General features: G+C 41.6%; 13 protein-coding genes across 23 annotated transcripts in view; 2 read left to right on the plus strand and 11 right to left on the minus strand.

Moving 5' to 3' along the window:
• Positions 1-1,347: 1,347 nt before the first annotated feature.
• LOC140577593 (CMRF35-like molecule 5) lies at positions 1,348-7,192 on the minus strand. 2 transcript variants are annotated; one of them, XM_072715276.1, is made up of 6 exons: positions 7,078-7,181; positions 6,541-6,867; positions 6,305-6,415; positions 6,074-6,154; positions 4,729-4,838; positions 3,685-4,077 (listed from the first exon to the last, which is right to left on the minus strand). In XM_072715276.1, the coding sequence occupies exons 1-6, from the start codon at positions 7,112-7,114 to the stop codon at positions 3,973-3,975; spliced, it is 771 nt and encodes a 256-aa protein (XP_072571377.1). In that variant the 5' UTR covers positions 7,115-7,181; the 3' UTR covers positions 3,685-3,972. The 2 variants fall into 2 exon arrangements, with proteins under 2 accessions (XP_072571378.1, XP_072571377.1); XM_072715277.1 differs by lacking the exons at positions 3,685-4,077; positions 4,729-4,838 and adding an exon at positions 1,348-3,274 and having other exon boundaries at positions 6,541-7,192.
• Positions 7,193-10,893: 3,701 nt separating this feature from the next.
• Positions 10,894-14,535, minus strand: timm17a (translocase of inner mitochondrial membrane 17 homolog A (yeast)). The gene is made up of 6 exons (XM_023804113.2): positions 14,383-14,535; positions 13,649-13,748; positions 13,152-13,215; positions 12,535-12,663; positions 12,162-12,272; positions 10,894-11,844 (listed from the first exon to the last, which is right to left on the minus strand). Exons 1-6 carry the CDS (start codon positions 14,406-14,408, stop codon positions 11,774-11,776), a joined length of 501 nt encoding a protein of 166 aa, XP_023659881.1. The 5' UTR covers positions 14,409-14,535; the 3' UTR covers positions 10,894-11,773.
• Positions 14,536-15,687: 1,152 nt separating this feature from the next.
• lmod1b (leiomodin 1b (smooth muscle)) lies at positions 15,688-27,361 on the minus strand. The gene is made up of 3 exons (XM_023804110.2): positions 26,746-27,361; positions 19,877-21,979; positions 15,688-19,746 (listed from the first exon to the last, which is right to left on the minus strand). The coding sequence occupies exons 1-3, from the start codon at positions 27,016-27,018 to the stop codon at positions 19,720-19,722; spliced, it is 2,403 nt and encodes an 800-aa protein (XP_023659878.2). The 5' UTR covers positions 27,019-27,361; the 3' UTR covers positions 15,688-19,719.
• Positions 27,362-28,184: 823 nt separating this feature from the next.
• On the minus strand, positions 28,185-36,774 carry shisa4 (shisa family member 4). Its single transcript, XM_023804112.2, has 5 exons — positions 36,466-36,774; positions 33,877-34,054; positions 33,557-33,693; positions 32,687-32,887; positions 28,185-31,187 (listed from the first exon to the last, which is right to left on the minus strand). The coding sequence occupies exons 1-5, from the start codon at positions 36,521-36,523 to the stop codon at positions 31,147-31,149; spliced, it is 615 nt and encodes a 204-aa protein (XP_023659880.2). The 5' UTR covers positions 36,524-36,774; the 3' UTR covers positions 28,185-31,146.
• A 1,814-nt stretch (positions 36,775-38,588) lies between these two features.
• On the minus strand, positions 38,589-58,264 carry ipo9 (importin 9). The gene is made up of 24 exons (XM_023804109.2): positions 57,882-58,264; positions 55,720-55,781; positions 55,517-55,603; positions 52,423-52,624; positions 52,162-52,250; positions 51,886-51,972; positions 51,545-51,664; positions 51,334-51,434; positions 50,620-50,678; positions 50,288-50,439; positions 50,105-50,203; positions 49,901-50,007; positions 48,434-48,573; positions 48,008-48,170; positions 47,463-47,689; positions 47,084-47,232; positions 46,657-46,785; positions 45,092-45,367; positions 44,589-44,755; positions 44,362-44,495; positions 44,133-44,252; positions 40,009-40,119; positions 39,560-39,636; positions 38,589-39,451 (listed from the first exon to the last, which is right to left on the minus strand). The coding sequence occupies exons 1-24, from the start codon at positions 58,045-58,047 to the stop codon at positions 39,341-39,343; spliced, it is 3,135 nt and encodes a 1,044-aa protein (XP_023659877.1). The 5' UTR covers positions 58,048-58,264; the 3' UTR covers positions 38,589-39,340.
• A 3,154-nt stretch (positions 58,265-61,418) lies between these two features.
• On the minus strand, positions 61,419-89,862 carry kdm5ba (lysine demethylase 5Ba). Of its 4 annotated transcripts, none has more exons than XM_023804095.2 (28): positions 89,526-89,862; positions 83,412-83,489; positions 83,130-83,252; positions 82,398-82,568; positions 81,717-81,773; positions 79,514-79,648; positions 78,329-78,422; positions 77,843-77,952; positions 77,027-77,185; positions 76,523-76,642; positions 75,874-76,032; positions 75,201-75,382; positions 74,635-74,797; positions 74,244-74,363; positions 73,956-74,150; positions 73,005-73,186; positions 72,422-72,546; positions 71,834-71,984; positions 70,296-70,410; positions 68,773-69,128; positions 66,663-66,801; positions 66,409-66,588; positions 66,133-66,291; positions 64,561-65,004; positions 64,377-64,470; positions 63,310-63,479; positions 62,743-63,015; positions 61,419-62,382 (listed from the first exon to the last, which is right to left on the minus strand). In XM_023804095.2, exons 1-28 carry the CDS (start codon positions 89,676-89,678, stop codon positions 62,245-62,247), a joined length of 4,545 nt encoding a protein of 1,514 aa, XP_023659863.1. In that variant the 5' UTR covers positions 89,679-89,862; the 3' UTR covers positions 61,419-62,244. The 4 variants fall into 4 exon arrangements, with proteins under 4 accessions (XP_023659863.1, XP_023659862.1, XP_023659866.1 ...); XM_023804094.2 differs by having other exon boundaries at positions 77,843-78,024; XM_023804098.2 differs by lacking the exon at positions 89,526-89,862 and adding an exon at positions 89,472-89,490 and having other exon boundaries at positions 77,843-78,024.
• A 3,183-nt stretch (positions 89,863-93,045) lies between these two features.
• LOC111839883 (tubulin alpha chain, testis-specific-like) lies at positions 93,046-96,176 on the minus strand. The gene is made up of 5 exons (XM_023804187.2): positions 96,022-96,176; positions 94,875-95,097; positions 94,498-94,646; positions 93,647-94,327; positions 93,046-93,526 (listed from the first exon to the last, which is right to left on the minus strand). Exons 1-5 carry the CDS (start codon positions 96,022-96,024, stop codon positions 93,233-93,235), a joined length of 1,350 nt encoding a protein of 449 aa, XP_023659955.2. The 5' UTR covers positions 96,025-96,176; the 3' UTR covers positions 93,046-93,232.
• A 4,512-nt stretch (positions 96,177-100,688) lies between these two features.
• Positions 100,689-102,913, minus strand: rabif (RAB interacting factor). Its single transcript, XM_023804229.2, has 2 exons — positions 102,462-102,913; positions 100,689-101,810 (listed from the first exon to the last, which is right to left on the minus strand). The coding sequence occupies exons 1-2, from the start codon at positions 102,612-102,614 to the stop codon at positions 101,553-101,555; spliced, it is 411 nt and encodes a 136-aa protein (XP_023659997.2). The 5' UTR covers positions 102,615-102,913; the 3' UTR covers positions 100,689-101,552.
• Positions 102,914-105,866: 2,953 nt separating this feature from the next.
• adipor1a (adiponectin receptor 1a) lies at positions 105,867-114,699 on the minus strand. Its single transcript, XM_023804226.2, has 8 exons — positions 114,534-114,699; positions 113,415-113,626; positions 112,787-112,897; positions 112,419-112,590; positions 111,157-111,343; positions 109,947-110,134; positions 108,826-109,019; positions 105,867-108,568 (listed from the first exon to the last, which is right to left on the minus strand). The coding sequence occupies exons 2-8, from the start codon at positions 113,559-113,561 to the stop codon at positions 108,440-108,442; spliced, it is 1,128 nt and encodes a 375-aa protein (XP_023659994.1). The 5' UTR covers positions 113,562-113,626; positions 114,534-114,699; the 3' UTR covers positions 105,867-108,439.
• An 810-nt stretch (positions 114,700-115,509) lies between these two features.
• Positions 115,510-123,045, minus strand: cyb5r1 (cytochrome b5 reductase 1). Of its 2 annotated transcripts, none has more exons than XM_023804227.2 (9): positions 122,889-123,045; positions 121,323-121,472; positions 120,892-120,964; positions 120,428-120,534; positions 120,146-120,275; positions 119,382-119,465; positions 118,043-118,128; positions 117,485-117,584; positions 115,510-116,908 (listed from the first exon to the last, which is right to left on the minus strand). In XM_023804227.2, the coding sequence occupies exons 1-9, from the start codon at positions 122,901-122,903 to the stop codon at positions 116,736-116,738; spliced, it is 918 nt and encodes a 305-aa protein (XP_023659995.1). In that variant the 5' UTR covers positions 122,904-123,045; the 3' UTR covers positions 115,510-116,735. The 2 variants fall into 2 exon arrangements, with proteins under 2 accessions (XP_023659995.1, XP_023659996.1); XM_023804228.2 differs by lacking the exon at positions 122,889-123,045 and adding an exon at positions 121,987-122,818.
• Positions 123,046-123,663: 618 nt separating this feature from the next.
• On the minus strand, positions 123,664-131,900 carry rnpep (arginyl aminopeptidase (aminopeptidase B)). 4 transcript variants are annotated; one of them, XM_023804223.2, is made up of 11 exons: positions 131,416-131,900; positions 130,363-130,503; positions 129,905-130,056; positions 128,148-128,264; positions 127,194-127,429; positions 126,545-126,658; positions 126,349-126,461; positions 126,144-126,252; positions 125,820-126,044; positions 124,276-124,418; positions 123,664-124,003 (listed from the first exon to the last, which is right to left on the minus strand). In XM_023804223.2, exons 1-11 carry the CDS (start codon positions 131,833-131,835, stop codon positions 123,857-123,859), a joined length of 1,917 nt encoding a protein of 638 aa, XP_023659991.1. In that variant the 5' UTR covers positions 131,836-131,900; the 3' UTR covers positions 123,664-123,856. The 4 variants fall into 4 exon arrangements, with proteins under 4 accessions (XP_023659991.1, XP_023659992.1, XP_023659993.1 ...); XM_023804224.2 differs by lacking the exon at positions 130,363-130,503 and adding an exon at positions 130,570-130,710; XM_023804225.2 differs by lacking the exon at positions 130,363-130,503 and adding an exon at positions 130,570-130,721 and having other exon boundaries at positions 131,416-131,554.
• Positions 131,901-133,841: 1,941 nt separating this feature from the next.
• trappc6b (trafficking protein particle complex subunit 6B) lies at positions 133,842-138,373 on the plus strand. The gene is made up of 6 exons (XM_023804037.2): positions 133,842-134,229; positions 134,427-134,494; positions 134,987-135,104; positions 136,404-136,487; positions 136,610-136,703; positions 137,774-138,373. The coding sequence occupies exons 1-6, from the start codon at positions 134,149-134,151 to the stop codon at positions 137,803-137,805; spliced, it is 477 nt and encodes a 158-aa protein (XP_023659805.1). The 5' UTR covers positions 133,842-134,148; the 3' UTR covers positions 137,806-138,373.
• A 1,209-nt stretch (positions 138,374-139,582) lies between these two features.
• tpx2 (TPX2 microtubule nucleation factor) overlaps positions 139,583-139,955 on the plus strand; it is an 8,034-nt gene continuing 7,661 nt past the window's right edge. The window contains exon 1 of one of the 3 annotated variants that reach the window (XM_023804047.2): positions 139,583-139,765. The gene's annotated coding sequence lies outside the window, so the exon portion shown is untranslated. The remainder of the gene's footprint in view (positions 139,766-139,955) is intronic. The other 2 variants (XM_023804046.2, XM_023804048.2) reach the window with 2 other exon arrangements.

A 139,955-nucleotide genomic window follows, 5' to 3' on the forward strand; every position in this document is an offset into this window, starting at 1 on the left:
AATGGGGGGGTGACAATCTTAATTCCTCATGCATGTCCATTCTGCAGTGCATCATTAGGGGAATAAATAGCTGTCCTTTTCTGACACCAAGTTAGCCAGCCAAATTCACTCTGTGGGTGCGTGCCATGACTGTGCAGCGTTCATCATTCCAGATGAAGTGAAAGTCCTTGTGGTGCCTCAATGTACATGTGTATGACCAACATTTTTTAAAGAATATGAAATGAACAATTGATCTAACTTGTAAAAAGTCATGGGGCCCCTTCATTGTTTCTCTGCGAGCCACTAGCAACTGATTTTATAGATTACATGCATCTGCAGACATTGAATTAGGCCACAGAAATCAAACACTGTAATTAATAACAGCCCAGAAGAATGTTAAATTACTCTAACAAGTAATGCTGAAAAGATATCTGAAGATACCCGACCATGGCCATGTAACACCTGTGTAACATGGCACTGTGTGACCAGCATGTATCGGTCCAGTGGTGTTAACATCCTTGTTCCTGGGAGCACCAGTAGATGCTGGAGAGATGGGGTTTGGACAATTACAGTAAAGCTGTTCAGTACACATTGTCTATGACAGCTGGTACAGCGACTGTAGGTGCAGAGTCGGTGTCACTAGTGGGCCCACTCAAACCAGTGCCACCCCTGTTGATAACTTTTATGGTTGCACCCTGGTACTGTAACACCACTGGTTCCACCCCCCATTAATATCCCACCTATGGGATTTGTTCTCGCCCCAACCCTGGCAAAAGGGTTTAGTTTAATTTAACAATTATACTCCAAATAAAACCTGGTTCAGTAAATACCAAAGGTTGTTTTTTTACTGAAGGCAGGGATAGTCAGCCCAGAAAGCAGCTCAGGTGGCTGCATGGGGCACCAACCTTGAAGGGCAATTTCATTTTGTTTCTGACAATGAACACTGCGCTCTCACATCGTGAAGCAAATAAGTGACAATCCACAATGCAGTGAAATTAACTGCACACAGAAATGCTTGTGTGCTCAGCAGTGCCAAGACAGAACAGCTACACAACGTGAGGGCAGGGAGGTGGTGTCAAAGATGGTGTGGTCGAGAAAAGTGTGACTGAACTGGGGAGAAATATTTCAAAATGAAGAAGCAAAAGCTTCTTTGCTCAGATCAATGCCATAAAAGGAAAAGGACGAAGAGGAGAGGTGTACTAAACACAAAGGACAGTAAATTCTGTCATCGCTCAAAATATTCTCCCATTGGGGGTGTCAAAATTAGCACGGTTAATGCGGCTGAAAAAATAATATGACTGAGGGTGTTTTCACACTTGGTATAATCAGAATCAGAATCAGAATCTGAAAAACTTTATTTATCCCGGAGGAAATTGCTCATGTTACTACAAACGGTCACACAGAGACACAGGACAAGAACATAAAAGAAAAAGAATATCAGATGTAAGTATAAGAACTAAAATAAAATTATAAGAGACTCTGCGCTATATACCCATGATATATACAGAAACAGAAATACAATATATATAAATAGAATAAATACTGTTAAGTGGTAAATTACACAGGTAAATTACCAGATGAACATTGCACATCCGAATAGCAGCAGGTTTCTTGCCCAGGCTGTGGTATGGTATGTAAGGTATGTAAGGTAGGTATGGTGTGTGGCGGGGGGGAGTTTATTTATTTATTTTAGCGTCTGAGGCTGGGTGTGAGATCATTTTAACGAGTTATAGAGTCTGATGGCCGTGGGTAGGAAAGATCTTCAGTGGAGCACTTAAAGCTAGTCAGCCTGTAGCTAAAAGTGCTTCTCTGATCAGCCACCACATTGTGGAGCGGGTGATCAGCATTGTCCATGATAGACTGAAGTCGGAACAATATCCTCCGTTCAGCCACCATTTCCAAGCTGTCAAGTTCCTCACCCACTACAGAAGCCGCTTTCCTGATAAGCTTGTTGAGCCTCTTGGCCTCTGCCACTTTCATGCTGCCACCCCAGCATGCTACAGAGAAGAAAATGGCGCTGGCCACCACAGACTCATAAAACATCTGCAGCATAGTGTTGCAGACTCTAAAAGACCTGAGTCTCCTTAGGAAGTACATCCTACTTTGACCCTTCTTGTAGGTAGCCAGTGAATGCTTTGACCAGTCCAGCTTATTGTCCAGGTGGACGCCGAGGTACTTGTAGTCCTGAACGATCTCCACATCCACCCCCCTAATGGACAGGGGAGTAGCAGGAGACCGTAATCTTTTTAAGTCAACCACCAGTTCCTTGTTGATGTTGAGTTGCAGTTGGTTCAGCTCACACCATTCAACAAACCTGTCCACGGCCTTCCTGTATTCTGAGTCGTCTTCATTCCTGATGCATCCAACTATAGCTGAGTCATCTGAGAATTTCTGCAGATGGCAGCCCTCCGTGTTGTATTTGAAGTCGGATGTATACATGGTGAAGAGAAACGGTGACAGAACTGTTCCCTGAGGAGCTCCAGTGCTACACATTACTGTGTCTGAGACACAGCCCTGCAGCCTCACGTATTGTGGCCTTCCTGTCAGATAGTCCATAATCCATGAGACTAAGGGGGAGGGAACCTGCATATCAGACAGCTTACTCCCCAGTCGGGCAGGCTGAATGGTGTTAAAGGCACTGGTGAAATCAAAGAATGTGATCCTCAGGGATCCTCCAGGATTGTCCAGGTGGCTGTAGGCACGGTGCAGCAGGTAAATAATGGCATCATCCACTCCAACCTTTGTCCGATAAGCAAACTGAAGTGGATCGAGTGCTGGTAGAACTACTGGGTGGAGTGAGACGAGGACCAGTTTCTCAAAGACTTTCATGCAGTGAGAAGTGAGTGCAACTGGCCTGTAGTCTGATGGGGCACAAGGTCGTGCCTTTTTCGGGACAGGGACTAGACATGATGTCTTCCACAGCACCGGAACCTTCATGATATTTAGGCTTAAGTTGAAGATCTTGTGCAGAACTCCGCATAGCTGGGAGGCACAGGACTTCAGAACCTGTGGGTTTATGCCATCCGGGCCCGGCGCCTTTTTAGGGTGAAGTCTGGATAATTGTCTCATCACTTGATCCTTAGTGATGATGATGCTTGTTCCCTGGTTGTTAGTGTTTTCATCCTCAGAAGAAGTGGTGGAGACTCTTCTAGGTGCTACAGTGGGAGGTGAAGATGGGTAGGATGGGGGGCAGCATATTGGTGATGTACTGCTGAAGCTGGACACAAGGGCATTGGGTGCTGCGAGGGTCATGCTGGAGGTGGAGGGGCCGTTGGGCTGAGGCCCATTGTTGAACCTGTTAAAAGACTGGTTAAACTCATTGGCCTTCTCAGCATCACCATCAATCACCTGTCTGCTGGACTTGAAGCTAAAATCTTTGTGAAAGAGACAAAGACATTACAAAAATTATCAGAATGATTATAAAAGTATCAATATGACCTAATTATTATACAAGTATATATGCAAAAAACAAACAAAATACTGTAGCTAAATCATTTTCATTGGGATGAAATTCTAAGTAAAATCCTCAGTGGAAGGATGTCTGGCAAACCAAATATATGATTAATACCAAATATTACTCTGGCCTGTGGTGGTCAAGGCCTCTTCAAATCTGGATTAGCTCGTTGATTGTAGTTATATAGCCCAAAAGTGATATTTCCTAAACCTGGCATTGGAATAATAAACACAAAGACTGCAGACAACATCTAAAACAAAGTGTTTATTCAGGGTATCAAACATCAGGTTATCAAACAGACTATCACACAGCCGCCAAAGCAGTTTTTCACTGAGTTTTTGATTGTAAGACAGAGTGCCCTCTAGTGCTCGCATGTACACATGCACACAAACACACTACCACAAGGAACACATAGAAGAGACAGAATACAGTAGCCAGCAGCTCATACATGCAGCCACAAAATGTTAATTTGTTGCAACCACTGGAGAATCCACATGAGAGTAGAGAATGCTTGTCATTTCTAGGTGAGAAACGGCAAATTAAAGCATGTTGTAGATTTCAGGAGAATCCTTCTGGGGAAGATGAGCAGGTTTGTACAATACAAATGTCATATCATCATACACACAGCCAAGGTCCGCTCCGTCCTGAATGACAGAGTACTACAGTTAGTATGGGAAGAGAGGCATCGAGCAGGAGTATCCTCAAGTATTTTAAATTCAAGAATATGATTAACTCAGGATAGGATTAGCTAGGTTATTGAATCTTAGACCAGTGTTGGGGGGCATTTACAGGTTTCTAAGAATATGTGAGACAAATAGAAACACAAGTGAGGCTGTGTTTAGAATGAAACTCTAACCAGCACAGGATGTTAAGTAGTGTTCAGTTACTATTGTCTGTAAATAACAACAAATGACATGCCCCTCAATTATTCAAATATAAATACAAAATAAGAATACATTTCATATTAAACTGACATATCCCAATTAATCAAATTTTATAAAATGATTTACCTGTACATTGTAAACAGAGACAGCTAAACCCAAAGGATGTAATTCTACAAATTTATAAGTATGTTAACGTTTAAGGAGGACTTCATTTGTGCTATTTTTTTTTTTCAAGAAGTTCCTACTGGAATCAAAAAAAGTTTATTGGATCTTATTCTTTTGTTGAATATGAAACTGTGCACAAATGCATACTCAGTGTGCATTTAGGTATAAAGTGTATCACTACTGATTAGATTAGATTAGATTAGATTAGATTAGATGGTGTATAATTTATCGCAATTGGAAACATACCTTTGACTTTGACGTTAATCGTTTTGAAAGATAAGCCAGTGACACCAGCAGGAACCACATCAGCAGCCCAAAGGTTGATCCAAGCAAAACTGTGCTACTACCAAGTTTGTCTATTTAGAAAAGGTCAGGTTTGGTTTAATTAGATTATGTTTGGCCCCAGCAAAACACACTAATGATAAAATGGAGTCACATTCTGTCTTTAATATACAGGCAGTTACTTCAGCCTCAATGCAATATCAAATCATAGCTGCTAAAAAGGAAGAAGGCATCTTTATGCATTGTACAGCTTAAAACACAGGAAGTGGTCAAACCAGACAAGCTCTAAATGACCATAAATTAAAATAGAACATGGCATATTATTTAGTCGCTAGGACGTTTATCTTAAGTAAAATACAGACTTTATAACAACTTCACTGAAGTTAATAGATGCATGTTTAACTGAAGTCTCTGTGCATAAACCAGGGCCCGCATAGGCCCCACTACCACTCTAACAGTGCATTTCTGCAAGCTGAGCTAAACTCTCTAAGCTAAACTCTGCCTCCAGTACACATGTGCAACAGACAGCCAATAGAGTTAGCAAAACCCGCTTCAATGATCTTCAATGATGTCCCAGTGACTTACATAGCAGAGGTCTTGTTTAACTTGTCCTTTTTAAGAACATAGACACTAAACCTGTCAAATTCACACATTATCACATGTAATTCATTTGAAAACCTTAAGGAATAAAATAACACAATTTAATTGCACAATACGTGGTTACTGTGTACAATGCATAACTGATTCAGCCAGCTAATAGCAGTCAGGGCTATGATGAACAGTGAGTGAGGATAAACCTACAAGAGTGGCAAATTTCAGCAAGCCTATCTTCCACCTTATTTTTGTTCCTAAAGAATTTTTACAGTGTGAATAAAAACAGCATTGATTACTGAGACTAACACCATACTCATGTCTCACACCTTCAGCCACTAATCCAGGGCTGGGCACCTGCTCACCTGGCATACTGAGCATTTAACCATCAGCACAGCAAAATGTATTGTGGGGACCTCCTACTCTGCAAAATTTTGGAGCCGTGGGGGACCCCAAAGTCCAGGGTGGAATTTTAATCCCGGTTCAGCCCTGTACTAAGTCATATGACTGAATTGTAACTTTCATATTTTGCAACTCTCACAATTACAATGTTAAAACTTTATTGACAGAAGTATCTGGCAATACAGGGACAAAAAGTGTAACAAACAAACAAAACATTACCAGCCCACCAAAAACCTGGATAGGCATCATTCAGGCAAGGAACACTAAGGGAAATGTACTATGAACAAACTGGAAATGTGGTAAAGCCCCTACTCACCCATGGACAGATGGCCTGTGGAACGGTTGGCTTTCTCCACAGTAACGTTCTGTAGGTTAATCACGATGGCAGCAGCAGGATCTTAAGACACACAAAATGGGTTCAAAGGAAGCTGTAAAAAACAGGAAGGCTAGCAACCTGTTCTGTCTAAGCCAGGATACCTGAACACGCTGTTCACTTAAATCAGGCAAAAGAAATCTGGCCCTAGCCCACCGTGGCCATGTAACGCACCTGTGGAGAGCTGAGTGACATGGCGCTGTGTGACCAGCATGGATCGGTCCGGCAGAGTTAACAGCCTCGTTGCTGGATCAGTTTGGGGAACAACAGCAGAAGCTGGAGAAGCTGAGTTAAGACAAATACAATTAGGCTGTTCAGCGCATATGTTGCAGATTATAATAACTACATTAAATCAAGCAAATATAAATATAAGTTCAAATAAGATCCCAGATAACTTAAAGATTACATACCTTCACTGACCTTGACATGAACTTCTGTGTATATGTCTTTCCCCCATTTTTCTACTCCACAGTAATACACCCCAGCATCCTTCAGAGTCAGTTTGTTTATGGTGACCCTGAATGACCGTCCGTTAGGATTGTCGTACAGAGAAACTCTTCCTTTGGAAATGTAGGTGTCTGACTTCTCAGATTTAACAAGAACATCGTTACAGGGATGGCGACACCAGGACTTGGCGTTGTGTATGTAATCGGCTGGATACGGACAGTCGATGTCCACTTTTCCTCCTTCATATCCCCGCACTTCTTTGATCTTCGACGCATGTGCAAACCGCAGCCCTCCGTTAAAAACAGAAAAGAGAAACTTGGGTTTCATATGATAGAAAGATCTTAAATATTCATTCGAATGTCAAATAAAAATTAAACCGTAAAGATGTTACATCAGTTACACCATATTGAACTGTAGTAGAACAACACAAGATATTCTCTCTTTGCCCACATTTTAAACGAATAAGTTGTGTGAATCATTAATGGAACACGTATACTTACATGACAGGAAAACAAATATCTGATAAAATGATTTCATCCTAAATTCACTCGATCGTAACGATAGAAGCGACACCGCCGGAAAGTCTAAGCGAGTTCAGAGCGGATCCCTTCGTTTGATATACAGTAATTAGTACAGCGCTGACAGTACGAAGCGTCAGTTTCCGCATTGAAATGTAGCTGACGGTAGGTTATTAACCTATAAAAACCTTTTATACATGTCAGCAACAACTAATTTTCCTGTAAGAACAATATGCCCACAATGAAGGGATCAGTAGCAATCCTAAATGTAATGTGACAGATATTTATTTAATCTGAAAATAGAGTGGTAAATAGACCAGTTGTAATAATTGTAGCACAACAATGATAAAGGACATTGATAGATAGATGTTTTGGGAATATTTTCCAAAAAAATCCCAAAGATTCTAACTTGTTTCAGGTTCTCCTGTTATTTGTTGTGGCATTCAGTTGCAAGTGACTAGTTAAAAACAAAAGATGTCAACAAAATATTCAATTTGAATGCATTTCTTTTTACATTGATTAAAAAACCCTAACAGCACTGTGTCTGAATTTGTCCAGTTGACTAACATAGTAATCATGTCCAAATTTCACACCTCTTGAGAAGTTTTTGGACCTAAGCTACATGAGAGTGTTGTCACTTCCTCATTTTGCAGAAATCCAATATACATGGTGGCAACATTTTTTTGGTTAGCAGACACTTCTATACAAAGTGAAATACAATTAATAATGCAGGTTCATTTAGTCTCCAGAGCAGTTGGGCTTAGTGGCCGAACAGAGACATTACTATGTTGGTCAAAGGATTTCAACCCGTTACCTTTCAACCACATATCTAATTCTCAGGGCCACACACCAACCTGTCAGTTACAGAAAGAGAAACTGTGACAGACAAGCAAAACATAACCAGCCCTGAAAACCTGGGTGGGCAAGGAACACTAGGGGGAAAATGGCAGAAGCAAACTAAAAATATGGTATCAGGAGGAGCTGGAGAAACACAGATACAAATTAAAAAGGTTTTAAAAGAACTTGCAAACAGGAAGCCTAGTACCCTGGTCTGCACACAACACATTACCAGAAATCAAGCAGTTAATCAGGGAAAAGAAACCCGAAGCTAAAACAAAACAATTTAAAACAAGAGTCTGCAATCTTATTTACTGTGAGAGTTATGTCTAATAATCTGGAGAGTTATGTGTTCGATATATAACAAGGTTACATATCAACCTGGAGGTAGTGATGGTAATGGTTTCAATGGGGGGGTGACAATCTTAATTCCTCATGCATGTCCATTCTGCAGTGCATCATGCTGAAAAGATATCTGAAGATACCCGACCATGGCCATGTAACACCTGTGTAACATGGCGCTGTGTGACCAGCATGTATCGGTCCAGTGGTGTTAACATCCTTGTTCCTGGGAGCACCAGTAGATGCTGGAGAGATAGGGTTCGGACAATTACAGTAAAGCTGTTCAGCACACATTGTCTATGACAGCTGGTATAGCGACTGTAGGTGCAGAGTCACTAGTGGGCCCACTCAAACCAGTGCCACCCCTGTTGACAACTTTTATGGTTGCATCCTGGTAACGCCACTGGTTCCACCCCCCATTAATATCCCACCTATGGGATTTGTTCTCGCCCCAACCCTGGCGAAAGGGTTTGGTGATTTTAACAATTATACTCCAAATAAAACCTGGTTCAGTAAATACCAAAGGTTTTTTTTTTACTGAAGGCAGGGATAGTCAGCCCAGAAAGCAGCTCAGGTGGCTGCATGGGGCACCAACCTTGAAGGGCAATTTCATTTTGTTTCTGACAATGAACACTGCGCTCTCACATCGTGAAGCAAATAAGTGACAATCCACAATGCAGTGAAATTAACTGCACACAGAAATGCTTGTGTGCTCAGCAGTGCCAAGACAGAACAGCTACACAACGTGAGGGCAGGGAGGTGGTGTCAAAGATGGTGTGGTCGAGAAAAGTGTGACTGAACTGGGGAGAAATATTTCAAAATGAAGAAGCAAAAGCTTCTTTGCTCAGATCAATGCCATAAAAGGAAAAGGACGAAGAGGAGAGGCGTACTAAACACAAAGGACAGTAAATTCTGTCATTGCTCAAAATATTCTCCCATTGGGGGTATCAAAATTAGCACGGTTAATGCGACTGAAAGAATAATATGACTGAGGGTGTTTTCACACTTGGTACATTTAACCTTTAAAGCCAACTCAGACTGATTAGTCAGCATTTTTTGCATATATGTGAACACGCCAAAGAAACTCAGACCCCTTTGAGGTAGTCTCAGTCCAGTTCGCTTTTAGGGTGTTTTCATATATAGTCCTCTTTAAAGGAAGCGAACTCAGACCTCTACAAGTGGTCCCAAAAGAAAGGGAACTCAGTTCTTTTTGTGTTAAAATGCGAGTTCATTTGAAAGGTGACTCAGTTCAAGTTAAATGAACCGTGACGCGGACTAAAAGCAAACCAGACTGAGACTACCTCCCGATGTGGTCTCAGTTCAGTTCGTTTCAAAGGGGTCTGAGTTCATTTGGCGTGTTCACATATACACAAAAAATGCTGACTAATCCATCTGAGTTCGCTTTAAAGGATGAAATGGACCAAGTGTGAAAACAGCCTAAGATACAATATTACTTATGGCATGTAACATCATATTATTTATTGCGTTATTATACTAAACAACAAACAATCTTTATTTTCTGCCCTGACTAAAGGCTCCAGTATAAACTTACCTGTGAGGGGAAAAGGATCAGCAGAGAACATCTGAACATCACTGTGATACACATCTGGGCTGATGTTCGAAGGCCAACTTTGAAACAAGAGGACCTTGCTGTTCATCTCAAGGCATCATAGATGTCCATGCATAAACCCTGCACAGGCAATATGCACCCAGAGGCATACAGGACACAATAGGGCAGTGGTGGCTTAATGGTTAGGGAAGTGCAAAATTGAAAGACTGCAGGTTCGAATCCCCGACCAGCAACACAACACTGAGGTTCCCTGAGCAAGGTACCGCCCCCAAACACTGTTCCCCGGGCGCCGAATTAGCTGCCCCCTGCTATGTCACGATGTCACGTATGGGTTAAATGCAGAGGACACATTTCGTTGTTGTGCACTGTCAACACTGATCACCAAATTATAAATTAATTATATGCAGAGTAAATGCCGGTAGAAAAGATGAACAGTACTTCCACAAACTTCAGAAACAAATGGAACTGCACAATACAATTAAATTAACCAAATACATATGTGAAGACTTTGACCGCCAAGAATATTTTTATAGTCAGTACCTGTGACCAGGTGCCCTTGCAGGGACAGACTCCAGGCTGCACGTGACTGAATACTGCATAAGCAGTACGAAGTGGATTAACATAACATTATACACCTAAAAAGGTCATGTTTAATGCATTTTTAAGTTTACAGTATCAACACTGATATGCAAAAATAATCTTATCCCTTCAAAGAAAAAAATATTTTCTGTTTTGGACATATTTTGGGCAACAAATATGGATAATCAGTTTGTTATACTCTAAATTTCTCTAAATATCAATCCCCAAGATTATTAAAAATTTTTTTTTTTTTTCCTCATGATAGATTCACAGAGGCAGGTAAAATGTACATTTCTCTCATTTTGAAAGACATTTCAATTAGCACTGCAAAGGGAAATGTATTTTTAAAAAGTTTAGAAAGGATACAACAGAATACTGAACAAATGGGGGATTCCAAACCACATCCTTCTCACGTACATTCCAGAATGCCTTCTCTTTTCCACCATAATTGAAGGAAAGTGCAGCGGGAATACCATCAGCATTCTGAATGTTTATTAATCATTTATCCAATCAGTAATACATATATTTCCAAACTGTCAGTTTGCAATAAATCTTGAGCAAATACTAGGATTATGATTCCTAATGTGGTCCTAAGAGCTGCATTGTATGCATTTTTGCCTTTGGCACAGATACATACTATGCATGGAAAAATCAGTCATTGATTCTTTAGCCTTTCAGACTTTTCACATAAACTGGCCTGTCGCAAGGCTCAAGACCTTCTGCTGATAAATAAAAAAAGGTCACCTTGAATTCAACATAATGTCCATCTACAGGCTATACGGGGTTAACCTGTACACCTGCAACAAACTGTACTACATCACTGCATTTAAATTGTAGGTAACACTACAAGGAGAAGAAACTGAGCACATTACAGCAAATGAGCAATACATACCAAGTATTTTATATTCAGATCTAGAATATGACTGGGATACATTGAATGGCCCTGTTATAGAGTATATGCCTGTTTTGAGTTTGTCCTGCACACATTCGCCGAATACTTATATAAATAACAGTCAAGTATTCCAACATCACATTGGTCATCAGAAGTATCATGAATCCATACAATATCTTGAGAATAAAGTTACTAATTTAATTGTAGGGAATTTATCTGAATTACTGTTTCAATGCAGCTTGAAGGTTAACTTTGTACATGCAACAGACGAGGCTCAGAGAATGATGAAACCTGTCCCATCACACAGTATCCAGAAGGTGGCAGCATTGTAGTCATGCTCGCACTGTAGCACCTCCTACAGTTCTTCAGTGTCACTTGTGCATCCAAGATTTGAGTTTATGGGGAAACATTTTTTTAAAAGCCTAGAGGGGAGCAGGGGCGAGGTAATGGCGGTCCTCTCACTGGTACTGTCTGTAGTCCCCAAAGGGTGAGGCTGGCATGGGCGTGGTCTCCTCTGCAAACTGAGGACCTAGGGGCGTACAGGTGCACAGATGGGCTATGTAAACACGTGCATTTTAACCACACGTTATAAGGGCTACTTTGTGGAAAAATGTAACACTAACTGGGCTCTCACTACAATTTATCAACTGTAAAAATTAGAGGAGTTTCTTACTTAATACCAGAGATTCTAATCTACTCTGAGCCCAAGACAATGGACACAGAAGCCACCTAAACCTCGAAAATATATAAATCCACTTGACCGGCAACAATGTTGCATTCCCCATATGGTTCTGAATTTCAACATGCTGATATAATGCAGTTTTGTGAAATTACTGCGACACTCACCGGTTGGAAATTGTGAAGACGCGAACCGTGTGAGCAGGATTCCGGCTCCCTCGATCAGTGCCAGGAGTACGCCTCCTACTGCAGCAGAACCCACCATAGCCAGAGGCCCGTCTGACGTAAGGAACAATGAAAGAATCAGACCACACCAGGTTATCAGAATCCCTAAATGAGTACCAGTTTTACATGTATGGTGCATTATGAAGTCCTCCTTTGACTTAATCCCCTTCAAACAGCACCGTAATAAATTAATCGCAGCATTAGAAGGGTACATGTGCCGCTCCACATGAGCATTCTCAAATGCATTTGTGCCTTTGGCGAATGAGCCAGTTCCTGTGTGTCTGCATCCGCTTCGGGTCGTCATGGGAACACTTACTTCGTGCTGCCAGAATGGCCCCCGTCATGGCCCCACTAGTAATAGAGTTCCAGGGGTCCTCCTTCCCTCGCACCTTGACCAGCCCACAATCGATCATAGAGAAGAGGCCACCCCATACTGCAAAGCTACCTGGTGGACATACACAGGCGTCTCAAGACATGTCTATGAAAACCCCCAAGACAAGTACAATTAATCTACCTCTGTCTGTTAGCTAATTACTTAAAAAAAAAAAAAAAAAAAAAAAAAAAAAAAAAAACTACCCTTCAGCAAGAAACTACACTGTAAGATGTATTATTTCCTCCAAAGACAAATAACCTACAATTGAAGGACACTTTTTCCCTTGGGTCTCAGGAGGATATTACACAGCTTGCACTGCTCTGCACTATTTTATTCCTTTATTCTATTATTTTATTTCTGCTAATCTATTTTTCTTAATTTATGTTCTTATTCTTCCATGCTATTTGTGAATGTAACCACCAATACTACCAAAACAAATTTCTAGTACATGCAGCTGTACCTGGCCAATAGAGCAAACTCTGATTAAAATCACCATCAACATTTTGCTGAAATAAATATCTTTCCAATTACTGTCATGAATACAGCAAGCTGATGGTCACCTCCAAGCTGTGGAGCTCGAGTCTTGATGGCCGTCATGCTCCCTCGTAACCTGTGGCTCATTCCCTAGTGAACAAAAAAATCTTCAGTTCAGTTCTCCAGGACCCCAATACTTCACAATATTAGCATCATTAATACAACATGTAAGACAAGTCTACAAAATGGAAAATATGACTGCCCCCTTACAGCTAGAACCACCTGCATTCAAGATGTACACCTGTTATTCCCTACCTTAGTTAAGGCAGTCATATTCTACTTGATGCATGGACTAAGCAGGTATGTGTTGTCTGGTCAGTCCTTGCACAGTTATTTTACTTGTATATAGCCAGGTACCCTACATACAGTATGTGCTGAATTGGGCCCAGCCTCAGGGTGATTTTGATTTTCTTTTATTTTGTTCTATACTGCTGAGACTGCCTGCTAATGTTTGTCAATGGCAATAAAGTTCCAAAAACGCACGTAAAGGAACAACAAAATATAACAATAACAATACACTTACTACGGGTGAATTTCTGAAGCCTTTGACTGCCTGGAAGATGCCGCCACCGATGGCCCCCATAGTGAACGCTCCCCCGCAATCGTCCACGATTCTCCAAGGGCTGTGGATATTAGTATACAGTTAATCAGTAAGGCAACGATGAAATCAGCGAGCATACTCTAATATTTAAACATAATTACTAATTTAGCGCAGCCACGGTGTTCAGGGGACAGACCTATAGTTCGATACTGATCGATGCTGACAGTTTGCGACCCAACCCCACCACCAAGCATGCAACACGTTAGCAAAATAAGTATACCGATTAACGCTCTATTTCGTTCTCAATCAACATTTATAGGTATATCAAACACAAATACATAAATATACAAAGGTTTTCAACAGTGCAGATATTCGATTAGAATGCCCGATACAACATGTAAGACATCGAAGGTTAGCTACCTCAACAAAAATAGGACTCGAAAGTAAAAAAAAAAAAAACGTGCAGCCTTAGAAACGTAAACACTATATAGTTTTCAGACGTTAAGTTTCCTGTCGTTCGTCATTCTGGCCGGCAGATACTGTAACTTACACAAGGTCAACCGGCGAAACACTGTCACCGGCCAAACAGATATCAGCGTATAAAGATGTTTTTCACTATGCTTTGTATCAACCGAATCGTTTATTTAAGGAAATATGTAGTCTGTTAATTAATTTCTGTAGTCAAGTAAAGACAAAACGTTTAAAAAGATATTTACCATGGTTCACGTGCGTATTCCTCCATTTTCTTCTGGCTGTCTCACTGCGGCCTCCCCGGTGAAGGGTAGCTGATTGACGTCACAGCAAACGTCACAGCAAAGAGCCTTTCCGGAACAAACTGCGGACACGTGACTTTTCCCATCCACTTTTATTCAGACAGGTCCACCACAGGTACATGCCTAGGCACAGACCAGTCCAGGCCTGATTATCCATCAAACTGAACTGAACTCTTATAGCACATTTTACTATTAAAAAATTTATGAACTTAATGTTCATTAATTTAATTTATGAACTTAATGTTCATTACCTTAAAATTCTATCAGCATTACCTCCGTATAGTTCCTGCCAGATTATGACCCTTCAATATTCTACATTTTATAGGACTTTTATAGGAAATTTAGAGATGTACACCTTACTGTGTTAGCAAGGGATTAATTAGTAGAATTATTTGATAAAATGTCGCAATTGTACCTCTTTAAATGTGTTTAACCTCTTGAAACAATGAAGATAAGATATCACAAGCAGTCAATGGTAGTCCTTCAGAAGAGAGCTCACTATTGAATCCATCTTCCAAAACTACCTTCTAGGGTGAGTCTGTTTATCTCAGGAACACAGGGCACAAGGCAGGGGACACTCTTTATGGGTTTCCAGTCCAACTCAGGGAATACCCTCAGATCCACAATCCCTGGCAGAATCCTGTGCTCCACATACACTCACAGACTCCAACCATGTAGGAGTGAGGCTACAAGCTACATGTTGGCTATTGTCCCACTTTAATTCAAACGAAATATAAATTTGACCTTCAAGTCATGTGACGGGACTTCATTGCATACTGTGGTATTCCAGGACAAGCTTTATACTGTATGCCGTGGATAAAGCCTACATACAACTTTGTATTAATATATATAAAATATGTTTTATGGTTTTCAATTTCAGTGGCATCAGGCTACTCAGAGCTTATAGAGTCCATGATTTCCTGAGGAAGTTAAATCAAGACCTTGACCTACAGTATAGACCTTCTCAACAACATGCTCTAACAGCAAAGGAAAAGAAAGGGGCATTACAGCTATAAGACTATGATGCATTGACTCTATAAAAGCCTTAATATTATACGGCTCCTGCCATGTTTATAGACAGGGTACAGACTTGGAATGTTGTGGATATGGGAACAACATAGAAACGGTCACTGGAGAAACACCTCATGTCTAAATTGCAGTAGATATAACTAAATAAAAATATGGACACAATGGAACATATATTCTATAGTATGATGACATACTCTATTGATAACCATTTACAAGATATTGAAATATCAAATTTAGTATTTTATTCTTTTTCCTGCATTATTATTACTAATTTAAGTATCAGATGACAAAAAGCCTATGGAACCGATGAAGCAACTGAGCTTAATCCTTTGTAAGGGTACAAATAAGTTTTTTTTTTTGTTCTTGGAAATATCAGGTAAACATTTGAAACACAAATGTTTGCTGTGTGGGCTGAACTATTGCTGGTGAATAATCATAATTAGCACATTTAAATACATAAGACAGAGTCCTGCACAGTAAATAAATATTTATATTCTCCAGCAATGGAAGGAAATATTTACAGTGCTGTGGCTCTGCAATCCCCCCCCTCACCAATACCTCATCACCTTCTTCCCCTTTCCATCCAAGTAGAGCGCTCTGCAAGAACGCCAGACTAGCTGATGGCCCTCATCCCACTATTAGAAACAGCAAAGGAATGAGCCACAGACCCTTTGAGAAATGACCAAATATAGGCATTTCGTGGGTTTGGAGGGTGAGGCTGATTTGACCAGAACATAAACTGTGCCTGCTGTTCGTTGCTTAGCTGGAGAACATTTAGTTGCAAGACAACAGACTGTACCGATGTACTGCAGTTGTTTAGCAGAGGAAGCCGGCAGGCTCTCCCCTGCTGTCATGCGTGCAAAATATGCTGAAACATACACAAGTGAACAATAGTAGCTTCAATAAATAAATAAATGTGTTTGTAAGGGAGAATGTGTGTAACATCCAATAATATAATAATTTCAAAAACATAATAACTTACTATGCTATGCCCAAAAAGTTACTAAATTATTGGCTGTTTATTACAATATTGCCTGGTGTAGCAGCCAATGATGAAATAACTTCCATTAATGTATTTAAAAAAATGATTATGCTATTGACAGTTATTATGTTATTAGCTGCTAGAACGTGGAACAAAAACAAAACATGAAAAGTTGCCTTGTGAAGAAAGCAAAAATCCAGAATGACACAGTATTTCCAAAACAACAAAACAACAGTTAAACAAAAATTAAGAAGACCATGGTTGTTTATAACATCTCTCAGAGTAGAGAAAAAATGAATAGAATGAAGGAGAGTAGAGAAGGCCATTTACTGTTGTTATAAGGGGTGGACGTCTTTAGATTTTTATCGTCAAAGCATCATTGCTATATAGTGAGGGTTTAGCCCATTAGCACACAATTTACTGAGGCATCGTTTGGCAGTTTCATGCCCCAGAAAAACTCCTGTTTTGTGCTGACGGCCCCTTGTTGATTTTGTTTATGTTTCACAGCTGGGGTCAGTGTAAGAGGATCGAAATCACATGGACACGTTTGACTCTGTATTTCACTTCTACCCGGAGTCAAACCATGAGGTAAGTATTACCTTAAAAAAGAATAAGAACGTTTCTGAAAGCCAAAAATATGCCATTCAGCCATTTTCCCAGGTCACGAGGTTGAGAGTTAGATCCAAACCCTCCATGTTGGTTTGTCTATCATCAGTGGTCTTAGAAAACCCAAAAAACAGTAGACATTCTAACTCCCCATGTCCATAAGCATACATGTAATATATTATATCAAACACACAATAACAGTCTAGTACTTGAAACCAGCCATTTTGTAACAAACACATCCATTGTGTCATCGTATATGCATGTTGGTCATAATATAAAAATATGTGACTTCTAACAATATATATGAAAAGTTTTTAAAACACAGTATTAGAAATATTTGTCTCATGAGAATACATTGATTCCACTGGTAAATATAAACATTGACTGTCACTGGAATGAATCCAGATATCACTATTCCTTACATGGAAAAATGAAAGGTGAACATGCAGTTCTCAAGTGAATGCATTATATTGGATTAGCATTCTTTCCTGGATCAAAAGCATCCTTTCTATACCTGTATTGACAATCAATGAAAAAACTTTTATTTAGTACAACGCAGCAGATCTTGGGATACTGTTTCCAAACAACACTGCACTGCTTTGTGTACTCTAAGTGCTTTATTAAGACATGTACAAAATGCTATCCATTACATTATTACCTGGTTCCTGAATAAGAACTTTAGTCAGTGAAGGTCTTACTGGATTTCCCTATTTGTTTCAGAGAAGAGTATCTGAATTATTTTAGATCTTGTTTAATTTAATCTACTGTTCCATAGTAACACATGTAACATTATGTATTTTATCAATAAAGTAAACCTTTGTGCAACTCTCTTTTCATATCTCTTTTAACTGCATTTCTGTGTTTTTTTCTGGTCATCAGATATTTCTGCCACATGCAGTGCATTGTCCTGATAAATGAAATGGCAAAAGAGCACTTTGTGCAATTTGTCTTACTGCCATCTATCCGAAAGCTGTGAGATGAACAGGATACCATTCCTCTGAACAAACATCTGCATACAGTATGTCGTATGTGGCTTGTTAATGTCCATATTTTAGCGCATTTTTTAAATCTCCTTTTGGAGCTGCTTTACAAATTATGGACTTGCACTTGCCAATAAAGTAACTTCGTACAAGAGATACATAAAAAATCTAAATTTTTTGTTAAAAACTGTCAGTGAACCAGTTTGGATTCACTATTACTTTGAAAGCCATAAAGAATTCATAGTGATACATGTGAAAGATTTAATTTTCTTGAAATCAATGCTTGTCTGTAAACGAAAAATCACAAACACTGTTTTACTAACTTGAGAATACTTTACAATACACCACCACTCTATATAATATATACATGTGCCAAAAGCCCAAAACGTCTGCATTCGCACTTAATTTGTATAAGAAATACAGCTTCACCTAATTTAATGGCTTTTTAAAAACCATTGAAAACTGAATATAATATACATAGCGTCTAATGTATCGTTAATGGGTGACTAAAAATTTCAATTTCAATGGAAAAGGCTGAGAACAAATCCACTGAGGGATCTTAAAAATTAAGTTTTTTCATTGAAGGTACTTTCAGACCTATGCACTGTCATTGTAAGCCTCTTTTGAAAATAAGCTATTTAGAGACATTTCTTTGGCAACAAAGAAAGAGAAAAAAGGTAAAATACCATCCCATATTATTTTGTTTATAATTGCAGCTTGGCTAAATTGAAGAAAATTCTTGCATCTTGAAGGAATCTGTGCATTCACATTAGTTGCGAGTGGTGGTGTTCAAGAGTGCCGCTGTACTATTAGTAGCAAACATGAATTGCCACACAGAAGACACAGACATATATTGTGGAGCATAAGCAATAGCACATTAGCATTCATACTGCAGGCTATGCTATGTTCAAAAACAAAACACTTCTCCACTTATTTCCTGGAAAATCTGTAGCTCCATCCTGAGTCGTTGCCAAAAAGCTGAAAGTGGGGGGGCTGATGTGTGAAAAAATGCTTGAGATGTTGCTTTATGATTCTGATAATAACATATTGGCACTAGTTTCTACTTATTTCTCCCAGTGAGCCCTTTTTAATAATTCAGCGTAAATTTCAATAGACATCAAACCCTACATTAATTTTCCGATTACAGTCCCGTACAGAATTCCCATGCTAGAGAAAATTCAGATGATTCTTCTTATTTGCTTGTAACGCTGCTATCGAATCATCCTTCAAAACTGCTGTCGAAGTTTGAAAGGCAGGTTGACAAACTCACGGATGCCAATGTCATTCCTATCGCTCGTATTTTGCTTATAACCCCACACATAAAGCACCATTCACATTTACCCACATAACTAATGACCTGCTTTGAAATCTAGTGCAATTAACAGGCAAGGTGCTGACGCATGACCAGCATATGAGCAAGACCTCTGCATCATGAAACCACTCTCCACACGCTCCCGCCCGTCACCCACATCCTGTATGGAACCACAGACAGGAACTGTACATCCAGAGCCAAGCCTCATCTTCTGTTCCTCCTGCTGCCTGCTCCACAGTGGCAAGACTGTATGCATCCATTCATCATAAATTCAGTTTTGGTCTCCTCAGGTTCTGTGAGATGTCTGTCTCCTTCTCCTTCCCATCCTCCTTCCTCCTCTTCCTCCAAGTCTTTTTTTCACTCCCCCAACCTTACTGCAGCAGCTTTGGGACGTCAACCTGAAGGGAGAGAGGACTGAGTTGAAGGCCTTCTGGGCGAACCCATCCCAAGAGTAGAGCAGAAACGGAACAATGCACCTGTGTTCAGCTGCAAGCTTGGCTTGCCACACTAAACCATTCCCCAACCTACCTTTTTGAGCTGTTTAACGTTGCTGTTTCTAATGGAGGCCAGCAGCTGATCCCTTGAATTCTTGCCCCCAGCCCTGTCAGAGCCCTTATCTCCCATTTTACGCTGTGACACAGGGGTCAGGGAGTCCCGTAGGCAGTTCATGTCCAGGACAGGACCTGGGGGTGGTGGGGGTGGCGGTGGAGGTGGTACAGCTGTAGCTCCTCCCACTTTCTTTGGGGTCACCTTGGGAGAGGGCTGGGGTGAGGGCAGTGGGGAGACTTTGGGTGAAGCCTTGGGGGAGTTCTTGAGGCCCCCCGATGCTTTGGGTACTTCAAGTGTTCCCTTCTTTTCTCCATTAGCTTGGGCCTGCTTCTGCTCTTGCAACCTCCGTTGTCGCTGTCGGTCCATGTTGCGACTTAGGATGTTGGTCATAGTCATGCGTGGGCCAGCCAGCTCGAAGTGGTACCCGAGCTTAAGCAGTGTGGTGTTCTCCTTCAGTATCTTAGCCATCTCCATCTCAGTCTTGCCACCACAGATGTGGCGTTGGTTATGGAAGCGTAGTTCAGTGAGGGTGGAGTTGTGCTGTAAGGCATGAATCAGGGCAACGATCCCCTTGCTGGTGAGATGGTTGGAATCTAAGTTGATGCTGATGACTGTCTTATTGGCACGCAGCATCCCTGCAATGGCATAAGCCACATGGTCATCTGCCCGGGTGTTAGCCAGAGCAAATATCTTAATATGTGTATTGTCTCGCAGGGCTTCTGCAAAATTAATGAGGGTTTTGGTTTTGATGGCTTCTGAGTTGTTGACATTGAGCTCTGTCATTTGGGGGTCATTGCTGCTGACCTTCTCCAGCAGCTCATCAAACATACTGGCATCCTCATCTTCTTCTTCGTCGTTCTCCTTTGTTTTGGTGCTTTGGTTCCTCCCAGCTACAGGCTCCTCATTCTTTTTGGGCTTCACACCTTCACTGGGAGCTTTTTGTTTCTCTGTTTCCTTTACCCTTTCTTTCACATTCTCCTTCTCATTTTCTTTCCCTTTAACACTCCTCTGCTCTCGCCCCTTTACAGAGTCCTTCTCTTTCACAGAGTCCCTCTCTTTCACAGAGTCCCCCTCCTTTACAGAGTCCTTCTCTTTCACAGAGTCCCTCTCTTTCACAGAGTCCCCCTCCTTTACAGAGTCCTTCTCTTTCACAGAGTCCCTCTCTTTCACTGAGTCCCTCTCCTTTACAGAGTCCCTCTCTTTCACTGAGTCCTTCTCTTTCACAGAGTCCCTCTCTTTCACTGAGTCCCTCTCCTTTACAGAGTCCCTCTCTTTCACTGAGTCCTTCTCTTTCACAGAGTCCCTCTCTTTCACAGAGTCCCTCTCTTTCACTGAGTCCCCCTCCTTTACAGAGTCCCTCTCCTTTACAGAGTCCTTCTCTTTCACAGAGTCCCTCTCTTTCACAGAGTCCCCCTCCTTTGCATTTTCTGTCTCTGCCGTCACTTCACCCTTTTCCTCCTGCTGGGATCCTGTTCGGGGAAGTTGCATGGCAGACTCTGTCTTCTCCTCCCCTCTGCTTTTGCTGTCATCTGTTTTGCTTTCTTTCACCTGGCTTTGCTTTTCTTCCAGCCTAGATATTAAATCTTTTGTTTTGCTATCCTCTTTCTTCCAGATCTCCTCTTTTTTCTCCCTTTCTTTAACATCTACCTTCTCACTTCGCTCTTTAAGCTTTGAGATCAGCTCTTTCGTCTTGCCATCTTTCCGGCTTTCATCTTTCCTCTCTTTTTCTTTGGCATCTTCTTTCTTCTCCTGTAGTTTGGAGATCAGCTCTTTCGTCTTGCTGCTGCCTTCTTCCTTCTTTTTGCTGTCCTCCCTTTTTTCCCTCAGCTTGCTCTCTTCATTAATCTCCCTCCCTTCTTTCCTCTCCATATCACGGCTCTCCTCTCTGTGGAAGCGGTGGGAAGGCCCGGCTCGGTTCCCGGTATTGTGTTTCTCTTCCCTCACATGGTCGTGCTCACCGGACTCGCTGTTTTGCCTGGTGACCTCCTCACCCTGGCTGTCTGACCTGGACAAACTCCTCTCCTGACTGAGTCCCATCTTCCTTAAGTATTGTTGCTTCAGACTCTCTCTCTTGGGCTCCCCCTGAAAAATTAAACATATACTGTTGAAGAACTTTTATAGGATTTTTTTTTTACTTGGAATGTCTTCTGCAAAAGATCTTCACTAAAGGGTAACCTTGACACACAGAGCTTTGCCACTTGTTCATCTGAGAGACTAAATTAATACAGTATTTAAATAATGATCTTTATACAGTTACCTAGCGTCAAATCACGCACAAACTGTAAGACAAGACAAATGTACAGTTAAAGTTTTTTTTTTTTTTGCATGTTTTGAGGCTTAAATTTTATGTTTTAAAACAGTCAAAGCAGTGATATCACCATTAGTACAGGGACTCTGCTGCCCTACTATATTTATTAAGTTAAAAATACATCTTATGTCTATTTAATGTCCACTTAGAGGCTGCAGATAGTTCAGCAGTTCAAAAAGCATTACTGCACATGAAGTTCCTGCTTCAAACCTCAGTTTCATACTTTTTTGATTTCATTAGTAAATATTTCCCTCTGAGCTTTATTCTGGGCACAATACCACATAAATAATTCTTCAACATTTTACTAGGATTCTGAAACATCAAAAATGAATCTAAATGTAACTCAAACAGCTAAACATTGCAAATTGAGCTATATACAAATGATACGAATACAAAAAAAACTGTTTACACTGAAGTCGTTTTAAATATTCAAAACAAAAAGTTTCCCGTGGGATATCCTTTCACTCTGGATTTTTAAAAGTTTATTACCGTATCAAAAGAAAATTGAACTTGGTCAGTCATTACATACAGTCATACAAGACAGTTCAACCTAGACGAACACTGTCGACCCAGTTCAAATGTTTATTATTATACCAGTCAAAACCACTATTAAAAAAGTAACAATAAAAAAGCAACAGTCTAACATAAAAGGACATAGACATAGTGGGTACCATGGGACATGATTCCTGGGCTCTCATTCCTCCAGAACGTGCCTTTTCCCACCAATTTCTAGGAGTTTTCTGACCCATAATACTGCATTGAAAATGATGTGCATCAGTTTTCATATAAATCAGCACAAACTAGGATAGGGACCTGTGAAAGGTGATGGGTTTGAATCCCATACCCAGCAGGGTAATCACATCACCATTGGGCCCTTGAGCAAAGGCCCTTAACCTCAGTTGCTCCATGGGTGTCGGATGCTAGGTGACCTTGCTCTCTGAACCCAAGCCTTGGCTTTAAAGATAAGCATCTGCTTACATAAATAAAGGTAAACTGTAAATTAAACTGAGCTGAAAAATTTGGTGTTCCGTCTGTGATTTGTACTATCACTGTGGTCAGCAGGACATTATAATTTATTAGGTGCTGATATTGTAGGTGTCACATGTATAAAAAAAAAAAGATTACATAATAGGAACATATGCATCGGGTTCTTTAGTATTTACACTGCTGACAGGGAGCCATTTTAAGCAGTTTTTACAAGCAAAATTAATCTGCCAGGACGCCCAAGAGGCTGATTTGCGAGCCACTATCTGTGCTGCAGTGCAGAGCTGTGGCTCTGGCAGATGTGACCTTAAAAGGCAGTGAGCACTGAAGCCATCAACCAAGGAATTCCACCAGGCTGGGGTTTAGAACCACCACAGATGTAGGTCCCCATTGTTTCAGGGGGCTTCTCAACACAACTAAACTGCTACCACCTTCTTCTTCGCCAGTCCAGGGGACCTCCAAGTCTGAGAACGGAACCCGATGCTGCATACGAATGGCTGCACTCAGTGGGAAAAGCTACAAATCAGACTCAAGGGACGAGTACAGCGTTTTGGATGCATCATACTTCCTTGTTGAAAAAAGCCAAAAGTCTACCTGCTGTACTGGAGGACAGTACATAACAGTAGCAGGTTATAATATGATGTTTGGAGAGTAAAAACAGAAAAAAAGAAAAAGTACCACAAAAATCCACCATCCACACAAAAAGAAGAAAAATGCATATGACCATTGCAAGCATAATGTGATTAAAAACAATGAAGATACCTTGTTGTCCATGACTACAGAAGAACATCATTATAATCCCTTGAACATTTCCAAACAACAGCGCAATATACGCAATCGATATCACAAAACTGAGTTTTTAAACACTCAGTGGTTAATAAATTGTACCTGATTGTTCTTATTAAAAAACAAGTTAATTGGTTCCTGGGATAATCACTGCCTATTCCTCTGTATCAGTCTAATTTAGTCATTAATAAACAAATCATATTATCTCCATTACGGATACACCAAGTCTTATGAAAATAATGGATAGTCGCTGGTTTTATTTACAAAATAAACTAGTACACAAAATGAAATATTTTACATGTAGATTTTAAAAGAACAAAATATTTTGTCATATACTGTTAAGGTATTATATATTGAAGTAACATTTATATCCCCGCCTTTAAATGAAGTGTTATATTACACAGCCAGAACTAGTTTAAAACAGACAAATAACAAAACAAACAACTAGACTAATTTAATAAGCTTTAAATATTTCAGTATGGTTTTGCATAGTGCAAGTCCATCAATATGCTTTATAAATGATAAAATATTCTAGAATTCATTCATGAACAGACTACTTGTCTATACTGCAATCATCTGTACTACACCGAGTTGTCCTTTATTAGATACACCTAGCTAGGACCTGTTTGTTCCTCCAGTACTGCTTCAAGAGTGATCCTGTTGTCTCTCTACACCACTGTTGTACTGAGCTGTTATTTTTGCATTTGTGACCCTCCTGTTAGCTGACTTCAATCATTAACTCAATAATCAATTGCCAAAGCATTCGTAGTCAATCGCAAAACCGTAAACCCTTCTACCCCCTGTCTGCAAAATGTCGCTCTCCCTGTAAAAAAGGCTGGTGAAGTTTCATTAGTGTATGAAAATCCCAGCTGGGTGTCTGTTTCTGAGATGCTGCACCCATCACATTTAGCACCAACAATTAAAGCATATTCAATATCACTTAGATCAAACATCTTGAAATCCTTGACCCTGCCTATGTGCTGTATGTATTCACTTGCAGTCACGTGATTTGCTTTTTGGCGTACCAGGTGTCGTTGGATGTATATTTCATTAGTTTATTTGTGTAAATTTAAATGTTAATATTGAAACTATTAAAATAATGGTAACATTTCACTTGAGGGGGCGAGTAACTTGGTAACTCACTTACAAATAAAACAAATATAGTAATTGTGAAAAACACATGAACCGTTCTGATTGATTAATGATGAACAAATATGGGACCAGTATTCAATTCAAGATTCAAGATTCAAAGAACTTTATTAATCCCAAAGGGAAATTGCTTTGTCTTGGTTATACAGTTGCTCTGATTAATTTACTGGGAAGAAAGGAAAAAAAAGGAAATAGTTTAGGAAAAAGTATTAGAATGGAAAAATATAGATATAAAAATTTAAAGAAAAATACCAATAAGTAGAAGTAAAATATAATAAAATTAAATTAAATATCGCACACATGTTTAGTAATGCACTAGAAATGCCGTGTAGATAAGGAGAAATATTGCACAAATGTAATAGTCAGATATTGCACATGGAACATTAGTTGAGAACAGTAGTGCTGTAAAATATTATTATTGAGCAGGAACTACACATAGTTCAAGTCCCGTACTGAAAACATTACAGAGAAGAGTTATATATTTTAATGACCATTGGGAGAAAAGATCTCCTGTGGTGCTCTGTAGAACACAACAACTAGTAAGTATACAACTAGCACTTAATTTCTGGTTATTTAATATATTAAGTATTAATTAAGTGTGGTACTACAATATTTGTACTTTAAAGGTTAAATTAGTCCTCTTGGGGGGCATTTCTGTACTTGAATACAAGTTGTTGCATCCAGAATACAATATCCACAACTCTGTAATTATGCACAAATGCTGGATTATTGTATGTCAGTTCACTGTAATAAAGGATTCAGGATTAATTCACTTGGACATAATTTGGCCAGAGGTATATTTCCTTCTTTCAATCATTTTTAAAAATAAGCTTTTCCTCACAGCAGTGTGCAGGCTGCCCTCAGGCCCTAAATGTGTTATTCCTCGTCTTCAGCAGATATTTTGATGACAATTTACTGACATTTGATGGCAACTGACATGGTGACATTTTAGACACTATTAGGTCTGATTTATGTACCTTCCTCTTAAATTTAAAGTGATAAGACTAAGGTCCATTTTTTAATGTTACTAATTGAGTGAACATCTAATATGTCTTCAGAAAAATTCCCCTCTGTGGCCTTCTGGGATCAAACACTGCATCCTCAAGGGACTATTACTAACCAGCAGGGCCCTGTGATCTTATCCTATTAAAAGTCGAGTCATGTACAAGTCCTGTAGGTCAAGATGTTGAATATTGATGAGGAAATTCTATCTGACTGGCAGTTTTCCGGGAAACCCCACCCTGGGCCAGCTTCCAGTGGTTATTATTGTTTCATTGGAAATGACACACAGTGTGATTGTGACATAATAATAAACATCAGTGTTGTTGCTATAATATGAAAGCTTGAAAAAACTATTAGCAAGGATTTACACATCAGCAAACTGGAATCTCTAGTCAACTGTCTCACAGCTAAACCCATACCTAAACTCTGAAAACATCATGAAGCTTCTACTTTTTATGATGTTAATACCTCAAAGTGAAAAACAATGTCTTCAACCCCTGAAAGAACAATTAACTGAAATATGACTCATGTAAGGAATAATATTTACTGTGTAAGTTTTGCTGTTGTTGAGGTAATTAACTAATACTGTTTCCAAATCTAACAGAGGTGGTTTTCATACCTCGATTGACAGCTGTCTCTGATTGAGCTTGCTGGTTTCACGCCCAGAATGCTCCACATTGTTACTAACTGAAGGTTGTTTCTCCAGTGGGGTCCTCTTCCTGATTCCGCTTTGCACATATGGGTCAGGATCAGGGTCAGGCAATGTAAGAACCTCTTTCTGCAGTTCTTCCATCTCTTCTGGCGACAAGTTAGACAACAGGTTGTCAATATCAGGGTCTTCGCTCACCTGACGCCCAGTTCTGGTCAGTGCCCTTACTTTCCTCCTGGACATGGCTGCTACCTTAAAAAAAGCCTGAAAGCCAGGTGATAAAGAGATGGGGACTGCTGAGATAGGACCCCTTAAAGTTTTGTTGTAGGTTCTAACCCTACGTCAGCTGTAGCTCCATCAACAAGAGTGCCGGGTCGTTAGCCAAGGAAGTACTGCAGGTGATTCTTTATTAAGTCCTGGCGACTTGGTCTGCGAGGAGAGCCAGCGCAGTCGCAGCGACGCAGTGCAAAAGCCAGTAACATCTGCATTAGCCTGCCGTCAGAGCTGTCGGAGATGCTGACATTCCTTGAAATCCTCCGCAACTGCATGCCCAAATTTAGTACGAGCTTTTTAGCCTTTTAAAGGCAATAGGATGGGCTGAGAACTAGGAGAAATTTTCAAGCGTAATACAAACAAGGGGGCAGTCTTCTATTTTCCCAATAAATTACCAGAGGTTAAAGTATGCCGTGCATAAAGTAAACATGAACATCGAAAATTATGAATGAAGTTTACCGCCTAACAATGTCAAAGCTGAAAATGTATCGCCGAAGTAGTTTAGGGGGTCAGTATTAATTATTAAACTGCTTTGTAATAACATGCTTGAATCGATTAACATATGCGTAACTTACGCGCATTCCGATATCTTCTTAGGAACGTTGCTGCAGGTCTTCTCGGAAATAATGTTAAAAGGTATACGAAATGTAGTGTTTATAATGCCCCCAGCGGTTTTTATAAACTTTAAAGCGTCTATATCAGCCATTTGTGGTAGTTAGGTTAAGGCCGGGATAAGTACATTTTAAAAAGTAATTTAATTTTCCAGTATTACAACATAAGCCATTCACGCAAAGCAGACCCGTACGGCTAATAATCGAGTAGCATGAGTCCCGTGGCAAAACTTAGAGACGGTTATTATGCATTCTTATTTTTGATTAATGTTGAAAGATGGTAAACTATTTTTAATTACCTGAAATTCCTTCCGAAAACAATTTGTGTCGCGTACAATAACATTGGGGACATCTGGTGGTTAAAACTTGAAATCATTAAAGAAAGTTGGAAATATCCCTCTGTAGACCGATCTGTAGACCTATGTGTTAACTTAAAAACAGTTCTGGTCCGGTGTTGTGCTTGATATGAATTAATTGAGTGAGAAATGCAAAGAAATCGGGTTCTAAATATTAAGAGGAAACTACTGAAACTTGAAATTACATTTATTGGAAGTTTTCAAAACACACCACTGGGGGTCACTGAAACCCGCAATATCACCAAGCGTTTAGTTAATGGCCTTTTTATATTCCTAAAAGTCAGTTTTAATAGGTGAGGGGTAATGACACTTTCGTTACCATGGGTACAGTTGGTAAAACCAAAGCAAGGGCTTTTGTACTTACTTACTTTTGTAGTTTTTTCTTAAAAACTAGTAACACAAAGGTCACACATTTTATACGAAAATAAGGTCAATTCCCATGTCATTTTATAATGAATGATAACAGTTCAAATATACATATTAAATTACTATCAATCTATGAGTGTTTTAAGTAATACAGTTTATGATAAATTAATTCACTTTAGGTATCATCTGATGTCAGAAAGGCTCAATGTTTGTGCTGCCTATTAATTTTCAGAAAATGAATGATTTACACCAGATCAGAGTAGGAGGATCAAACCAATTTTTAACAGTTTTTTTCAAAGCCTATATGAAATATTCAAACCCCAGCACCTGGGACTTCTCCATACTTTCTTCTTATTGTACCAAATTATTTAATTTTATTATAATTATTAAGTGGCTGAACAGTTTACTCCATATAATTTAAAACATGTAGTTCCTCTCTTTAACATACCATTCCCAAAACAAGCACATAGGTAGCCAACTAACTGCCTTCTAATCTCTAGGTAGGATCAATAAACTCATGTATCAAACAACATCCACACAATTTCGAGTTGATCAAAATTGTCCTCTTAGGGTTCAGTTGGTTACTGCATTCAACATCATTAATTTTAAATAAAAACCAGTATGTTTGGAAAGGCACTGATTTAGGGATCAAAGCCAGAACACATTCAGAAGCACATTTTGGATTTTTAAAAGCATGACCTGTTTAGAAAAAGCTATTCTCCTAACATCAAGCTCTTAGAAAAGAATAGCTTTGATCATTAAGCCAATTACAACTCTGAACTGAACCAATTATAACTCTGATGCTGAAAAACATTCCAGATGACAGCAGGTCATGTGCCCAAGTCTGTCCTTTTTAGAAATTTATAAAGAGGGAAAACACTGGTACATAAAATCCCATTTGAACTTTGCAAATGGCACCCAGAAGATCTGAATAGATGTGAGAAAAGATTATGTGGCCAAGTGGAAAAAATGTTATAAGTATTTGACCTATCAGCAACGCATTATGTGTAGTAGAAACACACAGAGCACTAAAGAAACACCACTGCTATTGTGGACCACTGTGACAGCATTTTGCTGTGAAGCTTTTTTCCACCAGCATGCCCTGTGAAGCTAAACAGAGGGCAAAATGAATGTAATTAAACAGACGTAAGACTGACAGGAACTAAGCAAAAGGCCAGATTGGAATCTCACTGAGAATCCATGGCAACACTACAAGACATCTAGAAAACTGACAAAAAATGTTCAAAACAAAACAAACACTGCATGATCCAGGTGTGTAAAACTGGTGGAGACCCCAAATAACTTATATTTACTATGGCGAATCGTGTTAAGCGTTGGGTGGGTGGACAGTATATATTTAATTAAGACATTTCAGTTCAAGACATTACAAGACATCTCCATTTTCAACTGTGATTAACTGCTATTACTCAGGGTCTTCAGTTGTTTCAAACTGAAGGCTGTGAAAATCAAAACCGCAGCTGAGAGGAGAACAGGAAGTCCGCTGGGTTGAGAATAATTCATCTGTACACCGTGACAGTGAGCCTAGACCTTCTGGTTCAACCTCATAAAACACAAAGGACTTCAAAGCAATTAACTCAGTGAGATCAAAAATACATATATAATGTTAAGCCTTTCATGCAAAATGCATTCAGAGTACATTAAACATATGTGTGAAAGAACAATATTCCAAGTTAACATTAGTCATAAAACAAAGGCAAGAATACAATTTAAAAATAAAGAGACACAAATTCCTAGTCCCATTGTTTCAACTGTGTGTGATGATTATATACATGTATAAAGAAACACCTCATTAATCAAGTATTAAAAGTCATCTTTACAATGCTTAATGTGTAAGCAATATGGGATAAAATAAATACAAACAAATTTATTTCCATCAGTCAGCTTTTTAGATTGGATTTTAAGTACCAAACACCATTAACAGTTGATCTGAAATCAACATTACTGTTGAATAAATTCAGAATACAGTGAAATCCAGGTGCATAAGTGTATTGGACTTATATCAACATATACATCTGCAGTTAAATACATCTGCTTATTTCTATCAACATATCAATATATTCTGGTTTCAAACCGTATGACACCTGCGGTTTACTTTGAGCTTGTCTTCGTTTAAAATATTAACAGCCATTATCATTTGCTTCTAGTATGGAAGACAAGCTAACATGTTCTGAAAGCATAGTCAAATAAATAGACAGCACACCAGTCAGTAACAGCGTTAAACATGCACCACGGATCTGAGGTTCCATTCCTGATTCCCACCAAAGGAGCCCCCACTTTCAAAAAGAAGAGCAGGGTACTTTTCCAGCGATGTTCAGTCATATCATGATCAGATCAATGACACATAAATGGGGCACATAATCAGGTTAAAACAAGCACGTAAACTTTTTGACAGCCCCCTTTATGTTAATGTTTAACAGAAAGACATATACAGTACAACGCTAAGCTGGGAAAAAAAAGCAACGTGCGGATCTAGGCATCAGCGACACTTGGGGGAGGGGGGCAAGACGACTGACAGACAGATCGCTCTGTCAGCAATGACTTCAGTTCTGTACAAGAGGAGCTCAGCCCAAGTCACGCTCCTTCTCATGAGGAGGGAAAAAAAACCAAGTGGCATATTAATATTCTTTTTGCTAACAAATAAGAGAAGGAAAGCAGAATTCTGAGAAGGGCAGGGAAGCCCTCACTCCCCCCCACACACAGTCTCTTCTCTCTCGTCTGCCTTGACCACAGGAACTCCTGCCGAGTCACTGGCCTGGGTATTGCGGTGGCGAGTATGGTGGTGGAGCTGGAACACATGACATGATGAATCAGGACTTAACCACTGGATCTTACTCATGGACACACCTGTATACAGATGCTCCTCGCTTTACTAAGATCCGGCTTACGATATTTGGACTTTACAAGAGTGCGATAGCAATGCACATTCAGTAGAAGGACCGGTCAGTCTTACAGACGGCATAAGCAGTCACCTAGGGCGCCAGCTTCTGAGTGGGAGCCGATTTTCCAGCCAATTTCACTTTGCCCTGGACAAGGGGGCTCCAGTGGAGATGCTTGTCTAGGGCGCCACATTGGCTAGGACCCATACTGTTCAGTACTCATTAAATTTTGAAATTGTATCTATTTCCCGGCTAGTGGGCTTCCGGGCTTTATGATACTTTTTGCTGATGCTGGCCGAGGGCAGCATCCACTCCCAAGCTTCCAATATCTGCAGCAGCTCTAAGTGTAAACATCTCATACAATGTTTAGCAACATTTTGTTTATACGTGTCTGCCTGGTGTTGCCCCTCTGTCCCTCTCTGAGCTCCTCCATCCATATACACCTTCTCGGTCTCTCAGGTCGGCTGACCAGCTCCTTCTGAGTGTGCCTAGGACTGGTCGGAAGCTCAGAGGGGATCGGGCTTTTGTGGTGGTAGCACCTAAATTGTGGAATGAGCTGCCTTTATATGTCAGACAAGCATCCTCTACATCTGTCTTTAAATCACTTCTCAAAACACATGTGTTCACTTTGGCCTTTGGTACAGCATGACATATTGACATTTTTAATTTGTTTTTAATTTAATTCATTTTTATTTTATTTATTTTATTATTTTAATTTTAATTTTAATGTATTTTAGATGTGATTTCTAAGTTTATTTTTGGCATTTATTCTTACACTTGCAGCACTTTGGTCAACTTCGTTGTGTGAAAAGTGTGGTATAAATAAAGTTGCCATTGCCGACATATCGAATGGTATATTTTTTCTCCGTTTATCCAAATCTTCCAAAGCCCATTATGGCTACTAAACACCCAAGTGTGTCATATCATATTCATATTCGACTTTATATTATATTGTCAAATTATGACAGGTCCAGCGGAACGTAACCCCTTCATAAGTTGAGGAGCCCCTGAACTCTACTACAGTACAACCGCAAACGACAAAGTACTCTTACAATTACTGATGTTACAACAAATCAAGACACTCGGCAAAAGAATTAGAACAGCTTGCTAACTAAGCTTGGCTAACAATTTTATACTTGTCATCCATTTATGCAGTCCTACTTCTGGTACACTCCATTATAGAAATCCAACTGAAGTACCTTCCTTTAGGCTATAGCAGCAGGGTTCATTTGTGGACTGACAACCTCTCAGTAACACATCCAGTTCCCTAACTGCCCCAGTAACTGCAATACTCACATACAGGGCTACAGAACCCTGGTTCCCTCTCTATCTGCATTTGCACAGTTAGCTATAATTTTTCAACATCCAAGACAACAACTAAACCTGTCACTTCTGTTCTGGTTCTCACCTGCATGGCCGACTCCCGGGTCTGCCGGCGGGTATGGAGGGGTAGGACCCTGCGGCATCATGGGATACTGCTGGGGCATGCCAGAGTAATAATGTGGTGCCATTGGGTACCCAGGATTATGGTAGTCAGCAGGCCCCATCGGTTTGCCATACGCGTTGAATGCGGGGTCCACCGGGTAGCTGGCCATCGGGATCTGCTGGCCTGGAAGTCAGTCACACGTCAGTGTACCGCTGCAGCCATGCCAGCAATGCAGCACCAACGCAGCATGAGCATGCAGACTTTGCCTCAGGAAGCATTATACGGCTACACTAAACCCAGTTTGAAATGAAAACCTAAAACGACAGACGATGCTCGAACAGTGGCCAAAAGCACAGGAGATTCACATTCAAAGACAAACATTACATCATTAAATGATGCAGCATCTTAAAGCATACCTTCATGTGTTTCTGGGAAAAAAATATATATATAAGAATACCACATCAGTATGTTTGGGCAATATGTACAATATTTGCAATTCCATTCTAAACCAGCCCAGAGTAATATTATAATAATGAACCAAATCTGTCATCCAAAGAAATTTATGTAACTTACAATTTCATATTTTTGCATCCACATGCAGCAGGACATGTACTCGACAGTTTAGATTTCCCCTCTCAAAATCAGAACCATGGACAATTCGGTTGGAAGTCCAGAGAGGAGCTTTATGCAACGTGCTGGGCCTGCACAGTGTATCAGCCCTCAACCATCTGCTTCGGAAAACAGGGCTGGGCGCTGACAGCCATCACTCGGGACAGAGAGCGGCGCGATGGAGTGACGTGGAACACGCCCGTAAACAGTGAATCCCCGTGGCTGGCCTGCGGCTCGTCTTACCGTCGTAGGGCGTCCCGCCCCGCTGCTGCCGGCGCTGGTACAGGTAGCAGCAGGAGCACATGAAGCAGCACACCATGGTAGCGATGATGGCCACAAACAGCAGGATGGAGGAGGCGATGCCCGCTATGGTGGTAGGGCTGCACAGGGTGGGAAAGAGAGGCATTTTAAGAATCAGACTCCCTGCTGCCCCTCAGTCCCTCCCCTTGCGGCCTCCTCATTTGCTACGATACCATCAGATGCTCGGCTAGACTAGAAAAAAGACGCACAGTCTTGTCGACGAAGGCGACAAAACAGGCACGTGCTTGGGTGTGGGGTCACACCTGAACTGGAAGAGCATGCAGCGCTTCTGCTCCTTCTCCAGGATGATCTTGCTGCGATCCAGGCAGCAGTAGCGATGCTGGCAGTTCCCGCAGCAGAAGGCCAGGTGCGGGCAGTCGAAGCCATTGTGCCAGGTGCCATTCTTGTCCACATACCAGAGGCAATCCTCATCTGCACTCACTTCACATGGGACCATAGATGCAAAGAGTATCAGAGCAGCCCGTCCCTCTTCCTCCACCATGCGCACCACTCATAGTTAAAAAAACATCTACTGCAGTGTTTTCCAACCTGGTCCTTGGGGACCCCCTACTGGGAGCTGAGAAGGAGCAAAAACATGGACCTGGGGGTCCCCAAGGACTGGGCTGGGAAACACTACGGTGGATGTCCTGGTAGGGAGCTGGGAGGGATCAAAAACGCTGAATGACTGGGAATTCCCAAGGACTGAATTGGGAAACACTGATCTGCTGGATTGAACACAGGTACCATGCTGTAACTGCCATCCCAGAAAAATCACTACACTTCCTATCACATGAACCATCATGCGGAAATGATCAAATCAGTGAACATTGTGAGCTGCGTATATAGTATTCATTCGAAAGATAACAAGAATCAAGGAATCAAGGAAACTGATTTAAGGCTTATCATAGCCAAGGAGCACTTTTGGTGAGGAAGATATATATAGACCACATAGGCCAGTCTACCACCTGCTGCAAGGTCTCAAGCATGGGATTATTTTACAGAGCTTAGTTAAAATGGCACGTTCCCTTCCTGTTTACTAGACTATAGGCTGAACCATTTGCAGTAGTGATTATATATTACCTTCTCACTCTTTTTATATACTTGGGATCCCAAGTCCAGGTGAAAATAAATAAATAAAAATGCAGAGTGAATAAGTAGGATCAAATTCTGATAGCTGCTCTGTAAACCAATGTGCTGTTCTAGAATATTTACAAGGGTGACGGACAGCTTTTTTGGTGATTACATTAGCACCTTAAGAAACTACATATTTTCTATGTGTGGCTGCTGAATACACATACTCTTAGCTGCTTAGGGTGCATAAATATTGCCAGATTTAATATGTTCAGTGTTACTCAGTTGATAAGCATTAACAATTGAGATTTGGTAGAAATATGTGTGTATAATTAAACTGCTCTTCTGTGGTCTAACATAACATTTATATATAATATTGCAGAGTTGTGCACCTGAAAATTATTCAGGCAGTGCAGTAATTCCATTCTCTCAGCGTTCTTGAAAAACTCTGCAATTCCGTTTCTAAATTTAATTCTGAAATATGTCCAAAACAAACTCTTAATCCTCGAGTTGTCTAAATGCTGTTTCCAGTACATCTGGCACCTGTCTTTATCATAAACACAGTGGTGAGATTCCACGTGCACACCCATTCTAAACTGACAATTCATCGCTCTTTAATCCATTCTGTCGTTAAAAATACATTTATTGGTTAATTTCAATGGAAATAGTTTTAACTGGCCGTTCAGAATTATGAGATTACAATATAATGTATGAAAAACACTTTTTTTTTCAAAAGCGGATACGAAATACAGTTAAACGTACCAGAAAATACAGAAGCATATATAACAGCTTTCAAGTTATATTTTCCATACTATCAAAATATTTACGTTTCTAATATTAATCCGTTTCTGACACACTTCTAATGGTAACGAGTAACAGAACCTGCTGCAATAGGCTATTGTACACGACGTTACTATCGAAATTAAGTACACTCGGACTCTTGATATTTAAAAGAAAAAAAAAAGAAAACCTACACACTTTTTTTTAGAGCAGGTTACCGATTCGGTAGCACGCTCCTTCGTACAATCATTGTGCCTAAAGCTCACCAGGGGTGTCATAAGCATATTTATCTGAAAAGGTACCCTGAGCTTCAATATGACTCGAGCGTCAATTCATAGAACTTCAAATGTGTTTTCTTTGTTCAAATAAAATATTATTCTGCTAATGGCAGTGCTTTTCATGTGCTTTGGACATGAGGCTATTTAGAATAAGATAAACTGCGAATGGCTAATTTGGTCATCAGTATTATAAGAATTCTTTTCCTTTTAATTATGACCAAGCCCAGACTTCGATAAAAAAAACAGATATATTACCATAATTATTTTCTAGATTATTAGGCTTCGAGTCATAAATACTATATGAAAATTCGATATGAAATCTGTTGCATTAACGAAAACTGCACCAGAGATGGGTTTGGGAGTTGATATGACTCACGAAATTCCACCATGTTGGTGTGAAATGACAGAGAAAAAATAACCCTGCGAATCATCCTTAATGTCCGGGCCAGTGTACGACTTCTGACGCCGTGCCTAATGGATATACGCCATAAATTACATATTACTGTGATCTTTCCACTCAAATGACACTGCCATCATTTTACAAAATATAACAAAACACATAACCTCCAACTTACATTTAAATAATTGATTCGATAGGGATTTAACATTATAAATTGTGTTAAGAATAAAGTATGTATGAAGCGTTTTGAAATTAAAATACGAGTATATTCTTGTGCCGTTATTTCCGAGGCCTGGAGACAGATTAAAGCAGCATTGTCTTACCCTGCCAGGCGGAGAGAATGGTGGCGAGCACCGGCAAAGCCAAACACACAAGCGACATCTTAGCTGCAGTCCGGAGATTATTTCAAAGGAAATATGCAGGAGACCGAATATCGCACTCTGACGTCAAGCTTCTCTTTATGACCGGCAGAATGAGACGGTCCTAAAACCATACTCCAGCTCGGTTAATAATACGCGGTACGTGAGCGCTGTAGCCGCAATCATCACAGGGTCCGCGGAATGACAGATCACCAGTCACGCCGTGCGTCCTGGGGACGGAAGAGAGCCAGCGACTGCTCCGGAGCGCCTCTTGGGCTGCGCTTAAAGGAGAACATGGACACGCAGTACCAGGGACCCTATTCTCCACGCGTGCGCAGTGGTCACTTTCACAGGCGACAATGAGGCTCACTTTGAATCGCGCAGGGACACTAAAATGGTTTCAACTCATTTTCGCTGCTGCAAATGGCCACACAGGTTTGTGCGTCTTTGGCCTGTAGGCTTACGTACTCCTACAAAGTCACCAGGTTAAGCGATTATTCTACGTAAACATTAATATAAAGGTTAACCTTCACGATTTATCAGTAAAATGAAGAATTGTATTTTTTCTTTCAAATAATATGAAACTGTTGATTCAAAATTTGAAACTCTTGACCGGACAACGTGAAGCATTCACTTCCTTTTACTGGGTCTACCGCTCTGTCACATGATTGAGAACTTATGCATGATTGAGAAGTTATGCCTGTAACACCTAGAGATCCTTCAGTGAAGTTACATGTACAATCAAGTCCTGGATATGTATCAGTCCATTCATAAGATAAGAACATAAGATCTTTTCACTTTAAAATAACACAGTACACGTTTAACCTCCTACATCTTGAATAAGTGATGACTGAAATGTTTGCCAAGTTTGAACTTTTTCTATACAAAATTGTGACTGACAAATCCATACATCACAGCCATAGTGTAAATAAGAGCATGCGAATGGTCCTCCAAACCAGGACTCAGAAAACCCAAGCTAAGAAAGTTATGCTTTACTCAGAACAATGACAAAGCATACACCCAGTGTTGCTGCATTTCAAACGTTTTTGTAAAACTTTTCTTGTACAGTTCAGAACATTATATAAGCTGTTTCAGATAATGTAAGGTGACTTGTGAAACAGATGCAAAGGCATGTTGTTTTCCTCTCTCTCTCTTTCCCTAGGGACATGGTACTTCACCGTGTACAAATGAAGTATGGAACTTCAGGCTTTAAGGGCCACAGTGCTCATACGGCAAACTGAGAAAGCACAAAACACTGCAGTACTTTGGGGGCTGGAACCCTCCCCTCATGTACTGTACTACAAGTGACCTGTTCCATCTAGAGGTATTGATGAATTCCTGACATACAGCAGCTGATCAGCAGGTTGGGACGGATTGGTAAGTTGTCCACAGTGAGTACAGGCACTCATGCCCATACAGTTATATCTCTCACAGGGTCAATGACAGTTTGGGGAAGTCATGTCACAATCACATTATATTCCATAATAAATGCACAGCGAGTTATCAGCATAACCAAGTTTTAAAAACAAGAACCACATCTTCTCTAAAATCCAAAAATTAAATATAAAAAAAAAAAAAAAAAAAATCAGGTTGTTGGGACAAAATCCAAACCACTCCTTATGAACTTACAATTCACACACTATTGGCCAACTTCCCTCCCAGCACTGATAAACCTGTGCAATACAGCACATCCACAGAGGTATTTCTAAGTCATTTTTAAAAATTGCATTCATTATAACAATCCTGCTCCAGGAGAAGTTCCAATTAATTATATCCATGAGCTGAAACAATGGCAATTTTAAGTGTAAAAATGTGACTGGAAATTGAAAGCAAAATTAAAATGTAAAAAAAAGGAAAACAACAAAAATGAATTTGTATTTGACAATGTTATAGTAATTTTTAAAATGCATGCAATAGGATATAGTTACAACAAGCTAAGACTGATATCCTTTTTTAATTGGAAGGGGCGGGTTCCCTTAGTAAGGAGCTAGAATAGTTAGTAGTAACTAGCCTCCACCATTCTTTCACTCTAACATCACTTGTCTGTCCCTGGTGGCACAGCAAATGATTGACAAAAAGAGAGAGGAGACTGAAAAGGAGGGCCGTAATAGGCCTTTTATTTTGAATTGTCATTTCAACATTCAGTGGGTGGCAGAATTTTTAAAGGCGGAGTTCGGCTCTGGCATCTGGCAGGCCCCTCGCCCCACCCATGCCGCCGAGTGACACGGCCTCTTAGGCCGCCACAACTCATACTGCAACAGAGAAAGAACCAATGTCTTGAGAATGAGTAAACTGCCATTATGTGCCTTCGCAGTCTGTCCCAATGCGTTGAACTCCTCCCTTGGCGCCTTGTCCCACAGAAGTGCCCAGAAAACACAGAACACCATGGCGAGCTGAGGGGTGAAACCTGGGTGTCTGACAAGTCCATCTCAGGATGTTCACCCTGGCCGTCTGTCCATTTTGAGAAACTTCGGGATAACTCCCAAAACTGCAAGAACTCTGATACGCTCTCTGTCAGACAGGCTAAACGCCATTTTCTTGTGCGGGGTCTCCCAAGTTCTTTCGGAGGCAAGCTAGTCCTGCTGTCAGGTGACTGTGGCACCTGTGGCACCTCTGCTCCACCCCCTAACCCTACCCTCTCCACAATGAATTGTACTTCTGGTGCAGTCCAGGTCCACGTGAAGTCTTCCTTCTCAGTGACAATGAAAAGTGAGAATGTAGTGGGGGTAGGGGGACTGAGTCTGAGACTCAGCTGAGAGAAAGCATGAGTTTTCTGGGGTGTAAGTGCTTGAAAGGGAGTAGGAGTGCTCCACATGGAGGGGACGAGCAGGGGAGGCTTTTAAATGCCAATAGCCTGCAGGACTCTCCTCTCCGCTTCATTCAGGTGACCAGAGAACATGGCATAGCACGGCTGCTGTGCAAACTGGGTCAGGAAGTCTGTCAGATAGGCCTGTAGAAAGGGATTAAGGAACGTGAAAATGGCACTAAACAAACCCTCACAGTCAGCATTGAAGAAGCTTCACCAAATGAAGGTTCACAAAGTTCACAGAAGACCTACCTGGAGGTCAATTTGATAAATGGGATCCTTCAGAGCATCAGGGTCTTCCTCATCATCATCTTCATAGTAATCTTCATCTATAATAGACATCAGTTAGGATTCTATAGCCAGGTTCTGGTACATTTTCACAAAGATAGACAATATTTCTGGGTCTAACACTATATATATATATATATATATATATATATATATATATATATATATATATATATATATATATATATATATATATATATATATATATATTATTTATTTATTTTAAAAAAAATTTTTGGTGCATCCACTTCAAGGCTGTGCATTGTTGTACATCAATGAGAATTCCATACATTCACAGACGCAAACACATGCAGGTCTTGTAATGTTACAAGCCACTGAATGTCATTTAATTTAGTAGCACACTAGGAGCTCAGGGGGGTTAGCCAACATTATTCACTGAGTAAAGCACAAACCGTATTTATTGGAGGCAATGAGGTCAGACAAAAGCTGCCCCGGCAGCCCTTCTTCTTCATCATCTTCATCCTCCACCTCATCCTCTTGTTCCTCCCACATGTCCCCAGAATCTGCAGAGACCAACACCAGTAAAAATCAATTAAGCTGCACACACCCAGATCCCCTTCTAATAAAATGGCCGCACGACTCATGAGAATTTTTAGCAATCTGATGATTCTGTATCTCTGCGGTGCACTGTTAATATTTCTGTGTGACGGATTTCCTACTAAACATGCTTACGGTGTATAGTATTCATCTTGCCACTGAGGTACCATTATGTATTCCAGGCTTGTGACAACATCTGAATGTCACAAAAGGCACCGCTATCTCCAACAGTACATGAAACGGTGGACAGACTATTCACAGGAGACCAAGTCACATGACATTTTGTATTCCGATATACACACATCTAGGGCACATGGCCTTCTATTGTATAACAATATTGGATATCATGGCATTTTGTTCCATGCCTAATTAAAAGATATTTAAAAATTCTTTGATAATGACAGAAGTTGGCATGACTCAAAAACTCCAGACAGTGATACTCAGTATAAATGTGTGACTAACACTGGGTGGTAGAGTTAGTTGTTATAACCTCTGTAACAAAAGTAACATCCTCACTGCCAACTGGCAAAGCATGAGGATTATTCATATATTAATTGCATAAAGATTTTCCTTTGTCATTTGATCACATAAAATCCACCCTAGCTCAACATTTAAGACTTCATCTGCACATAATGGCAGATGATTCCTAAAGTCACCTATACTCTGAAAATGAGATTCCTCTCTCTTTATTTTCAGTTTCTGCAAAGTAATAAAATCTGAATAACAAGTCCAAACACAGAAAGTGATAGTTCAATTTCCAAGGGCAAATGACATTATTAATGAAGTAGGTCACCCTCAGTGCCATTTCCATTATAAAACCATCACTGAAAGATCTTCTTTTGCCTTTGCTAAGCTCTCCTGTAACACAAATACATTAGATGCACCTGTGGCGGTTTCTTAGCGATTAGAATTCTCAGGGCAGATGTGCTCTTATTCTGAAGGCTTGTTTGACTTCCGGTCAGACTTTTTTGGTATCTCGGCAGCAACCGGATCTACTTTTCTTCTCTTCCTGTTTATTAATAAATAAAGTGGTTTCATCCCTTTCACAGGCTAAGCAACTGTCTCCTGTCTCTTCTCTCGTGCCACACACCCTTCAGCAGATGCAGGCCTACTGAAAGACTATCAACAAAGCATACAAGTAGTAGATGTTCAGTGCAAGTGTGCAAATATATAGGATATGGATATTTTATGACTATTTTCATAACTGACTTATCCAGAGGCTCCATTTAGAGCCATAAATGTACTGTATTTTTGCTGTATATTTTTGTCACGGGGAGCATTACAAGCTACTCGCTACCACACATCATCATCCTAAAAGCAGGACTTGAAGGTACTGTTTGTCCATAAGAGTCAAGGGCGGATTCAGCCTTACTGGCAACGTACCTAATAAAGATGTCAGTTATCTGTACCTGGGTCTCCACAGTGACTTTACTGGCCACCCATCTCATCTTTTTTTTAATTATTAATTGTCATTGTTGACACACCACAGCACACAGTGCACAACAACGAAATGTGTCCTCTGCATTTAACCCATATGTGACAACATGACATAGCAGGGGGCAGCTAATTCAGCGCCCGGGGAGCAGTGCTTGGGGGCGGCACCTTGCTCAGGGTACCTCAGTGGTGCCTTGCTGGTTGGGGATTCGAACCTGCAATCTTTCAATTACAAGTGCACTTCCCTAACCATTAAGCCACCACTGCTCAGCCTAATCTATTGTTATCATATATTCAAAATTCCAAGGCAGGCTGCGACACAAATGTCAATGCTGCTACTTTAAGTTATCATAGTACTGCTACTGTTTAAAACTCACTCATCACCAAGGATATTTATAGCAATCCACTAAGAAAAACTCATTTTGAATCAGTGTATTTTAGGGGAGGTGGTAATTCCCCAAGATTAATAACCTTAAGATTTTCCACATCAAGGCACAAATTCAATAGCGTACACCCAGAGCACATATCCATCTCTTGAAGATAGCGGAGTTTCAAATCTGACTACAAGTCCATCTTTGCGTTTGTAATGTGTCTGTGCAGTTAATGGGTAAATGAATAATGGCTCTGTGATAGGACGACGTTAACACTGACATCAGGAAAATGGACTGCCCCGCCAGAAACATTTGGATGAAATTTTACTCAAGAAAAAAGTCCCAGCAAGTATGTGTGGGTGGATCTTATTGAATTATTGTGGGGGAGAATAAATAAACTACCTATAATGAGGGCTGGAGCCCTCGGGTGATGAAACAAAAAGTCAGGATGTAACAAACACAGCATCCTCAGCACTTACAGTGCAAGGCTCATGTAATTCTCACCTGCCTTAGAATGCCTTATTAGCGTAAAAAACTCAAATGTTTCCTTTATCTGGGATTTTTGAGCCACCAACCAGAAATCACAAGGTATGTTGGAACTAGGGCTGTCACAATCGATTATATCAATAATGGAGTAAACTACACTACCAATTAATCTGATGATTCGTTGATGATGATGATTCAATGAAGTTGTGTGCTTTTTGGAGAGTGGAGAGAAACTAAGGTGTCTGCTTAAAAGCCACCACAAGCAGGGTGAACATGCAAACTCCAAACACACAAAGTGGTGGTGTGTGGCAACACCGCGACCGACCGTGACCCGCCGCGCCCCACCGCGACCTACGGCGACCAACCGCGCCCCACGGAGACCAACCGCGCCCCACCGTGACCTACGGCGACCAACCGCGCCCCACCGCGACCTACGGCGACCAACCGCGCCCCACCGCGACCTACGGCGACCAACCGCACCCCTAGCGTGATACTTACACTTTCAGATTTTCATCTGATTCTCTATCTATATTTGTAACATTCTTGCATCATCAGCAGTTTATTTGCTGATAAAAGAGAACCCCCAGTAGAAAAATTGTTGTGACTGAATTTTTAGACAGTTATGTAGTATGGTTGTAAAGATGCAACATGATGAATCGTTCACGTTATCACACATATTTCCAAAACATTGCTTTGCAAAGTAAGGCTCAGTAATATTCAACAAGGAAGCGTCACTTGATGATCTTTGAACTACAACACTTTTGGGAAACACCTCTGTTATGTAGAGCAGAGCACTCTCTTTTATAGTTAAGATAATCTTTGTACAACGATGCTTTTTGAAAATGCCTGTTTTGTATCGCAGAAGTCATTATTTTTGCAAGCGACAAAAGCAACAATCTAGACTTAGATAGCTAATCAGCTGGGCAAGTAAAAAGCAATATTAGCCTTTTGAAATGCATGACATACTGGTTAACAATGTTAAAAGATATTTGGCATTGCTCCTGTGTGTCAAAATTGGCCAATATTTAAACTATATCAATATTCAAATTTAGCAGCACCAGGGCTAAAGACACAGCTACTAAAATAATGGAAATGATTGCACTGGATGATCAGCCATTTTCTGTAGTGGCGGCTGAGGGTTTCCAAGGGCTCATTCACCACTTAGAGGAGGTCTTAAAGTACTGGCCCGCAACATGTTTATAATTCATTATTAAAGCTGAGTCATAGATCGATGTTTTGTTTTCCACAGAAGAAAAAATGACGTAACGTCATTTGGCAATACCCCCCGCCCACCCCCCTGATCAGGTAGTGCTTCTTTTAACAGTTTATTTCCGTTCAGTAGGTGGCCTTTAAACAATTTTACACTGGCACATTCTCCCTGTTTTTCCTCAATAATAATAATCAAATCGAATCGCCTTGGGGCAGGTAAGCATCTCACAGATTTTACTGAACATTATTCTTAACTTTTTCTTGAATTGAATTAAATTCTCACAAGCATTTAAATGGTTATTATACCTATTGTTGAGGGATACAGTTACCCAAAAGGAAGGTAATGGGGTTAATGAAGTGTCATGTTTGGCAACTTGTAATTAAAAGGTGCCAGTTCCCTCATCTACTAATTACATTAATATAACACATCAGTTAGTTGGCACCAGTTACATGGTCCTTTCCACCTGGCACTGTAATACCTTGGCTCCAGTCTGCAGAGGCCACCCTGGTGGCGTTGGCTTCCATCACAGACGACAGCTCATTGACTATCAGCTTGAAGATCTTCACTAATAGAGGAATGTTGGTCCAGCGCTCTGGGTCTAAACGAGATCGTGCAAACGATTTCAAAAGATCAGTACCAGACGGATCATATACTGATCCAGGCCGTAGGGTGAAAAAAAATAATAAAATAGAAGCTAGGGTTCATACTTTTGGCGCTCTTGGAGCGTGTGCGGATGCCCTCAGCGGGGTTGAAGATCTCCTCACCCTTTACCACTATGTCCTGCAAGCGCTTGTCATTGGTGTTGATGCCGTGCTGGAGGAGCTTACACAAGGCCACCGTGCTGCAGTTGTCAGGGGGACAGGAGGAACACAAGTGTAAGGACTCCAAGGACTCTGGGAGAGCCAGGGAGCCGGGTCACGGCGCCCACACTCACCTGACTTTACCCTCGTACTGGCCATAGAAGAGGTGCTGCCTGCTCATCCACTCGGCCATGACGAACTCCAGGGCAGGCTTGCCCGTGGGCCCCGGCAGGCTGCACAGGAACTCCAGCAGGGGCTCCAGCTGAGAGTGGACCAGGTGGGCGAACACCATAATGAGGGACTGCGAGAAACACACCATACTGGGTCAGGCACGCTGGCTGCAGACACGCACGCAGACCTAATGGTAATTAAATAGAAACGCTTTGACCATTAGCAGGTTCTCTATTACTGTTGTCATGAAAGGTATCACTGAAAGAAAAAAAAACACATTCATTTTTACGTGAAATACATCTAGCTGCAACTCCTTCCTGTTTGCAGTCTGATCCTCTTGGCCAATACAACTCAGAAGGGTCACGTATGATCAATCCATAATCTATTAACAATGCTACAGGTTTCATCAGATATCTCCACAAAAAAAAAAAAACGTTAAGGATCTTCTCCCTCCCCCGCCCCCCACCTGCATGACGCTGAGCGTCTCTGCCTGCTGCATCTTGCTCAGGATGGCACGCAGGATCTGGTCCAGCTGGTCGCCCAGCTGGGTGCCGGCACGCGCGATCAGCGTGGACACCAGGCGGCCCACGAAGGCGGCCGTGAACTCGGACGTGCGGGGGTCCAGCAGCTGACTGACCACCTGCATGACGTACCACAGGCCGCCGTGGCCCTGTTCATCCTGCCACTGGCCCACCTGCTCCAGGGCCACGGACACGTAGGCTCGCAGGCACTCTCCCCCATTCTGCAATGGGGAGGACACACATGGGGGGCTCAGGCAGTCTCCTCCTCATCCACAGCATCATATATGGGCTTTGAATGAAGGGGAGTTCTATATACAGGCTTCCTACACATTTCCCATTTCAAAATTCCATATTTTTCCTTTCTGTACCAGGGGGTGGCAACAGAAACAGTTGTCAGAGAGAGGGGGCATCAGCACCCCCTCTGAATTTGCCAGCCTGGGAAACTGCCCATCTTGGCAGGATCCGGCAAGATAGACGATTAAAGACGGCAATACTTCTGCCAAATCATCCATGCTCAAAATGTTGAAGAACTTCACACATACTTTGCATTTTGCTTTCTGATCACATTTTGGTTCCATTGCCAACCACTTACATCATTTGGGACTGGCAAGGTGAAAACTTGCTTTTCCCCCACTGTGAGCACTGTAAAGTGTAAATTGTACATGTAAAGGCAGCCTACATCAGTATTTCTTGCTGGAGATTAACTGCATGCACACCTCACACAATTCTCTTCAGTGTTCACTCTGTGCAAATTCTGGGACCAACAACAAGCTCATATCAGTGATTTCAACAAACTTTTTTTGAATACATAGTATGCCAACTTGTCACAAGTCTGGAAACACCTAAATATCTCCATACTTACTCTCTTTTTCCCCACACTTATCCAGACATCAATATCAAATACCATTGTTTTCCATTCTATGCAGGTATCTAGCATATTCAATCACTGTATTTCTACGATACCAATGGTTGTCACACTTTTTGGACTAAGTACCACTATGGATCAAACCAAAGCAGCCAAGCACCACGTAGACCAAAAGGGAAAAAAAAATTAAAAATCACAGTAACCTGTAACACAAATTACCCTGGTCTTCTTGCAAACCACCTTGCGGCACTACAGCTTGAGCACCACAGCACTATACTATACACAAACTCCACAAATTAGTGATAGCTAAATGAAGCTTCATGACACAACTAGATGGTGATCTCTATTCAAAAAAAAGAGCTCAATTCATGCCTCAAAGCAAACCAAGAGCGCCATCTTGTGGGGTCAAAAAATACAGAAGATGGTTCATGAAACTTCATTTGGCATCACTCCCACAAATCACACACAAAATCCCTAGTCCACGGTGTTGATTTATACATATATCTCTTACTCAATTATACCACAAATTATATTTTATTGAAGCAACTGAGGCTAGCTATCTGCTAAGGGGTATACCAGTAAGGCCTTTCACAGGACGTCTACCAGACATTTCACACCTCTGCGGTGGCACCAGACCAAGCTGACCTGCATCGTGGTGTTGTCATCTGTGCGCAGGGTACACTGCGCCATCACTGGGAAGGCCTGGCAGATGAGCATCTCCGACAGGGGGGGCTTGGTGTGCCGCACCACTGTGGTCAGGATGTCTATGGCAGTCTGGGGGGGGGGGGGGGGGGAGACCACCCAGGGAGTCAGCATGGGGAAAGTGCAGTAACAGGCCAGCACCAGACAATTTAATAGGAAGAGGGAACAAACATCTCAGATACTTTTAAAAGTAACACTGGCAAAGACGAAGGATGCCACTGGAATTAAGCAGGAAGTGGCCAGCCATTGAAAAATGATGTCATTCACTACAAAATGCAGTTTTACTGCTTTGCTGACGTTTGCCGCTTGGCTGCTCTGCTGATTCACAGCTCCATGTCAGTTAAACCTGAGCACAATTCACTGCACTTACAGCACACAGGCCCGAGGGGATCTTGTCTGGGGGCGCCTGCATGATGCTGACCAAGGTGGGGATGAGTCTCATCTGCATGGGCCCCTGACAGGCCTCAATCTGGGCCAGCTCCTTAAAGATGTCCTGAGCAAGGGAAGCTACCACAGGGTCTAGAATAGAGAGGGAGGGAAATTAATTGAATGAATGTGGAACTCACTCTCTCGTTCGCTCACTCACTCACACTTCATATTATATATATATATATATATATATATAAATATAAACATTACGGTTTACTGTCATAAAACAAATGTATACAGACTGTAAATCAAACTGATTTTTGGCTTTTTGACAATCTACTATGAAGCAGCCATTTAACAGTTCTGCTGGGCAGCTGTACCGTTGCTGTACTTGAGGAAGATGGCGATGGTGAGCGGGCAGATCTTGTTCTCAGCACTCGTAGTGAAGGCGGGATCGACCGTGCACACAATGCAGAGCGTCTCCATGACCAGGGTCAGCACCTCCGAGCTGAACTGTGCTGCCAGCTGCACCAGACCCTCCAGAACGCTCGGCAGGAAGGGCTGCAGGACATGCGTGCTCTCCGACAGCTTCAGCTGATCGCAGTACCTGCACCACACACACGATACCCACTGCTTTAAGGTGTAACTGCACTGCTGTGATCAAACTAGTATTGAAATCAGACTATTTCATCAGACCCCAATGCTCAAATACCTCAATCTAGTTTCCCAACCATCGATATAAAGTGAATTCTACCAGGATTTAACAAGATTATATCTGAATAACACATTTAACCAGCCACACCCTTTCAAAGCTATGCTTCACTATGGCCAATGACACCCTGCACTAAAAGGTATGGGTGGAGTTGTGTCGGGAATGTTTCATGAGCTGGGCTGAGAAGCCACTGCCCGTGGTGATGGTCCTCACCCCCAGATGGCACGCACGGCCGAGATGCGGACCGAGGGAGGCTGGCTCTCATGCAGGCCGCTGACAGTGGCCTGCAGGAACTGCTGGATGAGCTCCGGGGACATAGCTGTCGTGAAGCGGCTGGCTGCCCAAAGTGCCCGGCCCAGCAGGAAAGGGGAGGCAGCTGGTTGGGGGAGGAAGTGCACAGGGAACGTCAGGGATTTGGACGAGCGGAGGCTCAGGATGTGGCGATGACGTCATTACAAGATTGCCGGCCAAAATGCCAGAGGGAAACAGCTAAAGTACCCTTGAGATGGGTATTATCCTGAATTATTTCAGTTGGGAGGGGGTGCACAACTACTCACCTACTAAAATAATGGCAAATAATCACACACACAGCAGCACAGCAGGAAGGGAGAGTAGCTGGAAGCTCTCTGCAGCACTGACCTGTGAGGTTCAGGTCAGACAGGATGACGTTGGCCAGGAAGCCATGCATGTCGAACTGCACACGGCCACTCTTCACATTCTCCGTCACAATGGTCTTCACGGAGCCCAGGGCCAGCATGCAGGCCTCGTGGATCTTCCACCTCGACAGAGAGAAAGAGCAATTATCCTGGACCAGTGGCAGCAGATAAAGGCTGCAACAAAGCACCAGACAGGCTTTCCAGGGCAACATACTGGGAGTTTGCCCTTCAGGAGCATTTTTAGATGGTGTTCTTGGTTATTCAGGATACATCTTTAGAGTGCATTATGCAAGTGCTCAGCTCTCAGGACTATAATTATCCATCCGATACTATATTGCAAACCCAGAACACCATTACTAGGATCATTATGTACTAATAATGCATTGATCCTGTATTCCACATACATATTCACTACAACTGGGCAATATGACATAAAATATTTTATCACATTTTTTTTTTGTCAGTCAATATTGATAATTATATAATTAATGTCATTATTTCTTTACTTGAAGGCTCACATTTTGCTTAAAATTCCCGTAGAATTCCCATTAAACAGAACAAACAGCAAAAAAAAAACTGAATGGACAGCAAACAAATATTATTTAGATGAATAAATCATATTAAAACATTATATTTATTTTTGTCACAGGTTATGACAATAGAAAACGATAAAAATATGGTTTGCTGCTAGTAGTTATCACCCTTCTTGAAGTGAAAAATAAAATGCTGCGTTCCATTTACAACCAGTACAGAATGTGATTAGCCCCATATTGCTTCAGATTGAAAATGGAAACCCTGCTTACTGCTGTTTGACACTGCAAGCACTTGCATTCTGTGCATTGCACTGGATGGCACTGCTTTGAGTGTCAGAATAAATTTGCGGCGTTACCAGTTTAAGTCGGCACATATTTTCGGCAGAGTTTACAGTACACAGCACCAGCTTGTTGTGCGTCAGACTTTACACTGCAAAAAGTACCGTCAAACTGTCTTTTTACCTTGTTTATTCAAAATATCTCCTTTTTAAAAAAAAATATTGCTGCTGCTGTCACTTCCCTCACAAACAGTTAAAGTTTCCTCTGAGTGAGCGCTAATCTCTCCCATGACTCTTGTATATCACCAAAATAGTAATGTGGCGTGCCGCACTAACTTAATCAACCTAGCTGTGTAGCTTCTGGGCGGAGGTTGCCATTCATAAAAGAATACCATACAATTGTTTGGAACTGTATTAACTTCTATGATGTGATAGGCTGATAATGTGATCTCAATGTTCCTTATTGACAGTTTATCAGATTTTCAAATTTTCCTATTATTCAAATTATATATGACGATAAGTCAATATATCATTCATAATCGCCCAGGCCTAGTATTCATATAAGGTGAAGAAACACTGAATGAACTGCAAGGGGCGTGACATTTCACCCATGATTCCATGAATTAGCAGCATGCTCACCAGTGCTCATCGCCGCTGTTCTTGGCCTGCTCCGCCTCCTGCAGGTGCCTCGAGGCGGCTGCAGCCAGAGCCGCCGCACTCTCATTCTGGAACTCTGTTGCCACGGCCTGTCAAACAAGGAGTCCAGCAGCAGACAGATCAGCAACAATCAAGCTGCCACCATCCCATCTCCAAGCTTCCAATGCCTGACAATGCATCTCCTACCAAGAGGAGGTCCTGAGCAGAGATTCGGACAGAGTATGAGAACGTGTCGTCGTCTTCGTCCTCCACAAACTGCTGTGGGTTGGCGGTCCACACTTTGATCTGAAAAAAGCAGATGAGAGCCAGATGAGTCAGGGAGTGGGACCTTCTTCTCCAGCTCACGTCCTACCATAACAATAGTCGTACCTGCTCCTCTGTGATCTGCATGTACAGGATGATATAGTAGATGAGTTCAGGCAGGGCCTTCTTCACAGTGCTCTTAAACTTGTTGTTTTCCAGCAGCGTGTGGACAAATTCAAAGATGCTGAACACTAAGTTCTCAAAGCCCAACACCTCACCTGCAGAAGTAGGAAACACAGGCCAATAATAACCTTATAAGATCACCCATCTGCCTGAAACAGAAACTGAGGATGTACAGATGCTTCAGACTACGACTCTGTCCTGTGTGTCTTTTAGAAACTAACTATTCAGTCAGTCAAAATACAGAAAAGATAGAGAGCAAGAACTTGAAAACACACCATCAGAGTCTATAGGGTTGTCCACCTCTTCCGTGTAGTTCACTTCAGTTCTGACATAGGTACATAAAGGGTCAAGAAAAGACTATAGAAATACAGACTTATGATCACCTCTCCACCAATACTTACACATATCCATTGTCAACATGGAAAAATCCCCCCCCCCCACACCAATTCATCCCCCTATCCTATGGGAGGTATTTTCTGCAAAAAATAAAATAAGAATAAAAAGCCAAACGAATCAGAAGCTGCAAATAAGTAGCCAACTTAAGCCGTGTGTCACTTTGCGATTAGTATGAGCGACACAGGCAACCATGGGCAAGAAACACAGGGACAACAGAATCGGCAAACATACTGAGAAGGCGCAGCAGTGATCCATAGCGCCGCCCACCGCCCCGATCGTATTAACATATAACTGCATGCTGTGAACTTGAAAACGAAAAAGCAAAGTAGGAAATGAAAAGTCAAATTGGAGAAAAAAAAAGACAAAAAGGTTTTCTGATTTTATTTTTTGCTTTTTCCACATAAGACTCATGTGACCTTTTGCAGAAAATACCCACCATACAATACTTCCACCATCTCAACGTTCTTGCCACCTGATCCTATAAACATAATTAATCAAAACTGTCAGTCAGTATTCATGATAGCTAACAATGTGGAGTTAGAAGGTATGCTTAGAGGATGGCTTCCATAACTGTGGTGGCATCCAAAGGATATAAGGCAGCACTTTCTGTCAGAGTGTTCCACACAATGGGCAGAATCTGCTGCATGCTGGATACCATGGGCTTAGGGAAGTTTTTCACCAGGGCTGTAACTGCCTGATGACACAAAAGAGGGGGGGGGAAATGGCTAGTTGAAGACTGCTGTAGCTTAAATGATCGTTATACTCCCAGAATGCTCTAAAACTCAGGGAGGAAGCTGCACTCACCTTGAGTACCTCCATCTTGAGGCCACTGTCAGAGGACGGCCCATCAGGCATCTGCAACGCCTGCACAAAGGCCTCTGTGAACTGCTGAACCACTGGAAAAATCAGTGCCTTGGCTGCTCCCTAAACGAACAAAAGGACAACCACAGAGGTACATAGGCATCTGCATTCATAGAGAAGTACGGCGTCACTATCCATTCCGCCAAGCACACAAGGCCATAAACAGACACTCACTATCGGTCAATCTAGACCAGAACAAAAAGAATGGAAACAGAATGGAAGTTAGCTTTAGGAAATTTGCCAACACTGAATAGCATCCACTTATTCTCAGTTCTTCTGCTCACTTTTTCCAGCTCTTCAATGGCACAGATAAGGTTGGCACAGGTGGTGAAGATCTCCACAGCTCTGGAGCGGGTGCGGATGCTGTAGACCTACAATACGAGGGGTAGAATTAGCGCACCTCCCCATAACTGCCCGCAAGAAGGCCGTGCGGACACCCATCAAAGGAGCACCCGGATCACAGCATCCAATGACAACTTCCTTTCCACCCAAACAAAAACCCAAAATGCCCATAAACACAACAAACCCTTCATCTCTTAGCCTGACTACAATAGCTGTACCTCCGCCATGGTGAAGATCTTGTACATCTCAGGCAAAATCACAGGTGCCACCAGTGGCATCTGTGTGTCCGTCACCTCGCGGGTAAACTCTGGAGACAGCAAGGCCATGGTATTTTCAGCACTTGTAGCATAAAGAGACATACAAACTATAAAAGCTGTACTATAAACCCGCAATGACACTGGAAATGCGGAAGGCGTCGCAGTAAGCGGACAGAGTTCTACAGGCGGCGAAGCAACGCGATGGCAGGCGGGTGCCAGCACCTGTAAGGACCCGCATGGCCCCGTGCACAGCGTTCACATCCCCGCTGACCAGCATGTCCATGAGATGCGTGAAGAGCTGTGGCCAAGCCTCGGGCCAGTCCCAGTGCGCGATGGCCGACACGGCATACGCTACGCTGGAGCGCACCTTGCTGATGGCCTCGCGCAGGCCCCCGGGGAGCAGATCCCGAATGGCGGCTTTCGCCTGGAGGTCGGGAAACAGATGGGAAGAGGCACCTCAAACAGGGCTCCCTTGCTAAGATGCCAAGTCACAGACAAATTAAGAGGGACCATCCATCAATCTTCTAAGCACTTATCCAGTGAAGGATCACAGGGGGCCTGGAGCCAATCCCAGGCAGCACAAGGTACAAGGCAGGGGACACCATGGACGGAATGTTGGTCTGTTGCAGGGCAAACTAACCATAACTAATGAATACTAGTCCTTTCACGCAGCCATCAATAGATAACACAAAAAAAAAAACAATGACAACCGGACACACATCAACATACATTATACACAAGCAGCGAAGATACAGGCTGCATCGCAACGATGCCAAGATGAGAGAAAATGCTGCTGTCGATTTATCTTCAACTTAATTTAGATTATACAGGGTGTTACTCTGTCCAATTTGCTCATCACCTTTTGCAGTAAAAGTCCAAACAGCTCCAGGCATTAGTGCCACCAGACAGACAAAGATCCTTGTTCCTATACAGTGTACTTCAACTTACAGTGATTTGTCAAACCATTTTAATTACAACAAACACTGCATTTAGGGTGCAGAACCTCATAATTAGGCCAAAAGCCAAAAACCAAAAACAAGTACATCAACCCTAAATTCAAGAGGAAACTGTAACCTGGTGGGTAGTGAACCAAAACAGAAACTCTCAATTCATACAATAAAAGGGAAAAATGCTGATTTCCCCAGAAAAGAACCCATGGTTAAAAATAAAAGTAAAGTATGGGGTCCACTTGCCAGTTGCTGATTTTTAGTTAATTGGCTAACTACACAGGCAAAGTTTTGCAAATCAAGATTCAAAGAGGAACCTCTAATCAGTTCAGGCAGATCAGAATAAAGACAAAAAAAAGCAAGGGCTGCAAAAAACTATTATTTTGATAATCGTTTAATAATGTGATCAGGCAATCAACCAAGAGTTAGGCCAAAACACAGAATCTAAAGAAACATACAAATGCTTTATTTCAAAACCATAATTGGGTATTTTTTAGTCACAGTTTTAGAAAAAATAATACTTTAAAAGGTGATTCTCTGCACCGTGTAGAGAGACAAAGTGGAATAAAAAGATGATCTGCTGTCTTGGTCATATTCAGCTTGCTAACGATTGTACTTTACACCATGGCACATGGTATTTTCAAAATTGATGCAATTCCAGTATTTTATCATCTTGGCGATAAAATTCTCAGTGTGGGAGGGGTCTTTGCCCCCAAGATTTCAAAATACCATGGTATACCATGTCACCCTAATACCACCTAAGACTAGTAACCACTTTAACACTGTTCATAAAACCCATTTCACTATATTTCTTGTATTTGTGTTTGCGACAATACATCTGCCCTCTGCTGGTCTTGTGGAATAACATCGCTGTACGTATGCAAGGACTACAACCATCTACATCCATGAACAAATGTAGTATTTTCACAAGAGTCCAGCATGGGGAAGAGAAGTAAGAACTAGGCTTAACATACCAACTTTAGAATTAAAATTAAGAGATTATTTGACACATCACAGCACACAGTGCACAACAACGAAATGTGTCCTCTGCATTTAACCCATATGTGCCAATGTGACATAGCAGGGGGCAGCTAATTCAGCGCCGTGGGAGCAGTGCTTGGGGGCGGTACCTTGCTCAGGGTACCTCAGTGGTGCCTTGCTGGTCGGGGATTCGAACCTGCAATCTTTCAATTACAAATGCGCTTCCCTAACCATTAAGCCAACACTGCCCCTGTTAAGGTCGCTAAATGATGTCACTATTTTGCATTTTACAGAGAAAATTGTAAAAATACAACCAAAATCCTACCATCTTTCCTTGCACTGCAAATTTATTTGGATCAAAAGCATCAGATAAATAAATATAATACAAAATTCAATGCCACCTATTTTTATTATTGATTATTATTAATGTTATCAATCAGTTGTTTCAGCCCTAATCAAGACAATAGTCACTTTGGACTGGTACAAGGGCACAGCCTGTCTACTGGTCAAAAAACACACTTCACAAACACGGCACAGCACAACAGCAACAACGACGCACAATTAGTCTCAACCAAATTATCAGAAATTACATAACCTACTAGGACATCCAACATAATTCTACTGAGAGTTAAAAACAGCACATCTATGGCAGGAAACTGATGGTCACTGGCAGGTCACTGAAACTGGGAGACAGGCAAACCTGGCTGGCAACAGAGGTCAAGTTGTGCCAACACTAAAGTCAGCTGGAGAGAGAGCTTCATTCAGCCCTTAAATGTGAGGCAAGTATTAAAATATATAGATACTACAGATGTTCCCCAAACATAAAAGGATAAAGGAAAAATGCCAATCCTGTGTGGTTTTAATAACCATGCACCTCTGTACTTAATTGCCATTATTTTTCTGTGTTCTTGAGTGTCGTTGTTAGATACAGATCACCCTTTGTGCCTATAAGATTCTAACGGGTCTGGATGCTGTTCAGCCAAATGACTATTTCAATATTAGTCTAAATACTAGAACTCGTGGCCATAAGTGGAAATTAGCGGGAGAACATTTTAAAACAAATTTGAGGAAGCACTTCTTTACACAGCGTGTAGTTAGAGTATGGAATAGTCTTCCTGCTATTGTAGTGGAAGCTAAAACCATGGGTTCCTTTAAATCAGAGCTAGATAAGATTTTAACAACTCTGAGCTATTAGCTAAGTTCTCCCCAAACGAGCTTGATGGGCCGAATGGCCTCCTCTCGTTTGTAAATTTCTTATGTTCTTATGTTCTTGCTTTTGTAACATTAATACACATTTCCAGTACAGACTGTCATGCCAATAAAGTCAATGGAAGGGAGGGAGGAAGGGAAGAAAGGAAGGGAGAGTGAGAGAGAGGGGGATACTGCACCCGGTCAGTGGTTTCTGGTGGCCTGAACTTCTCTGACTGAGAGCACCAGTGAATCTCCACATACTGCTTCAAGATGACTGAGGCCAACTGGACAGGGGGAAGAGGGCATGCGAAGGTCAATATCGACACCTAGGCCATTTTGGGACAACATTTACCAAATCTGCAAACGCAACAGCTTCTCCTGGGGCATATGACTTCCTCACCTGTCGAATAGCAAGGGCTCCCCGGGGGTCTACGGTCAGCTCCGCCAGGTGTACGCCAAACTCTGAAACACAAGGCACCTGTCAAAGGGCAGGGACAGCAGGACGGCACCCGGGCCAGAAAGACACATGACGACGTCCAAGATCAACTGCCAAAGGAAGAAAGCATCTGGCAACATAGCAGCATTACTCTCAAACATCTCTCAGGGTTATAGCAAATAGAAATCACATTAAAGGAGCCCTACGGCTTTTAAACACTTACATGTACTCTGAAGTAATACCTACATCGGGTCTCCGATTCATTTCAAATTTAAAAGGAAAACAGATTTGGCAAACAAATACAGCTGCACAAGCTAGATATGACTCAGTGTGAAGTAAGTATCCCCAGGGTACCTGACACCACAAAAGCTAAGTCGCACCACTAATTCTGGCCCCTCGCCCCTTTCTTTGCCCAGATTTATCCAAAAGAGATGGCATGGCCTGAGAGACAATGCGACTGCTGACATTTCCATACAGCAGGTTCCCAAGGTGGGAAACTAAGATCACCAGCGCTGTGATGTCGCTGCACCTCCTGCAGCATCAGCCTTTCAGACCTGTCACACCTGTCACCAGAACCAAAATGGCCATCCGTGACGACGCACCACACCTTATATAATATAGATAGCTGTCTAAAACAGTACAGCACCATACAGCCCTACCGAGAAGTTACTGTAGTTGGTGGTAAAGATAAAGAAGGGAGACATGATGCCCAACAACAATACAGTACAAAACAGGGCACACATATAAAAGCTATGAGTGTGGAGACACGAATAGCTAGTCTACTTGCATCATATAAATATTAGTTTGCATAGTTACATAAGAGATAATAAGGATCTGCTTCAGCAAAGTAAAATGTGCATATACTTGTATTTCGACAGAGCATCCCTGGATATACAAATTAACATCACCAGGGAGAATGAGGGGTTTGGGCATAGCTAAGGTAATCATACGTAAGCAATGAAATTTGTCAGTTGTAGTGGAAACTATTTACACCCCATTCCACGCAATGAATGAGCAGGACAGACACTGAGCATCAATCATTTAAACTTCAAAAATCACCCAGACAAAAGTCTACACTGGAAGGACCGAAAATAAGGAAGGACCACAACGCATTACCCATTTCGAGCATAAAGCGAGTCTGCCAATGAATATTTCCCACTTGTAAAATGATGCAGTCAATGGAAAATAAGAATAGAAAAAAGTGTTTCCCAGGAAACACTAGACCACCTGGAAAATGGGGGCTTCAGAGGAAAGGCAACTACTTCTCAGTCACACAGTACTGAAAAACAGCTGAACACTGCGGTTTTGAAGCTTCAAAACTGGTCGCAAACGTCATGAATGTGCGCATAATATGCAGTTCACAAGTACTGCACAGTCGCCATCTCAGAATTTTTTAAGGATTTGATAACAGGAAACAGGGCATCAGCACGTTTTCAGGGTAATGCAACAAGGTAAAGCCACAGGGGTGAGGCGGCAGCGGCATTTCTGAGCCGGACTCCACACCGGCCTTGACTCATTCCTGGAAGAGGGCGGGAATTCTGAAGGAACCGGGCAATGTGACGGCGCGCGCCTCCGCGCGACGCACAGACCCGCACTTCACGGAGACAGCGCGAGACCGTGACAGTCAGCGTCCAGCTGCATTAGTCCCGAAAGACCCACCTTAACTACAAGACCAGCCACCGAACCGATGAACCCTAATGCACCTGGCAGATTTCAATTCAACAAGTTAGAAAGTGTAGTTCCGACGCAGCCAGCGCTAGACCTCCATGACTACATCAGCCGGGCTGTTTGAGAAACGCTGGCGTTAATGTGATGTGATCAGTATTAGCTATTAGCCGAAATGGTGGATGCCTGCACAGCAGACGGGATCTTGGGAGGAATTTATCAACTAGATTTGACTGAGAAGTTGTCTAGCAGCATTTTTAAAACTGCTAATTTATGAAGTCGTGGTAACAAAACGCTTAAAAAAACAGAGCAAACTATTTTGACTATCTGCGGTAAATAAGCCTGTCTTTCCATCTCGCAGGCCCATGAAGTTACTGAAATGAACCTAGGCAGTGCCGCTACCCCTCACGCCGTTCACAATGATAGCTAGCTAGAAAGCTAGTTAGTTGTCAATACTTTACCCTCCGTCACTTCCAGCACTTTAATCTGTTCCTCCGCCGCTGCCCGCACTTCGTGCACTGGGGAAAGGATCGCGGTCAGTGTCTCTATCAGCGCCTCCTTCAGTCCTTGCTGAACCGGGCCAGCGGCCGAAACCGAGCCGGGATCTGAGGAACTCACACCCGCCATGTTTCAGGCCGCACAGCTAGTTGAAAAAGCAAGCAGGCAAATCGGCGGGGCTGTTCTGCTGCAGAGCGCGCCAATGCACAGACCGGTCGGGAGGTGTGACTCTGCGACCAAGAGCGATTCGCTCGAGCTCCCGCTTCGGCTCGGCAGCCGAGCTTGTGGCCCCATCTCCAGGGTCGGAGGAAGCACGACAAGGCGGCGCTCTGCACCTCCATCAAAACCGTCAAGTTTCGCGAGGTGGTGCTTATTGCTTAAAGCAGGTTGCAGCATTTTGGTTGCCATTTTGGTGACGAAACGGCAGGTGGTGGTGATGATGATGATGATGATGATAATAATTGTTGTTATTATTTTTTATTATTAACAACACGATAACTCAATAGCTGTTGAAAGACGAAGAAAATATAGAACATACAAAATCAACAAAGAAATACTAATTTTCTATACAAATCGATATGAGTTTGATTATGGTGAATTAAATTGTGAATGGCTTTTTGGTTCAAAAAATGAAGATGTAATAACGTCTTATTTGACTTTCTGCCATATTGAATGATATCCCGATTTCTGTATCACAGTACAGACGAAGTTTTTAAGCAAAATCTTATGATAATAATACATGATAATTTTACACCACCTGCTTGTGAAAATTGTGCGGCTGGTTTCCAAAGCGACTTGTTCAGGGTGCCCCCTACATATTGGAAGATGGATGGTCATTCATCAACCTGGCGTATATTTACTATTAATGCACACATAATGTGGGTGAGATTCGTGTTGTGCAGTGGTGTCATTAATCTATTAGGTGCGCTAAATTTTAGTTTTCAGAGGTGAGACTCATTGTTTTTGCTTTCCTGATCTTATGTCTTTTATGGTGGTTGGTTTGATGGTGACCTTTTTATAAGAGAAATCATAAATCCTAATCTTATGTAAGGCGTGCATTTCTGAAATAATTCTGGAAGCACATTCACTACGACAGTATCCAGTATTGACTTTAGTCATTCTTTAAATGAGTGCTGAAACATTTCATGCCATTATTTTATATTATCAGATTTTCCAGTCCCACAATTTGACACCATCACGCTACAGACCCGGCTACATATTATCAGTTTTTAAATGCTCCGTGGCGTTACTAATGAACAAATATAAAGAAAAAACTATTTGCCTCTCAACATCACTTTTCCTTAAATGAATCTAACCGCGCACACACATACATGACAATCGTTTTATTGTACTGGATCGCTTGCTGTGAAGGCTGAATGGGTGGGCCGCGGTAAGTCAGAAAATTATTCTGTTTTTTGAAATGGTGAATAGAAAAAAAACGGAATAAGTTACCATTAGAATCACAGGCTAAATTTTGAAACTTTGGTCCAGAGGTGGGTAATTCAGGTCCAGAGAGTTAAAAATCCAGACGAAGATTTTGTTTCAAATAACAGGTTTAAAAAACAAAATCTTGGTGTGGACCTTTACTCTCTGGACCTGATCTTCCCACCTCCGCCTGTAGTTAAAAGTGGGTTCCTGCTGTAGCTTCACATTGAATCTCATAGAAATGTTATAATACAAATGCAAACGTGGCTCTTAACATTTCATCATAGACATCCATCAATCCCTCCATCTTTCAGACACTTATCCTGGATAGGATCACATGGGTTCTGGCCTATCTTACACTCTGGACAGGATATCAGCCCATCATAGGGTACACACATTTTATCCAACACACCAGGCAGTTTTGAGATAGCAATTAACCTGACTGCATGAAGAAATACACAAACTCCACACACAGACACTGAAGTAAGATTCAAACCCCAACTCCTGCCACCTGTATCATGAAGCAGAATTTCTTGCTTAGCCGGTTAACTTGTCAGATGTAAAGTCCATTTAAACTGCTGTACTTTATCTTTGTTCAGTTACATTTTGCCCAGACCACCTTAAATCCAGCATGTTATCTGGGTAAGCAAGAAATCCTGATTTGTGATACAGGCCCCTGGAGGTGAGGCATCAGCCAAGATCATACAAGGTCTAAACTTAGAGTGAAGTGGAAAATCCAGTATTTGCAAGACTGATGCAAAACCTGTCTGTGGTTGGTGGTTTCCATTGCATGAGGCGAACAAATACATTATATCACCTCCCTTGCATCCTCTGTAACAAACCTTAAATACATATAACTGATGCTAGGTTCTTAATAGCAGAAAAGGAGATCCAATGTACAGTATTTTTCAGTAGTCAAACCTATTATACTTATTTTGATTAATAGCTGGCAAAAAAAACACTCTAAAGCTTAATGTCTTTTCGCACAAGCTCAGCCTATAAAGGTGCTGTTAAATTCAGGATGCTTCAGGAACACTTCAAGTTGAAATTTTATCAAAAGCATTTGGCAATATCAGTTGGGTATCATTTGCTGAGACTGGGTGAGCCATACCAGTTACAGACACCTCTAACACCCTATCAAGAATCTGTGGTATATCTTAGGACAGGGGTAGCCAATATTATCCAGAAAGAGCCATTGTGTGTGCAGGTTTTCACTGCAATTCCCTCATTAGATTACCAATTAGAGGACTGATTGGTTGAAGAGTCCTCAAGCCTGGGTTTGAACAGCCGACTTAAAGGTTATCTCAAAATCCTAATAATCATCCTTTATTTGGCATGGGCACAAATATGAGTACAGGTACATTGGAATTCTTCTCAGCCTACTGCACCTTGCTTTCCATAGCTTGGGGGTCCATAGCACAGGGTCAGTTAACATGAAGTGCCCCTGGACCTGGGTTTTAACGGCCTTGCTCAAGGGCCCATGGACTGTTCTGCAGAGGCTGGGGCTCGAAGTGGTGATCTTCCGCTGAGCCACTCGCCGCTCTACATACAAACTGGCCTTTTGCGGATATTGATTGCTTCAATAATGTCTTAGGATGTTACCCCTAGATCCTCAGTTTTCAACCATATTACTGGAGGACTATGGTACATGTTTAGGATTTCAGTCTACCTCTGTGCATGAAGCAAAAAATTCATCATGTTAATTAAACAATTTAGCCTTACCTTTTATTATCCATGATGCAAGTGATTTAAATAGCAAAAAAAAAAACCTAGACAGTGCCAAGGCTGGTAGACCTATGAAGAACCAGATAACTATGACTTTACAAGTGAAGCATCATCTTCTGTCTAGCAAATGAACAAATTACAGATCTTTTCTACAGAATTCAAAGCTTGAGGAACTCAAAATTTCTCCACTTTATAATAAAGCATGTATCCTTATGAAAGTAACTTCCAATAAAGAACCATGGCTTCAGCTGCTGCAGATATACAAACTCCAAATTCATCTTGATACAGTAATATACCCCACTGCCAAAATAATGTGACTCAAAAATTTCACTTTCATATGGAGGAGGAAAAAAATGAGAACAAAGGGTTTTATTCCACAATATAAACCGCAACATCTGAAAACAAGCTCCCTTTTCCAATCCCCCAACCCTCCCCCTTTGAAGAAAAGAAGTCAAAGTACAGCTGTGGCAGTTCCTTTACACAGTCCCCTCTGCCTGCTACATCGCTAGACCATCACTTTCATCCTAAAGTCTAATAGTGAGCTTTCTGTACATCAACCATGGCTACAGCACCAACACACTGTTCTGAAGAGATTAAGCCACTGAACTCCAAGTAGTTCAGTTATTGCTCAGATAAATAAATCTAACCTACAAAAAAAAGAACTTTATATTATTCAGATGCTTGTACTAAACAGTGGGTTTCCAAAAAATAGCTCTCTTTTCATTCCATTTAACTTTTTTGGTGAAAAACGTTTCCCCTGCACCCAGCATCTCCGGTTTGTCATGCAGGATCCCAGAGGAAGGGGGGAGCCTGGTTCTTCAGAAGGTGCTTGATTAGTCCTTTGTTGCGCCAACGGGATGGAAACCCCTGCAGCACAGGCCACATCCCGGTACTCTTAGACAACCACAAACAGTTCATAGGATGGATGGGGGGGGGGGGGGAATGAAAACATACAAAAAAAAAAAAGACCAAAGAGTCTTAACAGTTCTGGAAAAGTATCCCATAAGGAGGAAGTAGCACCATTTTCAGACGGGAAGGGGTATGGGGTTAGGGTTAGGCCAACAGACAGCATATTAGGACCCTGTTACACGCCCCTAGTCAAGGCTCACAAAGAAGCCAGTTGTCCCTGCCCTCCCACAGTCTTCTTCCAAATGTTTCTCTTTTCTTCCTCTCTCATCATTTCCTCACATGGCCGTCTTTTACAGTACAGTTGACACAAATGTAGTCCTCCTTCTCTGCCAGCTCGGGGGACACCCCTACACACACCTGGTGGAACCACTGGTTGCAGCTGCCATCACACTGGACCCAGTCCACCTGAGAGACAGACCATATGTCCATCATTTAACAGCACTCTCCACACACACACACACACACACACACACACACACACACACACACACACACACACACACACACACACACACACACACACACACACACACACACACACAACAGGAACTTTCACATAAACCCCTGCTCTGTCACATGTATATTAGGAGACATTAATTCAATTCCCACATATTTAACACATGCCCACTGCTGTCCAGTTCTAGCCACCCCTTCTGCAGAATGGTTAATGTCTGAATACAAAGGTTAGTGTTCAGCATGCTTCAAATTAGTTTCATACTAATATATGGGTCACTCGTAGCAGTGGGTGTAGGTGAGGGGACCAACCTCGTCTCCTTCAGGCTGCTGGCAGTCCTCTGCTGGGCACAGAGCCATGTCCTCCTCAGAGTCTTCTGAGGGGGATGGGTCCGAAGTCAGAGAAGGGGAGCTTGGGGCAGCCTTGCTGTCCCGACTCTTGTTCTTGTTTAGCTTGATCTTCTTCTTCTGGGGCTTCTTGGCCCGGCATCGGCCTCCCCCATCCACGCCGTCCCTCTCAAGCCGCCGTTTGGCCTTCCTGTCAGTCCCGCTCACTGCCTCCCTCTTAAGACTGCAGTGTCCATCCTGTGGGAGACAATACCACATGTCACCAAAAGACTGTCGCCACAAACCCCAAACCTCATGCACTTAAACCTGAAACTGAAGCTTGGATTGTAATGGCATGAATGCTGATGCCTTAAGTATTAAGGGACAGCTCTTACATATTCAGGAAGATCTCATGGCTTAGGCTTCCTGACAGGGATGCCCAGTAATGAAAGCCATGAATGAGCCAGTTTCTGAAGATGCACCATCATAAAGCTTTGGTGCATACTCCATCAACCATGATGAAGCATCTAGCTTCCGAGCTCTAGGCCTTGCCTCGTTCTGTGCTTGGCTCCGTCCCTGAGCATGATGCTTCTGTGTGGTGCTGTCAGCCGCTTGAGCAGAAAGTCGATGCAGCAAGACATGGTACAGCTTCTGGGTCTCAGGCAGGGTCACCTGGAGCAGCAAGCCCTCAACCATCAACTGCTCCAGTTCCTTGCTCAGGCCTGCAGGGAACATGCAGTCAGTGGGCTTGACTTATATCTCAATCTATTACCTACATACAGGTGTAAAAATTTGTCTGGACACCATACTACATGGGCGTTTCCTCATGCCCACATTTTGAAAAGCAGATTTGTGGTACCCCTAAAATATTAATGAGAAATGTACTGTGACATCCAACATAAGTAATCTGTGTAAATTTGCATATCCTTATGTTTAATAAACATGTCTATGGGCTGATGTTTGTGCCACTAGAAACTCAATATGAATTTTGTATATTTGAAATATGCAGTTGTCACATTACAAAATTGAATCTGAATTTATTAGTTCGAATCTGAATTCCAATAACTGGAAATTGTATTTATCCTACCTGGGAAATTCAGTGCGCAAATTCAATTTTAACTTATTGAGACGCACATCCGGGTCCTTGAGGAAAAGTAATCCACTGCAGGTTCGATTGAAAGCTGAAAATTTTCCATATCACTCTTATCTTTTTACCTTATCCACAATATCTCCTCTTTTATAAAGGTGTTGTGGCTGCTGAGCTGTCCCTTGCTTCACCACCATTTCAGTGCTTATTGTTTCTGCTAACCGAGTTTAATAAATATAAGGATATGCTGAAGTAATACAGATTACTAACTTTTATGCATCAGATTACACCAAAATTTTACACGTATTGCTAATCTGCTTATCAAAATTGTGGCCATAAGTAAACACCCACATAGTACAAAAAAGCCGGAGTCCAAACAAATTTTTGCGCCCATCAAAAACCCTGGTGATTATTGCACATATCACGATTATATCTTGATGGGATATTGTGCAGCCCTAGTTTTAATAATCTAACTTGTGAGAACAGGAATTCACACTGTGATGCTGTTTAACATGTGAAAAGCAGTACTAACCCTGCAGGGGAATGCATCGTTGTTCTATGTAGAAAGCCGCCTGAGACTGGCCTGAACCGTTCCACTCCTGAGATGGACTTGAACTGCAAAACGCCTACAAGAACCACATGCACTCAGGTCAACATATTAAAGCAAACAAGTGGGTCTGCTAGCAGAATGTCAGTCATCAGCAATGAAGACCCACCTTTGCACAGGGGGAGGCGCTGGCGCGCTCCTGCGCTACTGGGAGCTTCAAGGCAGCAGAGACCTGCTGCACACGGTGCTGCCAGCGCACAGTGCGCTCAATCAGGTAGCGCAGCGCATCGCCCTCAGGCAGCCGCACACGCAGCCGCTGTAGCGACGCCAGCAGCGGAAGCACGCGGTCCAGGGGCGGCCTCTCCGAGCGCCGGCACAGCGGGCACAGCCAGGGCTGGGAGCCTCGCGGGTCTGCAGGGTCCGGCACACAGCCGCTGTGGAAGAGGTCCCGGCAGAGCTCGCACTGCAGCATGGCCCCCACAGGTGCATCCGGGCACACGCAGAACTGCAACCCCTTCCAGTCTTTTGTGAGCAGCAGCTTGGACTCGTTAAATGCCCGCATGGAGTAGAGCATATCCATCTCCTTTAGCCGTACCTCACCCAGCGTCGCCATCTGTTGAAGGAGTTCCACACTTCTTACACTCCTCCACAGAACAGATATTAGCTATATGCATAGCAGATGCTTTTTACTAAAGATGACAATACAATATCCCCTACAATATCCCCTCTTACGTGTAGCTGGGTGAGCACTATGGCTCAGAGGTAAAGGGCAGCTCTCATAACATCCAACCCTTCAGATCTGATTCCTTAACAATGCACCCAGCTACTCAAAACAGCAGTAATCCTTTGGTATCTTAACTGTGGAGTAATGTGCCCCCCCTACATACATACATACAACTATAGATTGCAACACAGACAGGCTAGCAGTTACATTACACAAATAACATTTAAAACGACCCTGCTCTTCCATCACTTATTTGTGGAAGTGCTCTTTCTTACTCAGTATATTCCTATCAGTTGTCTGCACATCTTCTTTGGAGCAATTATTTTGGACCCAAGGAATTTGTTAGACTGTAATATTAGGGTCTACCTCCGTATCCCATTTAGTAAATCATTGTGCTGCTGTGCCCTACCAAAATGAGTGTTTGTTCTAAGCGTCTGAGTCACCAAACCTATCTGTCACTTCCATCAGTCATACGCCGCACCTTAAACTCCATTCAAGAGTCACATTTAGATTTTCTGCAGTAGCTTACAATCTTTGCGCGAAGTTAGCTTTTATTACTGTCGATGGATTAACCCATTCAAATCTCATACATAAAATTTTCATTGCAATATCACTGCTAGCCATAAAAATTGTGCCAAGCTTGAAAGTGCAACCTGATCTGGCTTAGTCTTCAGATAGTCTTCAGATAGTATGATTATCACTTGGAGACTTCATACTTATTTGCATGATCAGCAATTAATTTGGTGACTTTCCTTTGAACTGGGATTCTGTTCTACTATAAAAATAATTAGTGGAAATTTCCTAATTCAGTGATCGTGATTTGTGGTTTAATGCTGAACATTTTCATTTAATCTTTACAGCTCAATAGATTTTGGGTTAATATTGTTGCTGCTTTTGTCTAGACATTAAATCCATTATTATTCCATGTTCTCAAACTCAAACAGAAACAACACGTAGACAAATGCAGCCCTGCTGTATTCACCACACTCCTTCCAGAGAGACAAAGCTCCAACTCACAGCCGAGGCAGAGTCCTTGCTCTCAGACAGGGCCCTCTCCACATCGCTGACGCTGTCCAGCTTCACCGTTTTTTTCTTGCTGCATTGCACCATGTCCTTCGCTTTCTTGCTTTTCGGTTTCTGTCCTGCCGCGCTTGCTTCACACCTGGGACACAGCACCTGACCAACACACAAAGCCAAGAGTCACCACTTCACTCAGGCAGAAATGAGGCGGCCAGGGACCCAAAAGCCAGGCGCTGTATCAAAGGGGAGCTTGGGCCAGGCGCTGGGCCGTACCTCCAGCAGCGTGAAGGGCGAGTTCTTCATCAGGAAGGTTTTAGCCGCGCACTCTTTCCAGGCCTGCACCTCGGAAACCAGCACTTCCAACCGAGGAAGAGGGTCCAGGTGGATGGGAATAGATCGACCCCTTGACACCAACTCAGACAGTGTGTCTAGCACTGGGATTCGCCCACCGAGCTGAAAGGACAAGATGTGTGTTAGCTGGAAATCAGGTCTTTATTAGTTTTCACAAAATTTTGGGGGCAGCTCACCTGAAGACCTTCAGCATCCTGCAGCCACTCCTTGGCCCTGCTGACTGCGTCCTTCAGCAGCAAGCAGTTGGGCAGGTAGGCGGGAATATTCTCCACCTCCTGCAGTGCGGCCTCCAGTGTCTCCAACAAATGGCGAGGCCTGGAAGAATTGAGGGAGGGATTTAGCACCTTGATATATGCATAGTCTCCATTTGGATTGTGGTTTTCCATCCATACTTGACAATACTACAAGTTAATCTCTTTTTAAATCATTCATTCATCCACTAAACCCAGACAGTCCATGCACCTGCTCCCACCCAGCTCCTCGCACGTGGACTGTCTGCGGGCCCCAAGGACCGCACTGGGAAACACTACTCTAACCACTTATCACACTTAGGGGACCTGTTAAACCAAACTGATTAAAGTCACTTTAAAATCTATAATAGGGGTACAATAACCCTTTCTCTAAATCAACTACTCCCTGCATTATTACACAGGGAATACTTAATTTCCCAATTTTTTTGAGGCTCATGAAAAGCTGACAGTTTCCTTCCCCTGGCTTCCCCCTAAAGACCCCAAGCACAAGAAGTGCAGATGCAGCACTAGCCTCAATTCTCCCCTTCCACCTTACTGGCAGTTTTTGTTTTGACAATCACACTGCACTGTAGTTAAACACAGACTTGTTTGTAGCTCCGCAGCCTAGCCGTGCTCCATGCGGTCTCGCATTTGGACAACCCACCCCAGACAAACCACTAGAGTCAGATCCTGTTAATCTCAGAGGAAGCACCTTTGGACCCTGGACACAAACTGTGCATATCCCTTGCTGTGCACCGACGGCGGATTAACTTTTTAAGCAACTTTTTCCGTACGACAAGAATCACCCTAGTATCCTCTGCTATGCAGCAGCATGCTTTGTTTTGTCATGCTAACAAAACCCCCAGAGTAATTTAAAGTTTTTTTAAATGTTAAATATTTTTAGATTTCAGGGAAGGGAACTATATACAGACACTCCTCTACTTAAGAATGGCATACGTTCTGAACGGCCGTTCGTAACTCGAAAAGTTCGTAAGTCGTTATTCAACATCATTTTAAGGGTATACGCAAGTACAAAGAATTAGGATGCTGAGAGTACGCACGCTACGCTGCTGCACGGCGGGAGTAACGGCCAGAAGTCGTACTAGGCGGAATTGGTGCGCAGAAAGAAAAAAATGATGTTGGGGACAGGAAACGGGAGCCCAATGAATTGAATTTGGACTTACAGTCCTCTTCATTCGTATGTCTGAAAGTTCGTAAGTTTTAAGTTCATAAGTAGAGGAGCGTCTGTATTTAGCTAGACAAACACAAAACTAACCATTTTACAAAATGAATAATTGTGAATCATTCATGCTTGGGCTCCCCTTTTTAATTCTCTGACTAACATCAGGTTCTGCCAAACACATAGTCCAGAAGAGACAGAAACCACCAACGTAAACTGCTTATTTATACTGGCTTTCAAAGAGCACAAAAGGCCTTTATCAACCAAGTAAAACTGCATATTTGGTCACCATGCACAGTGTCACCATGGAATGCTGCAGAGAACAGGATTTATGGAAAGTCCTTATCTCTTAAGCCACTCGGAAAGCAGCTTTAGCTGATGAGGATTTACAACTCAGTTGTGAGCATGAGTCATTATACGTAACAGATCACTTCCTGAATCTTTCAATGCCGTTTGTCGCTAATCGTGTCTCAATGTTTGGTTATTTATACATTTATATTTATACACTTCTAAATAAACAGCAAATTTTATTATTTGTATTAGTCCACTCCAGTCACAGGACACAATTTTCTAGCATTTTCAAAACAGATTTGAAGAGCAGCTCCAAACAAAGAGGCCGGAGAAATTCTGAACGCAGCTCATTAGGTGCTGCTATATGTATATAGTATTGAGAATTAAGGCACTGAGAAATAAGATCTGGGTTATAAAACAACAGATAACAAGCATAATAAATGAATACATATGTAGGTCATTCCATCCATCCATGCCAGGGTTGTACAGGCTGGGGTTCAATAACAAAAAGGTTATTTCATCCATTAAATAGCAAGAGAAAAAAAGCACCAAAGGTCTGCATAAAGCCATGGGGGTGGCTCTTACCTGGCCTTGACAAGACTGCGCGCCTGGTCCTCCCAGTGCTCGGAGACGGTGAGCAGCTCCTGTAGCCGCGCCATGGCCTTCTCCACAGAGGCGTGCGGAGGGAGGCCCACGCCCTGGTCAATGAGCCGCCGCATGGCGTCCAGCGACAGGCTAGCAGGCTGGGCGCCGGCCCCACGCACAGCTTCCAGCCAGCGCGCCTGCTCCAGCCGCTCTCGCAGCACGGGCACCTCGGGAAGCGCCACGTCCAGCTCGCCGCTGCTGTCCAGCAGGCCTTGGATCTCAGCAGCGCTGGGCGCCTCCTCAGCCAGCACCTTCTCGCTGTGCTGCTGGAAATCCTCCACGTGGTTCAGAAGCTCCTACCACAAAGAAAGCATAGTGTTAGCCCTCAAAAACAGTGCTTTAGAAGGTAGTCCTCATGACACAATATGAGTAGATACATTAACTAACAGAATAAACTGGCATGTCCAAATTTGTCATTCCATTAGTACTATGAAATGGATCATTCTGTTTTAAAACATTCTGCCCCACGCTTCCCTCACCACCCCTCAGGACTCACTCCAGTGTTTTCATTCAAAAATCCAAATGCAGCATAAAGGACTGTTCACTTCACAATCTGCAGTCCATATACACGTGCTTTGTTTGGCATCACAAACTTTACTGTTAACTGGCTTCTCATTTGCACAAACGTGACTCCATAGTTCCCCCTGAAAACCAGTGCTGCCATTCCAGCCATACCAGAATATGACGGTTCTGCCCCCCCCAGCCCCGTTACCATCTTGTTCACAACAAACTATGTTTTGAACTCACTCTGTGGCAGGAAACCTCAAGAGCAGCGTGTTCAGCTGGGTCAAAATCAGAGAGCCAATTTAGATTATTTTATACCAAGCTATTATTCTCTTGAAATCAAAACATTTCCCATAAGCACAGAAGTGTTTCACAGCAGGATGAGCATGACCACTCACTGTTTTTTGTATTCACTGACGTTCACCTTGCTCTACAGGGGGCACAGAGGACCAAAACTCTGCCAGAAAACAAACACCCCACTCGATAACCGCGATGTCAGAATGGTTCACCATAGGAAGCTAGCACTGAAGGTGGCAGCCTCTTTCAGCAAGCACCACATATGCATTGTCTGTTACTTGAGAACATGGAGAAGCATGACTCATCTGACCATATGACATTTTCCACTGTTCAGTAGCTCCATGCCTGCGTTCTTTACAGCAGTTCGCTCACAACAGTATGTGTTTAGGTGTAGTATGTGGTTTATGGGCCACAGACGGCCCACGGTATCTCTGCTGGTGAGAGATCAGCAAGCAGAGCAGTTCCTGCCAAACCTGTCCAAGCAATCTCCTCTCTCTAAAAGTCGCACATGGAAGCACCACCTGCCAATATCCTGACAGTATCTTGAATGTATGTTTTTCCAACGTTTCCATCACCGTACTTGTTACCTGTGCTTCTGCTGCGCTCAGTAACACGGGCAAACACTCACTATGGGGCTTCTCCTTACTCATCAGACCCCTTACCTTCAGCAATGGTGCCTGGTGGATGCTGCAGGGCAGGTTGTACAGCTGCCTGACGAAGGACTTGAGCTCTTCAACAGTCAGCTGATTTTGGGATTTCCCCCCACCGGAGCGGAACCTAACAAGGAAACATGGGTTTTTCTCCTGAGATCATTCAGCAATAGCTCATACTATCCATTACTGCTGTTTGATATTAATCACACGTTTGATGTAAAATATTTACTCGTGGGGGGGAATGGAATGGAAGGACTGATTAATCACAAAAAATATTTTGGCACAACTCAAATCAGTGTTATGCTGTGTTTAGCATAGTTGCAATGAACTGGCACCTGTTGTTGTATTTTATGCTTTTATTTCCCTAAAGGTACTAACACTGTGCTTCACGTTATTGGAAAAGGTTATTTGGGTCTTCCTGTTTTCAGAAAGAACATGATGGAAGAATTTCCCCCTTAAATACAGCCAGCCCTCGTCTTGTGTCGGCATTTGGTTCCTAAATTCCCCCGCCATCCAAAATCTGCATGTGGTTCAAGTTCCTTATATAAAACGGCTTAGTACGTTGCAGTTAACCTGTGCCACATCTTCTTGTAGACCTTAAATCATGCATAGATTACTCATTATACCCTAAAACAATGAGAATGCAATGCAAATAGTTGTTCTACTGTATTGTTTAGGGAATAATAAGAAAAAAAAAAGTTTGTATGTATGGGAGAGAAGCAATCATCGTAAGCCCAAGAGAGTATGGTACACTACACATAACTAAACTTTACAGTTTCGTTTTCCACTTTGTTTAAGACCCATTTTCCTATGCAAATGGTGAACACAACACAAGCACGAGAAGTAATGCACAAGCAACAGTGGTGTAACACATGGCACATGCCAACTAGAAATGTTATGTTTCTAGAGATTTCTTGAATTTTTTAAAAATATTTTTGATCCACACTATTGAAACCCACATAAGTTGAGGATAAGTGTGTGTGTGTGTGTGATATATATATATATATATATATATATATATATATATATATATATATATATATATATATATATATATATATATATATATATATATATATATATATATATATATATATACACACACACACACACACACACACACACACACACACACACACACACACACACACACACACACACACACACTTATTACAATGTTCATAAATTTACATTTGTATGTACAGAACTGCCAACTTTCAGTTGAAACATTCTTAAAGACTTCTGCTGTATCAGCAGGCATTATACATTCAACCTTGTGATACGTTCCTCAAACCTACATCTCCAACTAAAGCATTTCTAAATTCAGTTTACTGTGTCCAAACATTTCCAAGATGCATTGGCCTATTTCCATAACAAGTTGAAGGACACAAGCCTATTAGCCTGTCACCTTCATTATGTAATTTACATTGTAAGTTCACAAGTTTTCAGCAGAGGTTATGCTCTGGCAGCATAATCAGTAATGCGTTACACTTCCTTCTCAGCTGCGCATACATGACAGTAAGACAGGATCATGCAGGGTCATATACCGGGTCTTCCTCTTGCCATTAAGCAACTGCTGGGCCACAGAAGAGCACTTCTCAGCATCCTGGGTCACCAGACGCAGTTGCCTCAGCAGGTCATTGTCGGGGAATGCCTTCGCTTCGGACTCCTCGATCAGGGCACGGAATTCCGCCAGGCCTGGCCATCGCGAAAGCAGAATTACACTAACGTTGCTGATATTAGGACAACGGGATCAGAGAATCGCAGCTTTTTAATCATAGCCCAACAGATAACAGCATACAAATGTTATATTACTCTTGTTAAGGGAATAGTGCAATTTATTTATCCGAGTTAGAACACAGAATTACTTAAAAGGAAGTGATCTTTAGCAACTGCACTATTTTGGCATTAGATCTTTGGGTACCAAAAGTTTAGGACAAAAGTGGGCCAAAATAAAACATCAAGTACAAAGACGATAAAATATCCAAAATGCAGATGCCTTATTAGACCTCCTAATACAACTGAGTGCTAGGACACTTGATGAACATTGATGGGCTAAATAAACAGACAGCCTAAGATCAGGCTGGGCTATTTTAAAAAATGACTTGGTTTCACATGGTAACTCATTTACTCACTTTTTTTTTTGTCCAATTTGGCCTCCAGTATCTCAGTTACATGGGACGCCCAATCATTATAGGACTCCGCACGCAGAGCAATGGCCTTCATCATAGGATACAGGTCATCCAGTGTATATTTATAGCTGTTGGTTGGGGAGGAGCAGGGATGGATGATTAGGAAGAAGTCATCCTTTATTCTCCAAAAACGTCACAAAATAATCAAACATTTCCAGAAAGACAAGTCAATACACAAGAGGTGGGCTTGTTTGTGCTTTGATTGAAACATGGCTCTCTTTATAACGTTCTGTGAAAAACAAAACGGTTCCTAGTGAAGATTCAATACAAGAGTTATCTGAGGGCTGCCGTGGACACATTTTAAAGATGATGCCCAACTTGAACAAGCCGCAATAGCCTAAGACAGGGTTTCTCAACCCGGTCCTCGGGGACCACCAGACGGTCCATGTTTTTGCTCTCTCCCAATTCCCTGCCAATTGGGAGAGAGCAAAAACGTGGACCGTCTGGTGGTCCCCGAGGACTGGGTTGAGAAACCTTGGCCTAAGAGAACAGTAGCTTCACGTGTCTCGCTGATGTCCAAACTTACTGCAGGGTGTAGCAATTGACAGGGCAGGAGCAGAGGTCCTGGACATGGTGGAGGCACACCAAGACCCCACGGCTGCAGGGGCAGGTGAGTGCAGACAGGTAGCAGGTGGTTCGGCACCTGGCACACTGGCGCTCTTCATCTGGCAGGAGATCGTATTGGGCTGGATGGCTGTTTACTACACCCTGGGGAACAGCACAAAGACAACAAGCTTTATACATTAGCAATAATTACTGCATGTCGTCCCTGAGGAGCCATGGTGGAGCCACAGACAGACATACAGAGAACCCAATGGCCATGTTTGTTCTTTCTTAATTTTTCAACTAATAGTATGACACGACAACCATGCCGTGAGAAAGCCTATACCTAATGAACTAGCTAAAAAAATCTCTAATGGAGTGCACTCAGCATATAGTCATCTGAATATGCACTGTGAGTTAAGATGACATTAATAAAAAGTGAGGAATAATGAGTGCATAATTGATAAAAAGTTAGCAATGTAAAAGCTTCAACAATGAACACTATTATTGCATAAACAACACCCAACACACGTTTTACATAATTTCCCTTTGTGACCTTGTGTTCTTGAATCCAGACCAGCTTTGAAGTACATCTCGGGCCTGACCTTATCTATACTCCTTATGAGTTTTCATAATTGAATCATATTCCTGCACCACACCTCCCAGTCACCCAGTGCTCAAGGCAGAGAACTCGCTGTGGTGTTATGGAATTGCAAAGGGGTGGTTCTATCGCTGACAGTCATTCATAAAATAATGCGAAATTTCTCACTCTGTGTGACTTGCATGGCCACTAGAAGCCTGTGCCTTGTTTGGAGGGCGACGGGACTCGAATGTCACGCCATGGTTGTGTATAAAAAAAGCTGTCGCCTCCAGCTGTGTCATTCCTGTTTCAGGACGTGAGGACGCGGCAGAGCGCTTAGCCCGCTTCGCTCACCATCTTACGGATGTTCTCTCTCAGCTTCCTCTCCTCCCGAATCATGATGGCCATGTCTTTCTGCACAGCTGAAGCCAGGACTACATCCAGAGTATCAGCCTTGCAGGCCATCTTGCAGATCATCTCGTCGTGAGAAAAGACACAGTAGCGGCGGAGCATGCGGTAGTGATCCACACACTGCCGTCCAAGAGGCATCTGTTTAAATAAGGGCATTGTTATTAACGATCAAGCAGCTGCTCTGACCTGAAAGGACGGCAGAAAAGGCTGCGAAAGCGGATGGCGGCTCACCCAGTCCACAGTGCAGAAGTTGACGGCCTCAGCGAAGTTGAAACCCTGGTTGAAGCCGCTGTGGTAGGCTCTGGGGAAGGTGATGACAAACTCACCAGCACACTGATTGGTGCGATAAATCTAAAAGAGAAATAGGAGGCACTAGCCAAACTCTGAAGATACATAACAGTTCGAGATGAATCACTCAATTCTTCAAAAAGGTCTCTACTGAAGAATCGTTCAAAAGGTGTACAGTTAACCCCTGAACACATCCAGCAGTGCCAGTTCAAATTTTGAGCTGATTTGCAATTACCAATTGAATAGGTAGCTATTCACAAGCTGATGCAAAGAGCAGCACCTCAGAGGAACTGGGGCTGGGCTAAACGTTGCGCTGAACTAAGAGGACACTTACTGGAACTCCATAGGCCATGAGGATGTTGGGGTTCATGATAGTAACCAGCTGGTGGAGTAAATCAGGCTGAGACTCAAAGAGCTCAGGTGCCAGTTTCTTCATCACCTCCTCCAGCTGTTCAGCTGCATACCCTGGGGCACCATACCATGTCTTTGGCTCTCCCCTGAGATGAGTAGCAAACACATAAATATTTATTATATACAACTATAATGAGCTCTTTGATTCAAAGTCCAGTTCTGCTATTAGTCATATAATAGGCAGCAACATAATAGCACCTATTGAAATATATTTTAGCCAAGGTGTCTATCGCAGTACTTCTTCCTAGTGAAGCACATGCAATACCAACCAATACTTATTGTCAAAAACCCTGACTGTTAGGAGATTAAATATAGACAACAGCAAATGACCAAAACATGCCTTCCAATTAGCAAGCTGAAGTCACTGGAACTTGGCCCATAATCACACTTCAGTTTTGCCAACTGCACCTGACACAAAAGCATCCAAAAACAGTGGCCAGCCCAGCGGCAGCAAGTTCCACCTCGATGTACAGCAAGCAGCCCACGCACCAGTGCAGGTAGTTGATAGAATAGCTCCAGTGGTCCTCGATGTGCCAGCAGAAGGAGGAGAAGCACATGCCCACGTAGAGCCAGGGTAGCTTCATCCCACAGATGTCGGCCGTGACGTGTGTCAGCACCGAGGGGTCCATCACCGGCATGTTGTTCAAGTTCCAGCCACTGTTCAGGTAATCCTGAGCAAGAAAGATTTTTCAGTATTAATACAGTGGATATTAAAAGATGCTGTTCAGGGCTTGATATACTCATCTAGCTTAATTTAATTCTAACAATTATTCAAAATCAGAAAACGCTAGGTGTGTGACCAGATGGAACAATACCAGATGTCTCAATGAAGGGTTTGATGAATGTTAACAGGATCCAAGAATTTATAAGCTATACTGTTTAACCCTAAACCCCTTTACAACATAAATTCTATATGGACAATAACCAATAAACAACCCAATGTGTGATGTAATATAAATAGTGGCCTGATCATCTGATCTGGAAGGAACTCAGTATTTGGCTGCAACTGTCAATTAACATAAATAGACCTCATTTAACAAAATTTTCAGCTGCCAGCTTAGCTGCCAATTTGGCAAATTAATCAGCGTGATGTGCACGCTGTAGCCTTGCTGCAATCACGACCGGAAACGAACAGACTAGGACCAGACAGCAGCACACCGACCTCATCCTCCGGAGCCAGCTTGAATTTGCCGTTCCTGATGGGAAATCCGCTGCCAAACTCCTTAGAGGCGATGTCAGCGCCGTACTCCACTGTGACATCCTCCTCGATGGTGCTTACCAGCCGCCAGAACTCCTTTTCGACCAGCTCTGTGGGAACCATCTAAGAAGAGACACACAGATGCACACAGACACAAACACAATGTTGTATCAAGCACAGTTCCCACCAGATTATGACACAAGTTTGTCTGCAAAAGCCTTCCTTATTCACCTGCAGTTCAGGAATATATGCATTTATAAAAGCCACTTATTCAAAACAAGGATATTTCACTTTTAGGCTGTAATCACTAAAATACGGAAGATTAGGGTCACCATGGAAATATTATTTGAATTCTGACTTAAAAGTCAGAATTTTGAGAAAAAATTCAGAATTGTGAGATTAAAGTCAGTATTCAACTAATATTTTCATGGTGGCCCTAATCTTCTTCCGTACTAAAACATCTGAAGATATCTGATAAGTTATTGTGTATTCAGGAAACACATCAGTATAAATTACAAACATTTAAGTACTACGTGTTTGAAAACTAGCCAGGGCACCGATTTTAATACCACTGACTTAGACCAGTGTCTAGCAGTTAGGACCCAACACTTACGTGAACTGGCATGTTAAAATAATCTGACTTGAAAGAGTCCGCCATGTCACCAAAGGCTCGGAGTGTATAGTCTCTGCATGCCTGCTCAAAGCCAAACGCTTCCTGAGGCTTGCTGCACTCCTGTGGTGAAAACAGAGTGTGCAGATCAATCACCAAACAGCAACCAGAGGACCCTTCCCCCCCTTCCATGAAAGGTTGATCATTAGAAGTTTTGGTTGCTGCAAAATAAATCCTCCTTATTTAACAGGAAAATCCAAAGACAGCAATTCTTTGTAAATGAATTGCTGCACGTGATGGTTTGGGGAATGTGTGATGATGAGGATGATAATGATGACAGTTCGCTAAGGGAACTGAAATCGGCACATAATTTTACTGATTAAAGCAGGCAAGGGGAGAAGATGCAAGTCATTCCTCTTGTCTTCATCATAGAGTTTAAATACATGGATCCATGCTTAGCAAGTGGGTGATAATTTGTGTGATAGAGGAGACTGTTTTTTTCAGAACCTGAGCCAGACACTTGGGGCATCTCCAGTCCCCTTTGGGAACATCGTGGAGGGGAGGGATCAGGCAGAAGGTGTGGTAGCTGTCATCGCAGCCGTCGCACAGCAGGAGGCGGTCCTCGTCGCTGCCGCTGCCGCACACTAGACAGACATACAAGTCCACCTGGTACAGGAGGGAAAACAGAAAGGTCAGACATTTATAGATGGCAGCTCCGTTGCAGCCCCTGCACGAGGCAGCCAGAGACACATCCCCCAAAGTCACGCTGACCACATCCTCAAACTGAAGGCGCTCTTTCTATAACCATACACACACACATTTTATAGAAGCAGAGGCTGCCTCAAGCAGCCCAGTTTAATTGTCATCAACGTATGTCTTTTGTTCGTCCTTTTTTTTTTTGTTCCCCTCTCGCAATAGTGACAGCTGGAAACAACTGCCCCACCCTGTAGGTTTCACAACAGAAAAGCTAGAGATCTTATTTGAAAGAAAGTAAAAAAAAAAAAAAAAAAAAAAAAACCACTTGCGTTTGGGGGCCTATTAAAAACACACCACCTCATCCTGAAATCATCTCTTGGGACTCTGGAGCAGCTGTACACCGAGGCACAGAAATATAACACAGATCTTGTTATTAAACACTGCAGCATTTCAGCCCACTCCATGATGAAGCAAAACATACTGTGCATTTTAGCATACACAGAATGGCAAGCCAGAGTCTTGCCGTATCATAGTCATGGTTGTAGGAGTGTTTTAAAGAGCATCAGGTTACCACAAAAGGCAACTGCCTTAATAAACTTAAACATGGATGACGTGCTGCACACTTACTATGCTCATGGCAGGGGCATTCTTCTTGTTTCGGGCTTTGGCTTTTTCCACCTCGCTCATCACCGACCTGCCTTCAGGCTCCTGCTTCACCTGGACAGGAATCTCTTTCTCTGATGAAGATACGAACTTTTTTAAGCCACAGGACCAGCTCGTCTGGCCCAATGCATCCCTTTGGGGTGGATCTAAAGATAGAGCAACAATAACATCATTTCCATTCCGTAATCGGGCACTACATTGCAGATCTATGCAGAACAAATCGTGCAAATATATATATTTTTTTAACAGTGTCGTCATGCAAAGCCTCATCTACTTATGGATAAGCCAGAAACAGATCTGACAGAGATTTGACAATCTCAGTGATCACATCTAAAAAAACATCTATGATACTGCTGGCCTCACTAGCTTTGAAAACTGCAGTATATGTTCCGTTCTAAAAACAGCTACATGCAAAAATCTTTAACTATCCGGGGCAGCTGCAGGACTCACCTGGTTCAGGCTTCGCCACAAAGGAGCCCATTCTTCTCCTCAGGTTGGGCCGGTTCTCACAGGGCTCGCCTGGTTCCTTCTTCACGCTGCCCCCCTGTGTGTAAGAGCGGCACACTGGTCAGCCTCAACACAGAGGTAGTTTTAGATGTCGGAAGCCTCAAAAGACCCAAAGAGCCTTACGAAGGACTGATACCAAATAAAAAGGTGCCACCACTTTAAAAGAAGCAATTTATTTATATGTACGAGTTGCTCAATTATACCTAACAATGACCAAGAAGTCTGCTGGCTCCTGTTGTGACTCACCAACTCATCACAGAAATCATAGACATAGTAAATTTATTTAAAATGTGACCCTATCAGCAAAAGATATGGCTCTTGCAAATACCAGATATTTATTCAGAGAGGACCAACTGCTAGCCAAGCGTTAGCAAGACACAATAAAAAGTTCTGCAGTCACTGTAAGCATTCCAACAATTTCCTAAAAGACCCAAAGTGGGGGGTGGGGGTGGGGTTCATGGAAAAGAGGTTAACTGCTGAAATAAGAGGTAACATCTATACAGTTGCTGGACTCCAATTAAGCAATTAAAGGAATCAGAAAAAAACAACATGTCTGAATATAGTCACCTGTGCATTAACTCAAGATAACACAACTATACACAAAATGACACTCCAAACCACTAAGACTTTCAGGCTGATTTGCCAGTTTGCCATGTACACCTGTAACGATAAGGACCAAGTGAAGGCCATTCTACAGCTAAGGCAGAACAAAATCCAGAAGGCCTTGGGTTCTCCAGCAATTAACTGCTATGGTCACCACAGCATCCTGCCTCTGAAAGCAAACCATTGAAAGCTGCAGGCCTCCAACTTGTATATTTTTATCCAAGATAAAATATTATGCACCTATCTATTCTCTCTAGGGAAGACATTTTTTTTTATATTTTATATTTTATATATATATATATATATATATATATATAGAGATATATATATAGAGAGAGAGAGAGAGAGAGAGAGAGAGAGAGAGAGAGAGAGAGAGAGAGAGAGAGAGAGAGAGAGAGAGAGAGAGAGAGAGAGAGAGAGAGACACACACACACGCACAATATACATGGCAAAGGGGCTTTAGATGACTGGCTTTAAGCACAGTCCTCCTGAAAAGATCACAGAACACCGAGAAGGAGGACCCACCTCAGTTCTCATGCGCTTGGCCCGCCGGGCAGGGGTGCAGGTCTCCACAGGCTGGACTGACTGCCGCTGAGCCAGATCATGTGGCTTGTATTCTTTGTCCTTGGCATCATTGGTCAGAGTGGGTTTCTGGACACACTGCAATGAGAAACACAATGTTTCATATTGGCACTACAGTTAATAGGATTCCATTTAAACAGTTCACCTTAAAGCTCGTTTCCCCCTCCCGCGTCACAGAAAACATCCAAGCATTGTTTGATCGGTTAGATAGACTAAAAAGGCGGAACAGTCTTGCATACATGACGGACTGAGATCAGGAACAGAGTGCATGCTAGAGAGCAGAAACGGGCCAGATTTAGCAGGGTGTAGGAGGGCGCTGCTCCAGCAGTAATTTCTCTTCTGAAAGGCTGGGGTGATACATTATGCTTTCATGTAAAGTCAGGGCAGATACCCCCTACACATTTTTTAAGATCAATATACAGACAAGTGTCCTAAAATAAGAACTATAAAAAGATTATGATATAGTCAACAAGAAGAATTCATTAGAGAGGTAGGGACATACGCTGCTTGACAAACCTATTCCTTACACAAAACTGAACTGGAACTAATCCTTAAGCAATTACCTATAATGATCATTTCAAGTTTTACAATGTAACACTTCTGAAGCAGAGACAAAAATCATAAAAACTGAATTATCAATTCAGATGAATTTTGAGCTAAATGGAGTCACACTGAATGTCACCCTAAGATCAATAAAATAAATTGTGTGCTATCTTAAGCAGAAAAGTAGGAGTTGTATGACTTCATTCCTCAATGTACTTAAGCTCAGATAAGTGGTTTCATGACCCATTGGGTAAAAGAACTGTCCTGAACTGTGGGTGGAGCCCAAGACACAGAGCACATGTCTATATAACAGCAGAGCTCAGAACAAGAGTGTTAGCCAGCTGAACTGGAAACATGGGTCTTGTTAACCAAAAGCATGATTCTGGAGAATAATCAACGTTCTGGAATTGAACTTGGCGACGGCAACAGCATCAAGACATGCATGATTCAAAACATTAACTGAGCTGTTAGCACAAAATAAAACACAAAATTAAAACCAATTGCAGGGCCCTTGCATGCAATTAAAGGAGGATATGTATACATACACATTTTGACAGTCCACCAAGTGCAATAACCAAAAATACAATACAGTGGTACCTCGGTTCTCGAACTTAATCCGTTCCGGACTCCGGATCGAATCCTAAAAAAAGTTTGCATTCTGATCGAATTTTTCCCATAAGAAATAATGGAAAACCAATTAATTGGTTCCCGGCCCCCCAAAATTACACCTAAATACATTTTTTTTTTTAGCATTTAAACACAAAATGAACATGATCAAAAAAGAAGAGCATTTTTTTTCTTAATGGCTTCCAAATGATAAAGATCGTATCCCAATATTACCCCTGTCCTGCCCCGATCGTCCGCTCCTTCCGTGTATCACGCCCCCTCGTTAACCTCGTGTGGGATCCCCATGTGATCAGCTGTTTCTGGTTGTTGTCATTAATCCTCTGTATTAAGTCCGCGTTTCAGTTTGTCTCCCCAGTCCGGTCATTGGGTGCGTTCAACTTGCTTACAGCGCTGGCTTAAAGCAACACATTCTGATCCTGACACAATGCATTACGGTTAGATGCATTGCGACCTCTCATCCGGCTGCACAAACTGGAACCGCCTCCATGACAGCACACCTTTGCCCTTATTGGCTGAAGAGTTTAGTTACACGCATGACATTTGTATCTCAGGCAGTTCCAATGCATAATCTGCTATTTCTCCCGAATATCACGTAAAGCAGTGAGAACTGGTTTTCAGTTAATTTACCTGCTTTATTTGGATAATCGTCCAGGCATTCAAGTAAGAATTGCATTGTAGTATGACTCATTTCCTGGCGCGTACAATTTATATTAGGTCGGCGTTCACGGTTCGACTTCTGATATTCAGATCGAGTTCTAGGTCAAACTGGTTTGTTCGACTTTCAAGAAATTCGAGTGAGTTCGAAAACCAAGGTACCACTGTACATAAATAAGATCCTCACTTAGACAAAAGTACCTTTGTTTGTATCAATAGATTTTTTAAAATTCTTTACTCTACAATTTCAGTCATTACTCAGCTTACTGAACCTGTGAAACATATGCTGAGATCTTCTGGCTTAACAGGGATGGAGACGTACCTTTTCAAGATTTGGATCCGCCACTAAATGCATCAGTTTGGAAGCAAGCCCTGGCGCCTAATGGAAGAGAGAGCTTGGAAAGTTACATAACCAACGGCAACCTCTAGGACAGAGGTTACCGCCACAGAGCCGATTAAAAAAAAATAAAAATTACTTGGTTTTCACTTTTATCCTGAATTGTTAACCTTCATCTTTTTAATTAGATTCACAAAATACATGTTTCAGAAAACTAAATTCCAGTTTGCTATTCTCTGATTTCACTGTCTATATGCCCAACAAAATCAGCAGTTGGCAGGTTTCTTTATATACAAAAATTTTGGGCATCGTTTGAAGATTGCAATGCAAAAAGCACCAGGAAAGACACTGGCATCAAAAAGAAAAAAAGAAATTACAATAAATAACAATTATCTTGGAAGCAGCCACAACAGTGTTTTGGTTATACATGTATACAGCCCCTCCAGCCCGCCCTTGCGATGTGACAAGGCTTGCTGGAGTCACCACAAAACCATCTTTAGGTCTCAACAGGCAGCGAGACACCCAGAGCAAGCCGAGCAGAGCACCATCTGCCAGCTCAACAGGCCAAGCCGCCCTGTTAGGAGCGACAGGGAGGGGGCAGAGGCAGGGGAAGCTGATGGAGGGAAAAAAAAGGATTTTGAAGCCCCTCAGGTACAAGTTACTCACCAGAAGGTTGGATCCACTCTGAAACAAGTTGTACGGGTAAAGAATCCTTTCATAGTGGGCCCGCAGGTGAGAGCCCACAGCTTTGCCAGGAGCAAAGCCCATCTTCAGGGCTATCTTGGTCCAGCGCCTTTCTCGGCAGACTATGTCAAAGCCACCTTCTTCGATGACCAGCTGCAAACCGCAAAAAAGCAAGCGTCAGGCAGTAGCTGTGATACAGCCATGGACTGTACCATGCATCACCAAAATTAGGCTAAAACACAAACTACAAGAAATGTTAAATCATATAAATTACTGGTTTTCTTCAGCCAGCTCACTGTGGGAGAAAAAGGTTTTTTTAGGTGAAGGTTCAGGTCCCTGCACAAACATAAATATTTATTTCTGGACTCCTGCACTACCTCCACTTACTGCCAGTTTTGCACACCATACATATTTATGATTATTAATCATAGTATTAGACTTATGTCCTTTTTTCCCCTTCTACAATGTGGGGCAAGGTAATAGTGCAATTCATGGCACATTGTACTCAGTATAATTGTGTATGTGACAAATAAAACTTGGAAAACTAACATGACTATGGTTATGTTAGCAACACCTACAAGCTACTGTGGGGTCAGAACAAAACACTGGATCAGGAAGGCTGGAACCAGGGCGATGACCTGGACATTCCAAACCCGTAAAAAAAATAAATATATTAGGAATGCAATAATTAAGCATCAAAAATAGATTCCATACTTTGTTCAGCTGGTACAGATCCAGAATCTTCCGTTCAACATGCGGGATTTTCAGGGTACACCCCTGTAGCTCCCAAAATTTTGCAATCTGATCCAAGAAGTTGAGCTTAACTCTAGTCTGAGCCTTAGAAAAGAGAAACAATACCATGGTTATAAGATAAGAATATTACAAGACAAAGGGTTTGACAAAAAGGTCTTTAAAAATTAAATGAATCAAAAACAAACCAAAAACATTCAGCATTCTTCAGCATTCCACATGAGGGAAAACAGAATGGAAACATACCTCAAGTTCATTGAGCCTTTGGATGCGAGGAGTGAAGTGCAGTCTGTCAACATCACAAGCAAATGGAGGCTGCCAGTCCTGTTGGGCCCACAAACAACAGAGGCATATCAGGAAGACAGGCCCCAAGGGTCCAAACATTAGACTTCATATCTTACAAGCAATATTTAAGAGACACCTATCCAAAGCAACATTCAAACAAAGACATACAAGCAGACAAAACAAACACGTTATACATGACTTGTATGAAATTAAATGTTTCCCTGAAATGAATCATGAAAAGACAAAATACCTCTTAGTCTGACTCCATTTAATATAATTTCATTTTGGCATTGAGACTACTAGACATGAAACTAGCGATACCAAGGTTTTGGCACTTTAAGCATTCTTGACAAAGCTCGTCATGCCATCAAACACTGCATGAGGAATCTTGACCACTGCACAGGTGTGAAAGTACAGCAATACTCTACACAGTGCGCCAAGATTAAGCAGCAGCTCAGGAAACAGTCATACGCACGTAACATGAACAATAACTGTAGAAGTCCACATTCTGTCAAAATCAGTCACTATATTTTACTGAATTTTTACTCTAGAAAAAGGGCTGTATTAGACGTGCCAGACAGTTACTCACACAAGTAAACTGAAGTGGCTTACTGCCAGCACAGACCAAATCATCGTCAGGTGAACATCATATTAACTAATGGATTGAATACAGATTGTCTGTATTGCTGTACACTATCACTGCTATCACTGGCCTATGCTCATGGCTAACGAACTGCAAAAACAACAGTCAAATGAAAATGCAGCAAAGCACCAAACAAAGATTAACAGGAGAAATACTTCATTGCCTTCAGCTGCGCAACGATTCCGTGTCTGAATGTGAAATATGTGAGTGATGCAATAAGCAACACCCTTGGTGAACAGGACTCCTGCAGAAATTTGATTAATATCTCACAGGTAAAAGCCCATTACGTAACTATTACTCTGTGAGACATATTCCGCTCCATGGCCCTTTACAGCAAATAGGTTTCCTGTCAATAAAAAGCAACCCAAAATCCATGCAACATACCATGGGTGTTGTATAATTACTTATTGCCTTAATGTAGTAGCATTACGCCTCCACTACTGCATTGCAATGTGTGACACGCCTGTCGCCAATGGGACAAGAGATAAAGTATTCAGAGCCAAGCAGTCAAGTCTTCTTCCAGACAAATGCCACCAGAACAGCCTTGGGGATCGATTTAAATACCACCTCCTAATTTCTGACTTTGGCGACAGAAGACAAGGTCTCCCGTGAACCGCCGAAATCAGCAGAGCACTTAGATAAGTGAAGGTCAAATGTTTCAGAGCAGCACATGCCCCCACCATCTTCACTCATGGAGCTACAGGAATAATCATATAAGGAAAATTTCAGCTCCATTAAACACAATGCGCATTAGAGGAACAGGAAACACAACATGTTTGAAAACTCCACTAACACATAGTATGACCCACTAGGCTATGTACAAGGTGATCAGGGCACAGCCACAACTCAGCCATACCAAGTAACATTTTTAAAACTGCATTGAGAGAAAAACATGAACATTCCACTGAGGAGGGGGTACTCATCTTTATATTAATGTTCTTCATTAGTCCACATGCTCAAATAAAAGATTACTAGCATGACCACCGCACTAAAAGGAGTCAAGGTTACACAGAAGGGGCTATGAAGGCATTGGAGATACAGGGCAGTCCATGTGCAACTGGATATCGAGCTTTCCACATACAGTAAGATAGAAAGGTAGATCTTCAGTTTCCAACCAAGCCAGAGGGGTTAACCAAGAATAACAGATCTATTTCCTATAAGTGGTGTTTTGCTGGAAACCAAAAAAGAGAGTTAGTATCGATTCATTTAAAAATCCAGTTGATAGAAAGAAAAAAACAACTTTGAAAACTTATTAGCTTTGAACAAAAGTAAATTCTAATTTGCTGCTCATTCAGAAACCTGACAGTTTGTGGAAATACATTATTAGTGATAATAGGCAAAAATTATTCCAGAGTCTTTAGATTACAATTCAATTGCTGAATGATATCATGTCAAAATGGAACGGAATAGCAACATAGTTTTAAATTCTGTGCATGCCACAAGGACTGTTGATACTGCTTAAAATCTCAGAAAAACCTAAACATATTTGCAAGAGTGCTTCAGAGATTAGGAAACATTGCAGGTCTGTGCCTACATCTTACAGCACTGCACTAACAGACAGACAGTCTGTGGTCAGCAGTGGAAACAAACTAAACCAAAACTTCACAGGAGCCACTAGCAAAAAAACTGAATGCACTAAGCCAATGGTACTGCAGGAATTTTCACTGGGCAGAACATTACAATCTACAGCCAACATTAAATTTGTTCAAGCTTACCCAGCAAAGACTTAAACTTCACAAGTCATACAAAAAAAAAAAAATCTGCACTATCAAATCATAAATTTACAATATATCAATGGCAAACTGAATTCTCCCTAACCACTGAGGCAATTTACTTTTTGGTCACATGATGCAAGACATGGGGCCTGCTTTAAGGCATATTTATACTTCTGCATAGAATCTATGCTGCAGTCTGACCCCTATAGTTAGATTTCTGGGGAGGTGCACGTCTGGGTATGGCATAGGCTACGGTGTAGGGTATGAGGCTACCCCACACCAACAGCATAGATTCTACACAGAAGTATAAAACTCCACTAAGAGATCAGACTGGCGTGACACAGTGAGAGAGAAGTACATTAAGGCTTCTACATCTACACATAAGTGTAGGGTTAACCTCCTTCAGCAATGTGACACCATAAAATGCAAAAAGACCATCAGCCTGCAAGATTCCATAAGCAATTTACTACAAACACAATATTCTTTATACAAAACTTGGACCCAAATTCAAACTTAAAATTTTAATATTATGTCCAGAGATTAAAAATGTCACAAAGTCAAATGAATATCATATATAGAAGGTATATAGAGGTGACTCATCAAGCTACTCGAGAACAAAAGAATCTATCAGCTAAAACAAATTCAGTCATGCATAGACTCAATATATATGCCTAAATATGATGGCCACACCTTGTTAGTCTAAGTCACAAAAGGCTATGAATGCAGTTATAACAAATATCATGCAAATAATATTCCTTCAAAGAAGTAATGCACCTCCATGCAAAAAGCACCAAGCGTTGCTAACTAAATCTAAACCACAGGGCTATAGAAATGCATTTGTGACATGGATAAAACACCAACATAGTATCCAGGTAGCAGTATCACTTATTACATTCTGTGGTGAACTACTAACGTATGTCATAATATGTTTACTATTACTGCATAACACAATGACCCTGGCAGTAGCAGGACATACAGTTTGTCAAATAATGTATAATAAAAATCCTGTATATCAGTACAAAGCTAAAGCTTTCCAAGTACCTGCATTGAAAATAAGAACATTTCAAATGTCAGAAAGCACATTACAAATATTTGATGCCGATGCAAATGAATACTGGTCACCACCGATTCTGGCCCACCTTCACACATGCTCTATAAAGACCTGAGGACTATAAACAAATTTCAGTTTTCCCTTCAGCAAGCTAGCAGTAAATTAAATACACAACACTTCTATATGCTACAAACTTAGTGACAACAAATCATGTTCAATTCTATACTTTGTTTGGTTCAAACAATCTCAAGTGAAGGCAGGCAGCTAAAAGTGATGTGTTGAAAAGCGGTAACAACCTTTTTTAACCTATATTTTTGTGATATATAAGTAAATAACAACAACTTTCATTAACATCTGTATACTGTTTGAACCAGACATTTTGATGACATAATGCTATACTTCCTTCATAACATGCTTGATGCAGACATGTGCATGAATTATTTATTTTTTTACAGTGGCCATGTTTGTAAGCATTTCACCAGTCCTACCTTCACTCAAAGCAACATTACTGCTTTTAAGTATTTACTCAGAAGTCTTGTTCGGCAGAATAAGTAAAAAGTAGAGGTAAATAAACCCCAACGTATATCCCTAGTCCTACCACTGTAACGCCAATATGAACTCACAAAATGGCCAGATGGAACAGTCCACACGGCTCCTGCTTACCACAAAGCCAACATGGAGGACAACACCCAAGAAAGGGGCCTCTGTGGTGGCTGTCTTCAACATCAACTTTATGTACTTTACTTTAAGTCTAATTCTCGACACTATATGGGAATACGCTATACCTCACTCACACCAACCCGCTTTTATTTAACAAAAAACATTACCAAAGCTGAAATCACTCAACTAGCGTGCGATTTAAAAAAACAAAACAAAAAAAAACAAACAAAAAGCAAGTCCATGTTAAGGTTACGGGTTAACACGTGACCGTAACTGCTAATTTGTGTATGGCTTTCTTTAAAAATGTATAAATATAAATGCGATCTAGCCATTTAATTATTTAAAACACCAAATACCAGCCACATGAAATGCGGCAGGAAATTATATAGGCACGTTCTTCGTTTGTGATTTTTTTGTATTGATATATATATTTTATTCAGCAAAAGGAATTTCATTGTTTTTATTCACTATTTTTATTAATTCGTATTTTCAATACGTACACGTGAAATCGATACGGATCGGTAGTTAGCTATGGGTAGCTTTTACACTCAACTTTTTGCAATCTTAAAGGCATAAACCGCACAAAAGCAGTAACATAACGTGCATAAAACGTCGAATAAGTGGTCAAAGAAACGGACTAGCCACAAAAATATGAACGTGAAATACGTGTTCTGTAAGGAGATTGTGTGTGTGTGTGTGTGGGGGGGGGGGTTATCTGACAAAAAATGTAGTGTGAATGTGGAAAATGTCAAGGGTTAATCTTGGAAAAGGAAGTGACAAAAAAATCGAGTTTCAATAATCACAAGTAAAAAATAATGGCATGAACCCCGTTAAACACAGCTCACTACAACTGTCGGTCTTCGAAGAGTCTGCCATTATGCAGAGTGACGAATTATCGGCTAAACCTCTTGATGTTAGCGAGCAACCGGCGCTTATATAATACAAAACTGTTTTGCCTCTACTGCTTTACTCTGACCTGAAGTGTGTGTGTATGTGTTATATATAATATATAAATATATATAGATATAGAAACCAGTAGGCTCTCCGACAGGACACGCCATGCTAGTCTAGGTAACTATTCCTCCACTTCTTGTTTTTGCAAACACTTGACTCGCCTTCGCATGAATACATCCCCCCTTCCGAAGTCTAATTGTATATTATTGTTTAATGTAGCTGGTCAGCTCTGGACGTCCGCACAACCTATATTAGTTAAATAGTTAATGGTCAATTAAAGTGGGTGCAGGTGACAAATGACGGTGATCAAGAAGCAATGATGATATCTTCCTACTAGTATGGTTAGTCAGTCATCACAAAACGAGGTTGGCAAATAATCGGATCCCCATAAACTGCAGCTTTATTCCAAAGATCTGAACCACAGAGAGATTTTTTTTATTGTTTGTGACAGTGCCGGATCGTTTAATGTAGTAACGCTTTTTGCGTTTATGTTGTGTTTCTTACGTCCTCGGGACATCGAGGGGAGGGTATGGTCAAAAGTTGCAGCCATCTACTTAGCGATAACATAGCCAGGCTTCTCCTTTTCAAAAATCAGTTTAACGGGGAAAAAAACTATCAATACATATCCATATAGCTATGTAAAATATACTGGAGTATTTTTCTATCCTTGAAACGCTTGATTTTTTTGTCGGACTAGACCAAACCCTCCACATCTAAACATTACAAACAGTTCTTTGACTGAACTAATAATTGGGTGTGAGAGCGTTTATTAAACAATCTTTATTTTTTTAAAAGAAGCGAAAGTTGTATGTGCCTTGCCATCGGAGGTAAAGGTGACTTTAAAGGAACCATTACGGAGCCGTTACGGATATAGCCGGCTAGGTAGCTAGGTAGTTCAAACGAGTCTTGCCACAACTTACGGCCAAGCCGCCATATTGAAAACTTTACGGTTATAAAAAGTGTTTAATTGCTTAAAAGACACAAGCGAAGAAATTCACCATTCCGGAAATTTTTCATTCTGGCCTCTCCGGGACCCCTGCGTCGGCACTCACCGGCGGCGGGCGGACCTTACAGATGCCCGTTTTCTCAGCGATAGGCCGTATCTTGTTGATAAAGGCAAAAGGGTCGGCAAATTCCTCCCAGCTAGGCTCGAAGACTGGACACTCCGGCGGTGGAATGAACTCGTCGGGCCGAGGCTGGGTCATCGTGGTGGTCCAATTCCAATGCGAGGAAGAAGGAGGGTCGAAACCGGGTTAGCCGGTGCTGGTTTCGGCTCCGTATGTTCCGAATCTCTCTGTCTACTCCTCTAACACGCCAAACTGCTTCCCTTTAACTCACACAATCAGCATCAACGTTCGGTCTCTCCAAGCGCACACACCGTGAGAGGATTGTGCGAGGCAGCAGCCACATCCGCTAAAGAAACTAGATACCTGTATCGTTTTAGATATTGACCTCAAAGATAATCATTGGTTCGATTCGTTTGATAAATACATTTCTAGTACTGTGCAAATCACATTTACACAAATAAGTGCAAATGTGCTTTTCTTCTCAGTGGGGATAATTATATAGTTCTACTTCCTCACTAGAGCCATTACCAAGTTCAACAAGGGTTATTTATATAAAATGGGTTTCAAGTATATTTTTGTTCTTTTAAATGGTATTTATGTAGAATTCGTTTAAATAAGAAAAAACACAGCTACCAATTATTTGCACATTTCATGCCATTAATACTTGGTTTTTAGGTATGCAAGCATATAATTATCGATGTGTGAATACTTTTTATTCGAAGTAATCAGTGTTATATTACAGTATAAGGATTTTGGAGAAGACCATTATGTAGTAGTAATTATTTACTAAAGCATATAAAGCAATTTGCATTTGACCAGTTCGCAGAAAAATGGAGGACTTGGCACTTTCGTTTTTCACTGTTAATTGAAAATACACACATAAAAAACAAAGGCACACTGATGTATGCGAAAATATTCAAATTCAATTTTTTATTTTTAAGTTCTTGTAAATTCCACATGGAATTAAGGGTATAGCGAAGTCAAAATTGGTTATAATCCATTACATAACTGATAGGAAAAACTGAACTTTCCTGTTGGTTGTGAGGTTCTCATAAATATTTCACAATTCGTACTCCACACATTTATGAATCGATGGATATAGTTAATGTATTATTAAAGCTACAAGAAATCTGATGCCATTGTCATTTTGGACAATAAAACTATTCCCTTCAGATCTATTAGACTTGCATAGATTTTCTAAATTTCCCGTCGAATCTGAATGTCCTATTTCTTCTCTAGTAAACAGGGCAAATCATACAGTTGCTGGAACCACTTCTTATATCATGTAACAGCAATAAACTTACAAAGCTGTAATTCGTTCTACTATAAACCATTATCATAACAAGAGGGTTCCTTTTTGTTTTAAACAATGTTTACTTGCGCGGATGGATATGGTATAGCTGACAGATTCACGGTGGTCGGAACTTCTTTTTTAAATGGACTGTGTGGAGTTGCTGATTGGGTGTCGCCCCAGGGAGCTTGAAGATTGGGTACAAGGGAAGGGGGTTATGGTAAATTCATTGTTAAAATAAACAAGTAAAAACGAAAAGAAAACGCGAAAATGCTTGTTTCCAGCAAAAATGATGCTGTTCCATTTAAAACGATAGCAGTCGTCTGCTTTGATCGGTAGGTATCGAACTGGCAAGAGGAAACTAAGAAAATATGGGTATAGTGATAACTAAGTATGCGATCTGCATATTGTGTCTGCTTATTTTGTAACGCATTTTTAATTTTACAGATTCGAGTGATACACTTAATTTACGCTAAAGTACATTACCCAGTATGGAAAAAAGATCCCGAGACTAAAAATCTTATGAGAAATATAATGTGTAAATGCATCTTACTATGGTATATAGGCTATTGCTCTATTGTACAATATGTAACAAACGACATATATTTGACAAACGTACATCAACAGCATAAGCTTATTTATACGAGGGCAATTGCGTACTGTAACTTATGCAACAAAGGGTACCATTTTCAAGAATTGCTTGAAAATTCAAGTTTTAATTACAGTATTGAAAACTGGGGTGTAAACAGCATCGCGGTTTTCTAAGGGATGAAACGGATAAATTAAGTCTATAACTGGAAGTATTTAATAGACTAACTTAGGTGTAACTCTAAAATCGATTTGTCAGACGAGCCGATTTAATTTTGTTGTCCTCGGGTTTGTCAGCACCCTGAGTATTGTGTACCATGCGGGGCCTTCCGCCGATCACGTAATACACGCAAGCAGATTGAGAACACTATCTCAAACCTTGAGAGATGTCTCACTTGAACACGTAATAAATGCTCGTCTTTTACTTAGAATTTTTCAAGGCATGCACTCAATTATTTCAATAGACATGCAAATCACAAACATAAGTATTGCAGATATTTATAGCAAATAGCCTATAATTTGAACAAAACACGATGCAACTGTATTTCTTGGCACGCGGTTTCAGGCAGACGCATCACATCCCGGCTAGTGAGGTCCGGTATTTTTCTGCTGCGCAAAGATTATTTTTTTTTAAATTAGAATTACAAATTAGTTGCATTTGTCATGCAGTCGGACAGCGCTTTTTAAGTACCGTTACGCTACAGAATTGGTTTGGTCCGCCGTCACCCTTTAAAGGGTAGGTTTCATTGTTAATAAGTAACCTGCCTACCCCGTATTTGAAACGGGCGGGGCGAAACGGGCACGACTCTAATCACACTGTAGTCGGGTTGGCCTGCCGACGTGGCAGGCTAAGACGCATTTATTTCTGGGGTTTTTGCCCTATACGAAGATCTTAAAATTAGTTAACATACCTAAAATGGAGGCTTAGTTACCCCTACCATTTTGTTGAGTCAAGGGCATAACGATAAAGCCCGAAGCTATAGTGAACTGTTCTGCGACACAACTCAAATCTTTCAATTTAACCACCTCCCATGCACTCAGACTTTAAAATTGACGTATTTCAAGTATTGATAATCCCTGCTTCTGGGAACCACTCTACAGTACCGAGTCCAGAACAGAATCATTAAGTGCATCTGAAATCAGTGAGTGGGGGGGGGGGGGGGTATGGTCCCTCCAACCACGCAAGTCTTGGACTATGACTTCTTGAAGAACATTATTAGAGGTTGCTGTGCACCGTTGTAAATATACCATTTTTATTGCAGGCAAACTGCTGGGGGGTTTGAGTTCTTACCTTTACTGTATCCATCTTGATATTCTGAATTTTGTTTACATTGAAATTACTCAAGCAATAACTTTAGATCAATTTATAACTTAACTGACTGAAATTTTAAAATTTGTACAAATTCTTGTGACTAGCTGGAAACAAACCACTGAACACAGGTAAGTCTTAAAACGTTCTATGTAACACACAGGTAGTTATTTTGTTATCAAAATTAAGGTCTGGTTACATGCTAAGTGGAGACTGGGGTTGCCAGAACAAGATGTACTTTACTGATTGGATTACATTTGTGAAATAGGTGAAGTTGGAACTAAATTATTGCCACAACTGCATAAAAGACTAGACAATTCAGCACCTAAAACATTTATTCAGACAGGAACATTTGTCACAGTATGGACTCCACAGCTTGGCTGTGAGGTACTTTAAGAATAGGAAACAAGACATATCAAGACAGATTTAGCAGACAACAGAACAGTGTTCTGATTTTTTGGCTCTCAAGGCAGTGCTGGCTTGCTTGGCCTCGGGCAGTGAGGGTTAGTACTCCTCCCCCTCTTCTTCCCCTTCCACAGAGTCAGTGCCCACCTCCTCATAATCCTTCTCCAGGGCTGCCAGGTCCTCTCTTGCCTCAGAGAACTCCCCCTCTTCCATACCCTCTCCCACATACCAGTGCACAAAGGCTCGCTTGGCATACATCAGATCAAACTTGTGATCTAGGCGAGCCCAGGCCTCAGCAATAGCAGTGGTGTTGCTGAGCATGCATACAGCCCTCTGAACCTTGGCCAGGTCCCCACCAGGCACCACAGTGGGGGGCTGATAGTTGATACCCACCTAAGCAAAAGAGACACGACAGTTTAAGTCAATGCAGAATCACATTCAAAAATAATCCATTTTTGCATGGTAGCTTAAACACCCCCCCCCCCCCCCATTAGCCATACAGGTAAATCTCACCTTGAAGCCGGTGGGGCACCAGTCAACAAACTGGATGGAACGCTTTGTTTTGATATTGGCAATGGCAGCATTCACATCCTTTGGCACCACGTCACCCCTGTACAACATGCAGCAGGCCATGTATTTGCCATGACGAGGGTCACACTTCACCATCTGGTTAGAGGGCTCGAAGCAGGCATTTGTGATCTCGGAGACTGACAGCTGCTCATGGTAGGCCTTCTCAGCAGAGATGATTGGTGAATAGGTAACAAGGGGGAAGTGGATGCGCGGATAAGGGACCAAGTTGGTCTGAAACTCGGTGAGGTCTACGTTCAGAGCGCCATCGAAGCGCAGCGACGCAGTGATCGAGGACACGATCTGGCCAATGAGGCGATTGAGGTTTGTGTAGGATGGGCGCTCAATGTCAAGGTTACGACGGCAGATGTCATAGATGGCCTCGTTATCGACCATGAAAGCACAGTCCGAGTGCTCAAGGGTTGTATGGGTGGTCAGGATGGAGTTGTAGGGCTCCACAACAGCAGTGGACACCTGAGGGGCTGGGTAGATGGCAAACTCCAATTTGGATTTCTTGCCATAGTCTACAGACAAGCGCTCCATCATTAGCGAGGTGAAACCAGAGCCAGTTCCCCCACCAAAGCTGTGGAAGATGAGAAAGCCTTGCAGCCCTGTGCACTGGTCTGTCTGAAAGGCAAAGACAAACATATTATGCATGGTACTGCTCCCACCAATTAATTCCCTTATAGCAATCACGAAAATGCTAATAAATTCTCTAGTTGGCACCTTTCTGTAAAAAAAAAAAAAACCCACAGGGGCCTGATGAATATTATAGAATGATAAAGCAAAATATGTACCAGTTTGCGCACTCTCTCCAGGACCATGTCAATGATTTCCTTCCCAACTGTGTAGTGCCCACGGGCATAGTTATTGGCTGCGTCCTCCTTGCCAGATATAAGTTGCTCAGGGTGGAACAGCTGTCGGTAGATACCACTCCTGACTTCGTCTAGAAACGAGGAGAAACTGCTCAACATTCAGCATGACATCATGGCTTTATGGCAAAGGGTACCCATGTGAAATTTGATTGCAAATATTGCACAAGTTTGGTAATATTCAGCTGCTCATCCATAGGCATATGTGAAAATGCTATATAAGGAACAGTGATCATTATCGATGTCATTACATTAAAATGACGGCATTGCATTTTAAGCCACTTTTACATGTAATCTCTTACCAATGACTGCTGGCTCTAGGTCCACAAACACTGCCCTGGGAACATGCTTCCCTGAGCCTGTTTCACTGAAGAACGTGTTAAAGGAGTCATCCCCACCGCCAATGGTTTTGTCACTGGGCATGTTGCCATCAGGCTGGATACCGTGCTCAAGGCAGTACAGTTCCCAGCATGCATTGCCAATCTGCACGCCAGCCTGCCCCACATGAACAGAGATGCACTCACGCTATAAGAGGAAGAGGAGGGGGGGGGGAAAGTTAAAGCAATTAATTTCCCCATCCGTACTTGCTTGAAGTTTTTCAGAATTAATATAGGTTGGTGGATCTACACTGGTTTCTATTGTAATTCAGGTAACCAGGTTAGCCCCTCAGACTCTTAAAGGTTTTAGGCGTTCTGTTTTTTTTTTTTTTTTTTATAAAAAAATCCATTTTCATTCCCCACAACCCTGACCAGTATCAGCACTTAAAATAAGTAAAACATCCGGATGTTGAATGTCACCAATATGGCAGAAGTTATACTAAATACATCTATGACTTATTAATCGTAAATTTGCCAAACATAAAAGGCATTTGGGAAACGGGTGAGGTCTTCCTTTCTCGGAAAATAATCATTAGCTGCAGACTGTACTGGTTTCCGGCCGGACTCGTTATATTGCGTCGTAGGTCGACATTTTTTGTCTTCTCTTCAAGTTATACTGAGAGATAAAGGAAATAACGTCGACTCAAAGACAGGAGTGCTGGACTTGCGTCACCTTACATGGGCAAGAAAGCTGCCCATAAATAGGTACGACCGCTTTAAAACTTGTAGTTTTCAAACCTTGCGTGAATGGACCCATAGGGAATTCCATAAATTCCTCCACATAACAATGGAGTAAGCAGAAAACTAAGTATGCTACAAAGTTGGTTATAGAGATATGTGTTTAATCGTTGGCTTTCCGTCGGGGAACATTTTTTTTTCCTGAAATTAAGAAACGCAATCGGATACATTGTAATTAATGCGTATATTGGTAATATTATAGCAAAAGGTACTGTGGAAATTTGCATTGTTCTAACGTTCGGGGACCCCCACTAAGGAAACATTTTAACTTTGGCGCCTTTTGATCTTGTACTGAAAATTGATACAAATGAAGCAAGAAAAGAAAAAAACTTACCATTTTGAATTTGGTGAGATGGTCACTAACCCTGGATTAATATAAAGAAAGTTTTACTATATTTTCGGTAATGTAGCTATAGCTGTAATTAAAGCTCTGTCGACTTCAGACGCGCAACGTGTCCCCGCCAACACAGCAGTAGAGGGAAAGAGTGTCGTCAGGTATTTATATACTGCGTTCAAAGTTCCGCCTGTCCGAGCACGACAATTGGCTGAAGTGGAAGCAGGAAGAGACTCCTGAAGTTCTTATTGGTGCAAAACGCAAAATTAAATGTATACCACTGCGCCCTTGAACTTTGCCAGACGTTTAAAGCCGAGAAAAATAATCTAGGAACAAAACCCCCACAGTTCTGTTAAATTTTGTGCTAAATATTATGCTTGCACAAAACATCATGATGCAGTAATTCACTATTAGATAGGATAATTTTACACAAAATAACTTACTGGTTCAAAAACAAGTTCAGAATATACACTCACCTAAAGGATTATTAGGAACACCATACTAATACGGTGTTTGACTCCCTTTCGCCTTCAGAACTGCCTTAATTCTACGTGGCATTGATTCAACAAGGTGCTGAAAGCATTCTTTAGAAATGTTGGCCCATATTGATAGGATAGCATCTTGCAGTTGATGGAGATTTGTGGGATGCACATCCAGGGCACGAAGCTCCCGTTCCACCACATCCCAAAGATGCTCTATTGGGTTGAGATCTGGTGACTGTGGGGGCCATTTTAGTACAGTGAACTCATTGTCATGTTCAAGAAACCAATTTGAAATTATTCGAGCTTTGTGACATGGTGCATTATCCTGCTGGAAGTAGCCATCAGAGGATGGGTACATGGTGGTCATAAAGGGATGGACATGGTCAGAAACAATGCTCAGGTAGGCCGTGGCATTTAAACGATGCCCAATTGGCACTAAGGGGCCTAAAGTGTGCCAAGAAAACATCCCCCACACCATTATACCACCACCACCAGCCTGCACAGTGGTAACAAGGCATGATGGATCCCTGTTCTCATTCTGTTTACGCCAAATTCTGACTCTACCATTTGAATGTCCCAACAGAAATCGAGACTCATCAGACCAGGCAACATTTTTCCAGTCTTCAACTCTCCAATTTTGGTGAGCTCGTGCAAATTGTAGCCTCTTTTTCCTATTTGTAGTGGAGATGAGTGGTACCCGGTGGGGTCTTCTGCTGTTGTAGCCCATCAGGACTGCCGCATACTGGATGTTTTTCCCTTTGCACACCATTCTTTGTAAACCCTAGAAATGGTTGTGCGTGAAAATCCCAGTAACTGAGCAGATTGTGAAATACTCAGACCGGCCCGTCTGGCACCAACAACCATGCCATGCTCAAAATTGCTTAAATCACCTTTCTTTCCCATTCTGACATTCAGTTTGGAGTTCAGGAGATTGTCTTGACCAGGACCACACCCCTAAATGCATTATGTGATCAATTTAAAGTAGACGCATTCTTACGGACTCCGGTCATACGTACATATAACAGGCACACTTGAATTTGACCTGTATATATATGCATGAAAGGGGCTTTAATTTCGACCTGCCTCACCAAACTGCTATTCATGTAAAAGAAGTGAGCATCATTACATATTTTAACAGATAAGTCCCAACAGAGAAATTAGGAGGGAAGTGGTATTACGTTTTGTATGTTAAGTAGATATTTAATTGCTTGAAATAATTGAGCTAGCCATTAATTGAGTTTTTTGACCTGCTAGATCACAATGATTGCAAATGAAACACCAAGTAAAAATGTTACATCTGATGACTGCCCTTGCTTTCTTTGGCAATTTGTTTTATAAGGTTTCAGCATTTTCTGTGGCATCATTGTATTCCTTTATTTATTCAATTATTTTACAATACAGGGTGACATAGTTGCCCAGTGGGTGACAGTTAGGGGTTTGAATCCTGTACCTGGTGTATGTGCAGTTTGCATGTGTTCAATAAGTTGCGTGGATTTCCTTCCACTGTCTAGAAACATAAATTGCTCATAGTTTTTGAATGTGTGCATGTGTTTGTCCTCTGATGGACTGGCATTCTTCTCCTGCCAGCTCCTGTTGAATTGAAGAAACTATTTAAATATTGTTTAGGCACTTCGATAAGGTTCCACCTATACCATAAAGCATTCCAGTGAGCAATTCAAGCTAAAGTGCCAAGAAAAAACATCTTATATTCAACACTTCCGGAAAGTACAACAAATTTGCAGTGTTTACTTAACTAAAAGTAAACTAAGCTACCAAAGTAGAAAATAAGCTATGAAATAACACAGAACTGGAATGAAAAAACTACAAAACATGTGACTTTTGTTTCAGTTGCTTGGTATCTTCATTTGGAATTCCATACTGCTGTTCCAAATGGCAAAATGACATCTTATGATATGGCCTTGTAACACAACGGTCGCCCTGGAGATGCTACTTTTTAAGATTCTGGAAACAGGTGCTTAACCTGAATTACTCCCATTAAAAATGTGTTAATTATTAGCAATGATAATACTTTCAAATAGCCACCTTCAAGTTATTCAGCTCTGATTTTCAGAATATCTACGATTTGCCTGCGTCATGCATGCTTCTTCCTCTTCTTTTTAAGAGAAAGTACCTAGTATATGACCACTAGACTACCAGACCATTAGCCCCATAACCTACATGATCCTAAATGGATGGGGTGTGGTAAAATTGTGAAATATTATGTAACTCTGATTCATGAGAAATAATTAGTGAGCAAAACTGGGGAACACTGTCAACAGAAAGGCCTGTTATTCTGGTTTTGGATTACAATGCAAACTGCTTATAATCCACAATTGTTTACTGTATGTCTACTGTGACTGTCATAAAACAATGTAAATAACTGAACATCATTTTAATACATCATCAGTGCTCCTGAAAGAACAGCAGGCCTGCATGTGATCTCTGTCTAATGCTGTGAAACACCATCCCATTATGTGGGTGGTGTTTTTCTGACTGCAGCATTGTATGGGTAATATGAAAATATAATAAATATAAAAAAACAACCTGGAACTGCTGTGAATCTAATTTCAAAGCATCAGTGTTTCTTAGTTAACAAAGTATGCACTCTGTTGATGCATAATCTTTTCATTCATGCAATTTGCTCACCTGTGAGCTTCCAGCTATGGAGTGAAGTGCTTCTGAGATCTCTTGGTACACCTGGGAAGCTGAAAGCAGGCGTCACATTTTGCCATATCCTTACATGGACATACACAGTGTGCAGAATTATTAGGCAAGTGTGTATTTTATTTGCATCTTCTCTTCCGAGCATTATTTTCAGTCCAGATGAATCTCTATGAACGAGCTGTTTAAAAATAGAGCCTGTTCAGTTTTTGGTCTGAGTACTTTCTGTTTGGAGAAAAACAGGATACTTTCTTGCGCAGAATTATTAAGCAAATTATGATCACTATTAAAATGGGCCGGAAAAGGAGCACAGAGCAGAAAGAACAAAATAGTAAAGTGCCAGTCAAAGGGATGCAAAATAATTGCTAAACCTTTAAAACGTGATTGCTGTACAATCAATTGTTTTGCAGCCAACAAAGAGGACAAAAAAAGTATATAGAGAAAAAGACACAAATTAACTGCCAATGATTTGTGTCAAATTCAAGGGGAGTCTTCCCAAAACCCTTTATAATTAAATGCCACCATTTTTCAAAACTGCAATCAGAATGGAATCTCTAAGTACTATGCGCTTTGTGACTGCTAAGGTTACAAAGGCTGAAACATTTCCTCCACCCAATAAGCCACACAAGTTAAAATATCATGAATGGGCACAGACACATCTCAAGACTGATGGTACAAAGAGTTTGTGGACAAATCCGATGAGAGTTACTCTTGAAGAAGCAGGTGGATGGGTCACTTTTTGTACACCTTCTAGAGCCAACAAGGTGGTGGAGGGATGGCGTGGGCTGTAGTTAGCAGTGATGAACTTGCCTGACCTTTCAGACTGCCAGATGGTATAAAAATTAACCACAAGATGTACTGTCAATTTCTAGAAGAAACCTTCTTCAAACACTGGCACAGGAAGAAGTCACGGCTTTTCAAAAAGGTTATGATATTCATGCAGGACAATGCCCCTTTGCATGCAACAAAGTACTCCATAGAATGGCTAAGGAAGGCTTGAAAGGTGATTGAATTATGACCAGGACCCCTACATTGCCTGGCTTAACCCCCTACTGGGCCTTACTAAAGTATCAGATATACCAAGGGGGGAAGCAGTACACTTCTCAGAGCAGCATCTCATGGGCAGTCCTAGCTGCCTCAGATAATATAGGACCGATTCAATGGACAAAAGACTCATGATGGTGATTAAGAAAGGTGGCTGTACAGGACATTAAACTTGGTAAAGGGGAGTGTATAGAATGACTGATAACGTATTATTCTTTATATGGACTGAATGGTCCATATAAACTAAATGGTTAAAATTATTTCTGCAGATGGTGGAGAAAATCCACTTAGGTTCTGTTTGCCTAATAATTGTGCACACTAAGTGCTTTTCTTGTAATGTAACATTTTCTCTCTAAATACATTTATTTGGAGTAAAAGACAACTTCCAAACTCATTTTTATTTTGCTAAAAATTATCTCCAGCAATAGTACTTGCCTAATAATTCTGCACACAGGGTTCATGCACACAAAGAAGCAAGACTTGTCATTTTTTTTAGTAAAGTTTAATTTGTTATTCCAGTGCAGATGGCATACACCTTATTGGGAATCCAGAGTTGGCAGTGATGGTGAATCTGCCAGAAAGCACTCAGTGAAGGGGAATGGAAACCACTGTCAGGCGGGTTGAGGGTCAGTGTGCGGCTGCATCATTACAACTGAAGACATAAACCCATCAGTATTCATTATAACTGTGTCAGTCCCACTGTTGTATCAGCAACAATGCAACATCACCAATGCCAAAGCAGGGTGCACTCTTTATCCTCTTCACAGAGCATCCTGGGAGAACATCTTCCTCTTGGAGGTGGTAATAATTTTCCCATATTCCTTTCTAGATTGCTTTGCGTAACAGACTACAAAGGCCAAAATAAGACTATTAGATTGATTTTGAAGAAGAGCACATAAACACGGAAGTTCTAGAATCTATTAGGAATTGTGTGAAGACTAACAATGTTGTCACTGACATTATACTAAAGCCTGAAGTACCTGTATCGTTTGAAATGATGGAAGGGCAGAAATGTTATGTTAATCAATTGTGTAAGGTTCGATTCTGAAATATTTTTGGAAAGAAAAAAACATGTCTCAAAATCAATACTTAAGAGTTACATAGATATTATTTTCTTCAGAACTAACACAGACCACCACCAGTCACTGAGCCAGTAAAAGGCGACTTGTGGTCACTGAGAGACTGAAGAGTAGGCCATTCCCATAATCACAACAGTAGTAGGTGAAAACCCTGTACAACAGTAGTCACAGTGGGAGGCTTTTAGGTGGCTGTAACACCGCTGACACTAACGCCCCCCCCCCCCCCCCCACAATGCAATGCTGTGGTCTGTCTGCCACAAAGTCATCAGGCATGGTTGACCCTCTCCAGTGCCACATAGAAGCTCTTCTTGTCATCCAGGCAGTGCCAGCCGATAGGCCCAATCTCACAGTCTGCACAGATCAGGTATTTGACCTTGCCCACATCTTTAGTGAATCCCACATTCTCAAAGGTGTACATGTCATCTACCAGCCAGTGCGCAGTCAGCGTTTCCCCATCCACACTGCCTTCCGTCAGGGCGATACTCTCTGACTCCGTCTTCTTCCGCATCGATGGTAGAAACAGCTGGGGAAGAAAAGTAGAAGATAATAATGTGAATATATATCCATATTCATGTCAGGAATATTACTTTAAAAGTATTTCACTAAAAAATTTAAATAACAGAATTGCTAGTAATCCATATATCTAAGGTACACTATCAGCATAATATCTTAAATTTTAGTCTCCAAATTACAAATGAGGGGGGGGAAATCATTTTGTACTTTCTGTGAATATAACTTTTGATATCTACTTTGAAACCCTACACATTTGTTTAACTGGTACAAGAATCATGTGACAGCACCGTAAAATTTCACCATAAGCCCAAATTAAATAATTCAATAAAGAAAAATATCACAATAATGAATATGCCATGGGGAGGTGTGACAGACAGGACATTCTGGAGAAATGCAGTATGTATAATCGTCAGGAACCTAAATCTACTTTACAGTACCTAATGATAATAATAATAATAATAATAACAACAATAATAATAATAAAGAAAAATGCTCGCCTATTTAATGCTTAACCCTTGGAAGGTTTCCAGTTGAGAGAGAGGCAGCATTATACACACATTATTACATCACCACAAAACAGAAGTGTGTGACTGGGGATAACCCAGTTGTAGCAAATAAATAATTGGTTGATGCAGCAAATAAATAATTGGTCGATACGCACCTCCTTTTCAGCAAACAGCGCCGTACCCGGACACAAGACTTTGGAACCACACCGCTGGCAAAGAACTGACTTCGTGTTTTTCCCATCTTCAGACACAAGCTGGGATCGGTCTGGACAAATCTCAGTAGGAGAAACTTGTTCAATTCCGTCCATACCTGCGTGTGTTATGATTTCAAGTGCGAATAAACACTGGTTTCAACCAAATTTGACTATCTACACCGAAACAACAGGCAGCTGTTTTCTCGAGCTGTATAGAGTCTGTGCCACAGCTGAATGAAGAAAACTCACAAAAGTTAACTGCTAGCTTACAAAGCAAACTTGCTATACCAGAGAGATTATATCAAAAACACAAACACCACGTGGCAGCAAATTCAGCTTATAATCATCCACAACTAGGGCTTTTCAATGGACGGAACTGTACAGTCTGAAGAGTCCTCCGCCGAGAAACAAACCACCCCGATTATTGGTTCCGTAAAATATGAGGCTTAATACCAGCATTACACAGCATTAATTTACTATATAGTATTTTATTACATATTCAGTTGTTAGTATATTATTTGTCATACAACCTACATACTATAAGTCGATCCCATTATTCGTAAAAGTTGGTTTTGTTTATAAAAGAGGGTAATTTCTGAATGAAACTGTGGCTATGATAAGATGGAAGATTATTGCCGTATGTCGTTTAAGATTTATTTATTTATTTGTTTGTTTGTTTTAACTTGTCGTGCCTCCATGTAGACCAGAAAATCATTCTGATACACGGCAAACTGCATTTTGTTTTTCTGGGACAATTATTGTCCATTGTGCAAGGCAGCAGCAAACGTAAACATACTGTTTTTGCCAAACGACAACATCGAAGTTGGGATCCAACAAAACCTATGCTCCTCTAGGATGTGCTTTGCGGCATTTCCTGTCACGTGGCTGGATCGTCGCCGTGATTACCATTGAGCTGCCGAAAGCATGCGTGAGAGAGCGGCTCCTGCACATTCTCCATAGAGAAAGGCTTTGTTGTTGTATATGGGCTTACACAGGCGGACTCCATAGCATAGGTTGTCGGCCCCTGGATCTCCACAATGGCCTGGTCCTTCAATGGCCAAACTGCCCACCGCTCAGCGGGGGCACTAGTTCCAGGATAATTATTCGTCACTCCGGTGGCTATTGATGCAAGAACGAGCAACACATTCAAACGATAAATCACCCTGGACAAAAAATAAACAAAACAATATTTTTTAAAAATAAAGTTCCTGAGTAGCATCAATGAGCTAAAAACTGCCGTAATGTGTTGCTGTGCCGCAGTACAAATGGATTGACAGTCCATGACTCCATGCGACCCCGAGTCCTTCCCCGGACTCTGAACAGGATAATAGGTTAGAAAATGGACGAATGGGAAATTAATTTAAATTAACTTAATTGTAAAAGCTTCTTTTAAAGAATTATGCTGCTGCTAATTGTGGTGCGAAACTCATTCATAAGCATTAAACCTATGTGTAATAAAAAAGTCTTTTCCCCATCTGTCTACTATGTGACTTGAAAATGTTGCATCAATAAAAATCTTTTTAAACCCACAGTCTTATACTGCTGAGTCACCTATATTGCGTTTCTATCCCCAGTGAAAAGATGATACACAGCACCTTTGTTTGTTATTGTTCTGTGGACCTTGTGTTAACCCTGGCTATTGTTTACAGATGTATGCGACTGCTGAGTAGCCGCATTGCTGTCTGGTTAATATATTAGACTTATCTCATGCGTAGTTACGTGCAAGATGGTAAAGGAGACTATACATGAAAATCTTTAGTTACAATTTTAGTTGATGTTCATTATATTTTAAATATATTAAGCATATTTAATAATTTGTTTCTGTTATATTCTAGCAGATATTTGCATGATCCTTATTTTTATTGTCATAGTGTATACGTGTAATCCATTTTAACCATCTGTTTGTATATAGTCTAATTGGATCTAGCCTTTCTGAAGTGGAATTCTCAAAGTCATGCTAAATCATGTGTATACCGTATTAACTGTAAACTGGCGGTATATATATATATCAATAACACTTAAAATATTATTTTTTTGCTACAGTTTGGTCGTAAAAAACAAAGGAATGTCAAATATTTTGGATTTCCGCATGCAATACGTTGTGAAATGGTAAGTCCTCAGAACAAATAATAATAATAATAATAATAATAATAATAAAAAAATTACTGTTTAACATGCCGTACGCCCATATCCAATATTGAAATATTTAAGATAAAAACTCAGGAAAATATACTATAGTAAGTGTTGTATGGAGCAGGGTAAAAGGTAAGGATGCCGTTAATTTACATACAGCACATACGCAGTTGTTTATTAAAATAAATGTAAATGAATGTACTTGCGCCCTCTAGTGCCCTGATAAAGACAAGGCTATGATCATTCCAATATGAACAGTTTGAACTACAAGCTGCCTACTGTTTTGATAGTCCCTGCCCACAAACGCTTGACTATAGGAAACAGTTTTTCGCTTTCGAAATTTATAACATTCATGTTTTGAAGCAATAGATTGGCATAGCTCTTCTTGCACGTGTTTTTAATTTTTGCAACGTTAATACATTTGAGATATATGTGTAGGAAATTAGAAAAAGTTATATACGTCACTTGTTAATTTATCAAGACTGAAACTGATGCAATTTTACACTACAGCAAAAATTAGGGGCAAAATCAGTCTAAGGGCATATACTATGATTGCAGGCTCTACTGGAAATTGCTGGTGGTTTTGTACTGGTGAACTAGTCTACTTTTCTTAGTGTGCCATCACATTTTGCCTTAGAGGTTTATATAGAAGCATCTTCAAAATGCAAACAAGATGATCAGTTTGATTCAATGGAAGCCATGGTGAGGCTGAATGACACAGTGATAATCCTCCAGTTGGAACACCACATACATCTGGGACTCCTATAAAAATGATCAACAAAGAGCAGGAGAATGACCTGGGCACTTACAAGGCTGCAACGTGAGAACAGGCTAGAAGTATTAAATTCCTTTGACTTCAATAAAAATTAACAGAGTAGACAATAACTTGAAAGGAATAGAGTTAAGAAAAGAAACAAAGGACCGTTGAAGACAGCAGTTTAAGCAAGAATTCAAGAACTCACTGTCAAAGTTAAAGGCTGGCTTTAAGAACTTTAAAACTTTTAAAACACTTTGGAATTTGGTGGTTTCCTAATAGGGTGTGCAAACTGATATAACCAAACAAGTAAGATAGTTTTAATGGTCTATTGTTCTTTGCAAGTCTTACGTAGACGTGGGTTAGAAACTGTATAACCACCTCTACCTATATTCAAGAACTCATTTCAAAACATTTCACAAAGTCTGCTGGTTCTAGTAAAAATGAGTACTTGCTGAATGTGACTCTAAATAAGAAAATGAGGTTTTAGCATAGTTTATTGTAACATTTTTCATTAAGATAAACAAAGCTTCTTGATAAATGCAAGAGGACACTGCAAATATAATTTAGTAACTGCATGGATATTTAGTGCTTCCGGCCCATCTGTAATCATAACTTGTAAAACTATTGCAAATGGCAATAAACAGAATTATTTGCTGCTTTGAAATAGGAATTATAAACAAAAATACATATCCAGTGATCCAGTTCAAAAATGACCTCATTTTTATACTCAATCCCAGATTCTACCCTTATCTTCCACTTTTTAATCATATTAAAACTAACCTTTTTAACATCAACTGTCTTTTTTTAATAGCCTAAGGCACAGGAATACTAAGGGACAAAATGTATCTGTGTGTAGCACTTCATATTAGACCTTACCAGATATTAGCTGCATTGTGCATTACTTTGTTATAGTTAATATCAATAAGTGAGCCATATTTCAAAATTAGTACCGAAATAGGCTGAGGACGGCACAGTACCAAAATGATTAGGGCATGATGGCTCTGACCAGGATAACCTGTAGGAATATGGATAATAATGAGGATCTTCACCAAGTATTATTAAATATTGTGTGTGCATTGGGAAAATATGGGAATGATAATTTCAGTGACACTGTCCCCCAAAGGCAAATACAGATACCTGTTCAATTCCACAGACATCGGATTTTACACGAAACCAAGGAAAAGGCGCCTTGTTGGAAACTTATTATACCCTGTGTGAAATTCTCTCTGTGGATTATGACTTTGGGAACACACTGATTTACACCTCGGACATTTCTCATGTTTTCTCATTCATTATTTCCCCCCTGTAAACTTCATTAATAAGTAACGTGAAGAGTTTTGCATAAGCGCTTATAAAGAAGGTCTTGTTTCCACTGTGGCACATTCCCCTGCATTGTGGTAATTTAGCCAGGCTAAATCTCTTTTTAGATAGCCCTTTCTCCTCCCTTCTAACATTACTTTTATTTTTCAAAATCGTTCAAAACCCAGCTAATCCCTTTTCCAAATAAGCTATGTAGGGGCTTCCTCACATCATACAACCTGGATTCCTTCTACTGCTAAGCAGAGGTGTAAAGTTAAGGTTTAGAAAGTACAAATATTTACAAAGATTCACATTCACAGTGAACTCAACTGGTTGGTTGAAACAAAATCTTGGTCTGGATTTGTACTTTCTGAACCTGAACTTCCCATCTCTGCTATGGAGTCTACAGGGAGTTTACAGGTGCCTTGTTTACTCTAAATACCCCAGTTAGACACCTCGACCCACCCATTAGCAGAGCTAAATTTGGCTTTCATTTTGTTTGTGGGAACTCCACTCAATTAAAATCAAAATAATTAAACCGTTAATTTTACATGCCCCCAGAGAACTAACACAACCTCTTTGATATGATTTACCATACCCAAGTGCTTCTTTCACAACCTTTGAATCCCTGACCTTTAATCTGAAACATCACATCAAGTGCAATTACAATTAATTATAATTACAGCTCTGACCCATCTACACACAAACTGTGAGGTTATGACCACCAAGAGATCGTCAGTTTCACGCCCCAGAAATGGATCGACAGACCATGGCTGCTAAGTCTAGCTACTGTTGTAATTGTGGTCTGTATTTTATTAGTTATCTGTCTATTATTTGTAGAAGCAAGATTATAAAGGGTTTGAAAAGTACACTTAACACCAGATGGTACAGGAGTAATGGAAGATGACAACATAAATGAGCTTGTACCATTAACAAATACACCTTAGTGACTGGATATGATGCAACAAGAATTGAATGCTTAGAATGTGCATGACATTTTAATGAAGCGGCAAACTGCAGACTGTAAGGCATGCAATGGGCTGCGCTGAAAATATTATACCTGCCAGCTAAACATCTCCTCTAATTCCAAAAGTCAGAAAACTAGGGAAATTATGAGTCATGGGATCCAGAGTGTGGACCGAGAGCAAAACCTGAGGTCTAAGCCTAAGTGGTTTGCCTTGTAAAGTGTCCCCCACTACCACCAATGACATTGTTTCAGGATAGTGTTACATCCCTTCTGCTGTGGGGCTTATGCCAGGGGTGGCCAATCTTATCCAGAAAGGGCCGTTGTGTATGCAGGTCTTTGCTGCAACTCCCTAATTAGATTACTAATTAGAGGACTGATTGGCTGAAGAGTCCTCACACCTGGGTTTGATCAGCTGACTTAAAGGTTATCCCAAAAACCCACATTCACATTGGCCCTTTGCGGATAAGACTGGCCACCCCTAGCTAATGCTAAGCTCACTGGCCTTATTTCAAGTCAGCAGAGGTCCCCAGTGAGCTATAACTGCAAAACTATGCTAAATTGAAAGGAAGAGGCATAACCAGTGCTGCAATAGGTACTGCCTGTCACTTGTGTGAAAAGACCGACATGACAGAATGCAGGGGCAGGCGGAGCAGCAGCGTCTCGGTGTCGACCTGGTGATCATGTGGTTCCACTGGCACCTTGGGGTGGTCTGAGAGCCGTGATGGACAGGCACAGGTGTGCGTGGAGAGCAGGAGTGAGGGGGTTTGGAGGAGGGCTGCATTATTAGAGCAAGGTGTCATCAGTACAGCCCCCCTCCAGCCCGTAGCGGAATTCCTGCAGATTGGACACGCCGTAGAAGTGGATGAAGGCAGCCGCTACCACGAGCACGTGGAAGATCTGGTGCGACTGGAACTGGAGGGGTTAAAGTAGATAACGGAAAAAAGTGATTTGCGTTTATACATCTACACACACAATCACGGTCAGGATGGTATTGTGAATTCAGGCTCCTTACTAAAAAAAACCTGAAATACCAAAATATTGAGATTCATTCACCATCCAGCACTGGCTTCTCAAATCAGAAGTTGATTACAGTCATGCCTGCAAGGACCCACGGTGCACCGGGGGAGCTACAACTGCTGCAGCATAGGAGAACGCAGAGCTGAGCTTACCCAGATGTCACACTTTCCTGGGAAATAGCGCTCTGGTATCCGTGCGGCATACAGGCCAGCGCCCGTGATGTAGAGGGCACCCATCAAGTAGAACCAGCCCATCTGGCCAACCGTAGTGGCCTTCACGAAGCCCTCCGCAACGGTGAAGTGCATTGTGGGTACGATGCCGCTCAAGCCTAAGCCCATGAACACGCCTGCAAGAGTCAAAGAGGCAGAAAGCATTTGGTAATTAGCCACTTCCCTGGGGTGTGTGTGACTTCAGCATCATTGTAATCTTCCATCATCATCATCATCATTATGCTCATAGTGTTGTGACACCAACAACTTGTTTATCTTTCAAATTCACCTCCACAATGGGCCATCCATTTTCTGAAACTGCTTGTCCTATTCAAGGTCATGGGGGGTACGGAGTCTACCCCAGAGGTTACGGGCGCAAGGCGGGGAACAACCAGGCATGGGGCACCGACCCATTGCAGGGCATATTCACACACCGTCCACTCACATATGCACTCCTACGGACAGTTTGGCAACTCCAATTAGCCTCAGCATGTTTTTGGACTGTGGGGGGAATCCGGAGCACCCAGAGGAAACCCCACGATGACACGGGGAGAACATGCCAACTCCACACACATGGAATCCCTGTGGAGGCTCCAACCCAGGTCCCAGAGGTGTGAGGTGACAGTACTAACCACCATCATGAATCAAATCCATCTATCCATCCATCCATTTTCTGTAACCACTTACCCTATGCAGGGGGTATCCTGGAGGCTACGGGCTCAAGGCAGGGCTCACACTGTGGCCAGGGCTCCAACCCATCACAGGGCACACTCACACACCATTCACTCACACACCATTCAGTCACACACCATTCACTCACACACCATTCACTCATACCTGCATACCTCTGGGCAATTTGGCAACTCCAATTAACCTCAGCACGTTTTTCGACTGCAGGGGGAAACTGGAGTTATTACAAGAATGCTAATATTTACTGGATTGCTTCCTAGAATGTATGGGTGAGCCATGCTACTTTGTGCTCCCCCCCGGCCTCCCCGCGACCCCCCCTGACTGCAATGTGTCCCCACTGCCAGACCAAGGGCAGCTGCACAGTGACAACACACCTGCTCTGGTAGGGCGGTGGCGGGGCGTGGAAAAGCGGTCCCACTGGGCCACGATGATAGCGGCAATGCCCAGCACGCACACAATGGAGAGGTAGATGAGACGGGGCTGCGGGGAGCAGTAGAAAGAATAGTAGAGCCAGGGCACAAAGGAGCCCATGATGAGGAGTGCGATTCCCGAGTAGTCCAGCCTGGGAAAACAGAGGGCCAGTAACATTACCAAAGAAATGTAACAGCATAATGTAAATAAGGTCCACCTCTGTCATCCATCCATCCACCCATCTCTCAGGGTTCTCACTCCTCCTGGAAAATAGTCAACCAATTTCCCAGTCATGGAAAACACATGAAAACTGAGTGAAAAAGTAACATATCCTAGAAAATCTACCAGAAAATACAAATGAATAATATTGCCATATGAAGTTTTGGCAATACCATTTGTTTGCTGAAATTTCCCAGAAAAATGGTTAACAATTTTCCAGGTGTTTCAGGATGAGTGGGAATCATCTCTATCCGCTAACCACTCATCCTTGTCAGGGTTGCAAAGTATCCTGGAGCCTATCCCAGAATGCATAGGGGAACACTCTGGACTCTGATTGGTACTCCAGTCCATCACTGGGCGCATACACGCACACGCAACCATACACTACGGGCAATTTAGAATTGCTGGTTGCCTAACTGCATGTCTTTGGTATGTGGGAGGGAAGTGGAGTGCAAAGAGGAAACAACCCAACCCTGGTGAGTCACTGTGCCGTTCCTTATAAGCATGTGGAAAATCCCATTTAAATGTAGTACAGAACAAAAACCTTATACACAGATAATACTTATACACTTAATAACCCTCAATCACTAGTAATGCTCTGTGATTCCACATTGTGGGAGTGATGGTGAGATGGGAACAAAATGTGCATTAGGTTCCATGGCAAATGAAAACGAACAGTATTGCAGAGCAGATCACCGTTATGTGTGAATCCCGAACCACAAACATTATGCATTTTATCGCTGGCTTCAGGGAAATTATTCACACTCATGTGCTGTTTAATCCTCACATTTTATAGCATGAGTATGTTATTGTCATTGAATTGTTTGTGGGTATCGTAAGGAATGTGCTCAGATTGCAGACAAACAAACTTAAGGCTGAGGTATTCACTCATTTATTCAAGGTGAACAGCTTAAAGAGGGGACTGGAAAGGTGTTGGTGCTGGTGGGGACTCACTTGGAGAAGGTGCGGGACACTTTCTCGGAGTGGCAGTACACGGTGTGGAAGAGCCAGGAGAAGCTGAGACAGAGCACAGCCCCCAGGAAAAACATGCCGAATACCACCTTCTCCTGCAGGGGGGCCAAGAAGTACATGCTAGGACGTAGCATGGTGAGTGTGCCCAGGCACAGGAACAGGATGAGCCCTGTGGAGACAGTGCCAGACACACATGTCACCCCCAGTGGTCCCACTAAATGCCTCCAAGGATTAAGGTATGCAGTCATCCAGGCTTTCCACTGATGACTTATGTGGCAGGTTTCTAGAGGCGCTTTCCCACCGCAGAGACTTTTTTCCAGGAACCAGAACCTTTTCTAGGAACCATCAACCACCAAGAGAAGGTACCTTCTGCTGAACTGGGAACTACTGAGGCTTACACTGAAAAACTTCGCTGATTGCAGCGGTAACATGGAACTTACACAGAAGTGCAGGGAAAAAAACTAAGAAGTAGTGGAGCAAAAGTGTAGCAGATGGAATCATTTTTGTATGTTGGTTACAGTAAATGCATTACTGAATACATTTTTTGCTTGCGTCTCCATATTTCTGTGTTTGAAAATTATTCTAATATCGCTAGTGTCAGTCGTGAAACTTGCCATTGATTATTAGCAGAATAACATGAAATCATTTTTATTCTGTTGAAATCAAGTGATTGATCTGCTGGCCAGATTTAATAATAAATTATAAACATGTTGCAGGCCATATAAATGAAACAAATGAAATGTGTCCTGTTTTGAACCAGTACAGGACAGGATTTGTTTTGACCGTGCAATCGATCTCTCCAATAGCTTACAAATGACTAACAAAATGACTTGTTCATTCCCCATCGTTTTGGGGTGGTGGTGCAGTTTCATGTGAAATTACCTGTGAAGTTTAACCTAGGAAAGCGACACGAGGAAGTGGCCAGGAGCTATAAATGTTCGTGGAACTTCCGTGAGAAAGCGCCTCAAGATGTATCCCTACTGTCAGAACCAAGATCAGCCAACTACAGTATTCCAAATAAAAAAAAAATAAAATAAAAAAAACATAATTCAATGAAATATTGGAGGGGTACTGCGGAAAAAAGCCATTTTTAGTTTTAGATCAATTTAAAATGTGTTTTGTCTAGGACAAATAAAATGTAGGTGCTGACAATGGAACACCTATGAATTTGACTGGAACAGGTGTGTGTCCGCATGTGTGTGAGGGTGACATTCCTACCACCATACCACGATCACCCCGCTCACCCAGCAGGTGTGTCCAGATGTTTCCCGTTTCTGTGTGTATTCTGAAGATGCTGCCAAAGCAGGCGCGGAAGGAGGGCATGGGCGGCCGATGGCCGTGCAGCAGGTAGTCATTATCCTTCAGCCACTCCGGAAGCACATGGTATGGGATGACCCGCCAGCGCCCCTCCCAGACCTGTCGCACAGGAAGGGCAGCATTATACACAAAGGAACTGGGCTGACCTGCTGTTCAGAGTCCCAGGAGAGTCAATAGTAGGTTATGCTGGATAAAAGCCTTTGACCAAACAAATAGGTAACATACAGACCTGTGCCATTATGAAGAGAATTTTTTTTATTGTCATTGTATATGTACAATAAAACTCCGTTCGTACCTTGTACACAAACTCCTCCATCTTCTCCATAGCATGGTGAGCCTGCAGAGGCAGGGTCATCACCCGCGCCCCTTCGTCCTCCTCCTCCTCCTCATCGAGAACCATGGGCCCCTGTGGGCACACAGCTTACTGAGGAACTCATATACTACATTGGACTTTGACAGACAGCAGTGTAGGATATTTTCCTGTATACTTACTACGCGACTGCTCACGATTTGTTTACATACTAGGGACACTGTCAAAGTCATAGTGGGTTACAGGTGGTGCCATGTTGGATCCTACAACAACCTCTCCTTGATTATCTGTGATCAGGGGCCTAGCTGGAAATTCTGGGGCCCCTGGGGCCACTTCAGGTGGCACTTTCAAACTGAGCGAGGGTCCAGGGGGTCCCCTCGGTAATTTTTGCTGAACGGCTCCTGAATAGAGTGCAGGTTTTGGGGCCCCTACAAAATGTTGGGCCCCGAATCTGCCGAAGCATCCACGCCCCTCCGGTGCCCCTCTCTGTGACTGAAGTCATAATTTCGATTGCTAATCATTTCCTTTTGTGTTTCAGGAGTAACAAATGAGATTGCTCCCTCTTGATCTGGACAGTCCTCTTTTTGAATTTCCAAACTCGGCCCAAACTCACCGCTGAGGCGACCCGTTTTGGAGCTGCAGGTTGCCCTGGTCCCTCCAGCAGGGGCCCCAGCTCAGTCAGTTCCAAATCATCCTGGATGCAGCGCTCCTTTGATATAGGGCAATCCACATTGCTGGCCGACCCGTTGCGGACAGACATGGAGAACGAACACCCCACCGCCTTGTCACACTCCAGGCCTGGCACCGAGGAAGGTGCACTCTCCACTATGGGCACACACAAGAGCACAGTAACCTGACAATAAGCTCACAGTCCCAGGTGAGCACATTACCTGCAGGAACACCACCATGCTGTAAACAACATACCTTGAGCATGCCCCAGTTTCCAAAAGGAAAAGTAATACATATAAATAACAATTTCTCAAGAACAAGCCTTCATATTCTTCCAAAATTAACACACTTGAGTCAATCTCAGATAACACATATCCACATTCACAGACGATAATTACTCGAAAGAAACAACTCATTATAGTTAATCATGTGTGGAATGCTTCATTCTTCATGACGAACATTTTTATATTCAAGCAATGGTATTAACATTTTCTTCGGGAAGAAACAGGGGACACCTACAGTAATTTATTCTAGGACTTTTCTCACAGAGATGTCAAACGATTCTACGTTTCAGCCAATTACTCCAGCATAACCCTCAACAAAATGTTTAGAATTGTATTACGCCAATATAACACCGTTATTTGTTTGATTAACATATATTGAATCTACGACTTTTGCGATTAGTAGTTAAATCGCCAGCTATAACTAGCTTCCATTAAAGATGAATAACCGCGGCACGCGCGCCTAAGCCACATTACACAGTGCTGGTTACAATTAGCAATTACAGTACCTCTATGCTTCCCCGAACTAACCTCTCCGCCCTTACTAACTTTAACTAATGCGCGAGGTCACTTGGCAGCTGAGATCAGCTTATATTTAGCAAAACCTTTGTTTTAATCGCGGTCACAATTCGGCAGATCGGTTTGCAACTTAAGAACAACAGACCGATCACTCTGGCTTTGGGGTTACAAACGCCGTATGCATTCACAACAAACCCCGGCAACAATGCCCGCCCACATCCAAAAATCTCACTCTGGGCGTCTGAAATTCGATTAAACTCTACCTGTGTGTATTCGTCCGAGTTATCACCCAGCACCGGTTAACGGTCAGCAAGTCCCCGACTCCGGCAGGCAACAAAAACAGGTCTGCGTGCGGAGCGAATGTAATGTACTTTCATATGGCTTTACGCAGTCTCATCACTCGTGGCTCAGTAGCTCCCCCTGCTGGATGCGGGGGAGCGCAGCGTAATACAGCGGGTTGCTTGTGAGGTGCCTGGCGCCCCCGGATAATTCTCGCGAAACAAAAGCAGCAGAATCACTTGCGAGTTCATACTAAGACTAAGCTATGTCGACGCAGAGGCTTCAGATATATCTATTATGCAAAAATATTTAAAGATCGTTTTTAAGTGAAGCAATGGAAGGATTATGAGAATAGTAATATGGCACAACACTGCACATACGATTATAGATTTAATTTGAAAAGCAGAAACAAATGATGTAGTGGCGATATCTTTAGACTGCGTTTAACTCCAATTTATAGAGCCGTAAGAGCTCTTTTATCGATTAACTTCGAGGCTACTGAAATTCAATAATGGTAAATTTTATAATACGTTGACATGTCAAAGATGCACAACACACTTTATCGCACACAGAAATAAGCAGGGCTCCAGCGCATAAAAATAGACCCAGGGCACATTACGTTTCTCCTGCTAAATTTTATATGGTAACTGCATTCCGGAAACTGTATGACCCTTGATGAATAATTGGACACGTGCAGATCAATGGCTCCAGCCTTGGAGAATGCCAGTAGTTTCATCCCCAGTGCTTTGCAATGATGCGTTTCATTTCTACTTTAGAGGAGAGTATTTCTGTCTCCATGGAAACTGTCATTACTCTCCATGATTCTTTCATCCTCATACTTCAAGCCAGAAAACAGTAATACAAGCTCTGTGAATCCAAAAATAAACTCATCACCACCTTCTCCCTATGTACCCTCTTGCACTGCTCATTGTTTTCTTACACGTTTAATAAAATGACAACTTTAAAAGTAGCAAGTTTAATGATGAATATTCTGCAATACATTTTGGAACTTGAAGGTTTGAAAAACCAAGACATACAAAGATATTCGTGTAGTCTTCACACCCCAGAAGTCCCACAGAGTCACAGTTGTCATCTGATTGGATGTCAGCATATGGTCATACGGAAAAATCACTGGGCAGTTTCAGGTGCAGATAATTCAGAGGCGGGGCCAATTTTCTCACTGCATCTCACATTAACAAAAGCAAACTTTCAACCGAAAGTGGGAAAACCGAACAAAGTCTGCAGCCCTCCTACAGGGTAACTGTATGTTGCCAGCATTATCTAAGAAGCCAAAACAGAAAATTGACAGTGCGGCAATTAATTTTCATGAAACACCTCCAAGATGGATATGTTATTTTAAAAATAACTTCTACAAATGTGTTATTTTCAGGGATGCACATAAAAAGGCACAAGTACGCCTTCACCTTTAAAAACGCTATGTTCGAAAATCGATTGAGGTAACTGCATAAATGCCTACTTTTTCAGGTGTATTTGTGCTGACAAAATATAATGCATTTTTATCTTTATATGCCAACTACTTCATTTACGGTATAAAGGTTACAATGCAAGGTATTTTCTTGTCATAGCAGCGCAACTGCACACAAAGCATGCATTTTAGCTTTTACAAACAATCGATTGTCACACGCATACTTTTTAAAGGTGAATGCGTACCAGTTATGTGAATCCCTGGTTATTTCCCTCAAACTGAAGGGATGCTATTTCACATTACACACAGAAACACATGCATCAAGGCACATTACATAGTTTAAAGCACTTGCCACTTGGGACAGTCTTGCTCTATCTCAATGAGGCCTTGTGCAAATGCCACAAGGTGCGTAACGAAAGCATCAGGTTTCCCTGTATTGTTAGCATAAATCCACCATCATTATTTCTATATCACTTTTTTGAATGCAAGTTTCAAATCTCTAATTTAGCAAGACGCCCCAGGTTGAGGATACAGAAACAAAGCTTATGCCTGCCAAACATTACAGCTCTGACTACACCTGCGAAAGAGACTGCCATTAAAGCATTTTAAAACAAAATACCATATTTCAAGACTCTTTTTACTAATGTTTTAATTCATTGTGCAATTAGATATGATACAAGGCCTATTCTGAGCAGCTAAGTGCATGTGGGCGACGCCCACTTCTTTGGGTTCAAATCGAGACGCAGCTCAGGACTGCGGGCTAGTAGATGAAGCGCTGACTCTGCCGGAAGCCCAGCTTGTCCAGGTTGGGGTTGCAGGCAAACTGGATCATGGGTGGTGGGCCGCAGATCAGAACCATGTTGTCATCGTCAGCTTCAGGCAGGTGCTCCCGGATCATGTCGGCGCTGACAAAACCCTGGCTGTACTCCCAGTCTGTAGGTGTGCGCACACACACACACACGACAAATCAGGCAACTCGTGTGCAACAAGAAAAGCACATAGCTTACACTACCATAACATATTACCAGTGCTTCTTCATTCTTGTATCGTTCTCTTGAAATGAGTTGAACTAATTCCTAAATTCTTCCTGCTATGTTAAGGAACGTCTACTGTTTCTCCACTACCTCAACTCATCACCTCAACACCATATTATTATGTTATGTTATGTCTTGTTTATCGCACTTTTGTTGTTGCTCTTGTTTGCACATTCGCACGTGCACTTTATTCTATGTTGTAAAATTATGTTGCCAATCTGTCTTGTCTCTGCTAGCCAGCTAACTAGGCCTCTTAGTTAGCTAGTTTTAGTTTTTCTGTTAGTTTATGTTGTAAATCTATGTTGCATGTAGCACCTTGGTCCTGGAGGAACGTTGTTTCGTTTCACTGTGTACTACCTGTATATGGTTGAAGTGACAATAAAGCCTACTTGACTTGACTTGACTTGACTTGAACTACAGCACTTGACCCGCTACAGACGCTCCCCCCACTGCACCCCAATTATCTGGCACCTACCATCGCGGGCTTTGTCCACGGTGAACCACAGCTTGAAGCGGTCTGGGTACCTGGCCTGGATTTCCTCCAGCTCGTCTTTGAGGAGGATGTCTCTCTCCGTCTGCCACATACAGAGTGCACGTGCTAACCATCTCAAAAACACATTTCACAAAGCGTACAGCATGACCCATCACTGGCAGCGGTGCTCATTTTTACACCGTCATCAACATCCTGTTATTTCATCATTAACATCTTTAGATATGCGAGTCCGTATCAATTGCTCAGATAAACCTGTGGTCACAATTTAAACAACAAGAGAACTAATCAGATACAAAGGCATATATTTTTTTTAGGAAAATCAAAAACCATGACGTCAATCACACACAGTTCAGCATCCATTGGAAAAAATTTTCTAGTCCTATCACCGTTTCTGAGAAGATGCTCAATCAACTCAATACGGTGTACTCAATTACACATCTGGATATTTTGCTGTAGCAATTCTTAAAGGCCATACAAGCAGCAAGAGGATAAAGGAAGCGCCTTTAATGGAAATCGACCTGCCTGGTCAGAGTAACCCACCTGGTTGGCAAACAGCAGGCTGCAGGTAGTCTGGTCAGTGGGGTCCTTCATAATCGCCCGTACCAGCTGCAGCACAGGGGTGATACCTTCAGGCAGAAACAGACGATGAGCGCCATTATATGCTAGATCTCATTAAGCTGCGATATACACACAGAAGTAGTTCAGGTACAGGGAGCCATCTGGTGGTAAGAATTTGCCATTTCAATCACTTCCCTCCTGGTCCAGCCTCAGTGTCTGGTTGCTGCCATGTAATTCAGATATGAGCGCCACAGCTGGTAAAACACAACTCTGACTAGCCGACTCAAGTTTGTAATTTTCTCAGTTTAAGAATAAATTGACGGTGCCTCAACATTAGCAAAAACTGACCAAGTTCAGCACAAAATCTTGAGTGCAACAAACGATTTGTCCGTGACTCACTGATGCTTGTTGTTCCTTTACTTTCATGCTTATTCAGAGAAAAAAAAAAAAAAGAACGGTAGTCAATTAACTGCTGAATGCCAAACATTCTGTGTCATCGTAAGGTCAAAGGAAACAGATTTGCAGCTGTGTGGAATCCACTGGCACTTAAACGTCGAATTCAGCTTCTCTGGTGGACTTCTGCAAATTCTAGACTGTCACTGTTTTCTATTTTAAGCCGGCTGTGACCGCAGTGTGGCTCACAATTTTTATCATGAGCAGCATAATGCAAGGGCAGTACAAAGGTTATTCGATTTCATGTCAGATTAGAACGCACTGGGTTTACTTTTTCAAAGCAGTGGGTCAAAAATGGGGTCCACAGTGTCAGAGAATGGAGATAATTGCTTCCGACATTTAAAATTTGATTTCAGTGAAATCTCACAACCATTCTAAGTTGAAGACAAACCACAATGTTACAAAAAAAAATCTGATTAAACGCATCCTAACTAGATATTCCTTGTAATGTTAAAAGGCAACAATGCATGTTTTCTTATTTAAAATGTCTGATATTTGTGGTATGTGAGGTAAGATACTGCCCTAAGGCTCCCAGTTGTCCATATCTATCTCAAACAGCTGCAGGACCAGGAGTAAGACTAAACTGCCCCTGGGATGAGTGAAGACCCAGGCTAGACATTTACGGCATTTAGTGGACGCTCTTATTACATTACATTTACAGAATTACATTTTCCTAAATTCAGGGACAGTCCCCCTGGAGCAAGTTGGGATTAAGGGTCTTGCTCAGGGGTCGTGCCAGAGATGGGACTCGAACAGGAGATCTCTTGGTCCAGAGGCAAGCATCCTAACCACTAGACCACCCACACCCACTACACTCCGCTGAGCACAGCAGTGATGCATTTCTGCATGGCAGTTAAGGGTACTGCACCTGTTCCCCCTGCAATCAGACCCAGAGATTTGACCACCTTCGTCTCTGCAGGAGACTTCTTGTCTGGCTGGATTGCAAACTCCCCTGTTGAGAAGAAATTCAAATAAAATAATAAATCATTCTATTTTTTCATGAATTGACACAAGCACACACAAAAAATACTAACAAAAACACTTGATTCATACAAAACCATCTTTAGCCATCAGGTAAACCTAATCAGTACTAGTTTAATATCACTGGGCTACAAATGTGCACGACCAGTTACAATAACACAAACTTGATATGATACTGATTCTGTAATGTTGGCTTACACAAGTTCTACAGAAATTAAGGCTGAGTGCATGTCAACATTTATACCACCTACTGCATGTGTCTTGGATAACAAATAGACAACTACAAACAAGAAACTGAAAGGATTGTAGCAGCAGTTAACAGAAGCACTCAACTGTGCAGCAAACTACAAACTGACACCTTTTTCCGCAGCACCCTGCATTTTCACACTTATGTGAGCAGGCTATTGAGGGAAACCCACATTTTAGTCAGAACTCTGCATTTATATCAAAGGTCTATAAGCTGATGAAAATGATACTGTGGCAGAGAAGCACTAGGTTCCTGTTCATCTGATACTGTAGCACAAAATGCTTGCGAGTACCAACAGATAATAGGAGACCCATACAAAATCAGACAGCAGAAATGTCGTCATGTTTCAAAATAGAATAAAAATACGGTAAGAGAAAAATGGAGACGATTAAATGGAATTAAACCTTGGCCCTTGTACTCCAGTAGTCCACCAGGTCCCCGGAAGTCCACCATCTCTCCCAGCTGCAGACTTTCCAAGTACTGGGACATCTTGCCACCCTCTGGGAACTTAGGGTTGATGTTCTTAAAATAGATCTGCGGAGGAATGCAGTCCAGTATCCTCAGAAGTCAATGATGACATCACAACCCTCTGGTGACACTAGAATCTCACACGAAAGTACAAAGAAACATTAATCAAGAGTCTATCATCAATGAAAGAGGCAGAGATCGCAATGATGAGCCATTACCTTCACTACAAGGTCCACAAATCCCTTGTCGTCATCGCTGGATACTGGCGTGTATGGACGCACCACAAGATTCCCATCTATGCGGGCTGAAAGGTACACGTGCTTCCCTAAGGGAAAGAGGAATATTTTCTTGACCCAAGGTAATTCCCAGTGTCATTTCACAAAATATTAAGCACAGGTACACTTAACATTTATTTCCATTCATTCTTTTAGCAGATACTATTGTCTAATGGGACATACAAGTGAGGCAGATTATATATAACAAGCATCCAGTTTTCAAGGAGTTCTGGAAGGGTGAGGAAGGTTCCAGAGTGACCAGTAACAAGTGTACAACGTCTACTTGATGTGCAATATAGCACCATAGTCAACTTATGGTCAAACAATGTTAAAAGATGTTCTTCACTGGCAACTAAAAAGCCAACGACATGGAATTTGGAGGAAAAATTGAGGAAAAGGGAACGCACCAACAGGAAGGCCCAGAACATGCTCCAGGGAGGGAAGGGCGAAGCGGAACCGTCGGGTGTCATGACTGATTGTCTGTGGGAGTATCCCAGGAACAAGGAGGGTTGTGGAAGAACAGCGTCATTACACAGCACTACTAGGAAAGCAGACCGATAAAATGAAAAGGCACTAATGTTACAGGTTTTACACTACTTTCCCAGCTGGTTGTTCAGATTATCATCTAGCAATCAGATTAATTTCTTCATAAAGTATAAACAATTCAAGAATAGCCAAATGTAGGTTTACACATTGTCTTCACTTCTGCTTTAAATCGGGGTCAGAGGGGGATGATGCAGCCAAACAGGTGTGACAACCTTGGATTTAACAGAACAATTTCATATTTGTAGGAATATGTCCTGCATAAACCTTACCACCCAGGCGTGTTATATAGTACCTCTTTGTCGATGAGCTTCAAGGCGTATTTAATGGCGGGATCAAGCAGTGTGATCAGCTTGGTTTTCTTCCTTTTCATAACATAAGCACCCAGGGCAAGACCCACAGTGGAGACCAGGACAGCTCCCACCGCAATGAACACCGAGGTTGTCTGCACAAAAAAAGCGGGGGGGGGGGACCAAAACAGGGCATAATAATAATTGATACTTTATTAATCCCCCTGGGGAAATTGTCTTTATACCTCCCACAACTTGGTCTTTGAAGAGTAAACTGTCCATGAAGAGCAGCCGCCCGTAGTAGCACCCAGAGAGCTGGGGGCTAGGGGCCTTGCTCAAGGACCTGCTAAGGCTGGGTTTGAACCGCCAACCTTCTGATGACAGGCACAGGCTTAGCCCACTGAGCCATACGCTGCCCCGTGACGCCAAACGTAGATAATTAAAGCTGCAATCCAACACAGGCGTGACTCGGCGTGGATGAAAGCATGTTAGAAAGTTTAAGTCAGAGGCCATTTTCCCAGAGCTAATCTCAGGTAAAAGCCTGTTCACTTGAAAAGAAAAAAACATTTACATAAAGTTGATAAATTGTGGCTGCCCCAAGTCCAAATAATTCAGATGTTAAACTGCCTATATTTGGTAAGGGCGCAGCCCGTTTGCCGGATGACTCACCATCCTGCAGCTCCTCTGGCCCAGCCCCAGCCTTTTTCCCCTTTCCCTGCCGCAGAAACAGCTTAGTGCCCAGCCCCTACATTTCCTAGCAGCTCCTAGCTCCGCACCCAGAAGTCAGTTTCCCTATTCATAAGCATCAACCTCTCGTCTAACCATCCCAGCAAATTACAGAGCGCCACAAAAAGCCCACCAAAAGTTAACCTAGTAATGCATATATTCTTATACTCAACAGACTTGTCTGTACATGATCATGGCTATTCTGGTTTACAGAAAACTTTACAGGAATGTGTTATGCACACGATCCTAACCCTTTTTCTGCCATGCATAAAAACCTGTCTTGTTCTGCTTGCCGACAAATACTCTGAGACCAGAGTGTGAGACAGCAGAACTGCAACTGCATGTTTTTATATGCAGCTACGATTCCTGAGTTAATTACAGCTCCAAAATCCTGCAACGGGAGGCTACGCCTTGTGCAGGAGCGCACCATCAGTACTTCAAACAATGTTTTTACGGCACAGAATCCTTACATTTATATGGCTGAAATGACTAATTCAATTACACTTGACCGTCGTATCCAACAAGCTAACAGCGATTAGATAGCGGCTGCATTTTAAGAAGACGCTAAAAAGCTTAACTGCAGAGTTAAACGGGTAGTTAGCATATATGAAATTTAACCTAAAACTCTCTAATTTACAGACAACTAACAACTCCTTATCTTCAGTACAATATCGTTTAATCAGCATTCATAGCGGATATTTAGCTTTCAGAGTCGCATACAGAAATGGCACTTTAACCAACAAACCATGACCTTTTTTCAAATTTAGAAACCGGTTCAGCCGCACTTTCATCGTCGAAGTCCCATCCCTCCCTTTTCAATTTGGAAAGCATTAAATAACACTCACCGTGGGGTATATCATGGTGCACTACAGTATGCCTTTATTTTTATTTTTTTAAGGAGAAGGAAGAAAACCAGCTGAGATGACGGAGCTACTGATCATGTCAGAGCAACCAACGTATTTATGCAGAACCACAACTCGCCGAGGGAGCAGCGCAGCAGACAGCGCCCCTTGGCGGCCTTTCTATGTGCGAGAGACGCCGTTTTAGCAAAGGGCCGAGGCCATCAGCGGTAAGGTGGAGGTTTATTATTCCGTTCCGCCATCTACCAAATTTTTTAGCAACCTATGGACAATAATGAAACACTCAAATTAATCGGGGCAAAATCTGGTTACAGTTGTAATCAATCAGTTTTATCCAAGGATATAATAAAAACATTAAATCTCGATCAGAGAATCCTTAAACGGAATTCCCTCCTGGTAATCCAATTTTAACTTTGAATCATGCCATATGTACGTCCATGTAGGCTACCGATCTTTCAGCTGCTTACGATGGACAAAATCGTGTTGAGGCCCAAGCAGCTTGGGACAATTCGCGATTCCAGTCATCACAGTATATATGCACTTGCATACTTATACAGCCAGTCATACACTACATACAATTTAGACTCCATTTAGCATAATTTATTTAGATTTGGCCAGGAAACCCAGTTAATACATTCTTATATAACGTACACTAAAATAGTACTTTCTGCAATTAAGATTATGTGGTTCAAAGTGAGTTTCATTTTATTTTCCAAAATTGCATGGTGTGTAGATTTGAAAACAATAAGTAGATTTAAAATTCATATTACAATCAAGTGTTTATTAAAAAGCAGTTTAAAGCATACAACACATTTAATGCCAACTTGCTGCTGTATTAGTTCATTTTAATCAGATGTTTCCTTTAATCAACTCATATCAACACATTCCTGTGGTCACTTTTACTGCAGCTGCCTGGAGTCGCAAGCTTCGCACTTTGGCCTTCACTGGACCACTCAGGTGAGGATCTTCCTGACATAGTTGCGGACATTTATATGGAGTTGGTGCGAGGTGTGGGAGAAGATTTCGGTGGCCAGGGCCTTGGTCCCTTCTGAGGTGTTCCACATGGCCCGGTACACTGGCAGGGTGTACTTTTGTTTGCCCTGGGCAACACAACATCAGAGGGTCAGCAGTAAGCCCCGGAAGATATGCATGCTCTCATTCCATATCTCACCATTGGTCTTTTTTAAACAGTTACTAATTATCAGTTGTCTACGATAGAGGATTGCCTTTTCTGGTAGGCTTATATACTTGTAATATCTTCTCACAACAGATTGTTTGCACAGATCACCACCACCCAGGGAAGTAACTTGTGGTTTGTGGTCATCAGGTGTAATACCATTCTGCCCTACATAGGCTTTCCTTTATGTCTCACCTGACTGTTGAGGAAGTCGCGGACATGCTGGTATCCGGGCTCGTGCTGGTTCTGGAGGACGATCTGCGCCCAGCGCAGCCGCAGCTCTGCGTTGTTGGACTGCACTATGTGGGGGTACTGTTCCTCCAGTTTCTCCGTGGCACCTAGTCCGGATTCACAGTGGTTTTCTCACATTAACTATTATTGGTTTATAGCCTCAACCAAGCTGGTTGCTTTTTTGAGACTTGTAAGACACCAGAATGCCAGCATGCACAAGATCTAACGAAGCTGCAGCACGTTTCTGTCACTGGTTACACTGCCTGGTTTTATTCCTACCCTTTCAAAGATGTCTGTTCCTTAGCAGAGTTGGAGCATCTTGTCAGAAAAAAAATAATACTATGTTCTTTGTATTCAAACTAGGCAATCTGTGTCATACTCAAGCACATTTGACCCCCAAAGTCTAGTTTGTTTAACTAGTGTCATTGCCCAAGCCTGCTTGAAGAGGTGGGCTGGGGCACGGTTGAGCTGGACTCAGACAGGGTATCCAGGGTATGCATAGGCCAAATTCTGGGGGTGCATTTTTTCGAAGGACACGATCTATGAAGGCAAAGCCTTTACCCTTAAGTCACAAAGCGCCACCTAGTTGGGACACACCCACGTGACCTCCGCACAAAATGAATCTCGGGACATGCTGGACTGTGAAGGATCCATCGTGTGCATCCTTCACAGAGCGGGAAAAGGACACATTTATAGACTGCATTTGAAGGAGCCTTCGAAATGGGACAGCCCTGTTGCACTGTCAGATGCATTTGGTCTTCGAATGCAGTTTTAGAAGGATGCAGCCCCTGAATTCAGACACAGCCCTAGTGTGATCGCTAACTGTACCCAAGCACGGAACGCAGACATGACGTCAATGATGCGACTGGAACACGCATGTGCACATGTACACTGTACGTGAACTGGACCTAGAATGGACCGGGTAGGTTGTACAGATCGGGTAGCAACAAGTATTTAACAAACATCATGGCAAAGGGATCACTTTGGTCTATAACAGAGGTGCAGTGTTTGCTGGAAATTTGGGCTGGGGAGGGTCTCCAGAAAAAACTGGATGCAACAAACAAAAACTCTGAGATGTTCGGTAAAATACAAGCATATTGTTATACGTGTCTGAGCTGCAGTAGCACTGAGAAAAGCAAGTTGCTCCCTCAAGTTGAATGGATTTCAGTGTGTAACTTTTTTGATCTTCCTTAATAAAAGAAAAAAAACTGGTTATAAGACCAATATGAATGATCGGGATGATTATTTATTCTTAGGCTGCAATGTTTTCGATTTGATTTCTGTCTATTGATATTTTTTTATTGCACAATTGTTGACATTTTGTGACATTTTAGTGATTGTTTAACAGCAGTGCCTTTTGGGTGAGACACTGAGCGTCAATATCTCTTGACTTTCCCTTAAATCTTTATCCCTGACAGTGTTTAGTGGAAAGATGAATATGTTCGTCAGTTACTGGTTTGTACATGTAGTAATTATGCAATCTGTGTCTGGCTAGAGGGCAGACCTACCTCTAGGTAGTGGGGACCTCTTCAGGATGTTGTCCAGGAAGTAGATTGTCTGATACGTCTTCCACTGCCGAACGTCAACAGTGTTGATAGCCGCCATGTCCAGGCACTGCGCTGCCCACATATCTGCAAGCTGCTGAGCGGGTTTCATCAGGCTCTGACCCGGTGACAAGTCAGGTAAGTAAGGCGGCCAACCAGAAACATTCAGCCAGCTGTCAAATTCCAGACCTAGGAGAATCATATGCATGGAGAAGCTCATTCAACACTGCACTGTGAGTAACCCTCATGAGAGGTTCCCACTGTTTTCTACCAGATTGACAGGAGTACCTTTGATCTTATGTACTTCCTTCTCCTTCAGGTCAGGAAAATAGTCCAAGTAGAATTCTAGGGCATCCTCCGCTACCACACTACAGAACTTGAACTTATCAACGTAGGCCTGAAATGCAGCATTCAATATAAGTACAGTGACATGGTCTCCCCAGCATAATGAAATTATACTCAGAAGGCACTCTCAGTGTGGAAGACCACATACTTTGAGAAAAGCATCGAAGCGGCTTTGGTCCCCGGTTAGATGGGCAAGGTATGACACAAAACAGAAGCCTTTCTCATATGGGGTCTCATTGTAGGTGTCATCAGGGTCCACACCTGCATGGAATGAATGACGCAGAAGGAGGTCAACACATAACCATGCGGTAGTTTTCTCGCTCTACCTCGACAACATGCCAAACCTGGCTCTATCTTGAGGCGCAGCTTGTTGAGCGGGTGGTCCTCCCCGGTGTTGTCCATATGCTGCCGGAGGAGGGCTCTGCCCGTCGCTGCCTCCAAGCTGGTGTAGGCCTCACCTAGGGATACAACAAATACCAGCACCAATATCATCATTTTAATGTGTTACACGGCATTAAGATTACCTTCACTCTAATGTAGTCCTGTTGGTGATTTAGGTTTTTAAACATTGATGCCACTTTTTAGAGCTCATGGAAGTTTTACTTACACAAAAAAATGCAGATTAAAAAATTATTGGTTCAGAGAGATAACCAATCAGATTGTTGTGGGTCTAAGCAACTAGAGCAGGCAGGACCAACCAATCAGATGTCTTGGTTCTGCCTCCTCTAGTTATGTGGACTCACCTCCTCTACAATCTGATTGGTTATATCTCTGAACCAATCATTTTTTGTTCTGCCCTCAGAACATTTTTGTGTAAGTAAAACTCCCACAGGCCACTTCACATACACTATAAGTAGTGCGAGGTTAGAGCCACAATAAAATCTTAATAAAATGCATATTATGATGCAAAAACAAATTTCAGGTAGTTGACAGAACTACGATTAACCAGATCTTTCATGCAAAGGGCACCTTTCATGCGAAAGGCAAACCTACCATACAGCTCCTTGCAGATGCGACGCTGGGCATACATGGTGAAACCCTCATTGAGCCAGAAGTCACCCCAGCTAGCATTGGTGACCAGGTTGCCGAACCAGCTGTGACAGATCTCGTGCACGATGACGTCAGCCAGCGAGCGGTCTCCTGCCAGCAAGCAGGGCGTGACGAAGGTCAGGCAGGGGTTCTCCATACCCCCAAATGGAAAGGAGGGTGGCATGAATAGGACGTCGTACCTGTGCCGGCGGGATCTCGTCAGTTCATGTACAGTGAAACCAAAAAACAAATATGAGTGGGGTTGGTCCTTTACAAGAACCCTCACCTTCCCCAGACATATGGCCCAAACAGCCTCTCCCCCACAACCAGGAACTCTTGGGTTGGTCCTTTACAAGAACCCTCACCTTCCCCAGACATATGGCCCAAACAGCCTCTCCCCCACAACCAGGAACTCTTGGGTTGGTCCTTTACAAGAACCCTCACCTTCCCCAGACATATGGCCCAAACAGCCTCTCCCCCACAACCAGGAACTCTTGGGTTGGTCCTTTACAAGAACCCTCACCTTCCCCAGACATATGGCCCAAACAGCCTCTCCCCCACCACCAGGAACTCTTGGGTTGGTCCTTTACAAGAACCCTCACCTTCCCCAGACATATGGCCCAAACAGCCTCTCCCCCACAACCAGGAACTCTTGGGTTGGTCCTTTATAAGAACCCTCACCTTCCCCAGACGTATGGCCCGAACAGCCTCTCCCCCGCAACCAGGAACTCTTGGGTTGGTCCTTTACAAGAACCCTCACCTTCCCCAGACATATGGCCCAAACAGCCTCTCCCCCACAACCAGGAACTCTTGGGTTGGTCCTTTACAAGAACCCTCACCTTCCCCAGACATATGGCCCAAACAGCCTCTCCCCCACAACCAGGAACTCTTGGGTTGGTCCTTTATAAGAACCCTCACCTTCCCCAGACGTATGGCCCGAACAGCCTCTCCCCCACAACCAGGAACTCTTCAATCACACCATCATACTCCTTCTGGGCTGCCTGCAACAAACAGGGCTCTGTCCACACACGTGTCCTGAGGGAAAGACAGACCAACCACTGCATTCAAATATGCTCACCATCTATTAAATTTTCACAGTACCTCCGCAATTAAGACACATGCGGTGTACTTCTAATTTTGAGATTTTACATATTGACTGTAAAGTAAATCAAGTAATATATGTGTTTAATCTATTAATTTCCTCCCGCTCCAGTCAAGTCACATCACGCTCGCTCCAATTTAAAAGAGGGACAAATAATCTGCATGCCTAACAACCGTCACCTTAAACCGAAGCCTTATATCATAAAGAAATATGAGCAACGGCAACATTGTCACTCAGAACAGAAAATATTTGTTTTTAAACAACATATAGGCAACAACGGACAGGTTTGGCAATGGCATTCCACACAAAAATTAGCTTAAAAATAAAGGAATCAGTGGGCTTAATAGAGTATACAGGCTAAGCATCCACGTTTTAAATTCCTCAATTTTTTCCTGTTGATGCTGCTGCTGCGTCTCTCTCTATAAAATAAAATTTCACTGACTGCGTTACGTGAATTTTAAAAAATCCTATTAAACCTACATTGAATGGCAAAACTAATTTATTTGATTATATAATATTATACTTTTATTTACTTTATAGACTTGATATGCTACAACCATATAAAACATGCTCACGTTTTGCTCTGGCCTCCGCGTGTTTGCGTAGCACACTCATGTATTATCAGGTAAGATCATATCCATGACCAGGATAAGTAATTGTCAGATGGATTGATGAATGAATGTTAAAAATATGTTGTCCGTATCTCTTAGAAATTGGTATGGCAACTTTGCTAACGTTGCTTGTAAACATACACAACATTTTTAGCTATTTGCTCATGTCACAGCAAGTGTACACATGTAAGCTATCCACTTCATTGTTTCCTTTCTCTACGAAACTAGAAACATACACTTGTAATTTAAGAATCTGTGTTAATAAGTAACATGTCACATACAACATTATGCTCCAAAGTCTCTTAAGTTGTAAATACACTAGTAATCAAGAAGAATACCTTTTATTCAGGTACAGGTCTATCTCAAACTTTCATTTTTAGAGAGATCTGTTGCCATACAGCTGTTGGCCTTCTTACAATAAAACAATATGCATGTTTCAGCCTGAGATACCCCCATCAAACCACTGAAACAGCATATCTCAGGGTAATGAATAATCTAACTAGTTTTGTAGCAAGGTACCGCCCCCAAGCACTGCTCCCTGGGCGCTGAATTAGCTGCCCCCTGCTATGTCACATATGGGTTAAATGCAGAGGACACATTTCGTTGTTGTGTGCTGTGGTGTGTCAACAAACACTGATCACCAAATTCTAATGGGATAATCTCTGTTCTTGAAACCATAGATCAGACTTATGCTGCTCTTAGTGAACAAGTCATTGCATTGTAGTGTAAGCTGTAAAAGCATACAAATTTGGGTGTTCCTAAGGGCTCGATGTTGGCCCTTCCACACTTCACCTTATATACTATACACCTTTCTCCAATAAGATAAGTCTGAAGATTACTCTGAATACGTCTTGAATAAAAACCTGCCTCTTTTTGTGTTTCTTGTAAATTAGGGTATCTCTGCTATTGCAGTAGCAGTCAACCCTGTACTGGGACCCATGAAGGTAACCATCTAGACTCACCTTGGCCCAACCTCAGCAGACACCAGGTCTCCCACAGCCAGGGCCACCAGGTAGGATGGAATAGGCTGCTCCATGGAGAAGAGGAAGGTGTTGTCTGCCTTGCGGTGCTCCCACTTGGTGGCACTCATCACGGCAGTGAAGCCGTCCGGCACCTGCAGGGTGGCGAGTTGTGGCCATTATCGCTCATGCAGAGGAGTTGAAGGGGACGGGTCAAAAATGCATGAAGCCTCAGAAGTACTGCAGCCTGGAATATTCTACTTAAGTCAAACTGAGTCCTAAAAGTTACACTGAAACATTTTAAAAACGACACCACAATAACTAGACACCTTATTTGTCAGAAGGTTCATCTGCAATCCCCTAAAAAGGCAGAAGAGAAACACACAAAAGCACAGGCATCCGAATGGGAATCACTGGGGGGCGCCTGGTCCTTCGTCTGCAGGTGGGGCTCCAGGGCTCACCTGGACCGACGCCGAGTAGGTGCTCTTGACCGCCGGCGTGTCAAAACACGGAAACAGGGACCGGTTGAGCACGGCTTGTCCTTGAGTGAAAACGTAGGGCTTGATCTTCCCGGCTGTCTGCCCGGGCTCCAGCCAGCAGACCTATGGTTGAGTAGGGGGGACAGACAGAGAGAGTGCAGGATTTAAGTGAATGCACACAGACATTACCTGCACTGTTGCGGAGAAGCTGCTCTTGACCATGGGCGTGTGGAAGCCCGGGAACAGGCTGCTGTTCAGCACTGGGAACCCAGATGTGTACAAGAAAGGCTTGTTCTTCTCTGCCGTCTGCGTGGGGTCCAACCAGGACATCTATAGAGGTGCTCATTTAAACAAAATGAGGAAAACACGTATCAATGTATTTCATGCACTTTAACTGTTGTTATATAATATTCATTTGCACTACTTATATTTTAAATTTACAGAGAATTATAATTGTAGACAAGGTAAAACCCTATAGCGCCAATACAAACTGATGGGTAAATTTCAGGAGTTTGGTATAACAGAAGAATGTTACATACATTCAAATTACAGTAAAATGACAGTTATAATAAATGTACACATGTAGTTCCTTATGGACATGTGACTAGCAATTCACGACAATTCAACAGAAAAGTAAGGTGTAGAGAATATTGTACGTGTAATTTAAAAGCAAGTAGTAGTATATTATATCAGCTAATTTCTTTCCTGAAGTTGTAACTTCTAAGATCATTCAAGGGTGTGGCTGATATTGCAGAAATCGAAAGTCAATCAGACGGTTCACTCCGATGCGGAAGTATTGTATTATTTTAAATGAGAAAACATGGAGTGTGCGAGTCCGTCTATCAGACTAGGTTAATAAAATGTTTTCTTTTGCCCGGTTGACAAAAATAAAGTCAAGGCATGCCAGGATTTGCGAAATGGCCAAATGCACCCAATGATTCAATTAAATGACACTCATTAACTTAAAGACCTGAGCGACAACATCGAGTTCTTGGACTTTGGATTAACAGATGCGCCCCCCTCCCCTCTTCTTACCCCTGGTCCATCAGTAGCGACATACTTGATGGATAAACGAAACTCGTCTTCTGTCTTCCAGGGCGATGGGAATTTCACGACAAGCGTCATCCCATAACTAGTGAACTCCTTAGTAGAAAACTCGGCTTTCAACCACTCCGCGCTGTCATTGTCTGTGCTGTACGCTACTTCATGCAGCTCAAGCGAGGGATGAACATCCAAGCACAACTCGCTTTGGGAATCCTGCAGACATTTCAGCTCCAGAGTCTCGGTGCTTCGCAGCTTCCTCTGATCAAAGTCCACGCTCAGATCTAGGTTGAAATGTTTAATTCGAAAATGTCGAAAGCTCGAAGAAGTAGCTACATCTTCCGCGTTGTCGGAATGCAGTGCGAGAGGAACATCCATTTCTGCTTCGGACTGGAAGGGACTCCGCTTCTGCATGTCAACGCTGGTCCGCGAGATCAGCGAGACCGTCACGAAATCAGCGGTAGTGACGTAGGAGACGCAGCGTGCGCCCTCAGCGGTAAAATATGAAATGGGTGTTCGCGTTGTCATTAAACATTTTGCAAACTATTTCTAGTAACTTACTGCACCTAGACAGCTTGTCACTTGATTACCAAAGAACGAATATTTAATTGTATTCGCCTCCGGTCCACAGGTTGAAGAAGGTTGGATGGAGCCATTAATGCAGTCAACCTCAGCCTAATATAATACTCAGTGAGACTGCTTAACTTGCTTTAATGAATTCCTTTTATTATTAAAGAAGGAAATAGTCATCCTTGACTAACAAATCAATTAGTGGCCTAGGAATCACTGTAGGGATCATTCTACAGCTAGACATTCTGTTTAACATATAATACTCATCCAACTAGTGATGGGTCTCTTTGAAGGGAGCCAGATCTTACTGCTGCGATGCACTGTGTTCTGATACCTTTCTATCATAGCCAGCATTAACATTTTCAGCAATTTGTGCTACAGTAGCTCTCTTGTATGATCGGACCAGACATGCTACCCTAATTCCCTCCCCATGTGCATCAGTGAGCCTTGGGTGCCCTGTTGCTGGTTCTCTGGTTAGCTTTCCTTGGACCATTTTTGGTAGGTATACTGGCCACTTGCATACAGGAAACACCCCATAAGACCTCTGTTTTGGAGGTGCTCTGACCCAGTCTTCTAGCCATCACAATGCGGCCCTTGTCAAAATTGCTCAGATCCTTACACTTCCCCATTGTTCCTGCTTCCAACACAACCACTTCAAGATCTGACTGTTCACTTGCCTAATATATAATGGCACCCTTATCTTATGGATAATCAGTGTCATTCACTTAACTTGTCAGTGGTATTAATGTTAAATTAAAAAAAAAAAAAAAAAAAAAAAAAAAATTAATGTTATGGCTGATCAGTGTATGTCTACCTCTCATGAAACGCAAGATGGAATATGCAAATACCAAGGAATTTCAATATACATGCAGATACCAGTACTTGCCCATATGGCAAATAAAGTATATCTTACTTCACTTCATGAACTATCTCACTTCATTGACAGAGGAAAGGGTATAGCCCTAGTAGAATTTTGTTCCCCAGAGTACAAACAACAATAATGTACCCCCATATACTACAGAAATATCTGTACCGTAAATTAAACTAAAAGGCACATTTACTTAAAGATAGGGTACAACTGGCAGACCCTTGAGAGTTCAGCTCGAATGACAAGTACAAATGGTACTTTTTGTCCTGAACGTGCTCATATGATTGGTTTGCATGTTTTCGTACACATGGAGGCGCTAATGTTAACATAACGATCGCATGCAATGCAGTATTCAAATGAGTTTTTCATAACATTCTCGTATAAAACATGCAAAAATAGCGATCACAATGCAGCATATATATACCCTTTTCGCCATATACTAAAATAAACATATCTTTTAATGGTACCTTACTTTTGCTAATAACTCCTGTCGTAAAGTAAAAATTAAAATGTTGAAACATATGCGTATATCTGGTGAGACTAACTGATTGAATTTATTATATATATAAAATAATATATAATAATACATTTTATTTTTTTTCATAGAGGAGACACCCGGTGATCGTGTTTTTTTTTTTTAAACATGTTGCTTCGTATCGTTATTTAAGATGTTCGTTGAAAAACAATGAGAAAAACAACCAACAATTCAGAGAAATACCACTGAGCGTTCACGAGGTTATTGTTATTCTGTCTATTTCATTAGATTGAATATCGGGATTCATTTCATGTATTCATCAGTCACGGAACTCTCACATCACATATTTCAATGACATTCTGTTTATTTACGTTTTCTACATTATATAATTTAGAGTGTTTTACATGAAAGCGTCAGCAGTATTTCACCTGAACGCAAAATGTGAGCAGTTTTTGTTATTACTGCAGGCACGACTGAAGACAACCGGGTGTTTCGCCTGTGAACAAAGTAGGACCCCTACGTCGACGTAGGGTTTGTCGTCGGAATGAATGTGGAAGTGTTGTAGTTCTAGCATGAAGCTTAATGTTTATATGCCTATCTTGATCGTTTCAGCAGTTGTCGTTAGTTAAATTAATAAGCCAGCTATTTGTCGAGTAATTAAAATTCTGCAGCCAGCAATGTTCAGCCTGTTGGATATTAATTGATGGGAATTGCTGAATTGGTCGCGCAGTAAATTAACGCATTGTAGCACATTTTGTGTGTAAATACTATCCTTTTTTGTAAATAGTGTCGGGAAAGGTTGCCGGTTTTGACAATGGCGGACGAGGCTCTTTTTCAGTTTCTTCACAATGAGCTTATACAGTATGTTTACAAGTCAGCTGAACAGGGAGAAATGGTGAGATTTTCTTATATCCGGAAAAAATTAAGTATTCGCAATACTTATTTGGTCATTTGGTCAGTCCAGCAGCTGGAATGTTTTCTATAGTCTTTGGAAGTTACGTAAATGGTTTTCAGTTAGCTGCATTTTATATGTTGGTATATCAACTTTACATATTAACACTGACTGTTATTTCTGGTTTATTTCACCCCAAGGAAAATGGTCGATGCATCACCAAACTTGAAAACATGGGATTCCGCGTGGGGCAGGGATTAATCGAACGGTATGTCATAATTTTTTAAAATCAGACCTGTCTAGTGTCGTGTACAGAAACTCGCATATTATCTTATGTTGACGAATATGACATTGGTTCTTTCTATTTTACAGTGCCTGCCCCAAATATTTTGGCTCAGTATATTTTTTCCATAAGAAAAATAAAGTAACAAGTCGACAGCACAGTCTCGCTGATTTATCTGACTGGAATGTATCGTTTTTGCAGACAATATGTCAGAATTTACTGTTGGAGATTCGACTGTAACTGCAGGAACATGTGTCAGGTTGAACACGTCACGTGCCAAGGAAATGGCTACCACTGCTGCTCGTAGAAGTTTGTGACGCTTTACAATTTGTGTTAGTTTCAGTGAAGATAAAGACGATATACTAATAGCCACACAGGATATTTAAGTCCTGGATCATGATCAAATGTGTGCTGTTAAAACAAAGACAATGAATGACAATAAACCAAAGTTTTTTTATTCCTTTTATTTCTTTTCAGATTTACAAAAGATACTCCACGGTTTAAGGATGAGCTGGATGTTATGAAGTTCATATGCAAGGACTTTTGGACCAGTGTTTTCAAAAAGCAAATTGACAACTTACGAACAAACCACCAGGTCACCCTTTAAATCTTATTGTTTCTGATTTGATGTCCAAGCTCCAATCTTTTTTTTTTGGTCCTGAATATCAATTCATTTTTTGCCAATGAATGCTGTTATGTTTACTGATGTTGTCAGCATCCTGATAAAGCAGATTGTGCTGAGTCCTGTACTATCACTTTTAGGCACATTGGGGGGGGGGGGGCAGTATAAAGGCAGCATGTGAAGATGTTATAGATGTGCAAAAATATACATATGTGATGGTTTTCAATCTCATTAAAGGAATCTTCCTACAAAAAATGTGAAGCATTGTTGCTTCACACCCACTGCAAATAGGTAATTATTGACTGTAATGCTGCAGTGAATAGTAGATAAGGTGTATCGGCCATCTATTGGTATCAGTCGATACAGCCACAATCGGCTATTGGCCCATGGTGGAAAAATGAGCCAATATTTATAGTCGGAAATTCTATTTAAAATGGTGACCCATATTGCTTTGCGCTCCCGCGTCCGTGGACTGGATACCAACTGAACTGCAAATTAATCTGGACCCAGCTGATAATGCACCTTCTGAAACTATATGGTTAACATCAAACGGCTTAATGTGGTTCGAAGTACAAAAATACAATGAAGAACTAAACTTTGCACACACATAACTCATCATAATCCCCCCATGACAGAGATTTGAAATGATCAGTGAGTGTTAAACCAGTCTTTACGTTACGTTCTCATTTTTGTTATATATTTATGTCTATATAGAAAGTTGTTAGTTGTAAAGTTCATGAGATGCTGTTTTCTTGTTTCAGACCTTGGATTTTGAACAAAAATCTTATGTTCACCTTTGAACAAAAAACTTTGAGAACCCCTGGTTTAAACCATACTATCGTGTGCCTTATAGTAAAATATATTTTTTTTTATTAAAAATAAAAAAAAACACATTATTGATATACTTTCAAACCGTAACTCGTTGGTAAGCTGGTATGGGAATGTCTTCACTTTGGGTGACACATCATTAAAAATTAAGGCAAATATTCAAATAGGAGAATATAGACTTATAGATAATATAGGACCCCTACTGTATGTAGATAAATTCTGTAATATAGACTTTGGAACAGCTCCTGTTTGGGTTATTCAAAGTGAAATAAAACATAGCACATCAGTTTATGTATATGACATAGAAAAATGGGTGAAAAATATAAATGCAAATAACCCAGTCACCTAAATGTCCCTCGTGAATTTTTTGGCAGTTTGGACGATGCAATAGTATATAATGATGTCATCTGATAACAAGTAATAACACAAGTGTTTGTTTCATAGGGTATTTATGTACTGCAGGACAACAAATTCCGGTTGTTAACACAGCTCTCTGCTGGGAAGCAGTACCTAGAGCATGCTCCAAAGGTCAGTATAAGCCAGGTCACTGCAAAGGGAATTTCGGCAAAGCAAAGAGTTACCAGTGTTTCTGTGCCAATTATCCTTGACTGCATTAACTGTGGCTGGTTATTTGTGGTGTTTGTCTTCAGTACCTAGCATTCACCTGTGGACTAGTCCGAGGCGGGTTGTCCAACCTTGGTGTGAAGAGCATCGTCACTGCAGAGGTCTCAGTCATGCCTGCCTGTGAGTGGAGCTTTGTGGTAGTCGGCTTGAGAATTAGTACAGCTACATTCTGCAAACTAAAGTGATGGGGACGTGCTTATACAGTGGTACCTTAGAACTCGAACTTAATCCATTCAGAACTCGGGTTTGAATCCTAAAAAGTTCGAGTTCTGATCGAATTTTCTCCATAAAAAATAGTGGAAAACCAATTAATTGGTTCCCAGCCCCCAAAAAATACACCTAAATATGTTTATTTTATTTTTTTTTTAAGCATTTAAACACAAAATGAACAGGATAAAACAAGAGCATATACTAAACACATCTAAGCACATTTATTGAAACAGTAATTTGTAAAGTAAGAAAATAAATGTATCCAAACAATTTGTAAAGTTAAAAAAAAACCAATGACCGCTTTTTCATAAACCCAGACACAGCACTACTAACCTGAGTCATACTAAGGGTTTGTATTTAATGTAGGAACAAAAACAAAACATTTTAATAAATGAGAAAAGAATTGAGAGAGCGTGTATGCCATGCGGTCCATTGTTTATTTTTATTATTACTCTTTATTCGTTAATTTGTTCATAAATCATAAACTTTTAGGTTGTAACATTTGTACAACTATTGTGTAACTTTTTGGTGAGCAATGGCTACCAAAATGATATAAGGTACAGTGTATTACCTGATATTTTCAATAAAAAAAGCATTCTCACCAACAAACGATACTGTCACAGCGAATGCAAGGCTTAGTCTGAAATGTTACCTTTAGTTTCCGCTGAGAGACGTGCCATGTGACTCATTTCCTCGCGTGTACAAGTTATCTTAGGTCGCCGTTCACAATTGGACTTCTGAGATTCAGATCGAGTTCTAGGTCATTTTTTTTTCAAACTGGTTGGTTCGACTTCAAGTTCAAGTTCTAATAAGTTCGAGTACTGAGGTACCACTGTATTTCAAATTTGCAGAAAAGTAGCAGTTTACTACTGTCTGAATGATTTAGATATTGATACATTTACAGCATAGTTCTTTGCATGAAATTATTATGATAGGTGGCTAGCAAGGTTTTGCTCTGATGCTGATTTCTTTTTTAACAGGTAAATTTCAAGTTATGATACAGAAGGTCTAGCTCCAAGAAGATTACCGGATGTTCTGTTTGAGTCCTCAAACCCCTACATGGACTTGAGACTTATGTAATCACCTGTTTTTGGTTTTTAAATAAAAAGGGTTGCCGTGTGTAGGATGATTTAGCGTAGTTGTCGTCCACTTGCCATTAGTAGCATCAGTGATATTTTGACTATAACTTTAATCAAAAAACAGATTAGGGATCTTTGATTATCATCAGACTGTAATGTTCTTTTAATTCTCCCAGATCTTTTACTTCACATAATATTGTTAAGATCACATATGTGAAGATGTGTCAGGCCATAAAGCAGGGGTGTCTAGCCCTGATTCTTGGAGCTGGAATCATGTGCGTTTTGAAATATATTTTTCTAAGTACCTGACTTAACCATGATAAACTGGGTAAGGTGACCCAAAAAGTTTCAGTATAACAAAAGATAACAGTGCTATAACAACAAGAATTTCCTGTAATAGCTTATGAAAATCCGTGTTTGCATATATGTATGGGTTATTGTTTATTTCCATGCATTAATGTCAATAAATTATAAAAACAGTAAAAAATTACAATATGAAAAGAGACTTGTAATCTGTGTAATATTTACTACCATCCACAAATGGCATTTATTTTGTGCCAGTGGAAAAAAACCCTCCTGTACCATAGCTTGTATGTATTTTAAAAATATTTTGTTTGATTAACAAATGAAAAAACTATAAGGCAATCAATTCAGTGAAAATATTGATTAAACAGAAGGCAGCATACAGGGTGGGAAACTGTGTTAGGAAACTAAATGTATTTGATTGTGAGAAAATAGTAATTTTTCAATGTATTCCCATGCAACATAGAGTCAGGGTGGGTGAGAATGAAAACCAGATACAGCATATTTTCTTATGAGCTTATCTTCCCAAGTGTGACAGTCCACTGATATGACCATAAGCAAACCATTAAGCAAAACAGGCCAAATGGAATGATAAAAAGTGGCAGAGGTCTAGCAATTAAAGAATTAGAAAGGGGGTAGCTGCTTTAACACCCATATGCTTGTATTTCTATGTCACTGCTTAAACAACTTGTCATGCTCATGATATACCTAACTCATGGCTATTCCTGACAGTCAAATTTAAACTACACAAAGAGCTTTATTTTAATGTCCTAGAACTGAAATAAGATACCTCCATGCAAATGCTCAAACACTTTTCCTCAATTATATTTTCTATTGCCTGTCGCCACTAAATTCAGAAGCATATGAAATTAAAACAATACACATACCTTTTTTCAGTCTCTGTAGGAACCTTGCTGACCAAGATTATCTGTTGTATTAAAGAAGTTCTAAAAGTTCCCATGTTTGTCTACTCTCAAATTTAACTGTATAATATTTAAATTACAAATTTTTGACTATAGGATTATTGTGGAAAAGCACTGTTTTTCCAAACCAAAAAATCCCAATAAAGTGGGAAAAAAGAGCTGGGAGAGTTAAAGAATCATGCTGTAGAACGTTTATCAAACAAAACTATAGATCATAACATACTGGAAAGCTAAATGTCAAAAATCTAATTTGGACTTGATAAGATTATTATCCTAATCCAACCTGCTAAGGAAATCCTCACCGGTGATATTAACATAGTTACAGCATAAACCTGTAACCCATCAATGTTAGGGTGTGTATTTAAGATGTTTGAAATTCCGGCATATTTCAAACGAAAGGCATCTTGGGTAACTTGCAAACGAAACGTGTTACGCAGTGATACATGTAGCCAATAAGAGGCGACGGAAATGTGGGCGGATGCAGGCGATAGGTTCGTTTGAAAAAGGGGCACTTTCAAATCACAACTCGGCCGTGGCTTCTAACTTATTTGAAGCGCAGTTTTGGTGGATTTTGCGTTGTTGCATTACTCGGTCAATATAGATATATATTTATTTTTTTCCGGAACATTAAATCTACTTTTTATAAGCCTGGTTTTTTTTTAATAAGGTAAGTGTAATTTGTTTACAGACTTACGAAAAACGTTAGCTGATATGTCATATTTATGCGAAAGCGATCCGATTAACTATTGTCGGTCTTTGAAAACGTTAAATATGTATTTAAGGCCATGCTAGTTTGGCTGCTAGGTATACTAATGAGATAACAGTTGTGTGCTAGTTAAATCTTTGCTATATTAATG

The sequence above is a fragment of the Paramormyrops kingsleyae genome, chromosome 8, assembly GCF_048594095.1.
Source record: "Paramormyrops kingsleyae isolate MSU_618 chromosome 8, PKINGS_0.4, whole genome shotgun sequence".
Classification (NCBI taxonomy): Eukaryota; Metazoa; Chordata; class Actinopteri; order Osteoglossiformes; family Mormyridae; genus Paramormyrops; species Paramormyrops kingsleyae.

Excerpts from the sequence above, each read along its gene's own strand:
- timm17a (XM_023804113.2), bottom strand. The coding sequence starts at position 14,408 with ATGGAGGAATACGCACGTGAACCATG. Across the intron at positions 12,664-13,151 it reads TCGAGCTCCACAGCTTGGAG|GTAGCTTTGCAGTATGGGGT; the intron begins GTGACCATCAGC and ends TATGTCCACCAG. Across the intron at positions 11,845-12,161 it reads GTCTTCACAATTTCCAACCG|GTCCTCAGTTTGCAGAGGAG; the intron begins GTGAGTGTCGCA and ends GTACGCCCCTAG.
- trappc6b (XM_023804037.2), top strand. The coding sequence starts at position 134,149 with ATGGCGGACGAGGCTCTTTTTCAGTTTCTTCACAATGAGCTTATACAG. Across the intron at positions 134,495-134,986 it reads GGGCAGGGATTAATCGAACG|ATTTACAAAAGATACTCCAC; the intron begins GTATGTCATAAT and ends ATTTCTTTTCAG. Across the intron at positions 136,704-137,773 it reads GGTCTCAGTCATGCCTGCCT|GTAAATTTCAAGTTATGATA; the intron begins GTGAGTGGAGCT and ends CTTTTTTAACAG.
- cyb5r1 (XM_023804227.2), bottom strand. Across the intron at positions 120,535-120,891 it reads TGTTCTGGGCCTTCCTGTTG|GGAAGCACGTGTACCTTTCA; the intron begins GTGCGTTCCCTT and ends TCTTTCCCTTAG. Across the intron at positions 118,129-119,381 it reads TCTGATTGCAGGGGGAACAG|GTATCACCCCTGTGCTGCAG; the intron begins GTGCAGTACCCT and ends TTCTGCCTGAAG.
- lmod1b (XM_023804110.2), bottom strand. The coding sequence starts at position 27,018 with ATGTCCAGGAGGAAAGTAAGGGCACTGACCAGAACTGGGCGTCAGGTG. Across the intron at positions 21,980-26,745 it reads AGAGACAGCTGTCAATCGAG|GGGGAGCCCAAGAGAGAGAG; the intron begins GTATGAAAACCA and ends TTAATTTTTCAG. Across the intron at positions 19,747-19,876 it reads ACGTTAAACAGCTCAAAAAG|GTTGACGTCCCAAAGCTGCT; the intron begins GTAGGTTGGGGA and ends CTCTCCCTTCAG.
- shisa4 (XM_023804112.2), bottom strand. The coding sequence starts at position 36,523 with ATGTCGCTTGTGTGTTTGGCTTTGCCGGTGCTCGCCACCATTCTCTCC. Across the intron at positions 33,694-33,876 it reads TGCATGCTCTTCCAGTTCAG|CCCTACCACCATAGCGGGCA; the intron begins GTGTGACCCCAC and ends CACCCTGTGCAG. Across the intron at positions 32,888-33,556 it reads GGGCGGGACGCCCTACGACG|GCCAGCAGATCCCGATGGCC; the intron begins GTAAGACGAGCC and ends ACTGACTTCCAG.
- ipo9 (XM_023804109.2), bottom strand. The coding sequence starts at position 58,047 with ATGGCGGGTGTGAGTTCCTCAGATCCCGGCTCGGTTTCGGCCGCTGGC. Across the intron at positions 51,973-52,161 it reads AGATCTTCACCATGGCGGAG|GTCTACAGCATCCGCACCCG; the intron begins GTACAGCTATTG and ends CTCGTATTGTAG. Across the intron at positions 48,574-49,900 it reads AACAGCGGCGATGAGCACTG|GTGGAAGATCCACGAGGCCT; the intron begins GTGAGCATGCTG and ends CTCTCTGTCGAG.
- kdm5ba (XM_023804094.2), bottom strand. The coding sequence starts at position 89,678 with ATGACCCAGCCTCGGCCCGACGAGTTCATTCCACCGCCGGAGTGTCCA. Across the intron at positions 78,025-78,328 it reads TGTGGCGAAGCCTGAACCAG|ATCCACCCCAAAGGGATGCA; the intron begins GTGAGTCCTGCA and ends CTCTATCTTTAG. Across the intron at positions 62,383-62,742 it reads AGCAGCCTGAAGGAGACGAG|GTGGACTGGGTCCAGTGTGA; the intron begins GTTGGTCCCCTC and ends TCTGTCTCTCAG.
- LOC140577593 (XM_072715276.1), bottom strand. The coding sequence starts at position 7,114 with ATGAAATCATTTTATCAGATATTTGTTTTCCTGTCAT. Across the intron at positions 6,868-7,077 it reads GATATTTGTTTTCCTGTCAT|GGCTGCGGTTTGCACATGCG; the intron begins GTAAGTATACGT and ends TTTTTAACGGAG. Across the intron at positions 6,416-6,540 it reads TCATGTCAAGGTCAGTGAAG|CTTCTCCAGCTTCTGCTGTT; the intron begins GTATGTAATCTT and ends GTCTTAACTCAG.
- rnpep (XM_023804223.2), bottom strand. The coding sequence starts at position 131,835 with ATGCAGAAGCGGAGTCCCTTCCAGTCCGAAGCAGAAATGGATGTTCCT. Across the intron at positions 130,057-130,362 it reads CCTACTCGGCGTCGGTCCAG|GTGCCGGACGGCTTCACTGC; the intron begins GTGAGCCCTGGA and ends GCCACCCTGCAG. Across the intron at positions 126,462-126,544 it reads GCGCCTCAAGATAGAGCCAG|GTGTGGACCCTGATGACACC; the intron begins GTTTGGCATGTT and ends CATTCCATGCAG.
- rabif (XM_023804229.2), bottom strand. The coding sequence starts at position 102,614 with ATGGACGGAATTGAACAAGTTTCTCCTACTGAGATTTGTCCAGACCGA. Across the intron at positions 101,811-102,461 it reads CGCTGTTTGCTGAAAAGGAG|CTGTTTCTACCATCGATGCG; the intron begins GTGCGTATCGAC and ends TTTCTTCCCCAG.
- LOC111839883 (XM_023804187.2), bottom strand. Across the intron at positions 94,647-94,874 it reads CCTAGAGCCAGCAGTCATTG|ACGAAGTCAGGAGTGGTATC; the intron begins GTAAGAGATTAC and ends CCTCGTTTCTAG. Across the intron at positions 94,328-94,497 it reads TGGAGAGAGTGCGCAAACTG|ACAGACCAGTGCACAGGGCT; the intron begins GTACATATTTTG and ends TTTGCCTTTCAG.
- adipor1a (XM_023804226.2), bottom strand. The coding sequence starts at position 113,561 with ATGTCTGTCCGCAACGGGTCGGCCAGCAATGTGGATTGCCCTATATCA. Across the intron at positions 110,135-111,156 it reads GTGTCCCGCACCTTCTCCAA|GCTGGACTACTCGGGAATCG; the intron begins GTGAGTCCCCAC and ends CTGTTTTCCCAG. Across the intron at positions 109,020-109,946 it reads CCACCGCCCTACCAGAGCAG|GCGTGTTCATGGGCTTAGGC; the intron begins GTGTGTTGTCAC and ends TGACTCTTGCAG.